This window comes from Elgaria multicarinata, chromosome 17 (genome assembly GCF_023053635.1).
Source record: "Elgaria multicarinata webbii isolate HBS135686 ecotype San Diego chromosome 17, rElgMul1.1.pri, whole genome shotgun sequence".
NCBI classification, from domain to species: Eukaryota; Metazoa; Chordata; class Lepidosauria; order Squamata; family Anguidae; genus Elgaria; species Elgaria multicarinata.
The window spans coordinates 21303189-21447367 of NC_086187.1; the positions used below are offsets into that span (position 1 = coordinate 21303189).

Consider the following 144179-nt stretch of genomic DNA (forward strand, 5'->3'; position numbering starts at 1 on the left):
AATTCATATACTGCTGCTCAATTGGCAGGTGCACTGGGGATAGTTTAGAATCATAAAAAAAATCAATAAAATAACAACCAAAATGATAAATATGACAATGAGAACCAGTGAAGTATAGTGGTTAGAGTGTCGGACTGGGAGATTCGGGTTCTAGTCCCCCCTCGGCCATGGAAGATCACCGGGTGGCTTTCAGCCAGTCACTGACTTTCAGCCCAACCTACCTCGCAGGATGGTTGTGAGGGTAAAATAGAGAGGAGGGTAATATAAGCCACCTTGTGTGCCTTGGAGGTAAAAAGGTGGGATATAAATCAAATAATAATAATAAATAAAAGAGAAATATCAACATATTTGAATATTAAAACATTAAAAGATTGAAAAGCCAGCAGTAATGTTAATCACCAGAGCAACAGCTTGAACATTAAATGCCTGCTGGAAGGGAAAGGCTGTTAACCTGCCTTTAATCATAAATTGGAAGATACTAGAGGAATCTCAATTCAGGGTCCCTCACAGTCGCTGGTGCCTTAACCTTTGTGCTACGAGCATTTTGGGTGCTTATGAGGCCAAGCCGGGCAGACTTTATGATAGGGTGACCATGTGGAAAGGAGGACAGGTCTCCTGTATCTTTAACAGTTGTATTGAAAAGGGGAATTTCATCAGGTGTCCTTTGTAGGCATGCAGCACCTGGTGAAATTCCCTCTTCATCATCACAGTTAAAGCTGCAGGAGCTGCCCTAGAGGGTTGCCTCTGGGTTTCAGTCAGAACCAGTCAGAACTTTTAAGGAGCTACCTGAGGTGTGGTCCCTTGCATGTAGTCTTTGGTGCCACTGCGTCTGGTGGCCGCACCCTCTGATGAGCCTCCTTGGGTGATACTAAGGCACAAGGAGGAACGCAAGGGAGAACTTCCAAAAGTTCTCCCACTTTTGTTGAGAGGGAGAAGAAGAACTTGCAGTTGCAACCCTGCCTTCCATCCTACTGAGGTCAAATGCTGCTCCTGTCCCAGTCATTGCCAAGAAAACCACCCATCTTGATTCCAAAAACCCAAAGAAGGAAAAGCAGCTCTTCCTCCACACTTCGGTCTTCCCAATGTCTGCAGTCGGGTTTTGGTTCTGGCACGTTTTGCCAGGGTGCATGGACCGAGTACAAAGCAAAGCCTTTGGCAGGCTCGGTTGCATCACCCGACTCAACGGCGGCCCCTTTCAATGAATCACTTTCATTGGGGAGGTTGTCCACCGGCGGAGAAGGAGTTGGATCGCAGCTCAAAGATTGCCACACCACCCTTGCAATTACTGCCATAATTACCTCTCGCAATTACCTGCGAAAGGAACGAGAGGCAGTTCTAATTCGTCCTCCCGAAAGTCTGCGACTCTCGGAATCAAAGGAGTTCGACGGCATTGCCGGAGAGTAGGGATCGTCATGCCGAAAGGGCTATAGCTCGAGGGGTTTGGGTCTAATTGTTCCCAGAAGTGAATAGAGGAGACTATTGCGCTTGGCTTCCAGGGAAATTTGCATGAAGAAAGAGCCCATCGCTGCTCGATGCCAACCCACGTCACCAGGCTGTCGGAGTACTTCAATACGCTGTGTTTTCCCTTTTATTTCTTCTAGCAGCCGTGCAGCTCCCAGGATGAAAGAGGAAAGACTCAGTTCCCTATAATTAGTGGCTTTAAAATTCCAAATGACTGTGTTTTACACACACACACACACACACACACACACACACAGAGAGAGAAAGAGAGAGAGAGAGAGAGAGAGAGAGAGACTGTTTTAAGGGCACCCAAATGATGCCATGGGTGTGTGAAAGAGTTGGAAAGCCTAAATAGAATCATAGAAGAGTCGAGTTGGAAGGGTCCTATAAGGCCATCAAGTCCAACCCCCGCTCACTTTAAAGCATCCCTAACAGATGGTTGTCCAGCTGCCTCTTGAATGCCTTTAGTGTGGGAGAGCCCACAACCTCCCTAGGTCATTGGTTCCATTGTCATACTGCTCTAACAGTCAGGAAGTTTTTCCTGATGTCCAGCCAGAATCTGTCTTCCTGTCACTTGAGCCCATTATTCCGGGTCCTACACTCTGGGAGGATCGAGAAGAGATCCTGGCCCTCTTCTGTGTGGAAACCTTTCAAGTCTTTGAAGAGTGTTATGTCTTCCCTCAATCTTCTCTTCTCCAGGCTAAACATGCCCAGTTCTTTCAGTCTCTCTTCCTAGGGCTTTGTTTCCAGACCCCTGATCATCCTGGTTGCCCTCCTCTGAACACCTCCAGCTTGTCTGCATCCTTCTTGAAATGTGGTGCCCAGAACCGGATGCAGTACTCTAGATGAGGCCTAGCCAGTGCCAAATAGAGGGGAACCAGTACCTTGCACAATTTGAAAGCTATACTTCTATTAATGCAACCCAAAATGTCAGCTGTCGATGGATTTTTCACTATTATTATTATTATTATTATTATTATTATTATTATTATTATTTTGTGACACTTAAGAACATCAGAAGAGCCCTTCTGGATCAGACCAAGGGGCCATTGTCCAGCACTCTATTCACACAATGACCAGGAACTCACAAGCAGGACACAGTGCAACAGGTCCCTCCCACCCATATTCCCCAACCACTGGTGTGTATATAGGCTTCAAAGACGATATGGAGAAGCCTGCACTGACTGGCAGCATCTCTTCAGGGGTCTTCAAGTTGGCGGTGCTGAATTAGGGGTTACCACCTTTCTTTTCTGGTGGACTCTTCATCTTTAACAGCTCAGTGGCCAGCAGGTACATCACGGTCCTCTCTATGCTGGGAACAGCTGTACCTCCTGAATTTAGCTGGGGCAGATGGGTGAGAATTTGGTTTCGGAGAAGAATTTTCCAAAATGTGCAAAGTTTTTTTTTTTCATATTTGGAAGAGAAAGAACTAGAGAGTTAAGCAATTCAAATATGGGACAGAACAAAACTGGAACATTCACCAATCCCTACTGGGAAGCAAAAACAGAAGAGACATGTTTTATTGCTTATTGGCTTCGTGGTTGGCCACTGAAGGAAAAAAGACTGCTGTGCTAGACGGGCCTTTGATTGGATCCATCAGGCCTTTTCTTATGTTCAAAGTCCAAACCTTCATGAAGCCTAAGAACCAGGTTCAAAGGAAGTGCCGTAGGAGGCAAAGACAAAACAATTTAGATTCACTTCAGATGTAAAACCTGCTCCCGATATCCTGATCTTGATCATCCCAGGCCAATAAAATTATAGAACGCGTTTAAGCAGCATAAAGCCATAGAGATGAATAGAGTTCCACTCCCTTAATCTTATCAAGAACAAGTTTTAGCAGTCTGGAACAGATTAAATATATGATAGAATTAATGAATTGAACCGGAGGGCTTTTTCCCCCATGCACACAGCAATAATTTGATTTTGCTGATTAATGGGATCAAACAATGTAAATATACCTTATGGGTAGTATCCATTATCAGTCCTATTTTATTTATTAAAACATTTGTATCCCGCCCTGTATCATTGGGATCTCAGAGTGGCATACAGATAAAATCAGTCCTACTTAGAGTAGACCCATAGAAATAAGTTAGGCTTGACTAACAGGTTCCATTCATTTTGATGGGCCCACCCTAAGTAGGATTAACATGGGATAATATCTGCATGTTGCTTCCAAACGTGAAACCCTCCAGCATGTTCATTGAACAGAAATGCTTTGATGATGTTAAATAAGCAATGCATCAACAATTCGAAGGTTGCTTGCCACAGGTCATGCCGAATGAATGCAACGCTTAGAATTGTGTCTCTAGTTTATCAATCGAAACGTCAGCTCACACATTGATGGCTCATTGCTTTGTCTTTGAAGACTTTGTTCCAAGGAGCCAGGGCCAGGGTGTCACATTTTAGCCTTGCTTTGGGGAGTCTTAATAGACAGCTCGTTCTTCAGGAATTCCTCCTTGAAATCAGAGAAGGCCCAAAGAGGTCCACCCAACATCCAACTGAGAAGTTCTGTTCAAACCAATCCTCTCTTGTAAAGCAATGCTCAGCATTCGGGCATTCAGACATCTCCGCTAAAAGTCTTAAAGGCTTTAAAAGGGGTGGGGGGGAGGCTTCAAAACCCGTCGAAGGTACTTTTCAGCAATCTGGGAACCCAGAACAAAAGGACTACACTCCAATTGGCCTCAGGAATCCAGCTTACACTTTAAGAAAATTTCATCATTGAAAAGAAGAGGATCACAAGGTCTCAAAGGGCAAGGTTTGCCCGGGAAGAGTGACTTTTAGAAAGAAAAAGAAAAAAAAGCTATAGCTTTGTTTGCTCTGAAGACAAACCAAGAGGATGAGTGATGGAAAAACATAAAGAATTAATAAATAAGAACTTGCAATACTACCCTGATAGTTGTGTGCTATTTCCAGGATTCGAGGCACTAAGCTCATGTTCACCAGTTGCTGAGGAACATGGGTGGGAGGGTGCTGTTGCACCATGTCCTGCTTGTTCATCCCTGGCCGATGGCTGGTTGGCCACTGTCCAAACAGAATGCTGAACTAGATGGACCCTTGATCTGATCCAGCTTCTTATGTTCTTATGCTTCTTTCCTTTTCGTGGGACAGAGCTTAGAATTCCCATGCGGTCTCCCTCCAGACAAACGCAGGTTCCATTGGGCCCGCACACAATTTTGCAATACTTTCAGGCAACCAAAGATGCCAACTTTTGGATGTTATCCCACCCAACCCCAGGAACACCATGCACACCTTGATGGTCATATGAAAAATCTCATGCACTCTTTATATACCAGGGAGTAATAAAGTAACTGTGCACTGTCCTCTTAAGTGCAATTTGATCTCTACCCATTCACTCTGCCTTTCTTGGGACTGGGGGAAAGCCTGTTGCAGGCCTATATTAAGAGCTCTGCCAGGGAGCAGTATATAGGCCAATTAAACAAACCTGTTTGTTATTGGCCGGTATGGAATAACGATGGGCTAACGAGTGCTGTTGGAGATCAGTAGGATTCTCCTAATATCTCACCATTCATCTTGTATCAACATTTGTGATCACTGCTCGCTCTGCATGAATGGGAAACTTGGGCAAATCAAGAAACAACCAAACACAAATCTCCCCCCCCCCCAATTTGAGCAAATGTCCTAATTTGCGCAAATTTCCGCCATAGAGTAAAGCAAATCATGAGCTGGGCAAAATTGTGGCTGTCAGTAGTGCAATTTGCACAAAATTGCAGCTATAAGTGGCCACGACTTTGCACAAATTGGGATTTCCATAATTACTCCCAGCTGCGAATTTGCACAAATCAGAGCTCATGGGCACAATAAATGACACTAACTTTTTCTGGGTGCTCACGGACCATCTGGCAGCTCACCCACATGCATGCCGGGGGTCAGGGGAGCAGTGTGCGAACAGGATGCAGGGGAATTCATCCAGCCCTAACATTCGCTTGACCTTAGGCATGCACTTTTATACCTGACCACCCCTCTTTTCAACATTGCAGAAACCACACTGAAAACAGCAGGGATGAGGTCTTGCCATGCTCCATTCTAGGGCAGCTGGCATGGTAGCAAACTCTCCTGGAAGAGAGCGGAGCTGGTACTTTGTTTCAGTTCAGAATTCACTTCACGCTTTTACCGCCCTGGTGTCGATCTTTTTATTTGGTGCCTTTGGCTCTTTGGATGTTCAAAGTAATGTATAAACATTAATTAATTTATCATTATGAAACAATGCCTTATTCAGGTCCTCCGTGACTCCGGGGAGGGCCAATGTTGAGTGTTCGAGATTATATATCACCATAATTATGAAACAATCTGATATGTTGTTTTTTTAATTAAGGGGTATGGTTCTCCTCTCCCCCCACCACCACCCCACCCAACACACACACACAGACGCTGCCTTTTGGTGCTTCCAAACGCAGTAGAGTGTAAGACGACAAGATTTTACATGTGCCTGTAAAGAAGGGAACTGTTTAGCATGGCTCCAGGGGGCAGCTCCTGGCAGCGAGTGGGAAGAAACCGTGTAAGAGCAAAACATTCAACAGAATATCAAACGTCGTTTCCTAACCGGGAGATTTATGAAGCTGATGGGAATGTAGGAACGGAGAACTTTTGCCAACCGAGAGAAGCAAAGACAGGTGGAAAACACACACGCACGCGCGCAATGAACTCAGCATGAAACCTGGCCAGGAATCTGGCTCAGCTCCGATAATCACTGTAAAGTAGAAAGAACGTTTAGTATTTATCTGGGGGCTTCATTGAAAGATGGTCCCCGTTCATCAAATCTTGGAATACTAATTTGGAAGGCGGGATGCAACCATATGGGGTTTTGATTTCTGTGTTGTAGTGTGCTGAATTCATTAATTGTCCGGGTTTTTATTATGCGTCTTAGCAGTATATCTTAACTTTCCTTTGTCATATTTGCTTATGGTAATATACGTATGTATATAGCGGGCAATACATTCCAGCCACCACTCAGGTCTATGAAGCAAAGGTGGTGTCCCAATTTCTATTTGGTGCCCCGATATGGCTTTCTCTTTATAAGAACTCACTGGAAGGTGTTCAATCTTCCTTTCTAAGGCCAATATTTGGAGTTCCAAGATGTGTTGCTAGTGCAGTCTTGAATCTGGAAGTTGGGTTGAGTACCCTAAAATGTATAGGGTGGATACATACACTCTATTTCTGGCTCCGTTGCAATTTAAGTCCTATCCCTAATTCACTCACCTCAATGGTCTGGACGGACTCTTATAAATCTCCATGGGTGAAAGCAGTTCAGCTAAAACTTACCACCATAGGGCTCTCCCATGACCATCTGTTATCCCTGGACCTGGGTAGCGTCAAAAGGATCATTAGGCAGAGACTCCTGGACATTGATACTCAGGAGCTACAGCAAGCTGCATGGGGCCCATGTTCCCCGTATGCCTTGGGGCAACAGGATCATGACCAAAACAGTGTACCTTTGTATTTAAGCTGGTTATCGATACCCAAATATAGGAGGGCATTTTCCCTAGCAAGGCTTAATGCTATGCCTTCTAGGGTAATGGAGGGCAGATTTGGGGAAGTTCCACTAGCAGATCGATACTGCCCCTGTAAAAACGATGAGGTGGAATCTATCTCCCACGTATTATTCAACTGCAGCTTCTATCAGGAGGCAAGAAAAGCCCTTATCCATCCTTTCACACAACGATTACCTGGATGATCGTCCATGACCCTTATGTCGGTCCTTTTACAGGCTCAAGATAAGCATACCACCAAACAAGTCACTAAATTTCTTAATCAGGCAATCCTTACCAGATCAGTTATGGTGGCAGGACTTCCTTTTGCTTCTAGTACAGAACTTTAAGGAGGCTTCATGCAATCATACTCTGTTTTAATTCCATGTATTTTAAATATTTATTATGTGTTTTCATATGTTTTATTGGTCTGTTGACTGTAATAAAAGGAATACTATGTATGTATGTATGTATGTATGTATGTATGTATGTATGTATTTGCTTGTTTAGTTTAAGAAAAGGATAAACCTTTCCAGCCATCCGTTTTTATGATAGAAAGCATCCCAAGTACCATGAAGGGAAACACTGCCTGGATATAACATGCCCTGCAGGTTTTTCCGTAGGGTCCTTCTCAACGAAGAAGCCTAAGTGTACGTCTCACGTTGGTGAACAGGATCTCCCAGTTCAAGCTTTCTGTTTGGAACAGTTACACTCTCTCACCCGTACAAACACTTCCACAAAACTGTAATTGCACGCGGTTGATTCTTTTTCAAATGTTAGTAAGTTTGAGGCGGGGCTGGCCTAAGACATCATGGTGCCTGAGGATGAAAATCTGAGCAGCGCCCCCCGCCCCCCGTCCCCCGCCTCATCCTGCCCTTCCTCGTGGGAAGGGGGGAATTAAATCAGAGCAATTTGCTGCCCTTTAAGGGTGTCCCAAATCTGTTGTCTAATGGGGATGCCTCGGTTTCCCTTGTGGTAGGTTGAAAGGATCAGTGATTGGACAGAACGTCTACACCAGCCTTAAAAAGAAAAGAAACAGCATGTAGGCATTATTAGGTACGTAGCACCTGCAGCCTTTAGGTGGCGCTACACTATTTCCTTATTCAAGGTCCTCTCAGATCCTACACCTACCTACACCACTTCTCCCCCAAGTGCCCTGCTCCTATACCACCTTCTTCAACCTCATGCCCCCCAAATATGTTGGACTACAACTCCCATCTTCCCCAACCATAAAAGGCAGAAGTTTCAGGTCAGCCAGCACATGAGCCTCTTTGAGCATCATTTTCTTGGTAGAAAGGGAGGATACAAATCAAAGACATAAATACTTGGAAGAAGGTGGAACCATGTGTAAAACTCTGCTGAGAGCTGGGAAGAGGTGGCACCTCTAGTTCCTATGTAAGCTCTCAGTCTGAACTGAAGCCCTCCTGAAGCAACAGCTCTCATGGAGAACAAGTGCAAAACCCTCTTGACCTTCCAAATGTGGTAAGACAGCTTGACTGTGTTCAGGGGCCCTTCTGCTTGTCAACTGGGTGTTAACCTCTGTCCCAAAGTCCTAACCCAATGGTGCCACTGCTTCTACACTCCATCAGCCTGGACTACTTGTTGAGATTAGGCTCTGGTGGGTTTCATGGAAGTCAGGTTCTGGCTGGACATCAGGAAAAACTTCCTGACTGTTGGAATAGTATGACAATGGAACCAATGACCTAGGGAGGTTGTGGGCTCTCCTGCACTAGAGGCCTTCAAGATTCAACTGGACAGCCATCTGTCAGGGATGCTTTTAGGTGGATTCCTGCATTGTGCAGGGGATTGGACTCAATGGCCTTAGAGGCCCCTTCCAATTCTACTATTCTATGATTCCTCTTTCGTCCTTCTCTGCACTAGAGAATCATTACCTCTCCAGCAATAGAAGCTAAAACTTCGCAGCTCCTAAAGCTGGAATGCAAAACCTCGTGCCCTAATCTGGCCTGCCTGGTCCCAATCTGGCCATGCCCTTCCCCTGGGCTCACCCCCTTTCTCCTGACTATGGTGACCATATGGAAAAGAGGACTGGGCTCCTGTATCCTTTACAGTTGTATTGAAAAGGGGGATTTCAGCCGGTGCCATTTGTATGCATGCAGCACCTGGTGAAATTTCCTCTTCATCACAACAGTGAAAGCTGCAGGTGTCCTGCCTAGCATGACCAAATACAAAAGAGGGCAGGGCTCCTGCAGCTTTTACTGTTGTGATGAACAGGGAATTTCACCCAGTGCTGCATGCATAACAATGACACCTGCTGAAAATCCCTTTTCTATGCAACTGTTAAAGATACAGAAGCCCTGTCATCCTTTCCATAGGGTCACCCTACTTCTGACCACCTTTCATTTGGGGGTTTCCAGCCTTTATATCATTCTTTCACCCTTTCTAAATGTTTGAAAAATGCCTCTTCTAAGTCTCAGCTCCTGGCAGTAAGAGCTTTAAGCCAACATGGGATGGCATTTGAGGGATTTTGGGCACACCTCTTTTGCCTGTGGCACCACCGACCACTGGATGTGAACCCTAAGACCATCTACAAAATAGAATTTTCCCCTTAGCTGAAAATGGTTCAACCCCCCCCACCCCCATACTAAACCAAAGCACCTACAAACAGACCCCCCAGTTTGAGAAAGTTGCACCGCTTCACTCTCGCTCCTCTTTCTCACACTCCGCTCATGTTCAGCAGCAGCCTGGATTTCCTACCGACTCCTTGAAATATTCCCTTGAGTCATTTTCCCTTCCTTCACCCATATCTAAGCCGCCAGCCGATAGGATGCCACGTCTGCGGATGTACTTACAATCCTCCCGGGGTTGATCGAATCTGCTAGTCGAGGCATGATTTGGCTCTCGTTCGATGGAAGAAGGCAAAGATTCTCTTGGCCAAGGTGACTCAAAGAGTGGCCTTGAATATTACTTAATTACAAGGGGTGGGGAAGAAGAGGAAGTTCAAATGACTCACACTTCCTCTTCTAATGCTCCTTTGGGCCATCTAAAGAAGAAGCCGTGACTCACATGTCCTCTCCCTACACTTCCAGTTCACGACTGAAGCTGATTATGCATATCTTCCAATATGGACGCTGACCGGTCATCTTCCTATGATGGATAGGTGCACTTGGCCCTCTTCCAACCTGTACCGGAAGAATGAGAACAGGTTCTCTCAATGTTCTTTTTTTGCCCTGTCTATGTAAGACAAGGAAGGGAAATGGTCAAACATTCTGAGATCAGTTCAAAGCATGTTTTTATCAGTGGCAGTGGTACCATCAGGGTTGGACTTGCGGGCTGGAAACCAGGGGCCATCTTGAGAGGGGGAATGAGCAGGAGTCCAAACCTGGGCTTTAAATAATGGGATGGCTGGTGCTGAAGGGGCAGCGACGAAGGGTGTCTGGTGAAGCTCTGTTGCCCAAGAGCCCACTGAAACCTGGAGTCACCCCTGCATGTTACAATGGGGGTGGGGGTGGGCCTAAAATTACCTAAGGGTGCCATGGATCAGCTGTTTGAAATATGTCAACCAAAAGGGGCAGGGGAGTGTCTAGAGGAGGTGAGCATCCCTAGGGTAGTGAGCAGCAAGGAAGAAAGGGCATAGTTGGGGTGTGGGGGGTGTAATTTGGGGTTTAAGGAGGACAAAAGCATCCAAGGGCAAGTAGGGTCATGGAGCGAGAGAAGAATCAATTAGCGGCAGTAAAGGAATGATGAGCTTTGAAAGGCAAGAGTATAATGAGATTATGAGAGGAGGGAGGAAGCCGCTGCAAGGAACGGAGCAGGTAACATGATCATAGTGATGACCAGAATAGATTAGCAAGACTTTGAGATAGAGGAAATAGACCACTACGATGATGAGGATCATCAGACGGGGTGGTGGGAGGAATCGCATTTCCCTACCATCACATTCCATTGCTCTACTCTCAGCTTCACTTCCGCATTGGGGACGAGCTCAAACGGTTCCAAATCACGTGAGGTCCTGGTTCCTCTCTATTCGGCCCTGGTTAGGCCTCATCTAGAGTATTGCGTCCAGTTCTGGGCTCCACAATTCAAGAAGGACGCAGACAAGCTGGAGCGTGTTCAGAGGAGGGCAACCAGGATGTTCAGGGGTCTGGAAACAAAGCCCTATGAGGAGAGAGGGAAAGAACTGGGCATGTTTAGCCTGGAGAAGAGAAGATTGAGACCTGATAGCACTCTTCGAATACTTGAAAGGTTGTCACGCAGAGGAGGGCCAGGATCTCTTCTCGATCCTCCCACAGTGCAGGAGACGGAATAACGGGCTCAAGTTAAAGGAAGCCAGATTCCAGCTGGACATCAGGAAAAACTTCCTGACTGTTAGAGCAGTGCGACAATGGAATCAGTTACCTAGGGAGGTTGTGGGCTCTCCCACACTAGAGGCCTTCAAGAGGCAGCTGGACAAGCATCTGTCAGGGATGCTTTAGGGTGGATTCCTGCATTGAGCAGGGGGTTGGACTCGATGGCCTTGTAGGCCCCTTCCAACTCTGCTATTCTATGATTCTATGATTCTATGGTTGGGTATTAAAACTGAACACCTGGACAGCAGATGGAGCAGCAATACAAGTCACTTCGTCAGGGTCTACACCAAGTGATTTGATGAGATATATTGTACTATATATCTCATATATAGCACAGTAAAACTATGGAAGAAGCTACCCCAAGATGTAGTGATGGCCTCCAATTTGGAGGGCTTTAAAAGGGGATTAGACATATTCATGGAGCATAAGGCTATCAATGGCTACTACTCCGGATGGCTATATGCTACCTCCAGTATCAGAGGCAGTAAGTCTATGTACACTAGTTGCTGGGGAACATGAGTGGGAGAGTGTTACTGAACTCATGTGCTTCTTGGGGCTTTCCCTTAGGCAGATATTGGCCACTATGTGAACAGAATGGTGGACAAGATGGCCCTTTAGTCTGATCCAACATGGCTCTTCTTCTGTTCTGACGTTCTTCGATCTGTCTTCATCTTGACAATCTTGCTTGGGAAAGAGATAAAATGCAGACAAGCTGGAGCGTGTTCAGAGGTGGGCAACCAGGATGATCAAGGGTCTGGAAACAAAGCCCTACGAGGAGAGACTGAAAGAACTGGGCATGTTTGGCCTGGAGAAGAGAAGATTGAGGGGAGACATGATACCACTCTTCAAATACTTAAAAGGTTGTCACACAGAGGGGGGCCAGGATCTCTTCTCAATCATCCCAGATTGCAGGACACGGAATAATGGGGTCAAGTTACAGGAAGCCAGGAACATCAGAAAAAACTTCCTGACTGTTAGAGCAGTACGACAATGGAACCAATGACCTAGGGAGGTTGTGGGTTCTCCCACACTAGAGGCATTCAAGAGGCAGCTGGGCAACCATCTGTCAGAGATGTTTTAGGGTGGATTCCTGCATTGAGCAGGGGGTTGGACTCAATGGCCTTGTGGGCCCCTTCCAACTCTACGATTCTATGATTCTATGAAAAAGAAATGCATTTTAATAACAGCAAACATACATGTGACTTACAAAGCCCTGGGTCAGACTCACTTGATTCTTCCAGTGCCCTCCATAACATAATGGCTGGTGTGTGATTTGCAGCAACTATCCCTGCTCTGTCCTGCCCTCCAAAAAAAATAAGACGTCCTATTTATTTTTTCCCCCTGCAAATCATCCCTAATCTTAATTTGTCTTTCGAGTGCAGAATTTTGGAAACTGAACATTAATCTCCAAAGATTAAGGAACGCTCTATTGGGCAAACTTGCAAGGACAAATATATATATTTTCCAGTTAGGCTTTGTAATTACACACTAGCGTGTTTTCCAAAGGCTTATTGGAAGAAAGAAAAAAGAGAGGGCTTAAAAGGAGATAGATCGAGACTTTAAAAATAAATACGCTAAAATGACTTAAGGAATATGTCAGTGTGATTTAAGTGACTTTTTTCATGTGGGCTTTCACAGGAGCTGAGCTCTTGCCATTTCCATTGAAGTCGCTGGGATCTGGAAGAAGAAGAAAAAGTAGGGGAATATCTGAGCAGCCAATCCTTTATTCCTTATCCTAAGGGCACCAAATGGCTTTCATGTGGCTACTGGCCCAGCATTGCATTTATCTGTTCATGTAAACGACCAGCTGCTTTGGGCTGGCATCTCTCTGAAAACCCAGAGCAAATAACACATCTTCATGTTTTCACAATTTATGTCCGAATGTAACATAGGAAAGGGTTGGATACATGAGTAAAGATCAGTGTGTGGAAGAGAAGAGGGAGAGATGGGGAGAGAGATGCTACATAGGCCATGGTGGCAAGCACAGGCAGATGTCCAGGTCGGTTAAGGCCGGGTTCCAGGTGGCTACGGCCAACCACTGGACCACATCTCACCATCTAATGAATGGGTAAAAAGCTCCTTACTAATTGGCAATGTGGTGCAGGCAACAAAGCTGCCCTGGATGGAAGAGTTCACTCCAGGAGAGTTGGGTCATCTCCTTATGGGCTTTTGGGAGTTCATTCATGTGTGACCTTCTGTGGTGGGGCAGGACTCAATTATATATTAGAACAGCCTTCCCCAAACTGCTGCCCTCCAGTTGTTCTGGACTACCACTTCCAGGATACCTGATCACTGGCCAGGAATAAGAACATAACAATGTCAAAAGAGCTGTACTGGATCAGACCAAGGTCAGTTCTGTCCACACAGTGGTCAACCAACTGCTGATGGGAAACTACCAAGCAAGGCATGAATGCAACAGCAGCCCCCGCCCATGTTCCTCAGCAACTGGTGTATATAGGCATTCACCTCTGATACTGGAGGTAGCATGCAGCCATTAGGACTAGTAACTCTTGGTAGCCTTCTCCTCCATGAATTTGTCTAATCCTCCTTTAAAGCCATCCAAACTGGTGGCCATCACTACACCTTGTGGTAGCAGATTCCATAGTTTGGCTATACACTATGTGAAGAAGAACTTCAGAACGTAAACTTCAGAATAAAAGAAGAGCTGTGTAGGATCAGCCCAAGGTCCATTCACACAGTGGCCAACCAGCTGCCCACAGGAAAACCACAAGCTCAGCATGAGTGGAACAGCATTCTCCTGCCCACATTCCCCAGCAACTGGTATACATAGACATACCTCCTGTGACACTGGAGGTAGCATATAGTCATCAAGACAAGTAGCCATTGATAGCTTCCTCCTCCATGGATTTGTCTCATCATCTCTGAAGGCCATCCAAATCGGGGGCCATCATCACATCTTGTGGTAGTGAATTCCATAGTTTAATGCTGTGCTGTGTGAAGAAGTCCTTCCTTTTATCTGTCCCGAATCTCTCACCAATCAGCTTGATGGGATGACCTCATTGGATTCTAGTATTATGAAAGAGAGAGAGAGAGAGAGAGAAATGTCTCCCTATCCACTTTCTCCCCACCATGCATAATTTTTACACCTCTATCAGGTCTCTCCTTTGCTGATGCTGTCAGCAAAGGCCTTCTGCCCCACCCAGTGAGATGAAATGACAAGCGTGCCCTATTTATATATACCCATGGCCATCTGCATCTCAAAATAGAAACACTAAGCCAGAGTGATCCTTTTACATTTAGAACAAATATTTCTTTAACTTGCATTGGGTGAAGAGCCATAAACATTTGTGAGGTCTTTTCTTCTAGAAAAAGCCACAACATAGGTCATAGAGTTGAAAGAGACCTCAAATGCCATCTAGTCTTACCCCTTGCTGATGCAGTGATCCATTAGTATAACAGCCCTGATAAGTGGATATACAGTCCCTGGTCAAAAAAACTTCAGCAAAGGAGAGTCCACCATCTCCCGAGGCAGTTGTGCCACTTTCAGACAGCCTGTTCCATCAATAAATTCTTCCTAAATTTAATTGAAATCCTCTTTCTTGGCATTAGAGCCCTTTGGTTTAGGACCTCACCTGTAGAGAAGCAGAAGACGTATCTGCTCCATCAACTATGTGACAGCCCTGCAAAAATTTGAAGATGACTATCATGGTGCCTCTTAAACATCTCTTCCCCAGGCTAAACATTCCCAACTCCTACATTCTTTACTCATAGGATTTCACCATCTTTCTTGCCCTCCTCTGGACAAGTTCCAGTTTCTCGATATCCTTCTTAAAACTGCCATACCCAACAGGTAGGAGAACAAGTAGGCTGCAATAGTGAAGAGGAGGAGCAAGACCAGAGAGGATGTCCAGCTGGGATGTGGGCCCTTGGTAGGTTCCCCACCATGCCTGACTTTAATGATGGCCCTGATGTCACTATAAGCTAGAGATGTGCTCCGCTTCTCCTCAGACCGGAGAACCAGGAGCGGATCGGGGGGCTTCGCCTCTGCTTAAGGCGGAGGCGAAGAGGATCGGGTGAGCCGCAGAGCGTTGCGGAGCGGATCGAGGTGAAGGCGGATCCTTCTCCTCGATCCGGACCTCCGCAAAAAAGATAAGGGGGGTTTACTTGGCCCTGCCACTGTCGCTGCCACCCGTGCGGCAATGGCGGCAGAGCCAGGTAAGGGGGCAAGGGGGAGGGGGGTCTTACCTGCATCCGTCTGCGGTCCCGCGTCTGCTTCAACGGAGCCCGAAGACTCAAACAGGAAGACTAGGCTGCAACTGCGGCCTGGTCTTCCTGGTTGAGGCCTCGGGCTCCGTTGAAGCAGCCGTGAGACCATGGACAGATGGAGGTAAGGGAGAGGAGGGAGGGGGGTTTACCTGGCCCTGCCACCACCACCGCCCGTGCGGCGATGGTGGCAGAGCCAGGTAAGGGGGAGGGGGGTCTTACCTGTATCTGTCGCAGCCCATCCCAGCTTCACTAGAGCCCGTGGCTCAACCAGGTAGTGTAGGCCACAGTTCCTGGTTGAGCCGCGGGCTCTAGTGAAGCTGGGATGGGCCGTGATGGACACAGGTAAGGGGGAGGAGGGCCTTACCTGGCACCACTCCCTGCCACTGCGGAGCTCCGATTTGGAGCCAAAGCTCCGCAGCGGAGCAGCCCCTAGGCAGATCGAGGCGGGGTGGAGTGGGCCCGATCCGCAATTTGCGGATCAGGCACGAAGAGGATCGAGGGGTCTGTGCACATGCCTACTATAAGCCATCAAAAGCTTGGCCCTTCCTATTCCCTAAGTCGAACTCCCCTCATTGTATTGCGTTGATCTCGATGCCCTCAACTCAAGAATTACAGCCTGCTTGAGCATCTCCCTTAGATTTACATGGCTTGGGACCACAATACCTGATGGAAGGCCTCTCGCGACATGAACCTACCTGTACACTGCGCTCGACATCTAAGGTCCATCTCCGAGTGCCTACTCTGAGTGAAGCTCGGAGGATGGCAACACGGGAGAGGGCCTTTTCAGTGGTGGCCCTTCCCAATTATGGAATGATCTCCCCAATGAGGCTCGCCTGGCACCAACATTGTTATCTTTTCAGCACCAGGTCAAGACTTTTCTCTTCTCCCAGGCATTTAACAGCATTTAACATATGCGAAGTTTGTTTGTTTTTTAATGGACCCCAGAACTGTTGTTGTTTAAATGGATACTGTTGTTTTACACTGTTGTTTTTATATTTTTGATGGTTTAAAATTTTGTATACTTTTTAATGTTCCCTGTGTTTAGCTTTTGTAAACCGCCCAGAGAGCTTTGGCTATGGGGCGGTATATAAGTGTAATAAATAAATAAATAAATTTAGGCACCCATATGTTTGCGCTGTAGCCACGCTAGAGCAAAAGCCAGCACCCATTTTCATTTTTCACAAATGCGTCTTTTCTCGTCACTTACACACGGTTCACAGGGCTTCTGAGGAATTCCTAAAGGCATGACTCATCTAGCAGACATATAAATTAAGCAGCAAAATCACAACAGATTAGAATTAATAGCACTGTGAAAGGATTTAGACACTCAGGCAGGCCGATACAGAACTTTCCCCCAAAAAGCCCATCAGCCCTTCGCAGGATCAGATGCTGCAGAACACGGGGAGTGGAATGCAGGCTACTGTAAATAGTTTAATTGGGAAATTAGAAAGAACACTCAGATGTCTCTTTCCTCCACCTCCTTTCCTTTATGTAACAAGGCAGCCAGCATTGGGGCTACTGACAACCAAGACATAAAGATGAACGATAAGTAACGTCTGTGGGATTTCTTTTATGGGGGAGATTTGCTTAGAAGACAGCATTCCCGACACAGTTGTTTTCCCAAGTCCCTATAAACATCAGAGGGGAAGAGAAAATTTTTGGAACTTGGCTAAACCGTGGCCGCGATCAAGGCCCGCATGTTGATGGGGTGTGAACCCGCTGCTGGCATTGGCGAGGGCGTGGGAGGAGGCAAACAAGGACAGGGTTGGCATCACTGGGTCAAAAAGGCAAGATCAGGAAAGCTAAAGCAAGCAGTGAGAATCAATCTGAGTAGAGCTGGCATCAGAGGTAGGTATGGTTGGGCAGCTGTCAAGGGCCCATGCCCAAAACAGGCCCACCAACAAGACTTAATCCTCTTCTTTACCATTCCAAGCTACACACACACATACATACACACACACACACACACACACACACACACACACACACTTTCCTGAAAAATTGCCAGGATAATAACCTCCCTAACTACTTTCATATATGACTGTTGTAAAGATTACTGAGCTAATCTAGAAAATAAATGGTCTAAAATATTGAGGGTACGGATATAGAACTTGTGAGCTACGGATGTTCGAGACTGGTAGGATTCTTTAAACATCGTCTCACCGTGTACCTCGTGCCTGATTCCTGTTTGCGATCACAGCTCGCTCTGCGCAAATGGAGAAATCGCGCAAATCGAGCCACGATCAAAATTGAGATTTGCACGAAGGTCCACAAATTTGCGCAACTCTCCAAATTCGCACAACTTTCCCCCACAGACTGATGCATGCAGGGCTGATTCAGGCTACAGCTAGACCTAAGGTTTATCCTGGGATCATCCAGGGTTTGCCCCTGCCTGAGCAATGGATCCCCTGTGTGTCACCTAGATGAACAGGTTTGACCCCTGGACAATCCAGGGATAAACCTTAGGTCTAGCTATGGCCTCAGTCTCCAGGGGAATTTGTGCAAATTAGAACCTTTGATCTACCATCGCAAAGTACGGCAGCCATAAGAGTGATCCCGTGGGGTTGTGCACAGCTCTCCTAATTGAAGGGCCTTTTCTAAGTCTTAGTAACTGGCAGTGGCCTGGCTCAGACAACACACTAAACCATGCTGCTTAACCACAAAATGGTTAATGGAATGCATTAAGGTCAATGGATTCTGTTAGCCATTTTGTGGTTAAGCAGCATGGTTTAGCGTGTTGTCTGAACGCGGCCTGTAAGATAAAATAGGCTGTTATTTTTGGTCTCACCCTCTTTAGCCTTTGGCTAGGCCCACCCTTGGAATGCAGCTCCCTGAGAGTTTTCCCAAAATGGAAGTCAGATTGCAGAGCTGAAAGAGGTTCAACAGCCCATATCTAATCCGATGTATTGTCACCTCTTGAATGATAGAAGTTCTCTCGGGTCTAAGACAGAGGTCTCTATCAAGGGATGTCCATGAATGTATATGAAGCAGTCTCCCATCTAAACAGATCCCAGAATCAGCAGTGCTAAAAATTGCTAGGCCGGCCAGATGGAAGAAATGATGGGAGTTTTAATAGTTTTGCAGAAGAGGGTATTTCGACAGCTGTATTTTGTCATGCACAACTGCACCTTGGCTCAAAACATCTTTTACACAACAATTAAAGGTGCACTCCTCTCCAATGCATCTGGCCACCCTGATAAACAGGGGTCCTTCTCCGTGAGCCCCTGCCGAAGGAAGTGAGGCAGGTGGCTACTAGGAGCAGGGCCTTCTCTGCTGTGGCACCCCGGCTGTGGAACGAGCTCCCCAGAGAGGTTCGCTTGGCACCTACATTGTTTTCTTTCCGTCGCCAGCTGAAAACCTTTTTATTTTCTCAGTATTTTAACATCTAATTTAACTGAAATTTAAACTTTGCCGTTTTAATCTCATATTTTAACCTATATTAATTTTTGCTGTGTGGTTTTATTCTGGTTGTGTTTTTTATATTGTATTTTGTGTTTGTGTTTTAAATTTGTTGGTTGTTTTTATGCTCTTCATGGTTTTAATTTTTGTGAACCGCCCAGAGAGCTTCGGCTATTGGGCGGTATAAAAATGTAATAAATAAATTCTCTAGCCTTATTAATTCATAGGGAATAAATAAATACATCTCAGATTTATTATTGGCTTGGTCACTGGCCCTTGACAAAACAATGAAGAGGGATTTTAAAAATCAGTCCGTCAAAATATGCCGCAAGGAATTCAGTTCCCCAAAACTAGCCTCCTCTATTTTGGGGTGGGGTGGGATTATGACCCTTCTCTATGTTTGTCACCTTGTATTTCTGTAAATGCTCAGATGTTGCATTCTTGGAGGGGAAACTCCCCAAGAAAAGGGAAGGGTTATTGAACTCTGTATCGCTTTGCTCACAATGAAAACGTCCAGCAGGCTCAACGAGAGCTCACTTCTATTTTGAATGGCCAAAGGTAAAGATAGGGTTGACCTATTAAGTCATCTTAGACGTCCCCTGCCGACGGCGTGCATTTTAAGCATTCCGAAGACCATAACATGAACAGATGGATGGGGCACTAAAAGAAATGGAAGGGTGAAACCGCGGCTTATGGCATGGAAAAGAGCCTGGTTCTGGTCCAAGAATCTCATTAAATATGCACTGGGAGGGGAGGAATAACTCAACCCAATTTGCAGAAATCATTGCATGACAGTTTTACGCAGAGAGAGACACTGGTAATGGTGGATGGGACAGTGAATAGATACACAGGGCTGTCTTTCAGGAATCTCTCCTCAGCCCCACTCTCCTTTGAGAGACAAACTTACCCAGGGCCAATTCCTCTCTTTCCCAGAATTCCCCATTAAAGGAAGCAGGGAGAAGGTGCCATCACCCTGCTCAGGAGCTCTGTCATGATAGAAATCTACAAATTGTGCAAAATCAATTCCGTCCGTGATCCACGGACTGTCAGGTGCCTTTCGTTCCATTGTCCGCCCTACCACGGCGTTAGATTTTTTTGGTTTCCAAATTTGCACGTGCACAAATCCTTCCCAAATGCGCAAATTCCTCCAAACTCCACACTTTCCATGCTTTAGCCTATGGGGAAATGTGCGTTTGGGGGGGGAGCTTTGTTTTGGCGTATTTTTCTATGACGGGGTTTGCGCAACTTATCTGTTGGGGGATGCTGCTGCCTTTGACTCCAAGCTAACTGGCCTTATCTCTGAATCCCTTCTAGTTTTATAAATGTAAGTTCTAAAACCCAGATGGACCAACTGAAACCTGACCTGCATTGTCGTGAGTCTTTGAGGTCATCCTATAGCCAGCTGAAGTGGTCCCAGAAGGAGACTCATGTCAAGAACACTATCTTAGCTAGATGGAAGCTCACATATTCTTCTGGACGAATTCCACACACACACACACACACACACACAAAAGTGAGGGAATAGATAAGAACAGATTTTGCCAACTGGGATCTAACTTGCACAAGTGGTAGGCGGAGACATATGACTGGCAAAGAAGTATATGTGTTGGCAAAGAGCCTTCATTTCATGTTTCAGACAACGGGGCAAGGAAGCAAATTTCCAACTGAGGTCAAGATTCAGTCGGGGGGTTGCGTGCACCAGTCTCTATAAACACGTTAGCAAATAGTTACGCCAGTGACTAAATTAGCCTCTTCATCAGTCAACAGGCCCAATGGCAGCATATTGCCTTACAGGTGGTGAAGCCGGAGAGAGGATTTATCTAAATTCTTCTGAGAAGACTTCCCCAGCAGAAAGGCCACAGTCTTATAGTGACACCTCTCTCCTTAGTTTGGGAATCTAGATATCATATTCTTGTGTATATCTAAACTTAACGTGCTGTAAATAAATAAATAAATAAATATTAGGTAAACTATCACATTTTCGCTCAAGGAATTATGAGAATTTTAATTTGGTAGGCGTTGATAAATACCTGTGGAAGATCCACAGGTCCCCTAACAACTCACTTTGAATCTGCAAGCTGAGCTGCAGGCTGTTCCCTGGACTTCTGGAACTTTTTTGTGCTTTGCAGGTGTGGGAGGTACTGTAATTTATGCAAATTACAACCAAATTTCTAGAAATTATGCCAGTTCGGCCAGAGTCTGCATAGATTTGGCTGTCGTGACTAGGCCTATTCCCCTTGGGCTGGGAGAAGGAGTTTCAGGCCATCACTCATTTGTTTTCAATAGCTTTCGGTATTTTAGCTTGATTTTCTATTCTTATTACTATGATTATTCTCTTATTTCTGCTTTGTGAACCCCTTCCCCCCCTTCATATGTTTTAATGTGATTTTAGATTGTAAGCCTCTAGGCAGGGTATCACAGTTTTATTTGTATATTTTGTACAGCACCAAGTATATTGTTGGTGCTATATAAATAATAATAATAATAATAATAATAATAATAATAATAATAATAATAATTCAGAATCAGATTCTGAAGCAGAAGAGCACTAGAAATTTACTAGTCTACATGGGAAGTAGGGGAGGTGACTCTTCACCAGCTGGGAATGAACCTTCACCAGACCTTATCACTGAAAAAGTTAACAACACACAGTCTGTGAGAAATTAGTATTCTTCAGAGCAGGAGCACACTTCAGGGCTAGCTGATCCTAGAGTCTGCCAGCAGACTAAAATGGGCAGAGCTAAAAGAAGGCAAGAGAAGGCCGGCCTGGCCAGCTTCTCACCAAAGGCTTTTTCATTTAAACTGCTCACACGAAGTAGGAGTCACATCAAATGAAAGGAAACAATTCTCCATCCTCTCAGCTTGATTGCTTCACTCGTTCTCTGACTTCCTCACTGCTCATTTGTGACAAAGAAGAGTAAAAACATGAAGGCATCATCATCAACTCATTCACTAGCCAGAGCAAGGAAAGATTATTAATTACCCTGGCGATTAAGCAGATGACATCACTGCTTTCACTCTGAAAATTGTCCTGGAATTGCAGTGCCCCTGAGTTCCCCATCTGTTGTACCACCAGCTCTCAGCCTCGGAGTCAGGTAGCCAAGAAAGCCATACTAGGGCATCAGCATAGCTCTGGGATATTGCTGTGCAACTATCTTCTTCCTGAGTGCTATCAAGCCCAAGAAAGTGCAGTTTAATGCACAGTTTTATGTGCACAAGCTAAGGCTCTCTTCTCACCGTCTCCTAAAGATAAACACTACAGTGGGGAAGTCAATCGGTTGCATTTAACTATTTTATAATTGGTAAACGTCTCATGCTTGCTAACGGCCGAAATGGATTTTTGAGATGAAAGAAGATTTCCTCTTATGGGGGGAGTGGGAGAAATAACTTCGGTGTGCTGTAACTCTGACATTTTATTTAATCGCTTTTTCCTTTCTTTCTTGAACTGGTCTTTCTTGCCTATGGGGGATAGTTTCCACAAAGCCATCTCGATCCACGCTGCATATTGGGGGAACTGAGCCTACGGAGGATGAATTTTTCATGTTAGTGATTTTCGAAATGGATTAGAATCATCCAGGTTGCTGAGCCATGAGGGATGTGTTATAAAATTTAATAGTATGAAAATGGATTGCGTCTATAGCTCATTTTCCGCTGCAGTAAATATGATATCTCCAGGTAGCAATTTAATGGCAATGGACATCTTATTTTGTGTTCGGGGCGGAGGAGGAAACATCAGAACCTAGATGGTACCTGCTACGGTTAAGATAGCAGAAGGAAAAAACATGTGCCTCCCAACGTTACTATAGAGCAGCAGCTCTGGCAATGCTATCTGACACATGCTTGTGCAGAAGCAAGTTCACTGTGTCTGGTTGGGCTTACTCCTAGGTAAATGAGCAAAGTATTGCGGCTGCAGTCAATTAATGGGTTAGAACCTGGGGATCTTGGAGAAATTTGCAGCGGAATCGAATGAGTTTGGGTTTCTATGAATGAGAAATTAAATAGGCCCACTGGAGAGCCAGCGTGGCGTAGTGGCTAGAGTGTTGGACTGGGGGTCGGGAGATCCGGGTTCTAGTCCCCACTCGGCCTTGGAAACCCACTGGGTGACTTTGGGCCAGGCACAGACTCTCAGCCCAACCTACCTCACAAGGTTGTTGTTGTTGTTGTGAGGATAGAAATGGAGAGGAGTAGGATTATGTACGCCGCTTTGGGGTCCTTAATGAGGAAAAAAGGCAAGATATAAATGCAATAAAAAAGAAACAATAAAAGAATTTTTTAAAAAGCACCAAGCAATTAAAAAAAAAACATTCAGCAACATGTTGGTTTATATGCCAAAGGCCTGCCTGAATAACAAAGTATTTGCTTGCTGGTGGAAGGACAATAGAAGTGTTGGTGACTCCAATTTCAGTGGGGCTATGAGTCTATTTTGGGTTTTTGTAAGAACCAGCCAGAGCTCTAAAAGAGCTATCCAAGGTGCTGTAACTGATCCCTAAAATAGATTCAGTGATTTGGATATCTCCTTTAGAGTTCTGGGTGGTTCTGACTGAAGCCCAGAATGGATTCATAGCCCCACCAAATTCAGTGCCACCAGCCTCCACTGAGGCCAACCTAGCTTCCCTCAGCAGGAATTCCAGAGCTTGGGAGCTGCCATTGATAAGGCCCTTCCCTGTCTTCTGCAGCTAGATCAAAATAGCATCCTCTATCATAGCTGAGCAACTGTGCAGATTACTTTTAAGACAGCCATCATCTTGAATTCTCAATGAACTCCAGTTCAATAGCAGAATATGGATTTCTCTTCACTATCATGGCAATGTGTCTCCCCAACCAGAGTCACCTTGGTGGGGAAGTTAGAGAGTTGCATCTAACACTGGTGTGAAAACAGTGATGGTATTATTCTAGTAAATTAACCCTGTAGGCCATTGTAGGAGTGAATGAAATGGCTGCTTCCCCCCCCCCCACCAGTCAATTATGCAAATTCTACTGCAAGGGTGCAGAATCTTTCAGCAAGGGCTAAATTCCTTTGGAAAAAAGGCCACCACCATCACCACCCAAAAGAAAATCCCTTATTACCGGTAACTAAGCCTTACAAAAGACATTTCAACCTTTTAGAAATGGGGGAAAATTGCACAATATTTGAAAATCTGCCAAATGATCAGTGGCTGGGGAGAAGGAGGCAGGGCCATAGGAAGGGGCGTGGCCTTATGGGGAACCTTAGAGGGCCACATGCGGCCCCCAGACCCGAGTTTCCGCACCCCTGCTCCAGCGCATTACATATTGCCCAGAGGCTGTTTAAAAACACGAAACTCTGAGCTACCCATCACACGCTTTGTTTTCCATCTTTGAAAAACAGACGGGAACAACTATTCCCATTTTTTTAAAAAAAAAATGCCAATGAATGGCAATGGACTTCCCTCCCAGTTCCGTACACATTCGACCTTGGGCAATTGTGTTTTGAGTCATAGTTTTAAAGAAGGAGGCTGAGTAAATTACCCAGGCATCCAGAAGGCAGGTCAGCTGCGAGAATAAATGATGCCTCCGTTCCGATGCAAAGAATGTTTTTCTTCTGCCAGGTGGAGAAACTCACTTGGCTAATGGGTCGTAGCTTGGAATACTCCCTCCAGCAGGAGTGGGCAGGCTTCACGCTTGCTGGATCTAAGTCTTCTTTTTTACCCCCATCTAGGTGGGGCTCTGGGGAGCAGGAGAGAAGGGGACTGGGGTGGCCAGAGGGTTCTTTGAACATTGGCTGTCCTGGTCTCCTCCCCTCAGCACCCACAGAACTGCCCCCGTTCCTTCCTCTCCATCCTCACCTTTACAAGCTCGGAGAGGACACTGTCATGATTCTCTCCATGCCAGTTGCGAGGGGAAGGGGACCTCAGACTCCTGGGTCCGAGGTCGGAGATCTGTCTCTGGTCTCGGAATCCAAAGTAACCTACGCCCGACCCTAGATGCTGTGTCTAAGGCCATATATTAAAATCCCTACACAGTTTATATTAAAATAGAATCATAGAATAGTAGAGTTGGAAGGGGCCTTAAAGGCCATCAAGCCCAATGGAGGAATCCACCTCAAAGCATCCCTGACAGATGGTTGTCCAGCTGCCTCTGGAAGACCTCTAGTGTGGGAGAGCCCACCACCTCCCTAGGCCATTGGTTCCATTGTCATACTGCTCTAATGGTCAGTAAGTTTTTCCTGATGACCAGCCAGAATCTGGCTTCCTGTAACTTGAGCTCGTTATTCCGTGTCCTGCACTCTGGGAGGATCGAGAAGAGATCCTGGCCCTCCTCTGTGTGACAACCTTTTAAGTATTCAAAAAGTGCTATCATGTCTCCCCTCAGTCTTCTCTTTTCCAGGCTAAATATGCCCAGTTCTTTCAGTCTCTCTTCATAGGGCTTTTTTTCCAGACCCCTGATCATCCTCGTTGCTCTCCTCTGAATGCGCTCCAGCTTGTCTGCGTCCTTCTTGAAGTGTGATGCCCAGAACTGGACACAATACTCTAGATGAGGCCTAACCAGGGCCGAATAGAGAGGAACCAGTACCTCACGCGATTTGGAAGCTATACTTCTGTTAATGCATCCCAAAATAGCATTTGCTTTTTTTGCAGCCACATCACACGGTTGGCTCATATTCAGCTTGTGATCTGCAGCAATTCCAAGATCCTTCTCATTTGTACTATTGCCGAGCCAAGTATCCCCCATCAATTCAACATAACCACATAGAAACAAGATATAAATAAGGAATAAAAACTGTAAAATGTTTTAAAAGATTACATCACCAGAACAATAACTTATAGTGGGGATGGAGTCCCTCACAGGTCAGGGAAGGCCTGTGTGGACAGGTGTGTAAGAGGCATTTGAAACCTGTCACCATTTCTGCTTCCTGAATCTCACATCAGAATGTACTACCATTAGATCTACCAGTAGATCCAGATCTAACATCTGCCTGCCTCTTCCCTGAAGGACCTCACCTTCCATTTTTGCCAGGGGGATTTTTCTTTTCTTTTCCAAAAATCAGAAGATGAAATGAGTTGAGAGCAATGGAGGCTGGTGGATCCAATTTTGGTGGGGCAGTGAATCCGGTCTCAGAATCCGGTCTCGGAATCCGTTTACTATTTTTATTGTTGTAAACCGCCCAGAGAGCTTCGGCTGTGGGGCGGTATATAAATGTAAATAAATAAATAAATAAATAAATAAATAAATAAATCCTGGGTTTCTCTTAAACCAGCCAGAACTCTAAAGGAGCAATCCAAGGCATTGGACCCTATCTCCAAAATAGATACCACTGACTAGGGTGACCATATTTGGGAAACCAAAAAAGAGGACACCTAGTGTGTGTGTGGGGGGGGAAGCAGCTTTCTGAGTCCTGCAGAAAGTACGTTATTCCCCCGCCACCTTAAAGAACCCGATTGGAGTGGAGGAGGGGAAAGGATTTCATTCTGCACCACCACCATCCACTCCAATTGGGGCCTTTTCTACAATGTCCACGAATGACCCACTTTCCCCTTTAAGACCTCAATTGGAGCTCAGGGTGGGGGAATGATGTGCCTCAAGAACGCATGTCACTCCCTCCTGCCATGCTAATGGCAGCCTTAAAGGGGAAGGTGTGTCATTCCAGGACATTATTGAAAATTATAGAAAATCCCCCTTGACACCATGGAAAGAACAAAAACCAGGACAAATCCGGGGAAATCCTGACAGTTGGTCACCCCACCACTGACTGAAACCCAGAATGGATTCATAGCCCACCAAAATTGGATCCACCAGCCTTCACTCATTGAGGCAAACAGCAGGGGTGAGCAGAATGTAAATTCAGATCCCCTGGTAGATCGCAGAATGATTTGCAGTAAATCAATGGCGGATTCTGATCCCTCATCATTTACCAATAGCAACAAGAAAGACCAACTGCTCCTCCCCCCTCTAAACTAGGCTGTTAGAATTCCTGATCTGCGGTAACTCGGAGAAGGGCTTGTACCTGTATATATATAGGTTAACCCAGTTTATGTCTCAGGGGTTACAGTTGATTAATGGCTCCGCCCCTCTGCGGTCATTATGCACTTCACTCCATACCTGAACCGCTTTTTTCCACCTGGCTTCTCTTGAGGCTCCACTAAAAGAGCAAAGCGGATTCAATAAGCCAGATGTACTTATTCTTTGGGGCAGGTTTCTTGCTCTTTGCCACACCTCCCAAGGCAGCCATTTTGTGCCGGTGCCCAGGGCAGTTTCTCCAATTGTCATATCTGCCCACAGGCCCCACCTTTGCTGTTTTGCATCATACTTTGGACTGTCCTGGAAGACAGTTTGGAAACTTCAACTGGTTCAAAACATGGCACCGAAACTTTGGGTCAAGGATCTGTTGTTCTTCTAACCATATAAAACGGATTTTAAAAAGTCTGCAGTGACCCTTAGCCTACCAATACACAGCTGTGTGTGTAAGATGCCCATCGTAATTCACTCCTAAATGGGAACAATATTCTGATCTTCAGATAACATTTGCCCTCAAGGGGAAACTGCACCCATGGTCATTGGCAGAGGACGTCCTTGCACTGAGAATACATATCAATAGGTAGAGCATGGCTCAACAATCATTTAATTTGAAGACTGAAAGCAAAAGAAGCTTTCCCCCCACCCCCTAAATCTCCTAATTCCTTATATGGCAAAATGTTCGAAAATGGAGAGTTATTTATATCACACTTTTTTTTGGATTTTAGAGGGGAAGATGGAATGTTTGCAGTTCAACTGAAGTATCAGGCATGGAAATCTTCAAACAGCAGACGCTTTACTCCAATAACCCTACAAGATGGTGCCCTGCCATCTCCGTGGTCGTTAAAATGTTTGTGGTCATGGCTTTGCAGTCATAGGAAAAGACTTTGGAAGTACAGATCATAGGATATACAGACAGGCCGGGTGTATGATTTGTTTGCTTTCTTTTCCGATTTTATTCTAAAGATCGTAAGAGACCCTGGCTAGGGATGTGTTTGTGTCCTATTTTGCAAATAACTCCAGTTCAGTGTAGGCAGAATACTGGCTCTGCATAAACCATGGTTTGCACGCCAGGGGTCCAACGTTTCTCCAGAGCAAGCATCTTTCCCTTGGCCTTAACCATGGCATAGCATCCCATCTGCACTGATGGAAACCATGGTTAAGGCTAGCCATGGTTGCCGTCTTAATCCGAGTTTGGAAAACCAGGGTTTGAACTAACTTGTGCGTGTTTCGGAGCTGGCACATTTCACTTTAGGTAACTCTAAAGCATGCAAAAGTTAGTTCAGACCCTGGTTTTCTAAATTCGGGTTAAGAAAGAAACCACGGTGTCTAAACTAAAGTGAAATTTGAGACAAGAGGATATGGGAAATCTGCTCCCAATGCTGCAGCATTTTTCTCCCCAACAATCCTCATCCCATTCATAATAGTACGTCGTATTTGGATAGCTCTTTCAAATGTTCAGATCGATTCATGTGCACTATCTAGTTGTGATCTTGCCAACAGCCCTGGAATGCAGGGCATGGTCAAGGGGACAGGGGGGACAGTTCCCCCTCTCCCAGAAGCCAGCAGAGGGTGCGGCCCACCCCACCACAGTAACAGTACTAAAAACCCATGCCAATTGAACAGGCAAATAAGGCTCAGCACCCAACGGTGTCATTCCAGAAGCTCAGGTAGGCCCTAGCAGAGCTACACTGAACCTTTCTGTTGCGCAACAGGGTGGGCCGTCACGCTTGCACAGCTGGTTAAGCAAGCCGTTGCACAAGCGTAATGCCCAGCTGCGCTTGCACACATGTAACTTTAGATGGATTCTCCTCCTGAGCACAGTTCAAAGCCGAGTTTCCACTAGCTGCTGTAGCTCCTCGTTCACGTCGTTGCTCGCTTGGCAGATGGACAGACAGCGAGCATGTCGGCCGTGGCATCCCCGGCTCCTCCTTCTCGCCACCGTGGTTGTCTGGGACAGGGTGAGAAGCAGGTAAACATGTCAGCTGCAATGGGGCGGAGCAGCATGTCCAAGAGACTCCTGGCAGCAGCAGTCCCCTGCTAGGGTTTGGGCCCCCAACAATGGCCCAACCATGCTTCCTCTTCACATCAGCCCTGGCTGCCATTTAAAGGAATTTTGCTAGCTTCCTATATGCTTCTGGTCAGAATTCAAGGTGTTGGGAATGACGTTTAATGCCCTAAACGGCTTGGGACCTAGATACTTGAGGGAGTGCCTCTCCCTACATCTGTCTGCCCAAGACATGAGATCTGTTGGAGGAGCCCTCCTCCGCGTCCCACCAATGCGAGACATATGCTATGGTGGGACATAGGACAGGGCCTTCTCTGCTGTGGCACCCCAACTGTGGAAAGCCCTCCCCTTGGAGGCTGGACTGGCGCCAGCGCTGATTTGATTCCAGTGAAAATATTATTATTATTATTATTATTATTATTATTATTATTATTATTATTATTATTATTTATATAGCACCATCAATGTACATGGTGCTGTACAGAGTAAAACAGTAAATAGCAAGACCCTGCCGCATAGGCTTACATTCTAATAAAATCATAATAAAACAATAAGGAGGGGAAGAGAATGCAAACAGGCACAGGGTAGGGTAAACAGGCACTGGGTAGGGTAAAACTAACAGTATAAAGTCAGAACAAAATCAAGTTTTAAAAGCTTTAGGAAAAAGAAAAGTTTTTAGCTGAGCTTTAAAAGCTGCGATTGAACTTGTAGTTCTCAAATGTTCTGGAAGAGCGTTCCAGGCGTAAGGGGCAGCAGAAGAAAATGGACGAAGCCGAGCAAGGGAAGGAGACCCTTGGGCAGGTGAGAAACATGGCATCTGAGGAGCGAAGAGCACGAGCGGGGCAATAGTGTGAGAAACATGGCTTTTTAACAAAGCCTTTAACGGTTAAATTCACCAAGTTTGCACATTGTTTTAACTGTTTTAATTGTTTTTACTGTTTTTAAATTATAAATTGGTTTTAACTTGATTCATGGCTTAATTTGTTTTTAGCTGTTTATATTTATTGTTTTATATTGTATGATTTAACTGTACGCCGCCCTGAGATCCTAGTGATATAGGGCAGGATACAAATGTTTTGAATGAATGAATGAATAAATAAATAAATAAATAAATAAATAAATAAATAAATTTAAATTCAGAACAACGTTGCATCAGGGTCCTTGTGGAGAAATTGAAGGGGTGGCTTCCAATCCTGACTGCCACTAGCAGCTACCTAAAGCTCTCGGTGATTCTTTTTAAAACCTGGCCGTATTTACTTGAATAGAAACTGCTGACCTTTTTTTTCCCTTCACGGTGAGAGATTTATCCAAGCTGACTTGAAGGGGCGCAGTCTCGGAAGGTTCCAGAAACCACTGCCTGCTTACCCTTTCCAAATGTCAGCTACTTTCTGCTTCATGAGAAATAACTCTTCAGGAGGGAGGGGAAGCGTCTTCTCCTCAGCGACATTTTTTTTTCATTGGCGCCAGGAGTAATGTGGAAATAAATCGACACAGTGTCAAACACGCTGTTTGCTGGTGGTTTTCTTCCAAGCTTCCCCTTGGCCTAGGTGCAACAGCTTACCTGCAAGAATGCTTTTTCTTTCCCCATATAAATCCCCTTGCCTGTAGAGATATTCGGTGGAGCTCTACTTCAAATACTAGCAGTCTGGACCCAGCCCAGTGCCAAACATCAGCATGGTCAGGCATTTGCAGAGGGCCCACTCCCAGGAAGGGGCCCAAGTGATAGAATCATAGAATAGCAGAGTTGGAAGGGGCCTACAAGGCCATCGAGTCCAACCCCCTGCTCAATGCAGGAATCCACCCTAAAGCATCCCTGACAGATGGTTGTCCAGCTGCCTCTTGAAGGCCTCCAGTGTTTGACAGAATAGTTTGACAGAAAGAAGCCTGGTCTCTTTGCTTTTAGATGATGCATGTGTCACGGAGGACATCACCTTGGAAGAGAACCTCCCTGTTATCTCACAGATAGGAGGGATGACTCTTCTAAGTGCTTGTATTAAAAACAGTAATTTTGTTTTTAGAATCCGGCACCCAATTAATTGGGGGCCTCAAATGGCTGTTGTCATTTTTTAAGAAAGAAAAATCCATTAATCTAGCTATCCAATGAACTAAATATTGCAGCCCTAATTTACATATCTCCTTTTAAGTACCGGTTTCGATTTCTCCCACATTCAAATTCAGCTGTTCCCAAATTCCTTCTGTTCAAAATGTGAAGAAATGGGTGGATACGCCGCCTTGAGTTCCTTGAAGGAAAAAAAAGGAGGGATATAAATGCAATAAATAAATAAATTAATAAAGCACAAATTCCGTCAGTCTAACTGCATTCTGGCCCTAGACATATATATTTTTCATGTAAAAATGCTTAACACCACAATTAACCTCTAGCTGTTGGTGTGGTTCAAGGGAGAGAGAGAAAAGCCACGCCAACCCATCAACTCCAAAGGAGTCCCATCAAAATATTCTGGAATCTGTGAGCTGTAGTTTGATTAATTTGTGCCAATGCAGAGGTGAATTTGGATTCTTCTTTCCAAGTGAGCCCGATTAAAATAATCAAAATCTCCAGACCCACACTAAAAATGGTTACCATGGTGAAATTACAGGCTCCCGGAGCTGCCAAGGCAAACATTGTGTATCTCAACATGGCAAAGGTTATGTCCATGGAAAAATGGAAACCTCCCTAAGGAGTTCTGCGAACATTCTTCAGTTATTATTATTGTTTGCAGGGAGCTCAAGATTGGGGGACGAGGGGTGAGGGGGCGCTTTAAATGTCCCCGTTTGATTACATCACAGATGAAAGCCTTACATGTTGTTTTAAGGGCTGCCGTAGGCCGGGGCGGTTTCAACATGGATAGTTAGAAGCTGGACGTGACCACAAAGGTCATTTAGTCCAACTCCCTCCTAATGCAGAAAATCCACAGCTGTTAGGACCCTTACAGCCTGTGCTTAAAAACCTCTAGGACAGGAGTGTCCACCACCTTCCCAGTCTGTTCCATCAGGACATTCTACCTAATGCTTGGCCAACATCCCCTCTCTTGTCTTATGAACCTGTGGTCCCCTGGAGCAACGGAAAACGAATTTGCTCCATTATTTCTATGACAGCCTCTCAAATATTTGGTTATCAAATGTCCCCTCTAGTTGTTGTTTATTCATTCAGTCGCTACCAACTCTTTGTGACTTCATGGACCAGCCCAGGCCAGAGCTTCCTGTCGGCCGTCGCCACCCCTAGCTCCCCCAAGGTCAAGTCTGTCACCTCCAGAATATCATCCATCCATCTTGCCCTTGGTCGGCCCCTCTTCCTTTTGCCTTCCGCTTTCCCTATTTATTTATTTATTTATTACATTTTTATACCGCCCAATAGCCAAAGCTCTCTGGGCGGTTCACAAAAATTAAAACCACAATAAAACAACCAACAGGTTAAAAGCACAATTACAAAATACAGTATAAAAAGCACAACCAGGATAAAACCACGCAGCAAAATTGATATAAGATTAAAATACAGAGTTAAAACAGTAAGATTTAAATTTAAGTTAAAATTAAGTGTTAAAGTATTGAGAGAATAAAAAGGTCTTCAGCTGGCGATGAAAGCAGTACACTGTAGGCGCCAGGCGGACCTCTCTGGGGAGCTCATTCCACAACAGGGGTGCCACAGCGGAGAAAGCCCTCCTTCTAGTAGCCACCTGCCTCACTTCCTTTGGCAGGAGCTCATGGAGAAGGGCCCCTGTAGATGATCTTAAGGTCCGGGCAGGTACATATGGGAGGAGGCGTTCCTACAGATAACCTGGCCCCAAACCGTTTAGGGCTTTAAATGTCAATACCAGCACTTTCCCTAGCATCAGCATCTTCTCCAGGGTATCCTGTCTTCTCATTATGTGGCCAAAGTACTTCAATTTTGCATTTAATATCATTCCCTCAAGTGAGCAGTCTGGCTTTATTTCCTGGAGTATGGACTGGTTTGATCTTCTTGCAGCCCAAGGCACTCTCAGAATTTTCCTCCAACACCCCCTCTAGACACGTGCACAAAGAGACACCTTCAATAAAGGACCTTCTTGACTAGGGCATCTAGAAGGAGGAACCCAACGGCTCACACAACTCCGAGAATTTGCACACAGCTCCTTTCTTTCTTTTTCTTTTTTCATTATTACATTTACACCCCATCTTTTTCCCTCTTGCCAGGCAACCAAGGAGATTTACATGGTCCTTCTTCTCTCTATTTCATCCTCACAACAACCCCGTGAGGTAGGGCAGGCTGAGAGTCAGCGACCAAGCCCAAGTTACTGAGTGAGCTTCATGGCCAAGTGGGGACATGAACCCAATCTCCTGAGTCCCAGTCCAATGTACTAACTGTCTCCCAATTAGCATCTCGTCTTTCAGTGCACTTATTTTTTTAAGGAGTTTTTCCTCTGCTGTTCATTGGCTTTATTGCCTGGGAAGGATGAGCACCAGGTTGAGGAAAGCTGATGGAGGCCATTTCAAAAGGTCCGCCTGAACTTGCTTTGCCCTGGGTCATTCTCCTTGGAGAGGCTATATGTTGGCTTGTTCCTTTTTATTTGCTTTATTCCCCCCCCGCTTCTTCCTGTCTGTTCATCCAGCTGGAAAGATGTGCTTTAAAAAATAAAACAGAGAGAGACCGAGAGAGCGCCTGCGACACGCTGACCAAAAAAATGCATCAATGAGTTATTTTTGGTTTGAAAAAATAATCTTTGGGCTCTCACCTTAACGCACAGCTGTGGTGGGCAAAGGAAAACAGGATGCCAGAGCTGTAATGTCAAGAGGAACTGAATGTAAATCAAAGATGCCAAAGGGTTATTGCTATATACAGTATTAGGGCTGTGCACCACCTCGGATCTGAACCCCGAATCCGAAGCAGATTGGGGTGATTTGGACCCTTCCGAATCAGATCCGAGGCGCTTCGGGCGAAGCGGCCCAAAGCTGAAGCCAATAGGCTCCAAAGCTTCAGGCCGCCTTGGCGCTTTGGAGCTGGTCATTTCCGATGGTGGCACTGGAAACCGCCAGAAGAAAGATGGCGGCGGTCATGGAGGCAGCAGGTAAGGAGACTGGTTGGGGGGCGGGGGTTGCCTTTTCTAGGTGCCGGCTGCGCAACCAGCACCCAGAAATCTCAGAGTCACCTCGGAGGGCCCGAATCTCGCCTCGGCTTAGGCACTGAGGTGGGTCAGGAACCCCCGAGGCAGCCCCAAGGCAGATCTGGGCTACTTCAGGGACTCTGGATCAGCCTCCAAGGTGGATCGGGGGTGGCTACACAGCCTTACTATATATTGCGCTGGGCATTTATTTATTTATTGCATTTTTATGCCGCCCAATAGCCGAAGCTCTCTGGGAGGTACACAAAAATAGGCCTCACCTTGGGAGAGAGGTGACCTGCAGCTCTGGTTCCTCGCTTGTTCATAGCCCTACGATTCACAGCTGTTTGGGGAGAATGTTGTTGTCAGGAAAGAAGATAAGAGGGCTGCCTAATTGCAGTGGGGGCTAATGGCTCCAAGATCAGTGGCGACAGTGAATCCACTCCGGGTTTCAGTCAGAACCAGTCAGAACTCTAAAGAAACCATTCAAGGTGCCAAGACCACTTGGGCCTAATCTCCACCAAGCAGGATATTGCACTATGAAAGCAGTATATAAAAGGCAGGAGCCACACGACTGCTTTAGAAGTGCAATGACAACTGTTGGGGCTCATTGACACATGCCATAGACCGCTTTCATAGTGCTATATCCTGCTTAGTGTGGCTCCTGCATTTTATATACCGCTTTCTTACTGCTTTCGTAGTGCAATATCCTGCTTGGTGGAGATTAGGCCTTGGTCTCCAGACCCAATAGCACAGGACCAAAGTGGCCCAATTCTGCTCAGGCTTTGGGCTTTGGCTGAACCCAATGCACATCCTTGTCAAATACTACTCAGATGTTGGACTCTTGGGCCACAGCTAGACCTAAGGTTTATCCTGGGATCATCCGGGGTTCGCCCCTGCCTGAGCACTGGATCCCCTGTGTGTCACCTAGATGAACAGGTTTGACCCCTGGATGATCCAGGGATAAAGCTTAGGTCTAGCTATGGCCTTGGTTTAGTAAAACGAATCTTTAACATTAGGAACTGGCCATGAACTCATAAAGTGCTTGAACACCATGGCACCAGGCATACTAGAATCACACCTAATAAGCAGGACCTGCAACAAAATGTTGCAGTGTGGAGCAGTGAAAGCTGGGGGCTCCTTTAGAATTCAGACGGGTTCTGACTGAAATCCAGAGCAGATTCACTGCCCCACTGACATTGAAGCCACCAGCCTCTGAAACCTAATAGCGAAGCGGACCATTGGTTGTTCTAGCTCAGTATCGTCTGTATGGAGGGGCAGTGAAAACTCCATTTGATTTACATTATAACTTAACTAATTTGGCACCTTTGAACCAACCTGCGAACCAAAACTCAGTTCTCCTCTGAAATTCGCAAGACTCTGAATTTTGCAATGGAGTTCACCTAGGGTGACCCTATGAAAAGCAGGACAGGTCTCCTGTATCTTTAAGAGTTGCATAGAAAAGGCAATTTCAGCAGGTATCATTTGTATATATGCGAAACATGGAGAAATTTCCCCTTCATCACTACAGTTAAAACTGCAGGTGCTCTTCTTATGTGTCACAGCAATACAGATGGCCTGACAGCAAAGTGGCTTCCAAACAACTGCTGTAATCATTGAAGGATCCCACGGTCCTAAGATGCAAAGTAGTACAAGGATCAACAATTGCCATTTGGTAACCAACGTTCCACTCCAAGGAAGCTTTGCTGCTAATTAAGTGCACGGCAAAAGCAATTTCCCAAAGCAGCCATGGGGACACAATAGAATCATAGAATCATAGAACAGCAGAGTTGGAAGGGGCCTATAAGGCCATCGAGTCCAACCCCCTGCTCAGTGCAGGAATCCACCCTAAAGCATCCCTGACAGATGGCTGTCCAGCTGCCTCTTGAAGGTCTCTAGTGTGGGAGAGCCCACAACCTCCCTAGGTAACTGATTCCATTGTCGTACTGCTCTAACAGTCAGGAAGTTTTTCCTGATGTCCAGCTGGAATCTGGCTTCTTTTAACTTGAGCCCGTTATTCCGTGTCCTGCACTGTGGGAGGATCGAGAAGAGATCCTAGCCCTCCAGATGGGGGAAACTGAGGCTGAGAAAGGCACTCTGGGATGATCGAAAAGAGATCCTGGCCCTCCTCTGTGTGACAACCTTTCAAGTATTTGAAGAGTGCTATCCTGTCTCCCCTCAATCTTCTCTTCTCCAGGCTAAACATGCCCAGTTCTTTCAGTCTCTCTTCACAGGGCTTTGTTTCCAGACCCCTGATCATCCTGGTTGCCCTCCTCTGAACACGCTCCAGCTTGTCTGCATCCTTCTTGAATTGTGTAGCCCATGACACTTGTCCATCTTTCCACTGAATGATGGATTGATTTAACTGCTTGTATTTTTAGAAGCACCAGCATGCTGGGTCGGAGTTCTGTTTTGTTTTTAAATCGCCCAGACTCTACTGTCATGTTTACATAATTTGTCCAGCCCTTCTCTCTCTCTCTCTCTCTCTCTCTCTCTCTCTCTCTCTCTGTTTTACTTGCAAATAGCAAAAAGAAGAAGAAGTGAATGCACCTAATAAACTGCAAATGTTCCACGCTGCCGTCTTTCGCCCTTTTATTTGGGAAATTGCAATCCCCAATCTGCAGGCTACAAAAACATGTTGCCATGGGAATGATCATTGCGCTGATGTAAATAAAAAGTGTTGCAGGATCACCGGGCCTGCAGAAATAAACAGGGGAAGAGAGATTCGGGTCTGGGGGTGGGTGGGTGCGGAGGGGAGGAAAGCAGGGTGTGGATGCCATACGCAGAAAGATAAGTCTAACGCATATGCCTCCACGTTTTGTAAGTTATCATCAAGAGCCACTGAGTATAAGTGGAGCCTTTATAAGCTGGGTGCAGATCATAAAAACTCCTTTTTTAAAAAAGAAAGAAAACACAAAGCAACATTCAAGCGCACCAAAATTCTTACCTCCTAGCAATGATAATGAGGCAGATTACAAGAAATAACAGCCTGTCTGTGCCAACAGGAATGCCTTTGTTTTCCCAGGCCAGAGAAGACAAGAGGCCGCAGCTCCGCCAGATAACGTTAGGCAGAGGATGTGAATTCAATCCCACCTGAACCTTGTCGCTGCCCAAAGCCAAGAGACCCCAGGTGTATTCGAGATGTCCAAAAGAACCTAGGGGGAAGTGTTAAAAGAGTGATTTGGTGCAAGTGGATTTGGAGGGGGGGAGTTGAAACCTCCCCTATCTGCATGCAGTGGTCCTGATGCCACATATTTCACCCTAAACCCACAATCATAGAATCATAGAATAGTAGAGTTGGAAGGGGCCTATAAAGCCATCGAGTCCAACCCCCTGCTCAATGCAGGAATCCACCCTAAAGCATCCCTGACAGGTGGTTGCCCAGCTGCCTCTTGAAGGCCTCTAGTGTGGGAGAGCCCACAACCTCCCTAGGTAACTGGTTCCATTGTCCTACTGCTCTAACAGTCAGGAAGTTTTTCCTGATGTCCAGCTGGAATCTGGCTTCCTGTAACTGAAGCCCATTATTCTGCATCCTGCATTCTGGGATGATTGAGAAGAGATCCTGGCCCTCCTCCGTGTAACAACCTTTCAAGTATTTGAAGAGTGCTATCATGTCTCCCCTCAATCTTCTCTTCTCCAGGCTAAACATGCCCAATTCTTTCAGTCTCTCTTCATAGGCTGAGCATTTATCAATGAAACCATCATATCGCCTTTCCCTGTTTGTACATCGATTTCCTTCCTCCTTCCTCTGTTGTTTCACCTGTGTGGAATCTTAGACCGCAGCCTCCTTCAGAAAGGTTCCATGTCCTCTTGAATTTTGCAAAGCAGAGATGGGCTGGAGGAATCTGCTTTGGGTTGCTGTTGTTGTTCATTTATTTTGGTTTTTATTAGAAACCCGAGATGCCCCATCCAGAGCCAGGTGCAAAAGACGTACACCAGGAATTTAAAAATTCTGAGCCCAGGGATTTGGATTGAGGAACAAAACTGAATGCAGCTGATAGACTTCTTTCATTTTGTTAAAAAAAAAAATCCACTCCTGGTTAATCCCAAACTTCCTTCATTTCAGCAGTATAATTTAGAGTGGCAGCAAGAGAGGGAAGCCGTGATTAAATGATTGGGAATCAAGAAATCTCAGAAATCTTTGTTGATTTGCTGAAAGTCACCCAGAAATCTATCAGCACGTCCAGATCTATCCTCTACCCATGGTTGCTGTAAAATACAGAGCACAGTGGTGGTGATATAGGGGTGTGGGTGTGATTCTGCAACGCAATGGCTTTTTCCAAGATGTGGGCTTCTGTGCACTTGCAGACAGTTTCAATCTTCATTTTTTGTTACTTTGGGGGAGGGATTTGTACAAATTTGCATTTCCTTGCCCTAATACACATTAACTCTAAATACACCTAGACCGCCTAGAGGGAGGGAGGGAGAAAGATTTCATTTTTTCTCCCACGAGCTGGTATAATTTCGGGGGCATTTTGGTGAGTGTGTTAGGTGAACGAGGGGGCTTTTGATCCTGCGGGTCCTCAGCGCCGCCTGGAACACTCTCCCCTGGCAGGAACATCTATGCTTTCTGCAGGTGTACCGGGGGGGGGGGGGATGTGTCTTCCAGCGTCATCATTCTGGTAGACTTCTGGAACTGGCTTCCGAGTGAAGACTGGATTGTTCCCTTAATAAATCAATACCCAAACCAATTCTACAACCCATCTGTTCAGCAGTGTTGTTGTTTTTCATTTGGTTTGTACTGATGGGTCAGCTTCGGCAGGGGAGTTCAGGCCAATGTACCATGCCTCGTAGTTCCTTAGCAACAGGTGAAAATCTTTGCGCAGGTTGTTTGAACACACACAGAAATCTGTTTGCCCTTCACGTCCCCGAGTGGCAGCGGTTTCAAGTGCTCTCCAACCGCTTGCGTAACATGCTCTTTCGTCTTTTCCTTCCTCTTGTCCTTTTCTGAGCGAGGCTTCCTTTGTAAACACGTCTCAGCCCCTGACTGCTCTCTGATGCATTGGCGCTTTCATGGTACCAAGCTGACACACACACACACACACACACACACACACACACACACACCCCTTTCTTGTCAATGGAAATCTAACAAACGCCACTCGTCAGCACTTTGACCTGCTGAAAGGCCCGGCCGGAGGTGAGCATCTCCCTCGTGTGAAACTTCCATTTCATGCCAACTCGGGATGGAAAGCAGAGAGCCACCAGGTCAGTCCCGGTAAAGCTGGGCTGAGAGGCGAAACATCCATCCATCAGGGCGTTGACTTCAGCATGCAACCAGCTAATGGGTTATAGGAGAGGCAGCTTTTTAAATAACATGCCTTCATTATCGATTGGGATGATTTATACAAGGTGTTTTTGGCAAGGGGCTGAAAGCTTGTGGCTTCCTTCTCTTCTCTGCCTAACTTTGATTGGCCCAGCAGAGCGGGCCGGAAATCTCCCTCACCAATCCATCATTCTCGCTGGGATCACCTCCGAGGCGTTGTTTTTCCACCACTTCATCCACAAACAAGACGACGAGGCGGCGACACCAACCAGCTCTCCAGACGGTGGGTTGGGAAGCACAGAAGCGCCTCCCTTGACCCCATAAGTGATGTGCTCAGACTCACGCAAATCAGCCTGAGGGATCCAGGGCTCGTGGCATGGCCCCATTGGGTTCTAGTATTATGAGAGAGGGAGAAAAAGGTCTCCCTGCCCATTTTCTCCATGCCATGCACAGTTTTGTACACTTCTGTCATGTCTCTTAGACACACAAGTGAATGTACCTCACAAAAACGGCAAATATTTAAACCTTTCAAAAAAGATTTAATATTGGAATGGAAACCTTAAGCTGAAAATGCCCGGCCCTCTTTTAAAACTGGTCACTCTAGCATAGCTCCTGCAGCTTTAACTGTGGTGATGAAGAGGGGATTTCATCAGGTTCTCCATATATACAAATGAGACCTGCTGAAATTCCCTTTTCTATGCAACTGTTAAAGATACAGGAGCCCTGTCCTCCTTTTCATAGGGTCACCCTAGCCTATGTCTCTACAAATGGTTACACTTACCTTTCCTAAGATTATCCAACATGAAGCATACCCTACCTGGGTCATTTCGAAACATTCTCCTTTTCTTTATTAATAACTGTTCTTCAGGTCTCTCTCCTATCCTGCCAACTTCACCGCCCTGAGATATCATAGAATCATAGAGTCATAGAATAGTAGAGTTGGAAGGGGCCTACAAGGCCATCGAGTCCAACCCCCTGCTCAATGCAGGAATCCACCCTAAAGCATCCCTGACAGAGGGTTGTCCAGCTGCCTCTTGAAGGCCTCTAGTGTGGGAGAGCCCACAACCTCCCTAGGTAACTGATTCCATTGTCGTACTGCTCTAACAGTCAGGACGTTTTTCCTGATGTCCAGCCGGAATCTGGCTTCCATTAACTTGAGCCCGTTATCCCGTGTCCTGCACTCTGGGAGGATCGAGAAGAGATCCTGGCCCTCCTCTGTGTGACAACCTTTTAAGTATTTGAAGAGTGCTATCCTGTCTCCCCTCAATCTTCTCTTCTCCAGGCTAAACATGCCCAGTTGTTTCAGTCTCTCTTCATAGGGCTTTGTTTCCAGACCCCTGATCATCCTGGTTGCCCTCCTCTGAACACGCTCCAGCTTGTCTGCATCCTTCTTGAATATAGATTATAGAAATAATATAATATAATATAATATAATATAGAGATATAGATATAGATATAGATATAGATATAGATATAGATATAGATATAGATTGTGCCTGACAATCTATAAATGAATCCCTTTGACTCAAAGAAAGCAATTCGTATCATTTGCTGGTTGAAAGGGATTAACACGAACGAACTGCAGCACTTAGGATAGGTTCATTATTCCGACAAAATGAGGCAGCAGCTTTCTAAAAGTAATCTTTGCTTCGCTTGTACTTCCCATCTTGCCAGCAAGCAAACACGGGAGTTAAATGGATTCCATGAATTCTAATCATATAACATTGGTTTGGAGGGTAAGTATTTCGCCCTTCAAAACACGAAACAAACGCTACGGAACGAATTGCGAATGCTGATTATTGGCTTCTATTTTGAAATGTCTGTTTTCCTTCGGATGAATGCCTTTGATATGTCCACAAATCCAGCAAGAGGGTTTGCATCAGCCGCAGTCCAGTGAATAAGCTGATCTCCGAAAGCTTCGTGAAATACGTTGCTTAAATTATTATCATCAACTGTGATCACGTAGAATGAGAACTAGGTTTCAAGTGTGATTTCTAGGACTTCTGCCAACTGCTAGCAAACTCCTCAATTTCCCATCCATCCATAACCATTTTTGCCATAAAAGGTTGTCAGGAAGATAATGGGATATATCTATAAAATAGGCCCTTAGCCTTCTCTTTTGCCATAGTGCTAATCTACGGTTTTATTAATCTGTTACTGAAGGTATATCTGCTCATCCAGGTGAGGTCCATCAGGATGCTATCATATTGGCAGAATTGTCTGGTCTAGGGGTGTGCACGGACCCCTGCTCAATGCTCAAATTTCGGATCAGCCTGCTCCGCTCCGCTCCTCTTCGCCGCGGAGCTCCGGCTCCGAATCGGAGCTCCGCAGTGGAGGGGAGTGGTGCCAGGTAAGGCCGGGAGAGGAGGGCGGGGGGGGGGTACTGGGCCCTGCCGCCGTCACCGCCCGTGCAGTGCGGCCCAGACTTCCTGGCTGAACCGCGGGCTCAATTGAAGAAGCCGACGGACCCATGCGGCGACGGTGGCAGAGCCCAGTAAGGAACCAAGGGAGAGGGGGGCTTACCTGCCTCCATCCACGGTCCGTCGGCTTCTTCAATTGAGCCTGCGGTTCAGCCAGGAAGTCTGGGCCGCAAGTGCCATTTAAACTTGCAGAAATGTTAAGGCCCAAACCTTCTCCAGGCCTGTGGGATTTCAGATGTTGTCTGAGTCCAAATCCCACCATCCCTGATGGATGTCAGTGTAACTAGTCAGGGAGGGGTGTAACACAGTGGTAGAGCACCTGCTTTGCAAACAGAAGGTCAAGGTTTAATCCCCGGTGTCTCCAGGTACTGCAAATACCCTGGGGAGTTTCTGCCAGTCAGTGTTGACAATACGGGGCTAGAAGGTCCAATGGTTTAAGGCCCCTTCCTATATTCCAAACACGTCACTTGACTCTTCTATTGTGCCGTTGTGCTGCTGTACAAAAACAGAGCAGTGGTTTTGGGACAGAGACAAGACGCCGTTCTATTTTCCAATTGAAATTTCTGTTTCCAGAGGCACCAGAGACAAAACCATAGAATATTAATGGAACATAGTCAACACCAAAGGCATGAAATTCTGATTACATAAAGAGCAGACAGCTGCATGTTCTGATAAAACAGGCCTTTAATATATATATATTTCATTCATTTTCACGCTGTATGTGTGTGCAGAAGAATATAATTTCTTTTGTTGGCAGCAAGTTCAACAATAACTTGGAAAGGCACGTTCAACAGAAGGAGGAGGAGGAGGAGGAGGAGGAGGAGGAGGAGGAGGAGGAGGAGGAGGAGGAGGAGATGTCAGCACGGTGGTTAAGAAGGCTCTCCAAACATCTACATTACCTTTTCTCCGGCGCCAGGTGAATATCTTTTTAATCTCCCAGGGAATTTTAAGAACTGTTTTTAGTGCTTTTTAGTAGTTTATTCCACAGCTTAATTCACTTTCATTTGGAAGGGTCTTATTCTTTGCGCTGGTTTTTCCTTGGTTTTATGCTGTGCTGGTTTTTGTTTCAATTTTTTCAGTGCTGGTTTCTAACGCATTGTACACCGCCCAGAGAACTTGGATTAGCAGACAGGTATAAAAGTACAGTAAATAAAGAAGCAGACAAAATAGCATAAGAGGAGCCATGCTGGATAAGGTCCAAGGTCTTTCTAGTCCAGCCCCTTGTTTGCCACAGCGGCTGGACAGATTTTATCTATTATTTAATTATAGCATTTTTCAATCCTGCCTTTTAACCTCTTGCAAGGAACACAAGGTAGCGTACATGAGCTTGCTCCTCTCCACTTAACTCACAACAACCCTGTGAGGTAGGTGAGGCTGAGAGTCAGTGACTGGCCCAATGTCACCCCTTTTTTGTATTTCCCATCCTACCTTTGCAACTTGATCTAAACAAAAGCATTCTTGGCTTGAGAAGTTAAGTCTTGAAAGCAGGGGTGCAGAACACACTTCAAGAAGGATGCAGACAAGCTGGAGCGTGTTCAGAGGAGGGCAACAAGGATGGTCAGGGGTATGGAAACGAAGCCCTATGAAGAGAGACTGAAAGAACTGGGCATGTTTAGCCTTGAGAAGAGGAGATTGAGAGGAGACATGATAGCACTCTTCAAATACTTAAAAGGTTGTCACACAGAGGAGGGCCAGGATCTCTTCTCGATCCTCCCAGAATGTAGGACACGGAATAACGGGCTCAAGTTAAAGGAAGCCAGATTCCGGCTGGACATCAGGAAAACCTTCCTGACTGTAAGAGCAGTATGACAATGGAATCAGTTACCTAGGGAGGTGGTGGGCTCTCCCACCCTAGAGGCCTTCAAGAGGCAGCTGGACAGTCTTCTGTCAGGGATGCTTTGAGGTGGATCCCTGAATTGAGCAGGGAGTTGGACTCAATGGCCTTAGAGGCCCCTTCCAATTCTACAATTCTATGATTATGATTCTGTGACTCCTGCATTAGGAGGTTTCTATTTTGGAGGGGGGAATTGTGCTACTAACACGACTTTCCCAGAGCAACTATGGGGTGGGGTTGGGCCACCCCTACTGCCATGACTCCCTCCCCCAAAGGAGTCCCTTTTCCAATTTCCAAACTGTCAGGTTGGTTTCTGTGCTCGTTACTCATGCCTTGATTTGTTCACAAGACAAATGGGAAACTCTTGACAAGATGACTCCTTGGTGGAGGAGGGGGAGAACACCAGTGAATTCGCCTCCCAAGACCTTTGATAACGGCTTTCGTTCTTTCATTGAATTCATCGTTTTGATCTTTGGGGTTATTGCTGGCTTTATTAAGGGTGAATGATTTCATTTACCCTTCTTTTAGGGAATAATCAGTCTTTATGTTCTATTTTCTCTCTCTTTCCTTCTTTTCCTTCTGATTATTTCCTCCACTCTATTTGCTTCCTCCCAACCACCTTCTATATCGATTTCTTTTCAAGCTTTCACCAAAATGACATTGCCTAGAACCCACCCTTGGTCACCAAATTTATCAAGTGATGGCAGACAGGACAAGCAGGGACTTCTTGATCTTAGCCCCCCCTCCACTCCGCCCCGCCCCCAGTTAAGAAGCTCCCTTCCAACAAGTGATTTCAGTGGCACTGTGAATCCGCTCTGGGTTTCTGTTGGAACCAGCCAGACCTTTGAAGGAGCTATCCATGGTGCTGAATCTATTTTGTTCCATCACCTTGGATAGCTCCTTTAGAGTTCTGGATGGTTCTGACTGAAAGCCAGCATCAGAGCCACCAGCCTCCACTGCTTCCAACTGATCTGTGCATGGTCCTTTCAATACAGGCCTTCAACTCCACTTCAACTCCATTGTTGCAGGTGGCCTTTGCCTGTATCCTTAGTATGGCTTAAGGTGATCACTTGGACATCACCAGAACAGGGGAAATGCAATGCCAATACAGAGGATGGAAGAGGACCCTGACTTGCATAAAATTTGCACAGGAGAATGTATATGTACAGATAAATACTTACAAATAATTACCATCTCATCATAGCAGGGAGGACTATGGCCAGGTGTGCTCTCTACCTGCTCATCCTGCTGCCCAGGTGCTAAGTGTTGATGAGGAACTTCAAGCCCCTCTTGCTCTCCCATTTTAGGATTTTTTTAAACTTTTCAACTAGATGTGGGCAGGATCTACACTACTGCTTTAAAACGGTTTGTAACAGTAGTGACAACTGTTGAGGCCCAGGACACACTCCATATACAGTTTTCAAACCGTTTTCAAAGTGTCATATCCTGCTTAGTGTAGATCTGGCCTTGGATTGGGCAGCCCTTCAAAGAGAGGACTGTCCTCTATAAAGTAGGGCACATGGCCACCTAACTTGCAGCTGATTTCTGGGTTGAAAGTGTTTTCGCGTGACAGAGAGAGAGAATCTTTGTATTTTAGTTCTTCCTATGTTATGTGAGGGCTTTCCCTAGAAGGTGACCAAAAACATTTGACAGAAGGAAGGAAGGAAGGAAGGGAGGGAGAGAGAGAGAGAGAGAGAGAGAGAGAGAGAGAGAGAGAGAGAGAGAGAGAGAGAATCATAGAATAGTAGAGTTGGAAGGGGACCTACAAGGCCATCGAGTCCAACCCCCTGCTCTATGCAGGAATCAACCTCAAAGCATCCCTGACAGATGGTTGTCCAGCTGCCTCTTGAAGGCCTCTAGTGTGGGAGAGCCCACAACCTCTCTAGGTCATTGGTTCCATTGTCATACTGCTCTAACAGTCAGGAAGTTTTTTCCTGATGGAGAGGGGGGGAAGCAAAGGAAGGAAAGAAAGAATGGGCCATACACCTCAGTGGGCCCCTCAGGGAGTCTATCTTCTCACCACCATGCTCACCAGCTGCTCTTTCTCCTCCTCCTCCTCTTCTGCATTATTTAGGGTGACCATATGAAAAGGAGGACAGGGCTCCTGTATCTTTAACAGTTGCATAGAAAAGGGAATTTCAGCAGGTGTCATTTGTATATATGGGGAACATGGTGAAAATCCCTCTTCATCACAACAGTTAAAGCTGCAGGAGCTATACTAGAGTGACCAGATTTAAAAGAGGGCAGGGCACCTGCAACTTTAACTGGTGTGATGAAGAGGGAATTTCACCAGGTTCCCCATATATACAAATGATTATACCTGCTGAAATTCCCTTTTCTATGCAACTGTTAAAGATACAAGAGCCCAGTCCTCCTTTTCATATGGTCACCCTAGCATCATTGCTACCACTTCCTTACTTGACAGGCAGAAAGCCAGTGAGGAAGGAGCCTGTGGCTTCTCCTGCTCCTCTTTCTCACCGTCACAGTTGCGGGTGCCACAGTGAGTGGCAGGTGAATAAGCCACTTGCAGTGGTGAAGAGAGGAAGCAAGTCCAGGCAGCCTCTTGTCCGTGGAACCCTGCTGGGACGTGGGCCCCCAACCGTAGGGATGGATGGCCTCACCTCCATCCAGTCCCTGGCAACCGAGGCTGACTGCAGAGACCCAACCCGATGTGGCACATCGTTGGTGGCTTGTATTCCGGATCTTCTTCTCAATGAATGAGAATCAAGGCAAGAGCTTCTTGGCTGTGCCAAGACTGCGGAAAGTTGGTGCTCAGTTGCGACCCGCCTCGCAAATGTCGCGGGATCTGCCGCGCTTCGCATCGGTGGGTGAATTTCCGCATCCATCCAGCAAATCCTTAACGCCACGTTGACATAAACCGCTCTGCGGAAAGGCAAACAAAATACTTGAGGAAATATAAATCAGAGGCCGCCTGCAAGCCCCTCGTTATTAAGCGGAGGTCAGGAAAGGTTCACAAACGTAAAATACGCCGATGGGATATGAAATTACACCAACGGGTTTTCTTTCAAGTCCCAGCACCCCCCCCCCCAAAAAAAAAAACAGGTGGCTGCAGCGTCTGCGATAGTGCAACAAGTTATGGCAAGTCTGTCCATTTCTCTCATTCACTCTCCTCACCCTGCCTGAGATGTTTTACTCTGCAATGAGTCGCTGATCCTCCCCATCCTTGGGGGGGCTGCTTCATGCCTTCCTCTGCTCATACACCAAAAGGAGTAGGAAGTAAGGGGCAACCAGTGTGCAGGTTGCCATATGCTATGATCTGAAATTAGGGATGTCCGTCGCTTGGAAATCCAACTCTATCTGAGGCTTGACCGAGTTTCATGCGGTGGCCAACATGGCTTGCATTTGCAAGTGACCCTAAGTCTACGGGTGATTCCAGGCGAGGATTTTTTTTCCTACCACCGCCCGGCCTCAAACATGAACCTTTATGATGGCCCAGTTGTATTTGACTTCCACTTGAAAACCTCTGCTTCCACCATCCTTTTTTTCCCCCATACCAGAAAAATAATCCACAATGGCAGAAAGGAAGCGCCATGCCTTATGTCTGGACGGGAGTACCCTATGTCTTTAGCACCAGACTCCAGTTGGTGGATCTCAGGGTTTTTGAGTAAATATACAAAGAAGATCCCACAAGCCTGAAGTCTGCCCCCACTTGTCGCCTGGGCGAGAGTCGGGGCAGACTCGGAGAGCGAGACTTGGTGTAGGAATTGGAGTCCTAAAAGCCTGACCCTGGATCTGTGAAATGTTGGATGATATGGGTTAGCCAGACTCCCCAGGGCTTAGGCAAAACTATAAAGAAGGGTTCCCCCAGCCAATCTGACTATTGAGAGGGACTTAGAGAAAGCGCAGTAACTTCAGCTTTACAGCCCTGTCCCTGCCTCTGTGGGAATAAATTCTTATTTCACACGGGAGACGGCGAATCTATTTGCTTTCATTCCACCCTTGGAAGCAAAACAAACCAATTTTCATGAGTTCTTCTACTCGCTAATTGGGAGAAAGGCCTGATAACAAATACTTAACATATTTCACAAAGCAAAAAGCCTCCTTGAGCACAAAGGGGTTGGGTGCTTTGTGTGGCTTTGTTTTGTAAAACACAACATAATTTTATTTTGTTTTTTTACATCTGGGAATGGAGAGGAATCTACCATGGTGCCAGTGCAGTTGAGCCAAGAGAAAAGCCTCTCTGGAAAGCTGCATACAAAAAAAAGAAAAGAAAAGACACATGGCTATTTGAATGAGTCCGGGAAACAAATCTATTTTTATAGAACTAATAATATCAGGATCATAAAAGCAGAGAATTGCCTTTAAGCAGATGCTGGGGGGAAAAGAATTGAAGTCTCTCGGTTTGATGGTGCAGACAGACTATGTGCAAAGGAGCATCCTTTGTATGCGATCTTTTCCCGATCCTCAAGGGCATTGAGGATGAAGGCTCTTCTAAAGAGCTTGGTGCTGCATGTGTGGGACACTGTCTCTTTGTCCTCACAACAACCTTTATGAGGCGGGTTAGGCTGAATGGCATCAACTTCCCCAAGGCCAGCCAGAAAAATATATATATATCTAGAACTGTGCTCACCTGACGTCTCAGAATTCTCCACCTGATTTGTGGGCAGAGAAATTTGAGGGGACAATTTCTCTGGAGAGAGGAGACATTGCCCAACAGTTTCTCCCAGGTAGGGCTCTCCAATGGCAGGAGACAGCTGACCATTCTGCTCCTGTTAGACTTCACCGGGCGGTCAGTTCATGCTATTGTGTCTTTCCTTCTTGCAGGTCAAGATAAGCTGGTGACAGCAAAGACTGAGAGATGTTTAACGGGGTGGTGGTGCTGTGTCCCTATGAGGGCTGGTACCCCTACGTCACTGGCTATGCTATACCAACATGTGGCCACTGTGTGAACAGAGTGGTGGACTAGATGGACCCTTGGTCTGATCCAGCAGGGCTCTTCTGATGTTCTTCAACATGAACTGACCCGTACGCTACACTCAACATCTAAGGCTCCTGTTGCACAACAGCCAGAGCCTTCTCCTGGACATGTTCCCAGCAACTGCCATCCAGCTCTGAAAACTCTCCGTTCTACCATCACAAAAATACAGCCAGAGCAGGGACAGTAGACACCTTAACTCACCAATATATAGAAAGCCTTCCTTAGGAACATATTGTCAAACACAACAGAAAATAAAAAAAGATCGTTATTTCTTAAATCAAAGGCTAAAGTTTGTACAACATGAAATGCCTCAAAAAAGCACAAAATATTATACCGCCTCATTCTGCTACACGGATAGCACCAGGCCTTATTAATCCCATTTCTCAGATTTTCCTCTCCCTTGAAAACTGCACTACCCATTTCAAAGTATTAGTATGGAATTGGGGAGGTCTGCCAAAAGATGGAGCTTCTTCTGTTCTTCTGGAGGTGGCCTCGAGAAGATAACTTGGACCATTCAGGGATATCATGATGGAATCCAGTTGTCCTCAATAACAGCACACTATGGCCTTAGCTAGACCTACCTGATAGTCCGTGATGGAGGATAGAAGATCTCGTGTTGCGCTTAACGCAAGATCCCTCCTCCATTTACACGTGAGGCGCAACAACCTCAGGAAGAGAGGTGTCGCGCCAGCCATTTTTTAAATATTTAAATGAAGAGGCGCACACGAATGCTCATGCGCTAAAGGTAGGTGCTTTTTTAAAAAATAATTTCTTTTCCCCGCTCCCTCCACCCTGCCCCCGATGGGTACAGCGCTCCTGAGGAGTCGTGCGGAGCTGGGTCAAACCACGGCAACAGGCCACAAGTTCCGCGGTCTCGGGCTCAGCCCGAGACCATGGAAAAAGCAGGCCCAAAGTGGAGGGCTCTATCCTGGGGCAAGGGAGGGATCATCCCTCCCTGATCCCAGGATCCCCTGTGCGGGAGGGGAGACAGGATAGCACTCTTCAAATACTTAAAAGGTTGTCACACAGAGGAGGGCCAGGATCTCTTCTCGATCCTCCCAGAGTGCAGGACACGGAATAACAGGCTCAAGTTAAAGGAAGCCAGATTCCAGCTGGACATCAGGAAAAACTTCCTGACTGTTAGAGCAGTACGACAATGGAATCAGTTACCTAGGGAGGTTGTGGGCTCTCCCACACTAGAGGCCTTCAAGAGGCAGCTGGACAACCATCTGTCAGGGATGCTGTAGGGTGGATTCCTGCATTGAGCAGGGGGTTGGACTCGATGGCCTTGTAGGCCCCTTCCAACTCTGCTATTCTATGATTCTATGATCTAAGTCCAAGTTTTTAAGGGCACATGGGCGAGACACCTCAATGGGGCCCCTACCTCAGTTAGGTGTACCTTCTCAAAGTCCTTTTCAGTTGCTCTTTCTCTTCATCCTCACTGACAGAGAGCCAATGAGCACATAGTCCATGGAATCTGTTGTTCCTCCTTCTCACCACCACCAATGTCTGGATCAGAGCAAGAGGCAAGTGAATGAGCAGGTTGCTTTGGTGGAGAGGAGCAATTCCAAGGAGCTCTTGTCACTGCTGGGGCGTGGGCCCTTTGCACGTGCCTGAGCATGCCTACCCTCGACACGGACCTTGGAACCATCATACAGTGTTGTATGGGAGAACACCGTGGATGACACTGCTACTTGACTTATCTGCAAGCCAACTGTTGCCTTGAAAAGAGCCCAGGACTACTCTAGGAGTTTTGCTATGGACTTCAAGAGAGCCAAAGGGCTTTAGACTTCTCTTGTAGATAAATTGGTTCTGGAATTGCCTTCGGGCTTTAAGTCTCAGACACATAATTACTGAAAAGCTCTTCATCCAGTCTTCAATTTCCCATTCCTTTGAAGGCAAAAATCTTGGACTGGCACTGATAACATGCATGCCTTTACTTGCTTTTGGGGGGTGGAAGTACACTTAGAAGGAAAGCAACAAAGAGTCTTGTGGCACCTTAAAGACTAACTTATTTATTTTGGCACAAGCTTCTGTCCTCTTCATCATAGTAGGCAGGGCCGGCCCTACTATGAGGCAAAGTGAGGCAGTTGCCTCAGGCAGCAAATTGTTATCTACCTTCCCCTTCTTCTTTTTTTTCATTTCTACTGCCATGGAGGAAGAGAGGTGCTTATGCCATTTTCTGCCACATAGGCCAAAATAATTCAGCTAACTTTGGGTACTATGCACCTTGAGTGAAGAAGATGGTGGGGCACCATTTGCTGCTCTGCCTCAGGCAGCAAAATGCCTTGGGGCAGCTCTAGATATAGGACAGCATCCATGAAAGCTTATGCCAGAATAAATTTCTTAAGACTCTATGTTGTTCTTGCTGCAACAGACTAACCTGGCTACACCTCTAGATTTTGTTAGAAGAAAAGGGAACCGCCTACCTGGAATCTATAAGTTGCAGTTGTTGTTTTTAGATGGGGGCAGGCAGGAACAGGAATCAGAATCGAAGCAACATCACAGCTATCCCACTCAGACATAAATATATCAATTAGATTTTATAATTTTTTTTCCCTTGTTCATGTCGATGCATAGATTCATGTGCATAAAATTGTAAGACTGTTACAGTCGGTGGGGCTCAAGCGCAGACACTTTTAATAAAACGTATTTCCCCACCTCCACTTCCATTCTGGATATATATATTTTTTGCATGAACCAGGTTGTGACTTTAAAGCAAGGATCCAGAACTTCATTCAGGCAGAGAGACAAATTCCATTAAAGAGAAGCTCTCGATTCAGCCGCATTCCAAGGGTGGGGAGGCCCAAAGGCAAAACAGGTAGAGCCAAAATACCAGCACCTTCTATCTTAACTCTATTACTGCCAGTAACTCAGCCCTGAGAGATGGATTCCAACCTTTTAGAATGAGGGGGAAATGCAGCAAAAGCCTGGCACCCACTAGGAGGACAGGGCTCCTGTATCTTTCACAGTTGCATAGAAAAGGGAATTTCAGCAGGTGTCATTTGTATATATGGAGAACCTGGTGAAATTCCCTCTTCATCAGCATAGTTAAAGCTGCAGGAGCTATACTACAGTGACCAGATTTAAAAGAGGGCAGGGCACTTGCAGCTTTAACTGTTGTGATGAAGAGGGAATTTCACCAGGTTCTCCATATATACAAATGACACCTGCTGAAATTCCCTTTTCTATGCAACTGTTAAAGATACAGGAGCCCTGTCCTCCTTTTCAAATGGTCAGCCTAGCACCCACCCAATGATCAGTGGTTGAGAGGAAGGGCCTGTGGAAGGGGGCATGGACTTCGGGGGAAACCCAGAAGGCTGGGCCTGTCCTATCACCATGATGTTAGAATCATAGAATCTTAGAATGGTAGAGTTGGAAGGGGCCTACAAGGCCATCAAGTCCAACACCCTGCTCAATGCAGGAATCCAGCTTAAAGCATCCCTGACAGATGGCTGTCCAGCTGCCTCTTGAAGGCCTCTCGTGTGGGAGAGCCCACAACCTCCCTAGGGCATTGGTTCTGTTACTGTACCACTCAAACATTAAGGAAGTTTTTCCTGATGTACAGCTGGAACCTGGCTTCCTGTAACTTGAGCCCATGATTCCACGTCCTGCACTCTGGGAGGACCGAGAAGAGATCCTGACCCTCCTCTGTATGACAAACTTGAAGAATGCTACCATGTCTCCCCTCAACCTTCTCTTCTCAAAGTTAAACATGCCCAGTTCTTTCAGTCTCTCCTCAAAGGGCTTTGTTTCCAGACCCCTGATCATCCTCGTTGCCCCCCTCCAGCTTGTCTGCATCCTTCTTGAAGTGTGTTCTGCACCTCAGCTTTCAAGACTTAACTTCTCAAGCCAAGAATCCTTTTGTTTAGATCAAGTTGCGTAAGTAGGATGGGTGAGAAGGGAAATTCAAAGAACATTAATAAATAAATGAAGTGAAATTTTGGCCAAGTGGAAATCAGGAGAAGGTCAGCCATATTGACATCAATGGGAGTTTGTGGGGTATTTTTCTTTCCTTTCTTTGATGTCATTTTTACTTCTGAAAATGAAGACAGATGGTTCAACATGAAACACAGAACAGGACGTCCACCTTGGAACTTACAGAGACATTATCTTCAGTACAAGGTCTTCGGTTTTACATACAAGGTGAGCGGGGAAAGAGGCTTTTCCTTTGGAGACCATTTTGTAAATAATGCAGTTGTTTTATTTCACATGACCAATATAACCAAAATGAAGCAGGGGGGGGCAAAGAAAAGAAAGTTATATGCAGGAGAATTGCATCAGTTCCAAACTCCTTGTTATCTGAATTCACTGTGGTCCGCTTACCACATCATGAATTCATGAGTGCTCCTATTTCTGGGTGCAAAGATTACTGCAGACGCTGACTGCAGCCAGGAAATCAGAAGACATTTACTTCTTGAGAGGAGAGCAATGACAAATCTTGATAAAATAGTTAAGAGCAGAGACACCACACTGACAACAAAGGTCCGCATAGTTAAAGCAATGGTATTCCCCGTAGTAACCTATGGCTGCGAGAGCTGGACCATAAGGAAAGCTGAGCGAAGGAAGATAGATGCTTTTGAACTGTGGTGTTGGAGGAAAATGCTGAGAGTGCCTTGGACTGCAAGAAGATCAAACCAGTCCATACTCCAGGAAATAAAGCCAGACTGCTCACTTGAGGGAATGGTATTAAAGGCAAAACTGAAGTACTTTGGCCACATAATGAGAAGACAGGATACCCTGGAGAAGAAGCTGATGCTAGGGAAAGTGGAAGGCAAAAGGAAGAGGGGCCGACCAAGGGCAAGATGGAGGGATGATATTCTGGAGGTGACAGACTTGACCTTGGGGGAGCTAGGGGTGGCAACGGCCGACAGAAAGCTCTGGCGTGGGCTGGTCCATGAAGTCACAAAGAGTCGGAAGCGACTGAACGAATAAACAACAAACCTACATGGGCTATGACTATCCTGCAAGTCTGGATGTCGCAGAATTTGGCACACATTGCTACATTTTTTTTAAAAAAAAAACCCTCTCATTTCTTAAAGCAAGTTTCTAGTTCTTATGGAATAGAAAATGGAGATAACCTAGGGAAAAAATGGGTTAATATGGGCCTGGGATTTCAATGCACGGCATAGCAAAAGTTCCTCCTTATTTAGCAGGAACAGATTAAAGGATGTGAAACAAGCATCTGTACATTTTTAGTTTTTGCTCTGGTTTAGGAATGCGATCTGTCCTGATGCAAGATGTGGGCTGTTCTGATCTTGAAATTAAATTCTGGGTTGAGTTTGCACATGTGAAAACACGAGGAGGACCCTGCTCAATCACACCCAAAGACTGTCTAATTCAGCATTCTCTTCGCGCTGTTGCCAACCCGATGCCCATGGAAAATCTGCAAGCAGGGCTTTCGTGCAACGACACCATCCTCCCCAGCAACTGGCACTGAGAGGCTTCTCTGATACAGGAAGTCGCACACATAGGGCGACCATATGGAAAGGAGGACCGGGCTCCTGCATCTTTTAACAGTTGTATAGAAAAGGGAATTTCAGCAGGTGTCATCTGTATGCATGCAGCACCTGGTGCATATTCCCTCTTCGTCGCAACAGTTAAAGCTGCAGGAGTATACTTGTGACCAGATGCAAAAGACGGCAGGGCTCCTGCAGCTTTAACTGTTGCAATGAAGAGGGAAGTTCGCCAGGTGCTGCATGTATACAAACGACACCTGCTGAAATTTCCCCTTTCAATGCAACTGTTAAAGTTCCAGGAGCCCGGTCCTCCTTTTCATATGGCCACCCTATGCATACAGCCATCATAAATAGGAGCAATGGAAACTCTTACTCTCCACGCATCTGTCTAATTCCTTTTAAGGGTGTCAAATGTGGTGGCCATCGCTACCACTACCACGGCTCCTCTTATTTCTGGAAACATAACAGAGGAAGTATGCATAAAATGTAATTAGGTTGGAAATAGAATGTGGAGGTCTTTGTCATCCCACAGCAAACATCTCCTGATCCAGTCGGAAGGCTCATAACCTCTTTCAACCTGAGGACCCCACTTCATTTCAGAGAAGCCCTCGGGGGGCGCATCCCAGTGATGAGTGGAGCCCAGGGAAAAATGGGCAAGGCCAAAATACGAGCGTATTTTAATGTAAAGCTCTTACTGCCAGTAACAAAGCCTAAAGAGAGGCATTTCAACCTCTTAGAATGGGAGGAAATGACACAAAATCTGGGAAAGCCCCAGTCAGGATAAAGGGGTGGGGCTAGGGAAAGGGGGCGTTGTCTTCTGGGAGATCCCAGAGGTCCAGATTGGGACTCTAGGTGGGCCGAATGTGGCCCCCGGGCCAGAGGTTGTACACATCTGGCATATTCAGGCGTGTCATGTATGAGCACTTCCTCATTATGAATTCATAACGCAGGAAGCATTTCTGTTTAGTCTGACCTGACTACGACGACATTTTAACGGGAACAATCTGGGAAGGAACCGAAAAAGGTGTCATACTGGAAGCTAGGTCATGGAAGGAGAGTGAAGAGTGAGAAAAAGACAAATTGGTGTGGGCTGGTCTACCACACAATGCCTTGCATAGTCCTATATTTTCAAAGAGGATGAGGAGTGTTACATCAGGTGAACTGAGCCAAAGTTGAGGGGGAACCTGCCCAACTCTGGTTCTCCAGGTTTCGTTGCCTGCACAGGATTCCATATGAACTGGAGCCGGTCCCTGTTCTCCTCTGGGGTGAAAGGAACCACACACAAAGGTCACGGCAACGCATGCATGGAGATGGTCTTCAATGCATGGAGATGGCCTTCAAAGTGCCAGAATGGGGCAATCAGGTTGAACAGTGAATTGAAAATCCCTTCCTTTGAAAATGTAGAAGACCACACTTGAGTCATTTTGGCTGTCCGGCTATAACAAATATATATATATATATATATATATATATATATATATATATATATTATATGGGCTATCACTGCTGGAAAAATATGTCCATCAAATGCATTCCTCATTTTTTGTTCTTTTTTTGGTTCAAGAAAACATAGCAGGCTTTCTCGGGTATATAAAACCATTAATTTTAGATTAAAAAATACAAACTTCACCATTACAAAAAAAAAAAACCACTTATTTTGTTGAATACACATAAAGCATAATTATTTTTTTAATACCAAAAATAAAGAATTTTAGGCTTTCCGGCAGGGTTGCCCCCATGCCACAGTGACATCATACAATACGGATAACAAGAAGAGTTTTTACATCTCACATAGTTTAAACGTGTGAAATAGCAAAAAGGGATTCATTTATGGAGGAGAATAGCAATTGCTACCACATTACCACTCGTGGGCAGCTGGTATTAGTCTAAAAGAAAAGAAAAGATCATTTCTGTTTGCATATAGCCTACGGTCGCTTATACACATCAGTTGTCTTTTGTAATGTTTTTTTTAAAACAGTGACTTTCAAACTTACTGTCCTCGGGAAACCACTCTCCCTGTGTATGAGCCATAGAACTTTTGCAAAGGATTCTGGGTACATTCTAGGGCACACTCGAACTCACACAAAAACCCAGCCTTCACGGTTGGGTCCTACTTGCAGACCCATTACATTAAATAGAAAGTGTCCTAGAATGTGTCCAACGTCCCCTTCTGATCTCCTCCCTCCAGGGATGGACAGAAGGTAGGTCTCCAGATCTTTGGACTTCAACTCCCAGAAGCCACTGCCAGTACAGCCACTGGTCAGGAACACTGAGAACTGAAGTCCAAAACACGTGGAGGTCTACTTTCTGTTCATCCCTGCTGTAGGGATTGATCAGTAATGGTGGACATGTTTTCTTTCAGTGAAGCACATCTACCATTACTGTTCTTACTGAGAAAACCTCTGGTAATACTTTGAAAACCACTGTTTTAAATAATGGGTATCGAAATGGAGGTGGACATAAACCAAGAAACATTTAGAAAATTATGCATAGGTATACCATTTTTATTTTAATACATCTCTTTAGTTTGCATCCCGCTAGGAGAAATTCCATATTTGTCTCTGTGTCCCGTTTCATCCTCACTACAGCAGTCTTCTATATGGGTTATTGGTAAATGTAGTCCAAAGAGATAATAAAAAGCTAGGCAAAGAGTAAAAAGAAAGCTTAATAATAACTTTATGGTGTAAAAAAAAAAAAAACCAAAAACAAAACAAAACAAAAAAACATCCACTTAAGGCTCCCCAGAAGGATTTTTTTTATAGACTTTAAAACACCGCCAAGCAAAAATCACACTGTTTCTAAGTGTCTGCTGTGGCATTTGATACATTCCTGCTCTTTTTTGTGTGTGTGCCTAAACTCCATCAGTGTCTGTCCATCAGTGTCCGTCCATCAGCGTCCATCCATCAGCGTCCATCCATCTTCATCAAGAATGCAGGCACATTTCTTGACAAAAACAAACGGAAAAAAAGCACCATTGACTGCTGTTCTAAGACGAAATCTGTTCTTAACTTAGTGTTTTCTCGCCATGTTGCTGGAGTACTTTTGGTATCCTCCATTCATGTCATCTTTTCTTTTAGTCTCTTTTTTGGGGGGGACAGGGAAACTTCGTATTGTTTCGTAGAGTGCTACAATACTTGCTTTGATGCCGTATTAAACAAATGTACATTGTCTCTTTTGTTCTTGTGAAGTCTCTTTCTCTCTCTCTCTCTCTCTCTCTCTTTTTAAGCCAGTTTTCCCCCCACGTAGGAGAATGAACGAAGTATATAGTCAATAAAGCACCATACACAGTAGGTTCAGGAATGTAACAAACAATGTACATCCATGTCCCAGAGAGAAATGTTTTCTAGCTTATTTTCACCTTACATCTGCAAGAAAAGAACAAACAACATACTGTAATTCCGTAGTTAGAAAAGGACCAGGCACTATGGATGAACTCCTGTCAGAGGCGATCACTATAGGAGTCACTATGGCCCCATTCAGAAGACATCTTAAACCATGGCTTTAACCATGGTGGTTAAGCCAGAAAGCCAGGGAGTAATCAGAAGACACCTTAAACCATGGCTTTAACCATGGTGAATAAAGCAAAAAGCCTTATTACCATGGTTAAAGCCATGGTTTAAGGTGTCTTTTGAACAAGGCCTGGCTTTCTGGCTTAACCACCATGGTTAAAGCCATGGTTTAAGGTGTCTTCTGAATGGGCCCTCTGAAGGAACCACATCAGTGGGGTGGTGAATCCACTCCAGATTTCACTCAGAACCAGTCAGAAATCCAAAGGAGCTATCTATGGTGTTTTGTGCTTTAGATAGCTCCTTTAGAGTTCTGACTCGAAATCCGGCACGGATTCACCGCCCTACTGACATTGGAGACACCAACATCCATTGCTCCAACTCTCAACTACACCTGATTGAAGAGCCGCTAAGGCAGTCTTTATTCGGTATTACTAGGACACAGGGGCAGATTTGCCATACTTTTATTCTCACAACCCCACTCTAATATATCAAGCCGAGGGTCTACAACCTTCTTTGGGTTGAAAGGCACATTTGGAATTTTGAGTGGGTTGTGAGTGCTCTCACAAAATGGCTACCATGGGGGGAAGTGGCTGCCCAGTCATAAAATGGCTGCCATGGTGAGCACGGCAAATTCCATAGTTCAGGAATGCCCTGTTTGAAGAACTACTTTCTTGGGTCTGTCCTGAATTTGAGATTGCCAGTTTGGTTGAATGAGAGTGGAAACACTGCACACGTTGAAAGACTTTCATATATCACGGTTTTACAGCCAACTACTCGCAAGGCACACCGCTATTTGAATCTGTATCCATTCCGCTATTACTGCAGAATGCCTTGAAATCAGCGATTACTAGATTAGCAGCAAGAACGGCAGAATACAGGCGTTTAAATATTAGTTCCCCCCCCCAAAAAAAAAACATTGGAAAAAGCAGGGAAAGCAAAGCCAGTCCAGAAAGTGGGATGCTCATTTAATCCCATTGGGGTTGTAGCTTTAAAGGGAAAAAATATCCCTGAAAAGAATTATGCAAGCCAATCATGTCTGATTTCTTGACTGCCCTGAGACAGCCAGGCATGAAGATTTCGAACACTGATTCAGCAGGAGAATGGTAATAGATGATTGATGATTTTCATTGCTTGCGGTATTAACAGCCGTTTCATTCGTACCTGGCCATCAGCAGTATTTTTATGAGGGTTTTAACTTTTTTCGTTTCCTTTTTTTACTTTTCCCCCAGGTTCCTGTTGACATAAGGGTAGGGTTGGTGTGAAAAAACCAAACAAATACACGCCCCCCATGGCAATGCATTTATTGATTTGTGTGTGGGGGGGTGTTTTTTTTAAAAAACACCTATTTTCTTTCTTGAAGCCTCAACAGGGTGGAAAACACACACAATCATTTGTGGCACTCGCTAAGGCGGTTCATTTTTAGCTCTTCAAGACAGAGGGATGGAGATAATAGCGTCGTTGTGCCAGCAGAATGGATCCTACTGGTGGCATGGGACTTTCTAGTCCTCCTCCCTCTCCCCACCCCCAACACTCCCTCTAATTCTGCTGTGGAAGGTCCCCCAACCCTCGGGAGAAGATTTGGAGGGTGAGCAGAGAGGATGCTGCAGAGGAGAAGAGAGGAAAGGAATGTCGCATTCTGCTCCTCCGTGGCTGGAAGGACAACGTTGAGGGACCAGCTTCTCCCTTACCAACCTGCATTGGTCACTGGGGTCATCGGAGGGCATGCTCCTAGCGCTTCTGTCCCCCACTGATTCTCTTCTGTTTCTCCAATTCTGTTGTGCAATTGCTCCCCACCCACCCTTCCGCAACTGCAATCTAGTGCTTCCGGAGTGACCCAAAACAAGGAGAACCACTCATTTCCAGAAGAAGGCAGGTGGACGGAGCTCTCGTAAGGGAGCTCCACCAGCCTGCCTCCTTCTGGAAATGAGTGCTTCTTCTTGTTTGGGGGCTTCCCCTAGGAAGCACTATATCTCCCTTGCCTAAGCGGTGGGTCCTGCTTGCGCAACATAATTTGGGGGCCCCACTGCTTGTGGAAGGGAATCCAGATGGCAGAACAGAATTGATGGAGGCGGAAGTGCCCTGTTGGACTCTGCCCATTTTACGGTATTTGATCTGCCATTTCTGTCTTCTTTTTTATTGTTTATTGCCACTGACGTTGTATTTTATTGTATCCTGATACCATGGCTGTGAGCTTCCTTCAACATTTCATCAGAAAGGCGGGATATATTTTTAAATGAATAAATAAATAAATAAATAAAATACTCACACACACGTACCCCCCACAACCCCCAAATTCTAATAATACTCTGATGGGAGCGTTTCTCCTTTATCATCATCACCGCCACCACATAGCCAACTTTCCTGGTTTTTAGCGCTTGATATGCCCCACCGGGAACATCAAGACCCACATCACTTCCAGACCCTTCAGCATCACCCAAGGAAACATACCCCGCAACATACCGGTTTCTTCTTCTCGAAAATCTGAATTAGAATTTGACGACGTACAGGTGCATTCCATGTGCTCTTCTAGCTTCACCAGGACTTCTTTTAATTTTGGCTTTTTTCTAACATATTCCACTTTTGCCACCTGTGGTTAAAAAAATAGAAAAAAAGAAGGACAGATAGATTGATTTTGGACACCCAATCACATAAGATCATCTTGATCCAGCTAGAGTACGGACCCTGCTCACATGGAAACAAGCCTTTGTGAGGGTATCTGTGGCATTACCCACATATATATTCCCTTAACTATGTCTGGCTGAGTATGTCTAGAGAGTGCGGAATGATGGACCGAGTGGGTGTGGCTGGTGATGCTGTGGAAAGGGGAGGAGTCTACATATAGGGGGAACTGAGCGGTTTGAGTGGTTCAGTTGGTGGTGGGGTTTGGAGAGTAGATGGGTTTAGCTGTGTGGTTTCTGTCAGGAGTTGTGTGAGAAGCGAGTGAAAATAAGATCACAGGGACTAAGGATTGTTATTATTAGATTTATTACTACCAGTATTCTTAAGAACAGGCAGGATTTGAATAGAATTTGAAGGAACTAAGAACTGTAAACAACAATAAACATCTTCTTTATTTTGCTACCATAAAACCACGTGTCAGTTTGGCTGTGTCTCCTGCTCTATTGCTTCATAAATAAACACATTACATTAAAGCTTCAGCCTGCTATATTCACAGAAAAGCCTTTTCCAAAACTCCTTACCTTTTCCCTCTGCTATAAGGGAAAGGTTATACTTTTCTTTTTACCCCTTCCTCAGGTATTTAAGTGGTGGTGCTTAGCCTGAGGGAGGTGGGTGCGTATCAAAGCCTTGCATGTGAGGGCGTGGCGTCACAGTATCCTTTAGCTCAGGGATCCTTTAGCTCAAATACTTAAAAGGTTGTCACACAGATGGAGGCCCGGATCTCTTCTCGATCCTCCCAGATTGCAGGACATGGAATAACGGGCTCAAGTTACTGAAAGCCAGATTCTGGCTGGACAGCAGGAAAAACTTCCTCTGTTAGAGTAGTATGACAATGGAACCAGTTACCTAGGGAGGTGGTGGGCTCTCCCACACTAGAGGCCTTCAAGAGGCAGCTGGACAACCATCTGTCAGGGATGCTTTAGGGTGGGTTCCTGCATTGAGCAGGGGGTTGGACTCAATGGCCTTATAGGCCCCTTCCAACTCTACTATTCTATGATTCTATGATTCACAACCATAGGCCCAGGTGCCAAATCCGACCCTCAAGTGCTCCCCATTAGGGCCAAGTCCCTTTCTGCTGACCACCAGTTTGGGGGTTTCCATGCCAATTTTCTGATAGGCACATGTGTACAGCACACAAACAGGTGGATTGAGGCCCGTGGCTGTAGTTTTGAATGAAGTCAGAGTCATTTTGCACATCCAGGTCTGCATTAGGATAGTAGGGTTACTTGCCCTTCATTCCATTGAGCAACGAGAAGTCTTAAGGGTGGCACTAATGCGTTCGGTTTTCTTTCAATGAAAGAGAGAGAGAGAGTACTGAATACTTATGGCATCTTTGTTATCATCATCATCTATTTATAAAGTGCCATAACTGTACATGGCACTGTACAATCAAACAACGCCCTGCTGAAATGGCTTACAATCTAGAAATGTCAACATGAAATTTTAATAGAATTTTAAAAGGTGAAAATTCACATTGGGGAAAAAAGAGGAGAAAGGAAAGGACAAATGTAGAACCCAGTTTTCAAGGAGAAATGCCCAATGCTTTAGAAACAAAAAGAAAAGTTTTCAATTGAGTCTTAAAACCTGAGATTGGAGGAGCAGTCCACAGATGCTCCAGAAGGCAGTCCCAGGAAGTAATACCTGCTTTACTTAAAAATATACATTGCAAACGCGTATATCTGAAAAAGGCACCATGATTGCAGGCAGACCAGTCCTTTTAGAAAGCAATCGGGCAGAATGCTTCATCCCCATCAGCAATTCCAGTTTCAGGGAGTGAGAGAAGAAGCAGTGATACTGAATCATAAAATCATAAAATAGTAGAGCTGGAAGGGGCCTCTAAGGCCATCGAGTCCAACCCCCTGCTCAATGCAGGAATCCACCTCAAAGCTCCACTAAATTCTCTAAACTTCGCTTCAAAGTTTGTTTTGGCTTTCCCATTTGAGTTTTCAACCTGCTCTTCAGCTTGTTCAAGCAGGAAAAAATGCACATTTCGACGTCTGCGTTTTCAGGGTCTTTCATCGTAAGGCCTGGTGCCTTCTTTGTTTCTTTTGAAAAAAATATATATTTCACGAGTACGTTCAAACTGAAACGCCTGCCAAAATACCCCAGATGCAAAAAGCAGGACATTTCAAAACAAGCAAGCCTAGAAGGGAAGTCATGCTATGCTGGGAACCTAGATCTCAACAGTGTTTGGCCGAGTGCCGTTCATGTTATAAATGCTTGTTGAGCTATCTTGGATAACTTCCGATGAAAGATGCTCCCTTTTCTCTTCAAGAACTATTTTAATCGACCAACGTAGTCTCTTGGCAGGAGGATGCCATAGTAGAGAGTTCCCCAACTTACTGCCTTCCAGATGTGCTGGACTGCAACTCCCATAATTCCTGGCCATACAAAGAACCATGCTGGATCAGACCAAAGGCCTATCTAGTCCAGCATTCTGTCCACACAGTGGCCAACCATGGGACATGCACAATGGGATATGAGCACTTTCCCAATTACGTTCCCCAGCAACTGGTTTACAGAGGCATACCGCCTCTGATACTGGAGATAACATAGAGCCATCCAGACTAGGAGCCATTGATAGCCTTTTCCTCCAGGAATTAGTCCAACCCCCTTTTAAAGCCATGCAAATTAGTGGCCATCACTACGTCTTGTGGTAGCGAATTCCGTAGTTAATGTACTGTGTGAAGAAGTCCTTCCTTTTATCTGTACTGAAGCTCTCATCAACCAGCTTAATGGGATAACCCCATTGGATCCTAGTATTCTGAGAGAAAGGCCTCAGGATATGCACTATGAAAGCAGTATATAAGAGGCAGGAGCCACATGACTGCTTTATAGCTGTATTGAAGTGCACTGACAACCGTTGGGGCCTGTTGACACAGACCAATTACCGCTTTCATGCCGCTTTCATAGTGCAATATCCTGCTTGGTGTAGATTAGGCCAAGGAGAGAAATGAATGTCTCCCTATCCACTTTCTCCACACTTTGCATCATTTTGTACAACTCCATAGTCTATTGCTCCCATGCAAACAGAGACTCCCATTCTACCTTTCTGACGCCGAGGGCCACAAAACCATGTGGCATGTTTCCTTCCTATGCCGACAAGAAGGCTAAGCAACAGGGTATATAAACACAGGGGGGAGCGGCTGAGAAGGAGCAGCTGGGAGTAGGAGGAGCCCAGAAAGGAGGCCGGGCAGCTCGTGGGCATGTGCAGAGGCCTCAGGTAAGTCCCACAGGTCATGGGCATGTGAAGAGGCCTCAGGTAAGTCCCACAGGTCATGGGCATGTGAAGAGGCCTCAGGTAAGTCCCACAGGTCATGGGCATGTGAAGAGGCCTCAGGTAAGTCCCACAGGTCATGGGCATGTGCAGAGGCCTCAGGTAAGTCCCGCAGGTCGTGGGCATGTTTAGAGGCCTCAGGTAAGTCCAGCAGGTCATGGGCATGTGAAGAGGCCTCAGGTAAGTCCCGCAGGTCGTGGGCATGTGCAGAGGCGTCAGGTAAGTCCCGCAGGTCATGGGCATGTGCAGAGGCCTCAGGTAAGTCCCATGAGTCAGCAGGCAGGCAAGCGTGGGGCCAACGACTGGGAGTGAGTGAGGGGGGAGCAGCTGGGGGGAGCAGCAGGCTCCGACACCTCCAGGCCTTTCTTTTATATAACGATAAACCAGTATGACACGATCTTTGAGCAGTTCCAAGCAACAGGAAGCCGTGCAGATATGCCATCTCCACCTCACCCTGCCCGCCCGCACCCCTCAACACACACCCTTTAAATATTACAAGACCAGGGCACCAGAGAACAGCCAAACAATTTCGCTCTGAACTTATTCTTGGAGCCAAAAGGGACTTGAAGGTCATGTATTTAGGGATATCTTTCTTTCTGGCAGGCTGAGCCTCCCTCAGTCAAAACATAACCTCTTCAAAATTCCCTGCATAATACTGAAAAGAACCGTCACAACAAAAATCCTGACCAACATACCACCCTGCTCCTTCTGACTCTGGAAAACAGGGCTGCGGTGTGGGAAAGGGACGGGCAAAGTACTAAGGGGGCAGCAAAGAGCCGGTCTTGCTGCTGGACGGAGTGAGTCCAGCTTGGGCAGCTGGTTTTGGGTGCCATGAAAGGATAGCAAATTATCATTGATTACTGTATGTTTATTGATAGGGAGGGAAAGAGGGTCTCATGGGATTTTCTGCCTCAAGAGCCAAAATCGTTTGACTGGCCTGTGGCTCTATGCATCTTGATATATTTTTTAGGGGGGTTGCATTTGCAAAATGTCTTGGGCTGGCCCAGGGGTGGGTAGGAACTGAGAACTGGTGCAGTGCTCGCCTAGGAGAAATGGCCATTCATCCAAAATGAGCAACAGAACGGCACGACTCCTTGGAGAGTGCTGTCAATTCTCACGGCTAGCAACTTTCCATGGATCTCAGGCGGAAACTTCTCCAGACCCTCTCCCTGAGATTCCTTTGACTTAAGCTGCTTTGGATGGAGCCTGGAACATCCTACATGCAACCCATGTGCCCTACTATTGAGCTACCTCTCCCTGAAAGCAAAAGACTCTTTCCTGAGCAAAAGCAAGATCTTCTCTATAACCCAAATCTTCACATGATTAACCTATACAGAAAATATTTTGCGGAAGCAAATAAGGGTTAGGCACCTAGGAAGCTGCCTTATACTGAGTCAGACTATGAGTCCATCTAGCCTAGTAGTGTTGACACGGACTGGCAGCAGCTCTCCGGGGTTTCAAGTGAGATTCTTTCCTAGCTCTACCTGGAGATTTTGGGATTGAACCTGGGACTTTCTGCATTCAAATCAGGTGCCCTACCGCTGAACTACAGCCTCCTTGTAAGATGCTGTTAGTCTTGGGCTTTATATATTTACTTACATTTATATCCTGTCTTTTTCCCCCAGGCGCTCCAGCTGGTCTACATGGTCTCTCCTTCATTTTATCCTGAGAGTTGGTGACTGGCCCAAGTCAGTCAGTGAGTTTCATGGCCGAGAGAGGGTTTGAACCTTGGTTTTCCCAAAACTAATCTGGCACTCTAACCACTGTATGATACACTTTCAATAGCGGAGTTCATCTGCTTATGTGACCTTGCATGCAAAGCATAGAATCATAGAACAGTAGAGTTGGAAGGGGCCTACAACGCCATCGAGTCCAACCCCCTGCTCAATGCAGGGATCCACCCTAAAGCATCCCTGACAGAGGGTTGTCCAGCTGCCTCTTGAAGGCCTCTAGTGTGGGAGAGGCCACAACCACCCTAGGTCACTGGTTCCATTGTCGTACTGCTCTAACAGTCAGAAAGTTTTTTCTGATGTTCCTGGCTTCCTGTAACTTGAGCCCATTATTCCGTGTCCTGCAATCTGGGATGATTGAGAAGAGATCCTGGCCCTCCTCTGTGGGACAGCCTTTCAAGTATTTGAAGAGTGCTATGATATCTTATTTCAGTCCTTTCTTCTCCAGGCTAAATATGCCCAGTTCTTTCTGACTCTCTTCATAGGGCTTTGTTTCCAGACCCTTGATCATCCTGGTTGAGACCCCTGCTCTCCTGATGCGCCACGGCCTCACCCTAACGTGGGCAACCACGTCACGGCACCTGAAGTACAAGTGGAAGCTCCCTAAAACACATCCTGGCTCTCCAAAGAAGCGACTGCAACCGGGGGCAAAATTGGCCACCCCTCATTGACAACAGGCACAACGCCTGAAACGTTCACATTTGCAACATAATCCCAGGCTACTGGAGTTCCACAAAGAAAAAATGTACAGCAGGCTGCAACGCGTAAGAATGCTTTGCTCAGAAGGTCAACCGCGGGTTGAAGCCATAGGCTTCCAGCCTCCTTCTGGCATGGTCGAGCAACGCTTTACCAAGTGCAAAGTTGGAAGGAAAGTGTCTGGCGAATCTGAGTCACCCAACATCAAAAGATGACTAATCCCTCTCATTTACAGCAACAAAACACAGATTAAGACCTTTGTAATCAAAGATACAGACAGAAATCCAGCAATAACGGAACCACTTTCGTATCGGCCGTACTCATTTCAGTCGAGGGAATGAATCAGAGTCGTAGAAAATTACATGTGATGGAAATAAACTGTAATCAAATCTGGTTGAATTCCTGTATTTTTCAATGCAGATTAACCACACGCATGCACACACACCCACACACACACCGTATTCTAAACATGCTCGACACATACGAAAAACTAAGTGTTTGGAGGCTCTGTAATGATAGCATTGAGTCAATTAGCAGGTACAGCCAACCTTAAAAGAAACCAATTCACGAAGCCAATTCACAAGGGGCATAAACCATGCACACTTGGGTGAGTTGTCATCTCTTCAACTCAAAATAGGAGTCTAAGATGTCCCTTAGGGTAGTCCAATGGTAGACCTATTTAGTGTAGACTCATCAAAATGAATGGGGCTGAAATTAGGCATGCCTAACTACAGCCCCATACATTTAAATGGGTCTACTCTATGTAGGATTAACATTGGATACTGTCCTTCGTTATAAACCATGGCTTGACCAGTCCACATTGATCAGAATTGTTGACCCCTGATTATTCAACTGCAATTTCCTGCAGAGCATCACCCCAGGTGGGCCGTTCTAAGTAAATGCTTGCACTGATTTTAAAGCCATTGAAATGAATACTGCACTCTTGAAATGCATTCCCAGAAGCATTTGGTTGGCCACTGTAGGAACAGAATGTTAAGAACATAAGAAGAGCCCTGCTGGTTCAGACCAAGGGTCCATCTAGTCCAGCACTCTGTTCACACAGTGGCCAACCAGCTGTTGGCCAGGGACCCACAAGCAGGACACGGTGCAACAGCACCCTCCCACTAGGGTGACTATATGAAAAGGAGGACCGGGCTCCTGTATCTTTAACAGTTGTACAGCAAAGGGAATTTCAGCAGGTGCCATTTGTATGCACACAGCACCTCTTCATCACAACAGTTAAAGCTGTAGGAGCCCTGCCCCCTTTTCTATCTGGTCACGCGGGTGGGGCTCCTGCAGATTTAACTGCTTTGAGGAAGAGGAAATTGCACCAAGGGCTGCATGCATACCAAAGATACCCTCTGAAATTCCCTTTTCTACACAACTATTAAAGATGCAGGAGCCCTGCCCTCCTTTTCATGCAGTCACCCAATTTCCCCAGCAACTGGCTTACTGCCCCTGCTACTGGATGTAGCACATAGCCATCAGGACTTGCAGCCATTGATCGCCTTCTCCGCTAGGAATTTATCCAACCCCCCCTAGATAGGCTTTTGTGCGGGTCTAGCATGGGTTGCCCTCTTAATCCAAAGCCTAAACTTGAAAAACCTAAGAGCATGTATGTAAAACCAACTGGGGGGGGGGTGGAGATGACACTTCCTACATCAACTCTTCACAAACCACAAAAAGGAAAGAAACAACTCAGCAGCTCCCACAAGATGGAATGTCTTTTTTTGAACCGGAGTCACTTTTCTCCAAAGACATTGATTTGCCGCAGCTCTCAAGCGGATTAACAACAGAGCTCCGGAATGACGGCCAATGGAAGCGGGCCATTCCAAAGAGGGTTGCCAGGGTCAGGATAGAGCTCCGGGATACAGGTCTGGTATTCTGTTGGGGTTTAAATAGACAACACAAAGTCAGCGGGACACAAAAGCAACAGCTGAGAAGCCGGGGATGTTTGCACAAAGTGGCTCAAGGAGCGATAGCAGGATTAGGGAGAAAGGAATTAATTGATGGAGCTTTTGGGAAGGCAGCGTAGATTTACAACATTCATGCATCCCACTGAAAATGCGGCACAGAAGACAGCGTCTTCACTATATGACAAGGGAGGAAGACCTGGGTGGATACGTAAGCCATCACGTTACCCAAGGGCAATTTGGTAAATGGAAGCCATTCATTTATTTAGTCACTAGCAGCTTATTGTCAAGACCTGTTAATGCCGCCGTACTTCACGTGGGGTTCACCAGTATCAACATCACACGCGCTGTAACATTGCACTTAATTTAAAGGATGCTGAAATTTAGAATTGACTAGACTCCATACAACTCTAGGGAGAAAGGTTTAGTCTTCAGGGACGGTTGCTGGAGATGTAAGAGTAAAGGGACAAATTCACAGCATGTGATTTGGATCTGCTAAATTATTCTGAACTACTGGGAAACATCAGAGCCAATAGGAGGAATCGAAGGTTAGCTTTTTAGGGTTAGGTTATGCTATTTTATTCAAAGTATTTTATTCAAAGTATTTTGTATCAGTTTTCTGATAGATGATGCTATCATAGATAGAAGATAGAAAGATAGATAGATAATCTAAAATTGGAGAAGGAGAGCAATGGCTACTCCTGATAGCTATGTGCTACCTCTAGTATCAGAGGCAGTAAGCTTCTGTACACCAGTTGTTGGGGAACATGGCTGGGAGAGTGTTTTTGCACCTGCCTGTGGGTCCCTGGTTGACAGCTAGTTGGCCCCTGTGTGACCAGAAACCCACAAGCAGGACATGAGTGCAGCAGCACCCTCCCACCCATGTCCCTCAGCAACTGCAGCATGTAGGTCCTACTGGGAGTATCACAGAGTAGCCATTGATAGCCCTCTCCTCCAGGGATTTATACAACCCCCTTTTAATGCCATCCAAATTGGTGGCCATCACCACATCTTGTGTAGCGAACTGCATAGTTTAACTCTGCGCTATGTGAAGAAGTCCTTCCTTTTATCTGTCCTGAAACTTCCCACTAATCAGCTTCCTGAGATGACTCCATTGGGTTCTAGCATTTCAAGTGTTTTGAGAGAGGGAGAAAAGTGTCTCCCTATTCTCATTCTTCAAATTCGTGCAAATTCAAACACCTCCGAAATGGAATTCGCCCTTTGAGCTGAAGAAGTTCCCTGCCATGGTGCCATGCAGATCTTATTCAGTGCAGGACACGGAATAATGGGCTCAAGTTACAGGAAGCCCTGCCTGACTGTTAGAGCAGTACAACAATGGAACCAGTTACCTAGGGAGGTTGTAGGGTCTCCCACACTAGAGTCCTTCAAGAGGCAGCTGTACAAACATCTGTCAAGTATGCTTTAGGGTGGATTCCTGCACTGAGCAGGGGGTTGGAGTCGATGGCCTTATAGGCCCCTTCCAACTCTACTATTCTATGATTCTATGATTCTATTTGCCATGCATGCGGTGCCATCCTGGAGGAACACCATGTAACTCAACCTATAAGAACAAAAAGAGCCTTGCTGGATCAGACCAAGGGTCCATCTAGTCCAGCACTATGTTCACACAGTGGCCGACCAACTGACAACCAAGAACCCACAAGCAGGATACAGTGCAACAGCACCCTCCCACCCATGTTCTCCAACAACTGGTGTGCAGAGGCTTACTGCCTCTGATACTGGAGGTAGCACACAGCCATTGGGATTAACAGTCATTGATAGCCTGCTCTGCCAGGAATTTATCCACCCCCCTCTGAAAGCCATCCAAACCTATAAAATCCAGCTTCCAGGATATCTGACCCCACGTTATGGAGTAGTGTTATAGGTTGCGTTGCCACCACCCAATTGCAGGGGCTGTAGGTCTAGTAGGGCATCTGACTCTGAACACTTCTTTTGGCCTCTCAGCATTGCATCCTACGCAGTGACCTCTCTGCTAACTGGATATGTTTCCAGCCAGAGTCGGCTTATTGAGGGACGGAGCAATGATCTCACCATCTTGTCAATAAAACAAGGGTGAGAAACGGAGGTCTTTTCAATGCCAGCCCAAAAGGGGGCTTTTTGCATACGCTTGACATCACAGCTGCAGAACAAGGGGAGCACTCAACTTGCTTCTGGGAAGAAGCAAAGCAGATCCGTTCTTCCACCCCTCGCCACCTAATGGGTGACCCCAAAAGAGGATCTTCTGGATTATGGTACACACAGGCCATTCATCTCCAAACATGGGAATTCCAAAGAGCTTGTGAAACAATTAATTATATCAAAGCCTGAAAGACAGAGAGAGAGAGAGAGAGAGAGGGAGACAGAGAGAGAACACGAACATCTCAGGGCGAGAGGAAATAAATATAGATTTGCTGTTTGGAGACTACTGGTGTGACAGTAGGGTCAGATACTTCGTCTCTACTCATTTTAATTAACGTTTAGAACAGGGAGGATTTTCTCAAGACCTCTGGAGCACAATATTTTGAAGGGGGGAAGTGGGCCTAGATCACAAGAATCTGATGTCACTTGTTAACCCAGCCACGGCCAACCTGATACCCTCCATTTCATGTCACGCCTTACATTTCTCTACCTCCCAATAGCTGAAGCTCTCCAGGTGGTTTACAAAGGTTAAAAACCATTAAAAATACATTATAGGTGGTATTTAAAAAAAAAAACACCACTGGACATACAAACATCTAAACAGACACATACCGTATTTCTTCAATTGTAAGACGCCATCGATTGTAAGACGCACACTAATTTCAGTACCACCAATAGGGGGGGGGAAACCTAAGACACACCCGTGATTCTAAGATGCACCCCATTTTTAGAAATGGGGGGGGGAGTGTGTCTTAGAATCGAAGAAATAGGGTATATCTAAACAGTTTGAAACAATTAAAAATAAGAAAAAATCCAGGAGCCGTTTAAAACCTCATGCCTGAGAGATGAAGATGATCTTTACCCGGCACTGAAAAAGATAACAATGTTGGCGCCAGGCAAGCCTTGTTGGGGAAGATGGTTCCATAACGGGGGCCCACCACAGAGTAGACCATCTCCCTTGTCGCCACCTTCCGAGCTTCCTCCAGAGGAAGAGGCACCAGGAGGAAGGCCTCCAGATGTACTAGTCTATAAATCCCACCATCCCCAACCAGATTCCCCAGACTGGGGGAGGCAGGGCTAACATGACCAGACAGAATTCCCCCTTTACAAAGTATGCTGTTGATAGGACAGAGCAAATAGCTTTGGGGACCTTAGGACTATATTCAGGAATAAAGGCCAGTACCAGGAGAGACTATTACGCTGTTGAGTTCAGTATTGTCCACACTGACCAGCAGCAGCTCTTCAGGGTTTGGGGCAGAAGGATACTCTGGTAGTCTCCCTCAATGACCTGATGCTTGGACTAAAAGAGTTCAGCCTGCTTGGGAGCTTTATGCAAGGCAATGGTACATAAGGACATAAGAACATCAGAAGAGCCCTGCTGGATCAGACCAAGGGTCCATCTAGTCCAGCACTCTGTTCACACAGTGGCCAACCAGCCATCGGCCAGGGATGAACAAGCAGGACATGATTGGCTCTTTGGAATCACCTGACTTTTCAATTGTGTGCTGTGGGACTCTAGCATCCCAATTCCATCTGCCTGCATTGTAGTCATATCACCTGCAGCCCTTGGTGGCACAAGGAATAGCCAATCAGCGCCTGCCCTGCAGGACTTTGGGTTTGAGGGCCATGTATCCTGACAGAGGCAGAATTACATACCCTGCCACGGTGATGTAGCCCTACTTCCCCTTCAACTGCTGCTGATCAATGCATTGGCAACAAAGAGGAACGTGAGGACTAGGATGCCAACACTATCAAGATCCACCAGGGATTTCAAAAGCGCCTAAACAATTGTCCACAATGTCCCATGCAGGAAGGAGCTAAATAAGGCTCAGAAACAGCCGGTCACCTATGGCGAGTCAGGAGTGCCTAGAGGAGACCTGGTTTGACTCGAACACTGTTACATTCGAGGACCCCATAATCTCTCCTAGTCAACAAAAACAGAGGGACAGCAAGAACGAAGGCTGCCACAATCTCCCGCCCAATGAACACTGCAGCAGCACGCCGCTCGTGCTTGCTGACCCTTTCCGGTTGTTCTTGGGCCTGCAAGTTAATTAGATCATCCCTAATCCTCCTTTGCTTTTAAAATTAACGTTTGCCAAGCCTGTTGAAGCTCTGCAAATGGGGCGGGGGAAGGGACTGCTTTGAAAATATTATCAGGAAGCAAAGAAGATTCTGAGCAGGAATAACATCTGAATGACAAAATTGCAACTTTTCCGTTTTCATTTTTTTAACTGCTTCGTTTTCAGCTCAGGAAACACAACCGAATCAGGGTTCCATACTTTGGACTGATGTATTGCTGCATTGCTCTTTGCTTTAGCTGTACAGAGCAGCCTGGGAATATTCTGGATCTCCTGGACTGGGAAACCCAAAAACCTAAGGTGGGTCCAGAGATAAACAGTTGGGTTTAGTCATGCTCTCACCCACTGAGCTACTTCTTCACCTTTTCTTTTTCTTTTTCGGCTGTGGCAGGGCTCAGGATGAATGCCTATGGCGGATGGCTCATTTTGACCAATGGCAGGGCCCGTCCTCATCAAAGGAGCCAATCCGGGAGTGGATGGTCCCGTGGTTTGACTCGGTCTAAGGCATGTCACAATTCCACAGAGAAGACAGGCTGTACCAGCCTTCTTCCTGACATGCTGGCTTTCTATGTGGAGGGAATGAATGAAATCAGTTGCTGGGGAACATGGGTGGGAGGGTGCTGTTGCACCATGTCCTGCTTGTTCATCCCTGGCCGATGGCTGGTTGGCCACTGTGTGAACAGAGTGCTGGACTAGATGGACCCTTGGTCTGATCCAGCAGGGCACTTCTGATGTTCTTATATTCTTAATGCTCCTTCATACAATCATATCACCCCCTCCCTCCATCCCACCTGTCTCCTGAAGTACAATAGACCAAGTGTATTCCATTGCCTCATTGTGAACTGTTTATTTATTGCATTTATATTCTGCCATTTTTCCTCCAAGGAACCCAAAGCCGCTTACATAATCCTCCTCCTCTCCATTTTGTCCACACAACAACAACCCTGTGAGATAGGTTGGGCTGAGAGTCTGTGACCGGCCCAAAGTCACCCAGTGAGCTTCCATGGCCAAGTGGGGACTAGAACCTGGGTCTCCCGACTCCCAGTCCAACACTCTAGCCACTACACCACACTGGCTCTTGGCTTTAGGACCCTGTTTGAAACTTGACTGCCATTTTGGGAAATGAGTAAGAGTTTATCCACTGTAGATGGGGAGAAATTTCCTCAGTTTGCATTTTAATGCCAAAGTTCCGAACTTTGCAGTTTCACATCAATACACAAACCGAAGCTCAGTTAACCATCAAAATACGCATGTCTCCAAATTTTTGTACTGGAGTTCGCCAGTCAAAAAAATGCATACAAAAACATGCATGTTAGGGAAACGTACACACAAAAACTGTGAAGGTTCATGAAAATCATGTCAAAAAATGAGTTAGATTTGAATGAGTTAGTTTTGCCTAGTACATATGCAACAAATGGTATATACTAGGCAAAACACCATACAAAAACACATGTATTAGGAGAAATGCACACAAAAACGTGAAGGAAGGTCTATGCAAACTTCTAAAAATAAGTTCTTGATGTTCAGGACGGACTGAATTTAGGAATGGAGACCCAAGGGCTAGGGAGAAAGTGAAATTGAGAGATTCGCCCATCACTACTTTCAGTAACCAATTTAGTGAACTGTCCCATTATGGAAGACATTACTTCCTCCAAGCTTCTTTGGCCTCTAAAACTGGAATTGAGGAAGGCCAAGCAACGCCTCTCAAGAAACGAAATCTGGCCCAGCTGCCTCTGGTTGCCGAACCCTGCTTTCGGATCGCCGTCCTGAGAGAACAACCCAAGAATTCTGCTTGTGTAAACAAACCCAACAAACTTGATTTAAAAGCCGATGAGAACAAAATCCCTCACCGATGAATGCGCCGGTGAATTTTACCTCTAAAGAGGTGCTGTCGATTTGTATAAAACCGACAGTGGGACTCAGCCCAACCTGATGAATACATACCATCCATTTGGGGAAATATTTGTTTGATAGATTGTGGCAGGCAGAAAAATTGGATTTTGCCTAATGAGTAAATGTGGCATGAAGCCATAAGGAGTTGCAAATCCCAGGAGAAGAGTGTATATGAAATACATCCCCCACTCACCGCCCCAGATCAAAAGGGCTGTGTTTCCACAAATAAAAGCTCAATTTAGCCTACATAATATTTAATTTAAGAAACATGGCTGTGGAGGGATTTTTACATTCAAAATGTCCCCTGAGTCATTCTATCGTTCTAAAATCAAGAGTGAGGTTGTGGGAAAAGCAAAATTGAGTCTGCTGGGTGGTTCACGCTGTTTAGCCTTCCTAAGCATTGGGGGATTATAACTGACCCCAGAGCAGTATAAAACAATACGTTAAAAAAAACACCACCAACTTTAATCTGCATCATTCTTTAAATATTCTCCTACAATGAGGGGGTTGATTGTGGGGCGCGTTGCAGCCTCCACCAGCATCATGTGTGTCTATGTTTTAGTTTTAAAGATTTCTCGAGAAGGGTAAGGCAGACAATTAGACCCCACTTACATGGAATTCGGGAAGAATTAAAACAATGCACCTCTGAGGAATTGGAGCAGATTCTAAATGATCTCAACGTTGATCACAACTTTCATGGAGCAAAACAATAGCTACCCCAACCTTGCGATTCTGTTGCATGTTTAAGCTTGCTTACCAATCTGCGTTGTGTTTTCATTCCTACCTCTGCAAGTTTTGGAGTTGGAGGCAGGGGAGCGCAGGATTAAACAGACCAGAAGTCCATGAGAATGGATAGGAATTCATATTGGGGGGTCATTATGACCCCTGGATGCCATCTGTATATAGTTGTACCCCTGTCCAATAAACAATTATGACTCAGGATACTTCTAGTGTAAATCTTGCCTCTAGCACAAACTCTGTAGGTGGTCTTCGGTCAATCTCTCTCTCTCTCTCTCTCTCTCTCTCTCTCTCACACACACACACACACACACACACACACACAAAGACTTAACCTATCCCTGTCTGAAATATAGGAGTAACAGTACTGACCTCCCTTGCAAGGTCGCTGTCAGAATCACAAGATGCTCATCCATTCTGAATACTTTTAGTGCTATGTCACTGTTGAGGTTTCAGAGAGCTGCCACCACACAGAAGACCTGGAAGGGCACTCTAGACATAAGGAGTGGTGAGGGAAAGTGGGCGGAGCCTCCTAAGGGAACCGGAGGCATTTGGGTTGCTGACAGGGGTGGAGTCCGAGGGGCAGAAGTCACGGATCGGGGTGTATCAGGAGGTAAAGTCAGAAAGATCAGATGAAGCACGGCTTGTGAAAGAAGAGATGGAGGGAGGGCTATGGGCGGAGCTTGGGGAGTAGTTCCAGGCCTGAGGGTCAAAAGGGGGGAAATGGGCAGAGTTGTTGAAGGGTGCAGGGGGATTTCGGGATGGGGCATAGTCGGAGCAGAGGCCTCGGCCAAGAGTATGTTGGGCTATAAGGGGAAAAGCCTTGAATTGTACAAAAATAATTCCGGTCAGGGTGAAAAAGAGAGATAATCTGCTTGGCCCATGCGGTCAATGAAGCGGTCAACGTAAGCCCACGCGCACCAACCCTTAATGGAAGAGAGACGGGTATCTGCTTGGCCACTGATGGTGAAAATGTAGGCGGCAGCACTGAACGGAAGACGTGTAGAGATGCCGTGCCCCACGCCCCGTGCCCCACCGGACTACCCCGACGCTCTGGTCCTCCTCACCTTGACGTTTCTGTGGTGTATCCGTGACGGCTGACACTTCACGCTGCTGGTGTTGCAACAGCCCGTGCAGCGCTTCACCTCCACGCACGGGGGCCATATCAGGAAGTTTGCTGACGTCGGGTCGATCTGACTCCGAGGGATCTCGTATATAACGGTCCGTGTTTTGCAGACAGCCGGAATGGCCTCCTCTGTCAAGGGAACAAAGTGCAGGCAAGTAAGCCACATTCTCTGCCCTGCCCCCACCCACAAAGTGTGGGCTAGATTGTCATGGAAGTGGAAGGTTACAACAGCTGGGGTTGTTTAGCTTGGAAACAAGGAGGCTAAGGGGAGACCTGATAGAGGCGTACAAAATTATGCCTGGTGTGGAGAATGTGGAAAGGGAGGCATTTTTCTCCCTCTCCCATAATACTAGAACCCGGGGTCATCAGGACAGGGAGATTCAGGACAGATAAAAGGAAGCACTTCTTCACACAGTGCAGAGTTAAACTATGGAACTTGCTACCACAAGATGGGGTGATGGCCACCAATTTGGATGGCTTTAAAAGGGGGGGTTGTACACATTCCTGGAGGAGAAGGCTATCAATGGCTACTAGTCTTGATGGCTGTGTGCTATCTCCAGTATCCAAGGCAGTAAGCCTATGTGCACCAGTGGGTGGGGAGGGTGGGTGGGAGGGTGCCGTTGCACCATGTCCTGCTTTGTGAGTCCCTTGTCAGCAGCTGGTTGGCCCAGATGAACCCTCGGTCTGATCCAGCAGGGCTCTTATGTTCTTTTGATCGCCTGATGGTCAACTCCACCCCACTCTACGTGGGGCTGCCCTGAAGGCTGGTCTGGAAGCTGGAGCTAGTGCACAACACAGCACCACTTTTCCTAACTTACGTTTCACTGTGAACATGCTTCGACATGAAAAATGAATGTAAAGAATTTTTCGGATGTGTTACTCCACCGGAAGACAACTGACTTGTGCAAGAGGAAAAAAAGCAGAAAATAAGAAATCTTGTGTGTGTGTGTGTGTTCCCTCCACCGCCCCTTGCCTTCAGGTTTAAAAGATCTTTTTCTCCCCCTTTCCCCCCTTGTATTTTTAAACAATGACTTCTTTTTTTCAAGGTCAGCTGCAAAGCCCTTCAATCAATCACCCAAAACTCACAGCGTTTCAAAACAATATATTTCGTTTTCCCGTTCCTTACCGACGCTTCTTTTCCTACGAATGGGTCTCGGGCGATTGTCTTGCACGTGTTTGGCAACGTGAATACTGTGTGATATCAAATTGGTCTCTGAGACATCATCATATCCTAAAAAAAAAAAGGCGGGAAAAGAAAAAAATTCAGGGTTTCATATTCGTTATTATTCTTATTGGGTTCTGGAAACTAGTTCATTAGCCTTTTTTTGTCTGTTTAATTACAAAAAAGCATTGCGTTAACCAACATTTCATTGACCAACTGTTTCAAACACAACCTTAGTTTCACCTACATATCTTCTTCTCAGAGTCTCAAGAAATCAAAATCATTGAAAATATAATACACGATGTAGCAGGAGTGCAGAAAAACAGGCCCTTGGCCCTCCAGGGTTCCCCAGAAGGCCATGCCCCCTTCCTCTTTGCTCCGCCCCCTTCCTCATGGCTCCACCCGTTCTTCCTGGCTCCGCCCCTTCTTCCTGGCTCCGCCCCCTTCCTCCTGGCTTCGCCCCTTTCCTCCTGGCTCCCCTCCCTTCCTCCTGGCTCCGCCTCCTTCCTCCTGGCTCCGCTCCCTTCCTCCTGGCTTCGCCCCCTTCCTCCTGAATCTGCCCCCTTCCTCCTGGCTTCGCCCCCTTCCTCCTGGCTTCGCCCCTTTCCTCCTGGCTCCGCTCCCTTCCTCCTGGCTCCGCCCCCTTCCTCCTGGCTCCACACCCAGTTCTCCTGGCTCCACCCCCTTCTTCCAACCACCAATCATTTGTGGTTTCCTGGGATTTGCCCATTCTAAAATGCCTGTCTTGGCAATAAGAGCCTTAAATGCTGGTATTTTATTTTTATTTTTTAATATCTATATGTTTTGCTTTAGGCCAGGCCCCTTTCCTCTTCAGCCCTGCCCAGCACTAGAATGCAGCCCTCAAAAAGCTACTCTGAAATGAAATTTGGCCCTTGGGCTAAAAGACGTTCTGCATCCCTGCAATATAGGATGGAGTTTGCCAGGTCTTTTGCATGTACCCTTTTTAGAATCAACATATACTAGAACTGAGAAATGTTTCTTCAAGTAACCTTCCAGTCTGTTTCCAGGAACAATTCAAAGTGCTGGTTATGACCTATAAAGCCCTATATGGCTTGGGTCCAGGTTATCCAAAAGACCATATTCTCCCTTATGAGTCTGCCCGTGCCCTGAGATCTTCAGGGGAAGCCCTTCTCTCAGTCTCACCACCATCACAGGCTTGCCTGGTGGGAACACAGGAGAGGGCCTTCTCAGTGGCTGCTCCACTGCTCTGGAACTCTCCTCGCAGGGAAGCTAGACTGGCTCGCTCCATGATGTGCTTTCAAGGCAAAACTCTTTTTGTTCCAGCAGGCCTTTGGGGAATAGTCTGGACCTCTGTTAATGCACTGGATTTTTCTTTGTCATTTGCCTTTTAAACTTTTAAATCATTTCATACTAGAGATGGTTTAATTATATTTTTTAACTTTTGTATATTTCTATGTATATGTTTTTACTGTATATGTTTTAATTTTGTAAAGCCGCCTTGAGTCCCAGTATTGGGGAAAAGGTGGGATACAAATAAATAAATTATTAATAATAATAATAATCCTTGAAATTCTTTGTTCGATAGAACACCTTTATATGCCCCCGTCTCCATCTTTATGATTGACTAGGTGGGTTACATCAATAAAAGCAATGCATTCCTTTATGTAAAACTATCTCACACGCACGTCACCAAGAAATAACAGGAACCTCTTTTATATCTACCAACTACAGCTACGGACGGCTGAACTAAAACTATCATTTGCAAAATACTGGAAGTCAAATTTCAAACCAAGGAAAGCAACGTGGTTTAAGAAAATTTCAGAGGAAGTGGTTTGGAGTCCAATTAACAGCTCTTCAAACTTCAACAACTTATCATCAGGATGTAATTCAGGCCTGGAGGCCAGTGGGTATTTTTACATCATGAATAAGCGTTCCATTTCAAGCTCCAATCAAGATTTTATTAAGTTGTTACGAACGATGCTCATTACTAGATGTTACTTTTCCTTTCTTCCCATGCATTTGGATATTTCATGTGATATTTATGCTTGTTAGAAGAATTATTAGTATTCAGGTGTAATGTGCGGAGTTGTGTTAAAATAACATTTTAAAAAAAAACACAAGACAAAAGCAGAAACGAAACCATAGGGGCACTATTTCTTTAAAGCCTCAAATGCCCCATGAGATCCGCCAACTGAGGGAGTAAGCACTGAAAAGGCCCTGCTTTGCATAACCACGCCCCACACTTTCAACCAAGGGTAACATCGCTCCTTCCTTTGCCAGTCAATTATCCCAATGGCTTTGTATTCATTGGCCAAGACACAGGAAATTGGGAGCAGCTTTATTTCTTCTCAATGGTTAACTGGGTAGAAAAATCACCCACATAGATTCTCCCTATAACTCTACTGATAAAATGGCTAGAGACTTGGTGCTAATCTACACCAAGCAGGATGTTGCACTATGAAAGCAATATATAAAAGGCAGGAGTCACACTACCGCTTTATAGCAGCATTGAAATGCAGTGACAACTGTTGGGGCTCATTGACACATATCATATACCGTTTTCATACCACTATATCCTGCTTGGCTCCTTCCTTTTATATACCACTTCCATAGTGCAATATCCTGCTTGGTGTAGATTAGGCCTTGATTTATTACCCTGAAGTTAAACCTGTCTGCCTTCTAGGGTGACCACTTACACATCACACACAAAAGAGGAAACATCTCTCCAAAATAAGAGGACGCCATTGCATAAAATGATTCAATGTGATAGTCGACGCCTTCAAATCAAGGACTGTCCTCTTTAAAGCAGGACACATAACCACTGAACTGCCTCCCCTTCTCCTTTCTCAACGCAGACAGGGAGGAAGACCATGCTGTCCTGCCCATTCCTTCGCACAGAGGCCAAAAGGAAATGTGACAAACTGTGGCCATTGTGGGCCGTTTTCCATGAGACTGCCATCTCAACCATCAGAGTTCCAATTCACAGGGAGAACTTATGCGTATACAGTAGGGTCTCCTTTACAAATATGTACACACACCATGCATGGACAGCAAAGATGAGAGTGCAGTAAACACAGCCCAGCCCTATCTGCTCCATGCAGTTTCAATCCCATGGAGTGGAACATACGAAAAGGCCTCATACAGTTTGCAATTCATGGCATTTTTGAGCCTGCTGTTACTTTTGCTCTGTACTTACATACACATGTATCCAAACCAGCCCACTGAGAATACTTTATGCGCTTGAGGAAAGACCACGGATCGTTACGCCACAACAAATGTTGACCTAAGGAGCCCCAAGACTGTTGTTTTTGAGCCAATCTAGGCTCACCTTAGCTGCCGTTCCAAATCTGTCCAATTCTCACCTACTACCCCATTCAAGTCATTCACATATGGGGCACTGACCTGGTTTGTATGCAACAACAACCAGGCATACAGTATGGGTTGAGTATGGTTTGTCATTGAATCATGGTTTGTCATTGAATCATGGTTTGTCATTGAATCGTTATGTGCCAACCTTGCACATGGTTTAATGATGAACAACCCAGGAAGAGAACCCATGGTTTGTTGCTAGGTTGTGGTCTCTGGGTTGTTGGTGGCTAACAACCCATCATTAAACCATAGTGTAGAGTTTGCACATAATGACAACCCATGATTAAACAACAATGCATGATTCAACGACAACCCATATGCAATACATACTCTAGTTTGTCGATATGTGTGAACCAGTATCTCCATTCTTATAAAGAGAACTTCACACTATTGCCTCTGACAGATAAGAACAGCTTCTAGATAAGGAACCAGTGTCGTGTAGTGGTTAGAGTGCTGGACTGGGACTCGGGAGTACCGGGTTCTAGTCCCACTCAGATATGAAGCTCACTGGGTGACTTTGGGCCAGCCACTGATTCTCAGCCTAACCTCCCTCACAGGGTTGTGAGGATTAAATGGAGTGTTTGAGGGGATCATATAAGTTGCCCTGGGTTCCTTGGAAAAGGGGGAAAAGGTAGGATATAAAGGAAGAAAGGAAAGGAACCTCTCGTGCAAGCACTGAGTCATTACTGACTCTTGGAGGGACACCAGCTTTCGCTGACGTTTTCTTGGTAGGCCTTATAGCGGGGTGGTTTGCTGTTGCCTTCCCTGGCCATGATTACCTTTCCCCCAGCTAACTGGGTACTCATTTTACCGACCTCAGAAAGATGGAAGGCTGAGTCGACCCAAGCCAGCTGCCTGAAACCAGCTTCCGCTGGGATTGAACTTAGGCCGTGGGGAGAGTTTCAGCTGCAGAAACTGCTGCTTTACCACTCTGCGCCACACGAGGCTACAGGATATAAATGCAATAAATAAATAATAAAATAAATAAGGAACTGTCTGCAAATTAAAAAGGAAGCTGATATTTGTTTGTTTCAGGGCACTGCCATTTCACAAATATGTTTAGGCTAGTAAAGGTTTTCATTGGCGACTAACGTTCACAGCCTCGCAAATAATCCCACAATATCGCCTGCTGTAACATAAGGAACACCCTGTGTCCATCTGTAACATGAGGAAAAAATTCCAAAGTAGATTTTAGGATGGAAAAAGAGTATATATGGTGCTTTCCTCCCAAGGGAGGCCAGTCTTCAAATGCTTAGGAGTCAAATAAAAACATACTTGTTTAGACAGGCATTTTCAGGCCAAGTGTTTGCGTACAAGCTCCCTATATAGTTGAGTTTTATGACACTCTGCAGCATTTTATGCTATTTTATATGAGACCCATACTTTTATTGTTCTGTGAGCAGCATCAACCAGCCTGGATTTCTTTCTGAAAAGGCAGGCTGGATTTGCCATTTTAAACTCAAAATAATAAATGCGTCTCTTTCTGCCTTGTCATTTAACGTGGATTAGATGGGTAAGGCGAAATGGGTAGTATCCAATGTTAGTTCTACTAAGAGTAGGACCACTGAAATGAATGAGATGCGTTAATCACAACTAACTCAAGTCCCACTAATTTTGATGGGTCTACTTTAGACTACTAGCCTTCGTCTTATACTTAAGTTGTCTAGCCCAAGACAATAACACTTCCACAATTCTGTACAACTGGTGCCTGACTGTCCTTTAATTGGGTTTCTGGCTTCCTAATACCTCAAGATGATTGGTGGAGAGTTTCATCAAAAGGAGTTAATGACATGAGATGGACTCGTGATAGCTAGAAATGGATCCGGCGTGAAGGGTAGGTGTGGTTGGACAGACAGAGAAATAGGAAAGTTTCTAGTTGGAGTGATTGGAACTGGAATATAGTCACGGGGCAGGGAGAACATAGGAAGATCCCTGCTGGATCAGGCAAGGATCCATCTAGTCCAGCACACTCTGTTCACACAGTGGCCAACCAGCTCTCAACCAGGGACCCACAAGCAGGACAAGATGCCATAGCACCCTCCCACCCATGTTCCCCAGCAACTAGTGCACACAGGCTTACTGCCTCTGATTCTGGAGGTAGCACAGAGCCATCAGGACTAGTAGCCATTGATGGCCTTTTCCTCCAGGAATTTATCCAACCCCCTTTTAAAGCCGTCCAAATTGGTGGCCATCATCGCATCTTGTGGTTGCGAATTGCATAGTTTAACTATGTTCTGTGTGAAGAAGAGGAGGAGGCTGTCCGGGTTGCTCTCTACATATCCGTTATTTGTTGAAGGTGTGTATGTGTGTGTTTGTTTCTAATATGTCCTGCTTTATTTTTAAATGAAGGACCAAGCTATAATAGTGTGTGTGTGTGTGTGTGTGTGTGTGTGTGTGTGTGTGTGTGTGTCCATCCATCCATCCACGCCATAGTGCCAAGACCATAAGATGTTTTGGTTTCATGGTCACAGAATCATAGAATAGTAGAATTGGAAGGGGACCATTGAGTCCAACTTCCTGCTCAATGCAGGAATCCATGCTTTAGGGAGGATTCCTGCATTGAGCAGGGGGTTGGACTCGACGGCCTTAGGCCCCTTCCAACTCTACTATTTTATGATTCTATGACCATGAGACCAAAACATCTGAAACTCAGACTGCATACTCAGGGCGCCCCAATGGGTATCCAACCTGGGCTTATTTTGCTTTTTTATATGTTTTAATTCATTTAAATGTGTCTGTGTGGTTGAAGTCTGCAGTAACACCTTCAACCACTAGGGTTAGACTTCCCTCACTAGCACAGAGCTCTGCAGTCCGTATAATTTGAACCCACAGGAGATTAGTAGGCTGAAAGAAGCCTTCCCCTTGCTATGGGGCAGCCCTTCTTCACGGGAATGGACTGGACAGACCCCTCCAATCGTTTGAGTCACTGGGGGCAGATGTCCCTAACTAGTAAACATGTCAATATTGGCAGCTGTGTATGTTTAGTTGAAGGCACTGCTGTATCAAACCTAATAAAGGCTTAATAAAAAGCAAGAGGCCGAAATGTTTCGGGCTTTTCACCAATAAATTCGTTTATAGCATCCTGAGACTATTCTCTCTTTTGGTGTTCTTTCTGGATGCTCCCCTGCTTTGCACCCTAGCGGCTATTCCAAACTGACCGAAGCCGGCTCCATTGGCTAGCTACAAATATAGCACAAACAATGCTACAAATAGAGCACATATTACACCTCTTTTGCCTCTGGTCACTCCAGTAGAGCTCTTGCAGCTTTAACTGTTGTGATGAAGAGGGAATTTCACCAGGTGCTGCATGCCTACAAATGACACCTGCTGAAATGCCCTTTCCTGTACAATTGCTAAAGATGCAGGAGCTCGGTCCTCCTTTCTATAGGGTCACCCTACTTTATGCCCCCTCCATTCAGTAGCCGCCCTCAAAGGTCTGAAGCAGAAGTCCGCTCGAGCCCTGTGGTCTTTTTCACTGGAGGTGCCGAGGGCTGAACTTCGGACCTTCTACATGCAGAGCATGTGTTCCACCTCAGCGTTACGGGACCTCTCCAAAGCAAACAGCCACAGCAGGGCAACTGCGCCTTCATCCCACATGCAGCTATCGGGGAGAGTGTTGAACAAACAAACTCTTATCTACATATATCCGGGGCCACGTCAGGATGCTTTTATAAGAAGGAACCCAATTTTAGGAAGGGGGGGCAGTCCCCTCCCCACTGCTTCGCTCAAGAACATACACACACACACACACACACACACACACACACCTTAAAAAGACAGAGGGATCAAGTAAGTTTATTATACAGTCACAGACCCACTGAGGAAGAAAAAGAAAAGGAGGAAACAAACTCATGTTAATGCCTCAAGAGTAATTATTAAAAGCTACTGAAAAGCGAACGATCTCCAAGCATGGTAGAGGTTGTTTTTAATGCGATGGGGGGTTGTTTATTTGCTTGCTTCTGTTGTTGTTGTAGCTGGTGGTTGTTGCTTAAACTTGCATCTTTGGTTCTTGCAGTCCTCGACTTCAGTCAGCAAAGACTAGGCTGACAACCATTACCCAGAGGGGCTTTTCTTCTGCTGCTCCCAGACTGTGGGGCCTTAGCTAGACCGAAGGTTTATCCCAGGATCATCCCGGGGTCATCCCTGTTCGTGTAAATGACACACAGGGGATCCCGGGAGCAGACAGGGACGACCCCGGGACGGTCCTGGGATAAACCTTCGGTCTAGCTAAGGCCTGGAATAGCCTGCCGGAGGAGACTCATCAGCTTGACGGTCTTTTAGCGTTCAAGAAAGCTATAAAGACTGATCTCTTCCGGCAGGCCCATCCAGTGGAATTTTAGAATACTTTTAGGATACTTTTAATATGCTTTTAGGATGTTTTTAACAGTGTATGCTATGTTTCTAATCAGTATTTTGTGTATTTTATGCTTCCTGTTGTTCCCCGCCTCCATCCAATCGGAGAGGCGGGTAAGAATTTTTTTTTATTATCATCATCATCATCATCATCATTATTATTATTATTATTATTATTATTGCAGAACGTTGCCTTTTGCTATTCCCAGGGCAGAATCCAAAGGGGCACTTACACCCCTGTTTGTGGTTGTTGTTGTTTTGTTGTTGTTGTTATTATTATTATTATTATTATTTAAACACATTCCACAATACAAAGCCGTAGATCATGAACAACATCTGTGCAACTCAAGAGTTGCCCCGTAAGCTGTTCGTACACAAACTTGCCAAATATGGGCCAGATCTACACCATGCAGGATATGACCCTTTCAAAACGTTTTGAAAACTGTATCTGGAGCGTGTCCTGGGCCCCAACGGTTGTCACTACTGTTATTAACCATTTTAAGGCAATAGTGTAGATCCCGCCCAGGTAACTGGCAAATGTAATTATGAGTTAGAATGAGACCCCGACGATTCTTTACCTCCATGCCAATGGGTCCTGCCAACTGTGTTACGTAAGGGAGATGTAGCACTTCCTAAGGGAAGTCCTCAAGTGAGTGGAAATGCTCATTTCTGGAAGAGGGAAGGAAGGCGGAGCGCCGTCGTGCAAGCTCTATTGACCTGCGTCTTTCCAGAAACCAGCATTCCCAATCGTTTCAGGTTGCCCCAGAAGTACTAAAAGACCATGAGGGGAGCTACACTAGTACATGGAACGTTGTTTTTACAGTCATTGAACGTTTTTGAACTATTTAAAACGTAGCAGTTTTTAAAACGTTTACTTACTTTTCTCTTTCCGTGGGAATGCATTCCTTTTGGCCACACTAAGAAAACAAATCCGTTTGTTCTTTTTTTGCCCCCATCTGCCAATTTCCCCTCCCACTTCCTCTTCTCTCCACCGGCAAACAAACCAGGAAGCAGCCTCTCAAAACTGAAACTAAAAAATGTCTGCAAAAAAGAGACTTGCGGGGGGGGAAACGGCTCCAACTTTGGGCACGGAAATTACATAAACATGCCCCCCAGGAATGCGATTGGCTAATTAAGAACTACAGGAAACCCATTTAATACGATGAAATCAGCCACATCATACCAAATAGAACGACTTATTTCAGAGAAGTTCAAAATAAAAGGACAGACAACAATAAATCGTCTCAAACTGAATGTCATGTGGCGAAATACTACCAAACGCACACTTAAAAATGGTAAGACTTGACTAGTGTAACTTGACTAACTTGACTAGTGTAGATCCCTTCCTGGTGAAGGAAGGCAGGGGTCAACCCAGCGTCCCTGCAAGGTAGGCTCCTGGATCCAACATCTAGATTCCCAGGTAGCCCTTCCCTAGCCCTGACCTTAGTCAGGAAGAGCCAGCCCTTCAAGGAATAAAACCACACACACGCTTTAAGGACCAAAGCCGGTTTATTTACACAGACTAAAATCTAACTCGTAAGGCTCTGGTCAGGCAGCGAAAGCTGTAGGAAAGGGAAGAAGGGGCAGAGGAGGAAGGGGGAGGAATGAGGTGGGGTGCAAGTTCTCCATTGGATTCTGACCCCAGACTACTACATTTATTCCCGCTAGAACCCAACACATCAACATGATGGGCTTTTATTGACCCATGATTTCATTCATGAAATGCCTATCCCACACTTCCAGCACATAAAGCTCCCAGGACAGCTATGATCATGTGCCTCCTCCATGCTCATTCAAAGTTAAACTTTATTTTTAAGAAGTTTATTTGGCATCACTTCTCCCACATTGTAGCAGGGCCTCTTTGGTGGCAGCCCCCAAGGTCTACACAAGTGAATTTTCTATAGGGGGGAATCAAGATCCATACTTGGAGAAAACGTTGTGGTGAGGGCAAATCCTGCCCTCCGCCCTGATGCTGGGTGGTCCATTCCTCACTCTGAGACACTCTCAAGGGAGCTGCACACACCTACCCAAGGTTAAGGCTGTTGGAGAATTTCGTCACTGCACACAAAAGATGGGTCAAAGCTCCGAAAATGATCACATCTGTGCCAAAAATATTCATAAATTGCTGAACACATGCTCACGTCTGTCTCATTCCCAATTCCCGGTTTGATTTGGGCAAATTTCCTAATTTGCACAAATTTTAAGGGTGGACTGAATCAGCTCCCCTTTAGCCTATTTGAGGAAATATGCATGAATCTCCCATTCAGTCATGACATAATTTGTGCACATTTCCCGTTCACGTAGAGCAAGCAGCAAGCACAAACTGGAATCAGACACAATACGAGAGGCGAGATCATGTTCAGAGAATCTCAGAGATCTCAAACATCACTCATTCACACCCATCCTCTACTCCAGGGTCCTTGCAATATAGAGACAAACATTCCAGCTACCACAAGGCCTAGCATTTTGCTAGAAAATCCATTAAATTGCATATCATCTAAACCTCCCCTGCCAACAGACATTTAGAGTTTTTATTTCTAAATGTTTATTTATACACATAGATTAACATATGCAAATTGGCACCCTCTTTTCCCCTCTCTTTGGGTGAAGGGGGTTCTCTTTTTTGTGTGTGGCAACGCATAAGCAGCCACGCTCCCAACGACAAGGGAGACCCAGGTTCAAATCCACACTCAGCCATCCGACTCAAAAACTCTCCACTGACCTACCTCGCAGGGTTGCTGTGAGAGGAAAGACAGGAGGAGGGAGAAGCATGGCTGTGCTTTTGAGCTGCTTGGAAGAACGGGGGGGATATAAATGGAAGAAATAAAAAAGGCAAACGGTAAGGGAAGCAACATTGAGCGCTGCAGACTTTGAGATAAGAAGCCCAAGGGCACGGCCTTGTAGTGTTTAATTATCGCTGCACAGCAGCTAGTATCTTTCTTAGATGCTTTAAAAATAAAATATGATGATTGCAGCTCTCTGTGTGCACAGGAACAATGCTACCTCTATAAACTCTTCCCTGGCTTTTTTTTTCTTTTTCAAAAAGCTCAAATCATTTGAGAACAAGCAGCAACCCGTCGTGTTTTCCTTTTCAGCCTCTCAGTTGCAGAACAAATCCTTTATGGAGAACCTTAACCTTTCAGAGTGGCATCTGAAACAACTGCAGACTCTGGGACCGTATCCAGACATGTCCCGTTCCTGAAATAATCCAACCACATGGGTTAAAGGGCCATGAGAACAGGCAAAGATAGAAAACTTGGCATTCCGCTTATCGGAAGACGACGACAAACCAGTTGAGGATTTCGGGCTTTGTTAAAGGGAGGAAGCAGAGAAGCATACTGAAAAACAAAACTTGGGGTCAGGGGAGACACAGAGAGGGAGAAACCAGCTAGATTCCTGTCCGCGAACAGCTCTTCTTTTCTGCGCTTGGGTTTGCAAAATGCCCTTTGCAACACAATGGGAGGTTTCACAGCGAGGACAGAACAACGGTGCAACTGGTTGAGCCCAAACACATAAATACCCCTTGTTTAATGAGAAAAGTTGAGACACTTTAGCAGCCTAGCATGGCCGTGTGTCCCCTTTTCAAAGAGGACCATCCTCTGTTTGTACGCCATCCTGTCCAATTCCAGTTTAAAGCTAGAACTGTTACTCATCAAAATGAGGACACAAGAAGAGCCCTGCTGGATCAGACCAAGGGTCCATCTATAGTCCAGCATTCTGTTCACACAGTGGCCAACCAGCTGTCAATGGGAAGCCCACAAGCAGGATACCCTCCTGCCCATGTTCCCCAGCAACTGGTGTACAGAGGCTTACTGCCTCTGCTATTGCAGGTAGCATAGAGAGATGGACTGAATGTCTAGTTCTATTATAATAATTATTTCTAAAGATGCAGCTATACATATAAATGAACACAAGTCACTAAATATGCCCTTTCCCCCTCCCAAAGGCTAAAGTGTGAAAATGCAGATCCGGTATTACATACGGTCGGGTATGTAATGAAATTAAAACAAACCAACAAAAAACGCTGGTCCAATTTCTTGGAAGGATTGGGTAATGTGAGAAAAGGAAGCTGGGGCCAGTTCACCACTTCCTCTCCATTCACACTCTCTAAAAACTTTCTCGATTTGGGCAAAACAGAGCATTCTTCCAGGTTTAGTCAAGCCAGAGGATATTGCATTGCTGTGAGGATAAAACTGAGCAGAAGACGACCGTCTAAGCCACCTTGGGTTCCTTGCGAGGGGTAAAAAGCCGGGATATAAATGTACAAATAAATAAAAAATACACAAGAAACACCCACAAAACCAATGGATTAGACTTTCGGTTTGGACGTTTGCTGCATCAAAAAATAGCCAGCCTTTAAAGCAGCCTTCTCCAACCCAGTGTCCTCCAGATGTCTTGAATTACAACTCCCATCATCCTCCAGTTCCCGTCATCCTGACGATCTACGAAGCATCCTAGAAACAGCCCCTTTGAGACACCTACCGAAAACCAGCAGAAAGCTGCACAGTTGTCTTCTTGACTGGAGTTTTAATACAAGGTAGCATTTATTATTTAAAAAATTAATAATGATGGGAGTTGGTATAGTCCACCTCAGAATTCTACCAACTCGTTTCATAGAATTTGTAAACCAGAGCAATGGGGGTGCTGAAGGGGAAATTCCATCACCTCCTAATGCAGCTTCTTCCATTATAATCAGAAAGCTCTTCCAACGTTTCCCTCTCCCTGTAGATAAAAACCCACAACTTCCTGTCCGATCCCCTAACAGGTGGATGGCTTGTTTGCCTTCTTTTCTTCCCGATGAAAAATTGTGAGAGTCAGCTGCAGCCCTGCCCAACTCATGCTGTGTTTCCACACCCCACCCTTGCTTTAGAGTTCTGCAACTACACTGTAGAAGAATGGATAACATGCATTAAAAAATCACAAGTGGGTGGCAGGCAAGAAATAGAAGGAGGAGGAGGAGGAGGAGGAAAAGCAATTACACTCTTCTAGTTAAGGAAGCATTCCCATTTCTGCAGCTTTTCCTAAACTTTTCCCCTCCCTTCTAACCCATGGATGTGCCTATTTCACAGGCCACTCACACTAGGCCTGGCTCACAACCTGTTTGACATCTAGCTTATGTTAACAGTCAAGCTCACACCTGACTACTCTGTAAATAAACCAAGCCCTCTTGGTTTACTCTCCTGAGGGATCACACCCAAGCAGCGCCCGCGAGTCATGAAATCGCTGAATGGCCTCAGGTGTACAGCGAGATGAATAGACACCAGCCAGGTGCCGGCAGCACCTTCAGAATCAACCACAAGCCCTCGAGGGTGGAATCCATCATCTTTTTATAAAAAAAAAAAACACCACCAGAAATAATAATTGTAGTTTTGCTGTCAACATACAGACAACCACACATTTTTTACCGGGCTGTTACCTGCCTCTATTCTTTGGGCAAGTCCTACCACTTTGAGACTGTCCACCGACTCAAAGAGTTTTTAGCTGATTAATCACCTGCCTTTTAACTGATAATTTAAAATATATATATACTAGCATCATTCACTGTTTTTAATCTTTGTAAACCGCCCAGAGAGCTTCGGCTGTGGGGCAGTATATTATTATTAATAATAATAATAATAATAATAATAATAATAATAATAATAATAATTGTAATGCCATTGAAGTGACACTTACAAGGGGGCAGGCCCTTGGCTGAGGCATCTTACAAACCAGAATCAGTAGAACATTGGTAGAACATTGCATGAGGAACAAGAAGAATTGGGTAATCTATGCTCATCAGATAACCTAGGGCAGGACTATACAACCTGGCGTCCTCCATATGTTTTAGACTACAGCTGTCATCAGGCCCAGCCAACATAGTCAATGGACAGGATCCTGGGACTAGTAGTCTAAAAGATCTGGAGGTTGTCTACGGCCACAGCTAGACCTAAGGTTTATCCTGGGATCATCCAGGGTTTGCCCCTGCCTGAGCACTGGATCCCCTGTGTGTCACCTAGATGAACAGGTTTGACCCCTGGACAATCCAGGGATAAACCTTAGGTCTAGCTATGGCCTACCTCTACCTTAGAGGTTGGCAGCCATGCTGTATCAGCATGACCTGTGAGTTCGACCCGGACCTGCGTCCCCTTTGTCCTGCAGGAACTATGAGGTGAAAATCTGCTCAGCGTGTCCAGGTGGGTTTTCGTCCCATCATTAATCCATAGTTTCACCATCCCTACATAAGGCAAAAGAGCCTTGAAAAGCAATAAATGTCCTCAACTTCAACCCCATTGATTACAAACAACCCTTGTCATTGAACTGACTAAGTTTCAGTCCATTGACCTAGCAATTAAGCTTACAGCCCTACTTAATCAATGTTCCCAATTAATCCATTGCAACATGCTAAACCAACAGTTGCAACATCTGCATGCATGCCACATACTGGATTCAATTTCCGAGAATGAAAAATAACGTATGACGCAGCACACTGCATGAAACCAGGTTAAAACATTTTGTACTGAGGATGAAGCTAGACTTAACATTCAAAATATGGAGGATGTGGTTTCGCCACACATCTGCTGTGTTCTAATCTGGACTGGACTGGACTGGTCAATTGGCTGGTCAAATATGGTCAGACCATGGTCAATATTTTTAAGGTGTCAGCAACAAAAATACACTTTAATCTGTCACAGGAGCTTTTGCACAACAGTTTGGATGGGCACACTCTGGCAAATGGGAGTCCTAGGCAGTGGCTCATGGCCACTGACACCTGCTTGCATTCTATTTGAAGATGCCTACAATTGTAGCAGGTGGGACCAGCAGGAGAACCTGTCCTAGGCCTTGCTACCGGGAGGGGTCATCACTCAATGGTGGAACACATGCTTTGCATGGTGGACCATCCCTACCGTTAGACAGAATGAAACAGACACCTGAGGTGGCAGATACTGGGAGGCAGTACCCCTTCCAGTGCCCTCCAGATGATTTTTTGAACTACAACTCCCAGCATTCCTGGACATTGGTCAATCTGGCTGAGGTTGGTGGAAGTTGATGTCCAAAATATCTAGAGGTCAGAGATGGCTGACATGATCAATTGAAAAGGAAATCTGCCCCCTACCTACACAGTGGTGTTCTTGGCTTCAAAATTTGACTGCCATCAAAATTTGACTGCCATCAAAGAACAGGGGATCAGTTGGCAATAATTGATGGACATCATTTAGCTCAACTGAGTTCGATGGCATGTATGATTTGCTTTGTGTCTGCAAGCCAAGCTACAAGCTGTTTCCTGAACTCCAGCAACTAGTTTGCGTGTTCTTTTCTCTCTTTTTGGAAGGTTCCACAATTTGCACAAATCTCTTGAGCAATTTACACAAATTACAGTGCAAATTTTCAGGGCAAAGAATATGTATTCTTTCAAAACACTTCTTCCAGGCTTAAAATGTTTGTATAGTTTCTCACTCACTCTCCTTCTCCCAATCCTGGAACTCTGACCTGGATGTACTTTTGGCCCAATCCAGGAACGCCACTAATGTCCAGATGGGAATCTCTACCCCAGTGGTTATTAAACTGCCAGTTTTGAGTTTGCTCTGAAGTAAATGGGGATAGAAAATCACTATAGCACTTAAGCAAACTTTAATGATCCACTACAATATCAGTTGCTGGGAGGGGGGGTGTCCTTCACAACCTGCACTTGTGGCTATTTCCTTTGCCTCAGCATAATCTATCTCTAAAGAAAACCGCATTGATTTTTCTCACATGAGACTCTGGCTAAACATTTGGCCTTTCTTGCTCAGAGTTTTAAAAATAAACCTTTGGACGATCTGTTTAAAACAAAAACAGAAAACACTGGTAGTTCTTGAAATACAACTGCTTCAAGCTACCAACTCTCTTAAAATGGAACAGGGTACATCATCCATGAGATCTAAGCTTATCCTACATACAGTGGTAGCCAAAACTGTGGACACTTTTTGAAATTTTCATGTTTTGCAACTTTGCATGCTTATAGAAAATGTTCTGTTTCACGAAATTCAAATGTTTATATATCAATTGAAGGAGAATTTCATGCTGAACTCAATACAAAAAACAGAATGCAAAAATCTGCAGTACAGAAAACGTTATGCTTACTTTAGTCTAAAAACAAACTCAGGTGATTGAGTGAAGTGGATTAGAATTGCAAACCCTACTGGCCAATCACAGTCCTTGTTCTGTGGACCGGTCACATGGCAGTAGCTGCGATACATCATGTTTCAAGTTGGGGAAAGTCAGTTTTGCTGTTTGTTCTGTAGCTGAAGCGCAATTGGAGATTGTGTGAATATTTGAAGTATTTCTCAAATTAAAAATGTACGTATGTGCATCATAAATAGAGCGATGGCACGAAAGAAAAGAGTTGATTGGACACCCAGGAAAAGAAATAGGATTGTTGTATTACGTGAATCAGGTCTTTCGATTGATATACAAATGTTTGAATTTCGTGGAACGGAATATTTTCTATAAGCATGCAAAGTTGCAAAACATGAACATTTCAGAAAGTGTCCACAATTTTGGCCACCACTGTAGCAATCACAGTTTTCTGAGTGTGAACCTCTATGTAGCCAAAATGGCATCATGCATTCACAAAGGGAGGTATCTACAGGCATGGTGGAATCCAAATTTTGCATAAATACAAAAGACATGGGGAGGAGGATGGGATCCTAAGGGCTGGACAACCCAAAAGCCAGACAGTGAGAACAAAGCATGCTCAATGGCCATAGAATGTTCACTCCCAGGATTCCTGACCATTGGCCATGCCAATGGTCAACTTTCGAGTCAACTTTATGGTCAACTTTAGAGTTGAAGTCCAAAACATCTGGAGACCTTTCCCTTGCAGAGCAGGTGTAGGCAGAAGGTAGATCTGGATCTACTGGTGGATCTCTGGGTGATCTGCAGTAGGTCTGCAAGGATTTTTGATTCCCTTTCCCAGGAACAAAATGACTCCCTTCTCTACCCTATGCTATACTGCTGAAATGAAGGAAGCTAGAGTAGGAGTTTGTGTGGAAAGACTGTTGAACTCCCTTCAGTTCTGGTCATCAAAACCAATTCCTGGGCTCAGAATTCTTTGATTTTGAATGTATATGTGTTTTGCTCCAGGTTCCAGTTGGTAGATCTCAGGATTCTAGTAAAAAAAATAAAAAATAAAAAAGTACATCCTACAACCCCGGTTTTGACCTATAAAGCCTTCCATGACTCAGGACCACAATACCTGATGGAGCACCTCTCCCAGAATAAACCTACCCATACACTACTCTCATTGTATGATGCCCTACTCCAGGTGCCTCCTCCATGGGAGGCTCAAAAGATGACAGCAAGAGAGAGGGCTTTATCAGTGGTGGCCCCCAATTATGGAAAGAATTCCCCAGCGAAGCCCACCTAGTTATCTTTCTGGTGCCAGGTTAAGAATTTCCTGTACTCCCAGGCATCTGGCAGCATATGACAGGTTTTTAATCAGGTCATGGGCTATTGTTTGGGTGGGTGGGTGGGTGGGGGTGGCTGTGTTCAGAAGACACTTTAAACCACGGCTTTAACCACAGTGAATAAAGCAAAAAGCCTTATTCACCATGGTTAAAGCTATGGTTTAAAGTGTCTTTTGAACACGGTCTGGCTTTCTGGCTTAACCACCAAGGTTAAAGCCATGGTTTACAGTGTCTACTGAATGGGCCCTGTATGTGTACTGTTTTTATGTTTAAAGTTAAACTGTTTCTATATTATGCATTTTGCATATTTTAAGGTTTTTAATCTTTGCAAACTGCCCAGAGAGCTTCAGCTCTTGGTGGTAGAGAAATGCAATAAATGAAATAAAACTCTGAAGTCTCCCCTGCCTTTCTACAACAGAGTAAAGAAGAGGATGCTGTCTGTTACACTCGAGAAAGCTCCCAAATCTTTTTGCCTAAGACGTAAAGAACATTTGCGATGACGAACTTTGCAAAGCCCTGGCCTGTATTGCAAAATTCAAACAGAATTCCACCGTAACTCTGATATGCTATAAATCACAACTACAAAAAGAGATTTGATTTGATTTTTTGCTCATAAGAACAGTTAAACTAGTAACATTGTTTTTATGAGCAGGAATACATATAAAGGGACGCAAATGAAAAGCCTGTTTGGTTTTATTCCTTTAAAGCAGCTGAAGCCTGAGTGAGCCCTGCTGAAATCAGTAAAAAAAAAATAGTTTCCCAAAGGTTTTATGTGCTTGTGGGTTTACAACCATGAAATCGCATATAATCCTTTTGGAGTCAGGTCTGCAAAACTGAAAGCTAAGTCATGCCACCCAATTGGGACCGTTTTTTACATTCTGGGCCTCACCTCTAAAAGAAAGATTGTCTTTCTCACCCATTCGCTGTTGGAATAAGAAAGATTCCCAGCATCAAGAACATAAGAATTGTTTTGGAAACTAAGCAAAGATCACCCTCTCCAGTACAGTGATGGACAAATACGTCAGTTTTCTACACACTTTCTCATTTTTCCCCACATTACGTTTGGTTTGTTCTGAACGACTGAAAATGTTTTCTTTCGTGTGTGTGTGTTTTTAAAATTCTCATCAAAATGTGTGCAAGCGTTTTGTACACAATTTTGCCTAACAGATACATTTTTGACATGAATTTTCCTAACGTGATGCATTTTAACATTATTCTCAATAAAAACCCATGCTTTTGCGTGCACTTTTGCCTAATATACACTTTTGTTTTATTGAAGAACTCAGATACGAAGATTGGAAAAGCATAAATTCCAAAGGACAACCGAGATTCGGTTCACCTATCAATTTGGCTTAGCCAGACTTTGAGTAAAATCATTAAAACCAATGAGACTTCAATTAGTCATGTATGTGGATTACAATGGGTCTACTCAAAGGATGACTAAGGCCGTAGCTAGACCTAAGGTTTATCCTGGGATCATCCAGGGTTCGCCCCTGCCTGAGCACTGGATCCCCTGTGTGTCACCTAGATGAACAGGTTTGACCCCTGGACGATCCAGGGATAAACCTTAGGTCTAGCTATGGCCCAGATCTGGATCCAACCAGGTCGGTTTGCATTAAAACGTACACGAAATGAGTTTCCTCCACATCCTTACTCCAACATTTTATTCTGCAAAGCAGCTACCAACATGCCTCTGGAATACAGATGCATGAGTATTTTATTTTATTTTTAGTTTGTGTATTTCAGGATTTCCCCAGATCATAAGAACATAAGAAGAGCCCTGCTGGATCAGACCAAGGGTCCATCTAGTCCAGCACTCTGTTCACACAGTGACCAACCAGCTGTCGGCCAGGGACCAACAAAGCAGGACATTGTGCAACAGCACCCTCCTACCCATGTTCCCCAGCAACTGGTGCACACAGGCTTACTGCCTCGGATACTGAAGATAGCACACAACCATCAGGGCTAGTAGCCATTGATAGCCTACTCCTCCATGGATTTGTCCAACCCTCTTTTAAAGCCATCCAAATTGGTGGCCATCACAACATCCATAATTTAACTATGTGCTGTGTGAAGAAGTCCTTCCTTTTATTTGACTTGAATCTCCCATCAATCAGCTTCATGGGATGACCCTAGGTTCCAGTACTTTGAGAGTAGGAGAAAAATGTCTCCCTATCCATAGACTGCTACAATTGGAAGTTCCTTACACCCGGTCAGACTGTTTTTGTCCATGGAGCCATCTTGTATTGTCTTTTCTGACTGGCAGCAGCTCTTTGGGGACCAAGATAGAGGGTCTTTTTCCCATCACTTGTTACCTATGACCCTTTTTAACAGGAGATGCCAAGGACGGAAACTGGGGCCTTTCTGCATGCAAACCACATCCTCTATCATTGTCATGTTCTGTGGTTCCTTGAGGGTCACGAAGGAAGATGGTAGCAAGATCAGGGAAGGAAGGAAGGCAGATCAAGGCAGGAAGAAAGTAGGACCATGGACAGCTCCAAGTGAGTCCTGCTGGCTGGAACTCTCTCCTAGGAGGACAAGAGGAGGCTGTTGTCTCAGCAGGGAGCTAAAGCTAACAGAAGCTTTATGTCGGCTAACAAGTCTTGTACTGTGATCACATTGCCTCTCCAGGAGGAACTGATTGCACCCTCACCTGGTTATTTAGGCTAGATTTCTGCAATGCTGGGGTAGATAGAGGTTCTGCCAGGGTTCTAACTGTCATACCCAAACACCCCTGAGGAAGTAGCCTATGCTTTATCCTAATCAGAATCTTCTGCTGCACACTGGAAGGCCCACAGGGATGGGGGTCTTGACACAAAGCTGCAGTTGCTCTTCTTAAATAAAATGAGGCTAAGATACTGAGCAATTCCACATGCACATTATACACCCATCAAATCACCAGTAATTATACATTCATCATCCCACCATCATTTACCAGTAATGATTGACCCTATTAGTAGTCCTTCTTTGCATAATTTACCATGAGATCAAAATTGGGATTATTTTTAAATAACTATTGTACCACATTCCTGATCATGGGGTACTGAACCACCAACCACCACTGCCCAATTGTAATTAAAAATGCAGTCAGATGCAAGCTTTAATCAGCAGGAATAGTAGATTAATCAACTAGTCTAGAGTTGATTAATTCATAAGGATCATTTTCATCAGTGGGCCTGCGATTTAAAGGCATACTTGTTGAATTTGTTTCCGCTATATTGAAATTAAAAGACAAAATCACAGGTGGCCTTCTCTTCTAATGATTTGAGGGGGGGCTTGCTTAATTGGTTTTAAGCTATCATACTTCCATTTCTGTTTCTAAAACATTTTAAAAATATGCATATAACACTGAGGTTTTGCCTTTATATACATATTTATTTAAATATAATCAATTAATCAGCTAAAAGGCAGGTGATTACTCAATTTAAAAATCCTTCATTAGTTGGCAGCCCAAGAAAACGACTACTGCAGCAAACAGTCCATCCACCAAGACAGTAATATAATTACTCTTTTTTTAAAAGGGTTTTCACAGTAGCTAGCTAATGAAATAGTTTGCTCTGGATTTTTCATGCACTGTTGCACTGACATTTATTTATTTTTTAACAGCAGTCTGAGACTCTTGAGCAATTTGTCCTCCTTTGTCCATTAATGTAGCTAAAATTGTTTGGGGGAGTTTCTTTCTTCCATCGTGTCATTGAGTAGCTAATACTTAAGAGGCTTCTGAGGAAACCGTGCCAACGAGAAATTGCTCTTCCGTCTAATGGAAAAGAGCCGGAGAGCTTTTTGCTGGCTACACAGGCCGTTTTACACAGGATGCCATTGCTTTCCAATTCTCTTGCAACATTTCACAAAGGGAGAAGGAGGCATGCAGGTTGTATGTGAAATGAACAAGAAGGATTTCAAGTATGGCAACGAACAATGGAACAGCTCAGTGGTAGAATAGATACTCCACACTTGGCAAGTGTTCAGAGGAGGGCAACCAGGATGATCAGGGGTCTGGAAACAAAGCCCTATGAAGAGAGACTGAAACAACTGGGCAGGTTTAGCCTGGAGAAGAGAAGATTGAGGGGAGACATGATAGCACTCTTCAAATACTTGAAAAGTTGTCACACGGAGGAGGGCCAGGATCGCTTCTCGATCCTCCCAGAGTGCAGGACATGGAATCATGGGCTCAAGTTACAGGGAGCCAGATTCCGGCTGGACATCAGGAAAAGCTTCCTGACTGTAAGAGCAGTACGACAATGGAACCAGTTACCTAGGGAGGTTGTGGGCTCTCCCACACTAGAGGCCTTCAAGAGGCAGCTGGACAGCCGTCTGTCAGGTATGCTTTAGGGTGGATTCCTGCATTGAACAGTGGGTTGGACTCGATGGCCTTATAGGCCCCTTCGTATTCTATGATTCTATGAAGTCTCAGGTTTCATCCTTAGCATCTCCACTTAAACCTGTAGTCTCCAACCTTTCCAGGGAAAAGACCCACTATTAACATCAACCAGCAAGATGAGACCCACATAGAATAACTATGTCCACATCTTTGTATCAGCTTGGGAGGTGTGGATCTGGTCAGTTTGCATGTGAATTCACAAAGGTCTGATTCCTAAAGCATTCCTGCTTTGTCTTAGAACTCATTACATGATCTCATCTAACAAAGATAGGGGGGGAACCCTCTGCCTATCAACTTGGAGAGCACCTCCAATACTGGAGCATAGTATATAGCCATCATGAAGAGAAGCCATTAATAAAACCTTCCTCCATGAATTTGTTCAATCCCCATCCAAGTCAGTGGCCATCACTACATCATGCGGTAGCAAATCCCATAGTTTAACACTGCACTATATGAAGAAGTCCTTCCTTTTATCTGTCCTGAACCTCCAACCAATCAACTTCATGGGATGACCCCACTGGGTTCTAGAATTCCTATGAACTTCCTCCGCACCATACCTAGTTCTTTACATCTCCAGTGTGTCTCCCCTTACTCATTTATTTTCCAAACAAAACTGTCCTAGATGTTAAGAACATAAGAAGGGCCCTTGATTTGGATCATGGATAGCCGTCACCTCCAGGAATTTATCCAACCCCCTTTTAAAGCCATCCAAATTGGTGTCCATCACTACATCTTGTGGTAGTGAATTCCATAATTTAACTATGTGCTGTGTGAAGAAGTTGTTCTCTTTTTTTGGCCTGGATTTCCCACCAATCAGCTTCACGGGATGACCCCTTTGGGTTCTAGTTGTAACTAGGGCTATGCATGGACCCCTGATCCACTCCGCCCCAGCTCGATCCGCCTAGGGTCCACTCCGCTCCGCCTTTTTATGGTATTGTTTTTAAATAGATATTGTTTTTATGCTTGTGATGTTTTTAAACTTTTGTATATCTGTTTTTAATGTTCATTGTTTTTAACTTTTGCTAACTGCCCAGAGAGCTTCAGCTATGGGGCGGTATATAAACGTAATAAAATAAATAAATAAAATAAATAAATAAATGATGTCATGAGGAAAACGCTCTTCTCCTATGTGTTTCCCTTCTATTTCCATTTTTCTCCCCAGAGCTCCAAATAGCTATCATTTTTTTAAACACAGCTGCACACACACCGCAGGTGTACATGATCCGCCATGCAGATGTTCGCTAGCTTTTCAGGGGTCTGTTACGGCCAGGATACATTGCTCTATCCATTGCCTTCTCTATGACCCGTCCCTCCTCTCTAGAAATCAGCTCTATCACTTTAATCCTTCCTTTTCCAAATAGCATCTCCTTGACATCCATTGCTTTCCCCTCCTGCTGAATTACAGCCGAGCGTTGTGGGAGGCAATCACAATTCAGACTGCAGCAAGGAGGGGGGCATTTAACACTTTCCCCTCCCCGTGCCACAGTCCCCGTTGCAGTTGTCCAATTCCAAGCCTTTTTTCCCCCATTTTCCATTCTATGCTATGTGGCAGACCTAAGCCAGGTTTGCATGTGAAGTCCAATGAAGAGAGACTGAAAGAACTGGACATGTTTAGCCTGGAGAAGAGAAGATTGAGGGGAGACATGATAGCACTCTTCAAATACTTAAAAGGTTGTCACACAGAGGAGGGCCAGGATCTCTTCTCGATCCTCCCAGAGTGCAGGACACGGAATCATGGGCTCAAGTTAAAGGAAGCCAGATTCTAGCTGGACATCAGGAAAAACTTCCTGAATGTTAGAGCAGTACGAAAATGGAATCAGTTACCTAGGGAGGTTGTGGGCTCTCCCATACTAGAGGCATTCAAGAGGCAGCTGGACAGCCCTCTATCAGGGATGCTTTAGGGTGGATTCCTGCATTGAGCAGGGAGTTGGACTCGATGGCCTTGTAGGCCCCTTCCAACTCTGCTAGTCTATGATTCTATGATTCTTTTTTCCACACTGCCAGCAAGTCCTATTTTGGAGTCTGCAGTGCCATTACCCCATGTGTCACCTCACCACAGTGACTGGTTATGTTCTTAGGCTATATTTCTTAGAATATAACGTCCCTTACGGGTGGGGTTTTCACCTCTGCCCATTGCTTGACACTCTGTGATTCACAGCTGGTGGTTTCTATGATCATAGCCACCTTGAGAGCTATTTTCGTGGCAGGAACAAACTGGCACTCAAATCAATAAAAATAAAAAGCTACTTCCACGGCTTTCTAAAAGGTGAGAGTAGCTCTCATCTTGAAATGCATCCATCTCTGAGACCATGGAGCAGTCAGTCCCTCACAGGCTTTTATAGTGTGTCCCCAAACTTGCAATGGACTGACAGCTCATGGAGTGCCACAATTGTTTCCCCAACCTACTGCTCAGGCTTGTGAAATTGAAATCTCTCTGGAATCTCCAGGGCTTACAATGAAAAATGTCTCTGTAACAGAGTCTCAATTTCAACAAAGAATTTGGAGCACAGCTTTCCTGGGTGCGAAGCAAGTGGTATATCCTACCCCTACCATTCCCCCATTCGAAGCCAACTTATACTGAGTCAAACGCTTGCTCCATCCCAGCCCGGGGTTGTTGACGTTGACTGGCAGTGACTCTCCAGGCCAATAACATTCCGTTGCCTGAGGTGAAGATGGCGCCTCTCCCATTCCATGTTCAAAAGCGGACTGGACTGCCAGCATCCTCCCCTGTACTTGAAGGGAGCAGGCTAATTTAGGGGGCATGAGGCCTCCAACACCTTGCTGCTACCTTCCAGCATGTCCCACTTGAATTTCTGCCTAATGGTAGGGCCGGTCCTACTCTAGAGTTTCAGACAGGAATCATTCCCAGTTGGAGATGGTGGAGGTTGAACCTGGGACCTGCTACATGCAAAGCACATGACCCACCACTGAAATATAATGCTTTGCCCTCTCCAAACACAGTTTTCAGCAAGGCAGCCACTTCCTTTTCATCTGCAGTTAAAATGAAACAGTGCTAGTCCACCCAGTTCTCCTCACCACAAAGAGGTGTGTATGTCCCATGGACACAGCATTGCTGTAACTGCTTCTTTATTAGGCAAATGTGTGACCGGCTTGCCTAATATACACAAAGCACCAGAGATCCCTAGAGGGATAGATGAGAATTTCGGTTCAGCCTGCAAATCACTCAAAATGCCCTGTTCACATTTCCAAACGCAATCACAAGCTGGACCGCATTTTCTCCAAAAATGTTCGCAAATTCCTGAACTTGCTTTCATTTCAACAAAGTGCGCACTTGCGCAATGCTCTCAAAACGTCCAACTTTCTCAAAACGCAAGAGGCACAACTTTCTCAAAACCCACACACTTTAAAACTCCCGCTCTTTCGTCAATGTGGGGAATTCTTGCAAAATTTGGAAAATTGCTTGTGCAACTTTTGATAGCCGCTCATTTTTTGCACAATTTTTCCATCCACGGCGAACGAACGGTGAGCGCAGATGCGAGTGCAAATGGAAGAGAGTTGAGAAGTGAGCTGATGTTCAGAGAACATCAATGAGTTTGAACATCCCTCATTCGCCGGTGCCTGGAGGGCTGAACACAAAAACTATTATTATTATTATTATTATTATTATTATTATTATTATTATTATCCCACCTTTTGCCCAATACTGGGCCTCAAGGCGGCCTTACAAAATTTAGAACATATACATTTTAAACCTAGGTAAAGAAATGTACAAAAAAAAAACCCAATATTAAAACAAACTTTACAAGTCCTTAACATAGATGGAGGACCAGATTATTCACCAAAAGCCTGCTGGAACAAACAAGTTTTTGCCTCCTTCCAAAAGCCCATCAAGGAGGGAACCAGTCTACCTTCCCCGGGAAGAGAGTTCCAAAGGACTGGAGCAGCCACTGAGAAGGCCCTCTCCCATGTTCCCACCAAGCACGCCTACAGAAATGCCTCCCTGCCTCTCAAAAACACATTAGTTTGTACGACTGTCCACTGGCTACAGAACATCTCTTGGATTCCAGACATCTGGGAGCAGAGTTGCCCATCTGCTTGAACCAGAACAACAACTGGAACAGCTACTGTCTGGAAGCACCCCAAGCGCCAAGGCAGATTCAGTATTTAGGAAGAAAATCAGCAGACCACACTTCCCCAACCTGGTGCCTTTCAGATGTTTCCCGTGCCGGCATGGCCAATGGTCAGGAATGTTTGTGTCATTGTCCAAAACAGCTGGAGGGCACCAAGGCTGCAGTAGACCCTCTAAAAGAGCTCAAAATAATACGGTAGCGGCTGTACCTTCTCAATGCAAATAACTGGAAGGCATGCAAAGTGCAAATCTCGAGCACAGAGATGACTTAGCATATCTGCAAAATCAAGGCCTCCAGAAGTATGAAGCCTCAAGGTTATGAGATTCCCACGGCATCCTTCCATCTTCCAGGAATTCAATCTAACGTGCAAGACAGCCCACTGGCTTTCCCACAAATACGACAGCAAGCCTCAGATAACAACCATCTATTTCATCTGCTCATCTTACTGCGTTGACATTAAAGATCACACACAAACGTACACTTATGTTAGCTCACGGCTCCATTGAAAAATCGATCTATTAAAAAGGATTGATAATCACAATAGGAAATGTAAGGTGGGTTTACCTGGTGTAATTGAGCTGAAACAGAAAGGACAATGTGGTATAAGCATTCCTGACAATATCACCCCACAGCATTTTCAGCTGACTTATGAAAAGCGTCATGCGTCACCCTTTTGAGAATCTACCTGACCTGCTCCCTCTTGGTCTTGACCCTGTTTAAATAAGCAAGGGACTGCATCAGGTTGTATTTCATGCAGTGGACTCAAACCGGTAGGCCAGAAAAGAACTGAATGGCTGAGCGCAGCCCGTATGGTTTTTGTAGGTGAGTAGGATGCCAACAGTGGCAAGAAAGAATGAAAGGCGTCGGATTGCTTAGGATACAGAACAGAACTAATACGGAAACATTCAAAAATCTCTTACAAAGGAGCTCCCTCTATGAAAAAACAAAACCACATTCTGTTGTAAGAACCAAAGTCTCCAAAACATTAATGTGCCAGAGCTCAGTTCAAATTAGATAGAAGTTCCAACATTTTGATTCAATAATAATAACCATAATGATAATAGAATGCCTCTGAACATGTACAGAGTGCTCCCTATGAGGACAACAAAATTGCTGTGTGTATCTTTTTAAAAAGGTCCATTGACAAAATATATCTATGCGCAGAGTTCCTTTCCTTTTAGACAGGAAGCAACTTCTTCAAGAAATTAAAAAGGATGCAGCCAAGCATATGAAAGTAGGGATGCATGAGAAATTCATTTCACTTTGCTTTTTTAATACAAGATTTACCCAGTTCGCAACTTCTGGACTAAACACAGACTCGGAAACAATCTGCGTTTGAAGGTTGTACATTTCCTATTTTGCAATGTGATTCGGGGACCAATAAACATGTCTTCGACCGCATGCGTACATTTGGAAAACGTGCATGAAAAATGTGCATTTTAAAAATAAAAAAGGCACGCAAATATTCTTTAATCAATGGGAGACGAATATTTTCATTTTGAAGATGAGCACAACTGATGCATAAATTTGGGGAAATGTACATGGATTTTCACATGCTAAGAAAAAAACTCACAATGTGATGCAGATTTGGGTTAGAACCAACTTCAAGATGAAGTTCAGAGAATTTAAGAAAATTTGAGTTTTCCTGATTCATCATACATCCTTAGCAACCCAAATTCACAGGTACACTCTGTGACTGTTGGTTTTCAAAGAAAATAAAGGGAGAAAGCCCTAGTTTTACAGAAAGTATGAAACTACCGAAAACAGCAAGCTGATCCATTAATTGAGCTTTTTCCCCCCACATCTTCTATTCTGGCAAAAAGCCAGGAGGATGGAATTCTGGATCACTGACAACAACCCAGCTTCAAGTAGAGACTCAGCAATCAGGCACGCCCCACAGTCCCTACTTTGCCACAGTGTCCCCATCTGTTAAAAGATGGGAATTGGAATTCCAGGTTCTGTGAGGCGCAGCGAAAGTAAAGAGCTGTTAAGATGCTTCCATCAGCAGCGGATCATGAGGTGTGTCCACACGCACCAAGAACAAGAACTCCTTGACCTCTTCACTCTCCATCGCTCCTGCCTCTCCGGATGATGTCATTCGCTGGTTAGCTCTCATGTCACAATGGACATTGTCAGGTAGATGTGTTACTTTACTTATCAGCCTCTCAGGAGGCCATTGGCTTAGCTGCTCTGATGTCATAGAAGGGAGGGTTGGAGGGCAACCTAGAGCTAGCCAGCAACGGACATTGCAACTTGGGAGCAACATCTCTCAAATGAGACCCTTAAGTAATTGACTACATGGCAGGCCAATCCAAGACATTTTGCTGCCTGAGGCAAAATATCAAGTGACACCCCTCTCCCCAAGTCACGGTGTTTCGTACTCAAATCTGGCCATGTTATTTTGGAACCTGATGCAGAAAACTTCCCGAGTGCCTCTCCCTGGGAGTAAAAATGCAATAATAATAAATTAAATCATTAACAATTTGTTGCCTTTTCAAAATCTGCTGCCTGAGGCAGCTGCCTCACCTTGCCTAATGATAGGGCCAGCCCTGCCTACACGCTATGGAGTTTCCAATGGTTAAAACCAATGGTTGGAAGTTACAGAGAAGCAAATTTTGGCTAAACATTAAGATAAACGTCCTAACAATTGGGGCTATTCAGTAGTGCAACAGATTGCCTTGGGAGGTGGTGGGTTCTCCTTCACTGGAGTTATTTAAACAAGGGTTGGCTGGCCATCTGTCAGGGATGCCGTAGTTGCAGAGCCTGCATTGCACTAGATGATCTTCAGGGTCCCTTCCAAATCTACAAACATAAGACCACCTCTGCAGGATCGGAATAAAGGTACATCTAGGCCAACATCCCATTTTCTGAAGCAGCCAACCAGTTGCCACCAGTATGAGTAGGCTTATCATTTTCAGAACCTTTCAATGGGAAAGCCATTGATGGTGACGGATGCGACATGCCACATATGGTCCGTGACGGCCCTTTCAAGCTAACGTGACACCATCCACATACTGCAGGCAAAGCATATGGCAATATGGCAACCAGCCTAGCAGGGTTGTGGGGAGACGCCAGGCATGAGCCAACCCCGGAGAAGGAGCAACAATGCAAAGACGGCACATCCAAGGGGCCCACGACATCAGCCACACAGCCGTAGGCTAGGAAGTTCTGGATACAGAGGAGAGCCATGCACAATCCCCCAAAACAAGCAGAGAAAAGCAAAAACAGGCAACATAATGAACAGCTGCCGGAGCTCCATCCAGAGTTGCGATTTGGAGGTCATTCCCTTCCTTCTCTACAGGTGTCCCAAGCAAAACCTTCCCTCCCTCGCTCCCTCTCCCCTATTTCCCATCTGCAAAACAGGAACGCCAAGCAATCTGTCTCACGGGGGTTGCGGCGAGGCTGAGGGTGATAAGGGCTCTGGGACAAAATATTTTGTTCAGGGAAAGGAGGAGGAGGATGAAGCCAGAGTATGGAATCCGCTGGGCTCAGCAAGGCCTATCTTGACTGGCAGAGGCCTCTCCAGCTCGTGCCAGCTCCAGGTATTTGAGGACTTTTGGGGTAGGAGACCTACAATGGGCCCTTCCCTCGGTGAATTCTACCTATGCGCCACCATTGCCCCCAGCTGTTCTTGCTCCTCCTCCTCTTCCTCATTGTTGGTACAAGTTGCTGGCTTGAGAGACCGAAAGCCAAGCAGCGAGGAGGCCATGACATCTGCTGCCCCTCCTTCTCACGGCCACCGTTTTCCGAACCAGAACAGGAGGCAGGTAAACAAGGAGTTGGGAGCGGTGAAAAGAAGCGGCCTCTCCAGGCAACTCTTCTCAGTGGGCCCCTGCCAGGGTGTGGACCCTCAGCAGATGCCCAGTCGTGCCTATGGTTGGCGCCAGCTCTGCTTCTGATTGCTGCATTTCTAGGCCAACCCCCCTAATCTCAGGGACTCCGCATCAGGGAACATACATGCACACACAGAGAGAGAGAGAGACACACACACCAAATCTGGATTCATGCATTTGGGAATGCCTAATACACATGGGTGTATTTCAAACATGGCAGAATTCCTATAGTGAAAGAATTCCTGAGAGAATGAAGTCCTCCTCGGTATAAGGTATTTCCCATTTTAAATCTCTAAGAGATTATGAAGGCATAAGTGCTCAGAGGCCCCCGTTTCAGCTGTGTCTGCTGTTGTTGCTACTTTCTGTTCAAAGGGAGGCGAAGGAAAACTCTTGGTTCGCAGGCAAACAACTCTCCCGCCCCAACTGTTGTTTCAGGGGGGCTAACCCAAGCAGCCGATTTGTGCAAGTTATGCGCGCGCGAGAGCATTAATTACTCTCTGGATGTAGCTTGATCATAGCCGCAGGACATCACATTTTGAGCATGTAAGAAATTATCTCAGCCTTATTACTCTCTTAGTTGTTAGTAATAATGCAGGCAAATATTCTGTGCGACAGTTGTTTATAGAGTAGGATCACATTAGCTTTACATTCCAAAGACAGGTGAGGGACCAGTTCATACATGCACGCTCATCACTCATTGAATTGTGTGTGTGAGAGAGGGGGGGGGTTATGACATCTCAGATTAATCACCGCAAATAAAATATATTTTTCTTATCAGCCACCATCAGCTCAGCCACAAACACTTTTCGGTGGCAACAGGTGACTCACTGGCCAAAGGTCATCAACTGTGTTAGATGACCAACAGCTTGTGTAGACCAGCCTGCATCTTCAACTCAGCCAAATTAAAATGCTTTCATGCCAGAATTGCATGAGGTTCAGTGCCGTTCACAAAACCAACAAATGTATATTTTAATGCAGGAACCCCGTTCCTAAATAGATAGGAGCCCTGTAAGGTTTAGGACTAGCATATTTGAGAGGTCGCATCCCCCCGCCCTTATATTCCAACACAATCCTTAAGGTAAGAGAAGAGTGCCCTTGTATTGGTCACATTTAAACTGCAAGATCACATAGACCCCATTCAGTAGACACCTTAAACCACAGCTTTAACTGTGGTGAATAAAGCAAAAAGCCTTATTCACTGTGGTTAAAGACATGGTTTAAGGTGTCTTCTGAACACGGCCTAGCTTTCTGGCTTAACCACCATGGTTAAAGCCATGGTTTAAGATGTCTTCTGAACACAGCCTGGCTTTCTGGCTTAACCACCATGGTTAAAGCCATGGTTCAAGGTGTCTTCTGAATACAGCCTAGCTTTCTGGCTTAACCACCATGGTTAAAGACATGGTTTAAGGTGTCTTCTGAACACAGCCTGGCTTTCTGGCTTAACCACCATGGTTAAAGCCATGGTTTAAGGTGTCTTCTGAACACAGCCTACCTTTCTGGCTTAACCACCATGGTTAAAGCCATGGTTTAAGGTGTCTTCTGAACACAGCCTGGATTTCTGGCTTAATCACCATGGTTAAAGCCATGGTTTAAGGTGTCTTCTGAACACAGCCTGGCTTTCTGGCTTAACCTCCGTGGTTAAAGCCATGGTTTAAGGTGTCTTCTAAACACAGCCTGGCTTTCTGGCTTAACCACCGTGGTTAAAGCCATGGTTTAAGGTGTCTTCTGAACACAGCCTGGCTTTCTGGCTTAACCACCATGGTTAAAGTCATGGTTTAAGATGTCTTCTGAATGGGCGCATAGACAGATGAGCTCAGTTATGGAAAATGTAGCCTACAGTGGTTAGAGTGCCAGATTAGTTTTGGGAAAACTAAGGTTCAAATCCTCACTCGGCCATGAAACTCACTGACTGACTTGGGCCAGTCACCAACTCTCAGCCTACCCTACCTCGCAGGGATGTTGTGAGGATAAAATGAAGGAGACACCATAGAGACCAGCTGGACTTCCTGGGGGAAAAGACAGGATATCAATGTAAATAAATATATAAAGCCCAAGGCTAACAACGTCTTACAAGGAAGCTGTAGCTCAGCTGTAGAGCACCGGCTTTGCATGCAGAAGGTCCCAGGTTTGATCCCTGGCATCTCCAGGTAGGTCAGGAAAGAATCCTGCCCGAAACCATGGAGAGCTGCTGCTGCCAGTCAGTGTTGACCCTACTGGGCTAGATGGACCCAGGGTCTGACTCAGTATAAGGCAACTTCCTATGTTCCTAACATGTTTGGATATTCCATTTTGCCCAGAGTGAGGAAGAGATATGCTTCCTGTTGTCCACACTGGTAACGAACCAGTGTGTCCTCTGATCTAGAACCTGCACGTCACCCCCTGCAGAAAGATGAGGACTCCTGGTAGAAAAGCACCTTGTACTTCTGACCATGGCTTTGGGGTGGGGGGCAGGAGAAAGATAGGTAGATAGAAGGATTCTGCTCTGAACATCACAATTTGTTTTGAACTGAGTGAGAACTATCGAAAAGCCAAAGCCAAAGGTTGTGTTCACATTTGCATGTTCATCTCTTGATGACTGCAATGAGGGTGATCAGGGGTCTGGAAACAAAGCCCTATGAGGAGAGACTGAAAGAACTGGGCATGTTTAGCCTGGAGAAGAGGAGACTGAGGAGAGACCTGATAGCACTCTTCAAATACTTGAAAGGTTGTCCCACAGAGGAGGGCCAGGATCTCTTCTCGATCCTCCCAGAAAGCAGGACACAGAATGATGGGCTCAAGTTACAGGAAGCCAGATTCCAGCTGGACATCAGGAAAAACTTCCAGTCTGTTAGAGTGGTACAACAATGGAACCCATGACCTAGGGAGGTTGTGGGCTCTCCCACACTAGAGGCATTCAAGAGGCAGCTGGACAGCTACCTGTCAGGTATGCTTTAATGTGGATTCCTGCATTGAGCAGGGGATCGGACTTGATGACCTTATAGGCCCCTTCCCACTCTACTCTTCTATGATTCTCTAAGTAATGGATGGAATATGGGGAAATATCAGGCCATCACAGACAGAGTTGTCATCACCCTAATCATAATACTTTCTGTGGAAGCAGTTCACATCTTAAGCTGAGGATCATGAAGGGAAGGGAGCAGAAGAATGATGAATGTATGCATGTGAATCAGTCCTGAGAGTTTAGTCCGGAAGCATTTAAACCCTTCTTATTTCGACTCCCTTTCAGGAATTGGAGGGTTTAAACAGTGTGATCAGACAGGACGTTTAGGGCCGTCCTGTTTTAGATGTTTTGATTTGATTTCAACTAGGGACCTGATAGATATAGAAAAGCAGGAGCTGCAACAAAATGTTACAGTGCATACCAACCAGCCGGCCGCTCAGTCAGCTAGCCATGCCCTGTTCAACGATACTCCATTCCATCCCCACATCGCGTTTTGCATGCTTCTTTTGGAACTGACATGCAACTGACTAGGCTACCGACCATCTTCTGCCCTCATAGTGCTGTTTTAGGGGTAGAGATGACCCTTTTTGTGTTTTATATATACACACTTCTGATTTCTGCTACCTCCCACTTGTTTCTCACTGGTTCTGTTTTGGTTTCCATTTCTGCTGGCAATCACCGCCAGAGATTATTAAAGAGAACGCTCTAGATATACATCTTCAGTCACCTACTCCTAACCTCCAACATGGAGCAATCAACCAACTTGAAGACATACATCTCACTGAAAGCTATACCACATACTTCCTTGTCATGCCTTCTGGAGTATAATGTTCAAAACCCTGGAAGTCAGCATGACTGAGCTTGACTTAAGGGAATTGCTGTTTACCCAGAAAAGGTCTTATTCTGCGGTATACACCCAGCACCAAAACCTTGTTAAACACAGACAGGAGTTTCTATTGCTTTACAAGCCCAGATCGTAAAAGAACCATTCAGCCAGTTATTTTTAAGAGGGAGGCCGGGAATATCGATACCTGCCACATTGTTGTTTATTTGCTTTCACGTGAGGTCAGATGATCTGGGGGCGTGGTTTCTAATTTTATGAGCATTCCATAAACATGTGGCATGTAATTCTGTTGACACGGGGGGCCCGCAGGGTTGGCCAAGCCTGATAAGCGAGATCGCGACATCACAGCCTTGATAGACCAGGAAGGCCTCATCAAGTCTTCATGAAGCCTGGCCATTGGTACTCATGCTGTGATGATGTCATGCTCCCTATATGGGTGGGGCTCGGTGTCAGACGTGGGTGGGGCTTGCCACTAAAAACAATTCTCACTTTCCACATGTGGATAAGCGCCCATTAAGTGACTCCATCTGTAGGTTTTCTAAGTATTGTCCACCCTGATAACAACAAAACCAACGCTGGAGATGCCGCCATGCTCCTGTAGCACTACAACTTCCCACCATTAACCAGACATTAAGGGAAGGTGTGTGGGTCCCGGCAGAAAGAAATTCAACTGAGTGAACAAGCAGCAAAAACAAGAGTTGCTGTCTGCCAACTCCCAGCCAGCTGGGGTGGGAGATAACCCAATAGTCTATCAGGGTCCAATGGTGTCACAGCACCAGACTAGAACGACATTGGCATGATATCAACAGTGCTTGCTTGTGCAACAAGTTTCCCAGGGCAGCAGTTGTGCTAGAAAGCTCTATTGACATTGTGCAAGAGCTGGTTTGCCACAGCGCTATGACAATAGTGCTATCAACGTGACACTATAGGATCCTTGAAGGAAGAAGTTTAAAAGCTAGCAAGGGAAGAAACAAGAGCAGAGAGAGGTTAGACAGGAGCAAATGGCAAAAGAGATGTAGAAAACTAATTGGAAAAATCACCTATGAAAATATTTTAATCCATGTCAGCTCTACAGACTTGCAAAAGGGCTATCTGCTTGGTCACCTGTGGTGAGTGAAAATTTCCTCTGGGCAACCATGAAAGAAATATATTACAAATCAGGAGAAAAAGTGGGGAGTCACAAAGACTGCCAGTGGTCAGGAGTTATGGGAGTTGTAGTCCAAAACATCTGGAGGACAGCAAGTTGGAGAAGACTGGATTGGAGTATCAAATGAGGCCAGGGGAGACCAAAGTTAAATCCCCATTCAGCCTTGAAGTTCACAGGTTGACCCATGGCCAGTCACTATTTCTCATCCTAACCCATCTCACAGGGTTGCTGTGTAAGGATAAAACAAGGAAGTGAACCATGTATCTTACCATGAGCTACTTGGACAAAGGGCAGGATATAACTGCAAATAATAATAATAATAATAATAATAATAATAATAAGAAGAAGAAGAAGAAGAAGAAGAAGAAGAAGAAGAAGAAGTGACATTATGAAAGGGAGGACAGGGCTCCTGTATCTTTAACAGTTGCATAGAAAAGGGAATTTCAGCAGGTGTCATTTGTATATATGGAGAACCTGGTGAAATGTCCTCTTCATCACAACAGTTAAAGCTGCAGGTGCCCTGCCCTCTTTTAAATCTGGTCACTGTAGTATAGCTCTTGCAGCTTTAACTGTTGTGTTGAAGAGGGAATTTCAGCAGGTTCTCCATACATACAAATGACACCTGCTGAAATTCCCCTTTCTATGCAACTGTTAAAGATACAGGAGCCCTGTCCTCCTTTTCATATGGTCACCCTAAATAATAATAATCATCATCATCATCATCATCATCATCATCATCAGATACATCTCTCTATTACCTCTCATCACGCCATGCATAATTTTACAAACCTCTGCCTTAGCAGCCTTTTCTCACTCTTAAGTTTTGGGGGCTATTTTATCTGCCTTTTTCTTCACCTCTTGCAGCTCTATAGAAATAAGGCTTGCACAAGAGAAGTTTCCTGGTGGATTGTGCCTTTAGCATGCAAACATGAATCCACTTACTCTAGAGCAGACCCAGTGAAATGAGAAGTACTCATTTAAAGAAAATCAGGTGAGTGCTGCAGCTCTCAAGTTCAACTTTCAAAGGGGCCCTGCAATTCTTTTCTTTCATATTTTTTTTCTTAAAAGCATAACAGCTATGCAGCCTTTGTTTAAATGAAGCAGCTCTACTGTTAACACAAGCAACAACTTGCCAGATTCTTGGCTCAAGGATGTAAGATGGGTAGAACCTTCCCTTGTTTTGTTTTAATGTATTTTTTTTTCCGTTTGTATTTTTGCAAAATAAACAAAGCAATCGCTCCCGGCGTAGCGCACCATCATGGATGTGTTTGGATTCAATGCTGACAACTGTCTGAGATCAAATTTAATAACAGGATTGCTCTGTTGCAGTATAGAAATATTGGTAAATTACACATTTGCCCTTCGAAGCATTTGTAGGCCTTAATGATGCAGAAAATAACCTTGGGCTATTTTTAAATGAAATATGTGAATGCTGATTGTTTTGAAACTCACTGGGAAAGGCTTTCAGGTTTAAGTCGAAAGGAAGGGAAGATTTTCCCTTTCACTTCAATTTTTTTAAAAAAACACACCATCTTGTAAAGACATGACTTCATTCATAAACATGAATTGGAATAAATGACCCCCAAGGCAATGGATCTTAACGATAACAGCACAGTGGCATAAATTACAGGCAATAGATGGGAATTCTTCCTGGCTGCAGAAATAATCCTGGAAAAAATGTGGAGATCACCAAAAATAGAAAGTCACATCCAGCGATAAAGATGCTTGTCTCAATTGGGTTGGGAGGCTTAAAATATGAAGATATGTCAATGCTTGCAGTGTGTATTTTATGAAGCTGTTGTGTTATGAAAAACAGATAATCTCTTAAGAGGAGAAACCAGCTACAAACACAGACACACACACACACACACAGAGATATCTCAGTTCTATATTTAAAGAATGCACACACACCCAATCAGGTTTTGGTTAACAGCATCTAAAATTCAGCTGGTCAAAGATATGTGTTCCAGCCTTTGATAACCTCAAGGGACAAGATTGCACATGTGAATGGGATCACCCCCGAACTAAAACCATAGGCAGAACTTCCCTGTCAACGGGGCTCAAACACTATACTTTTCAATCAGACCACTTCGCATAATACAATCATCAGGTTGACAGTGCAATCTTAGCTAAGACTGCTCCGAAATAACTCTCCTTGAGTTCACTGGGACTTACTCACAAGCAAATGGGTATAAGTCTGCAGTCTGACTTTCACTTGGAAAAATTATGTGGCGATACAGGCATGTGAATAGAACTAACACCGTCCAATCAAGACAAGGGAAACAATTTGTGTGAATTGATGGGTAAAAGGCTTGAAGAGACCTTGAGTTCAAATTCCAACTTAACCAGAAACTCTCAGAGAAGCTTTGGGTATCGCCCTTAGTTTCCTCTCTGTGAAATGGAAATATTATATTTGTTTGTTCAATGTCTAGCCCACCTTCCCACTAAAAACTCTATGAGAGGCAATAGTTACCAGACTCAGTTCCCTGTCTGTAAAATGGGCATATCATGTATTTATTTCATTCACTCATCCATTTAATTTATATCCCACCTTTCCACTAAAAATAGTGCTCAAGGCACCTAGCAATAATAAAATACAGATCAAATGCAACACAATTAAAACATAACCACATTAATTACAACATGGGTTATTAAAAAAAAAAACAGGTGAAAAAGAAGTAAGAAATAAACACAGCACCCACTTGTCAAAACCTGGTTCAGGAAACAAAATTGCTTAACAGACCCAGAACTGCCTGAATAAAAAGGTCTTTGCCTGCTAGCAGAACAACAAAGACGGAGCTAGCCCTTGCCTCCATTGGCAGGGAGGTCCAGAGCCTGGGAGCCACCACAGAGAAGGCCCTGCCTCATGTTCCTGCCAAGCGTGCCTCCGAAGAAGGTGGGAAAAGCCTCTCTAAGAATCTTAAAATGTATGCAGGCTCATAAGGCAGAATATCTTCCTTCAAAGCACAACCTCACTGAGTTACCCCATCCAGCAGGCCACACGTCCCACATACCCAATATAAATGAAAAACCATAGCAATACAATCCAAATAACGTTTTTTAGCAATCTTATTGAAGGGCAAGTTGTATGCATTGAATATAATTAATAAAGTTGGCCTGCTTAAAACAAGAATCCATCCAGCCATTCAACAGCAAACGCAACCAAGGCTGCCCAACCAATATTTCAGAAACAGAAGAACACCTGATCCAGCCAGACATGTAGCACCACATGGTTCAAAGGTACACCTAGGTTCATTCTAGTTGTGAGGTTGGGGGGACAGCAGTGGGAAAGCCCTGCCTGGGAACTTCCTAGGAACATCCAGCTTTCTGCTGGGGAGGGGGAAAGCCAACAATCCAGTCCAAGTGAACCCTTGTTCCGATCCAGGTTCTTACGTTGCGTGCAGGAGCCGCGTTGTCTTTCAAGGCGCATCCGAACTCCAAATGACAACCTCAGCCGGGCCGGAGGCTGTGAGTCTCTGTTCAGAGGCCAACACATTCTCGTGGCTTAGAAAAAATGCCTGAATCAGCCTCTCGCTGACCTTTGGGTTACGGAGTACCTCACTGCCCAAAAGCAGGAGTGAATGAAGAGGAGATTGAGGAGACCTGGATTGAGGAGACCGGGTCAGTCCCATGAAACTGACATGAGAACATCCCACACACAAACAAACTGCTTTTACCACAAGAACTCAGTGCTCTCCGAAGCATCGTCTGTTTCATTATATATATGAGGCATGCATTTATTTTTATTTGATCGGATCGAAAGTAGAAAAAGCATGGGAATAATTTACCTACGGAGTCTATCTCCAGGAGGCGCTGCAAGTCACGGATGCTGTGGATTTCGCTGTGAGCCAGTCTTTCGATAACCTCTTGAGGAATTTCAGCTTCCTTTTTTTATTTTTTTCAAAAAAAAGAAGAGAGACAGACAGAATCGGCGAGTCACTCTCTTGTCTCGCTCCAAAATCACCTTTTGAACAGAGCCTGTAGGGCTGGGGAAATCACAGAACCAACCTCCCTCTCTTCCACCTCAAACTGCTAAGTAAAAACAGGAGAAGCCAGTTTATTTTTTAAATAATAATAATAATAATAATCTTGAACCTGCATCCAACCTAACAACACAAATCCTAATTTTGCTGCCTCCTGTACCTTGCAGGTGTCCACTTTTGCCTGGAGGCTTTTGAGGATCCAGAAGGATTTGGAATCTGCATTTCCCACCCAGAAAATCTTCCTTCCTCTGTTTTCAAGACCTCTTAGAAGCCCAATAAGGCGAAAAGAGGAGTGGGCCGGGGAGTGCACAGGGCGGGGAGGGGGGGTAGACACTGCTTTTAAAGCTGCAGTCCTTGGGAGTAAATCCAATTGAATCCAGTGGGATTTGCTTCTTGAGTAAACATGGTAAACATAGGCCACCACACAGCTGCAATTGCAGGCAGCCAGACTTGGGAGTAAGCACCATGCAAAATTCATGGCTCTGTCTTCTGAGCCAGGATTGGACTGTGTTGGGTGGGTGTTCTTAGGGCCCATCTCAGGGGTGGGGGGAACCCAATAGCAGGAGGAAAGAGATGTACCATGCCAGCTCCCTGGGAATCCTTCAAAGGCAGCGGCTAGCTTACACATGCTTACTTGGGAGTAAGTGCCCCTATACTCAGTGGAGCTGTGCAAACATGCATTGGATCAGGCGATCCAGGACTTTCCGCCCTGTGCCTGAGGACAGCCTTTTTCTCCTTTTTTAAAAAATTATGCGCAGTATAACAGGGCTTCATCTGTTTCACCTTTGCAAATCCTTTCAGCCGCAGGAAACTTACATACAAAGGTAATAAAGTTGGAGGCTGACAATCCTTGATGGTGTCAGCTTAGTACTTAACTTGCCTATCTCTCCTTTCCGCCCCCCTCTCCAAAATCCATGGGGGGGGGGGAGAGAGAGAGAGAGAAGGGAGGGGAGAAGTGAAGATTATATCCAGAGCCAATACAATCCTACAGGTTTCCCACGCCGGAAACCAGCAAGAGAGGTCCGCGTTGACAATTCACTCACCCCAGCACTTACAGGCAAGGGCAATCATCTATAATAATAATAATAATAATAATAATAATAATAATAATAATAATAATAATAGCAGCAGCAATCCTTCCTATAGGCCCTTTATATCCCACAAATCCTTTCCCCCAGAAATGGCCACCTGTAATGAACCTCAAATATGGAAAGGGGGAAAAAGGAGAGAAGAATTTTGTCTCCATTTGATTCGATCAAGCTTTTTAACAAACGCCAGATCTCTCTCGCTGGATCAGGGTGTCCCCCCTCCGCCAAAAATAAGGCTGCGATCCTACCTAACACACTTCATTGGAAAGGGGGGGTAGAAATCCCACTGGACTCCATGGGACATACTTCCGAGTCAAGACACGTCGGAAAAACTATTCTCTCTCTCTCTCTCTCTCTCTCCTTAACCTTATAAAGTGAGTTGCTCAGGAAGATGGCAAAAGCAGATCAATTAGAAAGCGACGCTCCTAATTGCTTCCTTCTACTACTTCAGCAGTTTCAAGCTAGTTTGTCATTAACAGGGACCCAGGGCGATTCCATCGTTCTCTCGCTCGCTCTCATATCGCCTTTGCAGCGCGTTCCAATGGTCGCCCGTCTGCACGCGTGTAACGCCGTATTGCACGCCACATCGGGGGGTGGGGGCGGGCATGGAGAAAGAAGGGGGGGAATCATAGGCTGCAATAGCAGCAACCTAAATGACAGCCCAGTGTGTGTGTGTGTGTGTGTGTGTAAGCAACGTGCTACACCCGGTCTTAATTCGGAGCAGGCGGTTGTGCATTTCGACATGACAAGTGGATTTCTCTCCTCGCCCCCCCCCCCCCCGCCTCACCTGACTAACACTTTGGTCTTTGGAAGGTGACATTTTGGGGAAAGGGTCTCTCTCCCTCCCCCCCCCTCCGTTTCCCTCTGCCACGCCACCAGCACCGCCTCTCCTGTTCCAAGGTGAAGCCGGATCCATTGCATAGGATTGCAAACACCCGATCGTCTGACTACATATTTGGGCGGGGAGGGGGAGAGAGACCAGCTCTCCTCCCTCTCTCTCTCTCTCTCTCTCTCTCTGCAAAACAGTGCAAAAAGGGATTGCACATGTCATGTCAAGATGCAAAAAATAATAGAAAAATGAAACTATGGAAATAGTTCGAGCCTAAAAAAAAAAAAAAGAGGGGGTGTTAAGCTGCTCTCTCCCCACACACAAACACACACACGCACACACGTCCCCGCTTGCACGCGCGCCCAGACGAAGCTTACCTCCGAGATCGCCAGCGCAAAGTAGCCAAAGCCCATGAGCCAAAATCCTGCCCAGGTCCTCATCGCGGGCTCAGGCACGGTCGCCAGGAAGCCGAGTCAAGCGGGCTGCGAAAGCGGAGGAGCTCGAGAAGCAGCCCGCCTCCTAGGGCTGGGAACATAACAACCATCCCTCAGAGAGGGGCGAAGAAAAACCACCGGCGTGGGGGTCCCTCCGGCTCGGCCACTTGGCGATTGGGGGTGGGGGGTGGGGGGTGAGGGCTGGGGGGGGCGTCTGGGGGAGAAAGAGGATGGGGGGTTGCGGGGGGAGGGGGGAGAGACGTCTCCACTCAGTTGACTCTTTGCTGGAGCCGGGATCGGTTCCTTCTTCTTGGCACGTCGGAAGGCTCGCCTTGGAGAGGCGCAAACGGCCAAGCAGAGGCGTGGAGGTTTGCCTGTGCGCCCCCTCTTTCTCGCTCTCCCCCACCCGCCCCCCCAAAAAAGAGGAGGAAAGGGGGGCAGTGTGGGGTGGGGCGGGGTGGGAGTGAGGGCTTTGCAGCTGGCCGCGTTTGCTGCTGCTGCTTGCTGCTGCCGCTGCTTGCTGCTGCGCTCTGCTCCGGCTTTCGCGCGACTAGACCAGCCGGTACTTCTGCATATTTGCTTAGATCACGACGAAGTGAAACCCTGGCAGCGGCAGCCAGCAGGCCGTCGAAACGCCCATCACCTGTCTGGAGGCTGCCCGCCGCCTTCCAGACAGGCAGAGAGTTACCAGCCCCTCCCCTCTCCCCTCTCCCTCTCTCCTCCTTCCCCCCCCCCACTTAAAATACCCACCCACCCCGGAGCGAGAGGCAAAGCCTAGCAGCAAAAAAGAAAAGAAAATGTTTTTTAAAAAGTGGAAAGGAGGAGAGAGAAAGAGAGAGAGAGAGAATATATAAGAAAGATTGCTAGCTCATATTTTGCAAACGCGCCCTCCAAAAGGCACACGCAGGCATCACACACACACACACACACACACACACACCCCTTTCGCTAATAGAGATCTAGAGGATACGTTTCATTTGCAAGCCGGCGTCGGTGGGGGGGGGGGCTTCTTCGCCTTAGTGCAACCTTCTTCCCGGGGTGGGGGGTATGGAGATGGGGTTGCAGTTCGTTTCTTTGGCAGATATATATAGATATATACATCTAGATATCTATTTGTAGGGAAAGTCCATATATATATATATACAAGGAAAGTCCTGGTGGTGTTTTTTTTTTAAGCCTACAATGATGCTGGATGATTTGCAATTATTCCTATTAATAATTTTTAAAGGCCTGTGTTTCATCATCATCATCCTCCTCCTCCTCCTCCTCCTCCTCCTCCTCCTCCAGGATCTTTTATTTTTAAAGCGCGATCCGCTTTCACGCAGGGATTTGGGGTGCGTGCGGGGACCCTGCCAGGCGGACTCCCGGCTCCGAGAAGGGTCGCCCGCCACGCGTCCCCGGGAGCCGGTGGCCAACCTGGAAACAGGCGCCGGGTGGGGTGGGGGGTATCGGGGGTCCCTTCCCTTCCCTGCGTCCCCGCCCAGCCCCGCGCGGGTCGAGCGCCAGCAGGCGACCCTAAAGGCAGGCGAGCGCGTCGGGGGTGGAGGGGGGGCGCTCCGGCTTCTGCAACGGGAGAGCCGAGCCCAGGGGCGCCGGGCGGAGCGCGCAGCGGAAGGCGAGCTGAACCGGCGCACGCAGAAACACACCCAAAAGAGAGGGAGGGAGAGGGGAGGGAGAGGGAGGCAGACAACCAGCTGCCCTTGCTTTAGAAATGACCCTCTGATCCTGGGTCCCTTTCATTTTTCTTCCCCTCCTGCTATTGCTGCTGCTGCTGCTGCTGCTGCTGCTTTTCGCTCTTCCTCCCCCTCCTCCAGCGCTGCCTTGTCACCTCGCCCCGGGCTTCTCTGCGGCACTAGCGAGGGAGGAGGGATCGACAGCCGAGGAGGCTTCTGCGCAGATCCCCCCTCACTCTCTCTCTCTCTCTCTCTCTCCCCCCCCCCCCCCGACTACTCCCGGTTGTAACCTCAAGGAATCCACCTTGTACTTATTTATAAGACGAAGGGGAATCGCCATGATGAAGCAAGGGCGGCAGCGTGCCCGCCGCCAACCCCCACCACACACTCCCCCTAGCAGGAGGCTAGATGTACAGACTAGGGTGGAAAGGGTACACACGCACACACACCAGCACACACGTAACGGGCTTACTTCCGAGGAGGCACCTCCAGGGCTGGGCTCTTAGGGTATCTTCAGAACTAATTCTCTACCAGAAGATGTGCTGATGGCCACCACCTTGGAGGGCTATAAAGGAGAGGGGGGGATAAATCCCCGGAGGAGGAAAAGGTGAGCCATGGCTACTAGCCCTGATGGCTATGTGCTTCCTCCATTATCCAAGGCAGTAAGCCTGTGTGCACCAGTTGCTGGGGAACATGGGCAGGAGGGTACTGTTGCACTGGTGTCCTACTGATGCATCCCTGGTCCACAGCCGGTTGGCCACTGTGTGAACAGAGTGCTGGACTAGATGGACCCTTGGTCTGATCCAGCATCAGGGCTCTTCTGATGTTCTTAATCTAACACCCTTTCTTATTTATATATTATAGATCATTATAAATAGATTAATAAACAGATAAATAGTTTACGCACGCACGCACACACATACAGTACTACTTCATAGGGTTGTTGTGAGAATAAAAATGGCGAAGAAGAGTAGGATCTTGTATGCCTTCTTGGTGGGATATAAATGTAAGGACGAAAACAAAGCATGCATGTTGCAAATGCAGACCCCCAGATTTCTAGCTGCTTTGTAAGTAGGAGGCCTCCTGAGTTGATCAAATCAGTACACCACATGAAACATGTCTATGTCACCTTTGCCCCCAAAGAGTTCTGGTCAGTATACATGGCTCCCCCCTCCTCCATTTCATCCTCACAACACCCCTGCAGTGTGGTAGGCAGAGAGTTGGTTTGGTGGCCTGCAGTCACCTGGTGAGCTTCGTAGTTGGCTGGGGCTCTGGAGTTGGGTTCAGCCCTAGCCCTACACTACCCATGGGCTGATCTACACCAAGCAGGATATAACACTTAAAAAATTGTATGAAAACGGTATATGTAATGTGTCCTGGGCCTGAACAGTTGTCATAACCATTATAAACCATTATAAGCTGTAGTGTAGATCCTGCCCATAACTCATGTACCAGCACACTGTCTTCAACAAGCATAGGTTACGTTCCTGGTTGCCACTAAAAGTCCCTTAAATCCAAGCCGGAAGAGACAACAGAACTCCCACAACCCAACAGCCTCTCACATGATGGCTTTAGGTTGGGAGAAGCTGCCCAAGAGGAATGCATCTTCTAAGATGGTGCCTCCTAAGAGAGATGCCTCCTAAGAGAGATGTGTCCACCTCCTAAAAAACAAAGAATAGGTGCTTGTTTCCTTCCAGATGCATATTTATACAAATTTAATGAATCAAGCTAAACTTCTATGATTAGTCGATTAAAATTTCTTGCATTGGGTTGACTTGAATTCTTAAGGAGAGGGTGTGTTCGTTCGTTCGTTCTCTCTCTCTCTCTCTTTCTCACTCACACACACACACACACACACACACCTTTTTGCTTGATGTTGCTAGAGCTACTTAAATTTGTGTCTGACTGGTGTTTGGAGCATGGCTAGAAGGAGTTCAAAGTCAACACCACAACCTTTTGGTTACATATTAAACCCATCTTCTATTGATTCAGCCTTTCCTTGGCCTTCTGGAAGCAGAAAAACCAGCCGGAGTTTACACAACAGTGCCGGTGTGACTGTCCAATTGACTTCTACAACAACCTGTAAAAGATTAATATTTGGGCACTTTCTCCAGAGACGGAGGTGTTTCTCATTCTTCACCTTCTTCCAAGAATGAGATCTATTACCCATCCCTCTGCGTTACACACAGGCGCCAACTCAAACATGACTGATGAACAACCATGGAAATATACCTTCCAACATCTTCCTGAATGAAAAGAGATACATATTTTCTGTTACCTTAAGTAAGGCTGTTCCCCTTTTTAAGGAAAACCTGGCTGATGGATCAAATGAGTTTTGATTTATTTTAATCTGCACAAATTTGTGTTACACCTCCATACGCTTGCACATGGCTGAGCAATTTCGTCATTGGACACCGTGACATTTACTTCCATGCATAGGATTGGTCTGTATATGGGCATAAATTTAGAGAGAAGGTATACTTTTTGTCATTTAGATGATCTAACAAATCTAAGAGATTCATTGAGTAAAGTTTGCAACCCTGATCTGGGCTGTTTTCATAGGGCCCAAGTCTTCAACTTTTGCTTTTCTCCTGATTTTGCTTTTCTTCTCCGCTGAGGAAACACTTTTGACGTTTAGATCCACTGAATGTCCATGTGTTTTTCAGGGCACAGGATCATCTGTCTGTATTCCTAATGTAATGATCAGAAACCGCCCAAGCACCGTATATGCACAAGCAAAATGCTTATCTCTGCGACAAGAGTACAGAGAGGGTATAAATAGTTTACTGGTAATGTATACATTTGGCATGTAGCCATCTCAGGTGTCAAGGCGGGGCACGATCACTCCTTGTGATTCTGCACAGCAGCTTAGAAAAGCTGGATTCTGCCGCTGGTATAAATCCTGAAGCATGAGCAGCTGTCTCATACTGGCTCATTTTGAATACTTTTATCCTGCTTCTGCTAGTCCAGGGAGAATTATTGATTTATTTATTGCATTTTTATACCGCCCAACAGCTGAAGCTCCCTGGGCAGTTCACAACCCCCTGCTCAGCACTTTCTATTCCCTTCCTGGGGCAAATCTACACAAAGGGTTTGCCCCGGGGTGGCTTTGGGGTAGTGGCAAGCCATCCGGGGGCAAACCCTGGAAACTCCACTCCAAAAAAGACAGGCGCTTACCCGGACTTTTGGGACACCGAAGCCCATGGTGCCCCCTGGTTGGTCGCCATGGGCAGCCCCGTGCCTCTGGAAAAGTAAAATTTTATTATCTAGATCTGCGGAGTTCCAGATTTCTATTCCAGAATTTTCATTCTTACATTAGGGAGCTGTGCCCCAGAACAGGTGAAGCTGTCCTAAAGAGAGAGCCCCCTGAGTACGTGCAATGTACCTTGCCCACAACACAAACTAAGTGACTACAGCTTGCCCCTGCTGTGTTCAATGGGGCTTCCTCACAGGTAATTGTGCATAGGATTGCATCGTAAGTCTCACGTCAGCCCTGAACGGACTGTGGCGCCTTTAGGTAAGCTTCTCTTCTCTCAGCCCTCAACTCCCCATCTGTAAAAGTGGGATCCCACCTTAAAGGGCTCTTACAAGGAATACAGTGATAACGTATGTGAAAGCGCCTTTGAGCACTGAATAAATACAAAGCGGTAATAGTATAAGGCCAGAGAGCAGATGAGGCCAGGCAGACGTAAGCCCCGGCACCTCTTAATTTAGAAATTAAGCGCTGCAGCTATGTACCCTCCCCACCCACGCCGTCTTGCCAAGCTCCCAGTGGCTTTAAAAAAAAATAGCAAGAACGACAACGGGCCTTTTCTCTTCTAAACAAAGCATGTTAATAGAAGGAGCAGGAATTCAGTGGCGAGTCAAACAATCCCAAGAGCATTTAAGTGGATTAACTGCAATAACACAACAGAGGAGTGATAACTAAGCTCTGGGCAAGACGACCGACTGTAAAATGTACAGCCTTGAGCTTTCATGTGCAGCATTAAAAAAAAAAAAAGCACACTTGGGGAAAGCATTTTCTAGAATTGGGGGGAAGGGGTGACCCATTGGGTAGCTACAGACTTGGCCATGTTGTTCCTTGTAATACCCCCCCCCCAAAAAAAACCCTGTGTGCTTTGCCACTTTGCAAGTTCCCATCCAAACACAAGTGGACTTTCAAGCACCCTGTGATGTCATTCAGCCTTACAGGGTGGTCTTCGGAGCAGAACGAAGGAGGATGTGGAAGCCTCCGCTCTAAAGAGAAAGGTCGCCAGTGTCCATGCCTTTTCAAGTGGTTTTACTGGGAGGTGGGAGTAATCCCTTTGGGGAGGGGTGTCGGGTGGTACTCCACAAGCTTTCAGCGGTTCGGCCCTCCGGAGTTTGCGGCAAGTCAAGCCAGCTCACGGCTTGTCCGTTTTTGATTTGGACAAACGACGTCTGAATCTGTGCAAAGTACGCAAATTTGTGGAAATCTCTATTTGCGCAGATTGGGGCCCGACACACAAAAAAACCATGCAAAAAGTCCCCAGAGTTCGGAGCAAACCGGTAGTGCTTAGGGATTCCTTCCCAGCCTTCCCGGGAGACACCAGGAATTGAACTGGAGACCTTTTCCATGTGGGGCAGGTGCTCTAGCAGTGAGCTTCTGCCCTTCCCAGGTAGGTGCTGGGGCATGGTCCGAAGGCATACACGATCCAGCTAGCTAAGCATCTCTGGACCCATCAGCACCCAGATGAGAAGCTCCCTGGGAACTCCATACATGCCGCCTTGATCTCCCAGGAAGGAAAATGGAAAAGAAATGTAATAAATAAGTTTAAGGCAAACAAAGAGGTGAATTTTGCAGCCTTCAAATCCTCAGTAGACAAGCTGATGCCCTCCAGTTGTTCTGGACTACAGCTCCCCTATCATAGAATCATAGAATAGCAGAGTTTGAAGGGTCCTACAAGGCCATCTAGTCCAACCCCCTGCTCAATGCAGGAATCCACCCTAAAGCATCCCTGACAGATGGCTGTCCAGCTGCCTCTTGAATGCCTCTAGCGTGGGAGAGCCCACAACCTCCCTAGGTAACTGATTCCACCGTCGCACTGCTCTAACAGTCAGGAAGTTTTCCCCTGACTATTCCCTGACTATTGGCTATGTTGGCTGGTGCTGATGGGAACTGTAGTCCAAAACATCTGGAGAGCAGAAGGTTGCCTAACCCTGGTTTAAGAAGAGCGTATTTGCTTTTCATCGTGTTATGAGAGAAAGCCTTTGATTCATGGTTTCTGTGTAGCAGAGATAATCTGCAATGCAATCAAATAAGTTCAGATTTCTATGAATCCAACCCACAAATTCTACAGTGGGGTGGCTTTTCCATAGACACATGGATTCCATAGACTTGGGATCCGGTTTTTGTTTTCCTTTCCAGAATTTTACGTGAATTGTCATAGAAAAATACGTTAACATTTTTAAAAAAAAAAAACACTGGCCAAAGATGTGCATTTCTCTATAGACTAAGCATGAAAATATGCATTTGAGGGAAATTTGCACCTTTTGGAGGGTTGCACCTCTGCACAAAGGTGAATTTGCACAAATTTGGGCGATTGTGGGGAAATAATCCAATTCCATTAATGAGCGGATAATGGAGCGAAAGGCACATAATAAATGAATTTTAGAAAATCCCTGCATCCCTAGTGTGTAGGGATCCATATTTAGTCAGAATAGTCCCATTGAAATCAATGGGTTCAAAGTCCGCCATGACTAACTCAAGTCTGATTGATTTCAAAGAGTCTACCCAAAGCATGACTAAATTTAGATCCAACTCCCTGAAGTGCCTTCTTTTTGGAGAAGCAAGGAGCAGGCTGGGTGGATAAAGTTTTGCATTCAGGTTAAAATAAGTTTGACCACCACTTCTTCCAGACAGAACAGCAACAGATAGATGGAATCCCGCCAAGCAGACGGACGGTTATCACCTTTCTGTCCGGCCACCCCCACCCCAAGGAAGGAGATGACATCATTCAAGCAGCCAAAGAAAGGAATAAAGAATATGATTAATGTTAAAGATGTCTGACCAACTGTAATCGTTCTCCGGGGTTAAAATGTCCCCCCCAAAAAATATGATTAGGGTTGTCATAGTAATAACAACAACAGCCACTCCTTCAAATGAGGCCTTGACGATTTTCATAATAGGAATCTCATGGAACAATGAGCTTTCTCCACATTAGTTCATTGGCAAAGGCTTATCTAGAAATGAAGTTGGCTGGAAGCAAAACCGGGGTGGGTGGGTGGTGGGGGAGCGTGGAATAATCAGTGGTGGTTTCGATTTAAGAGAGAGAGAGAGAGAGAGAGAGAGAGAGAGAGAGAGAGAGAGAGAGAGAGAGAGAGCAAATGCAGCTGAGCCCAGTGGAGGCTGGTGGCTCCGAGGTCAGTGAGGCAGTGAATCCACTCCGGGTTTCATTCAAAACCAGTCAGAACTCAAAAGGAGCTATCCAAGTGGCTTTGAAGAATTCTGACAGGTTCTGACTGAAACCCGGAGCAGATTCACTGACTGCTGAATCCTGGAGTGGATTCATTGCACCAATATTCCCCAGCCAGCCATGCTGCCTTGGAAATGTTAGAAGTTGTCAGACCCTTTTCTCTGTAAATATGCCTAGGATTGAACCCTTAACCAACTGGAGATAGATAGATAGATAGATAGATAGATAGATAGATAGATAGATGATGATGATGATGATGATGATGATGATGATTAAACATTTCTATACTGCTCCATAGCTGAAGCTCTCTGGGCAGTTCACAAAAGATTTGCAAATCTTGGAACAAGTACTCATGAGGCTGTGCAAATTTTGACTTTGCAGTCACATTCTTGACTGCCATGAACAGGGTATTGCCAAGGAGAGGGGACAGAAAGGCCCATTCATTCCTATGGATAGAACCCCATTAGGCCGCAACGGAGGCAGGTAAGTCCCCCTCCCCCCTGCCCCATTACCTGGCTCCGCCGCCATTGCAGCAGGGACAGCAGTGCTAGATAAGCCAAAAAAAACCCACCCCCTTACCTGCCCCCATCGCGGTCCATCGGGGGCTTCAATTGAGGCCCCGGCTGAAGCCAGAAGAGAAGGCCGCGGCCTCTTCCAGCTTCAAGCCAAGGACTCAATTGAAGCCCGCAACAGAGGCAGGTAAGCCACCTCCCCCTGCCCCCTTACTTGGCTCCACTGCCACATGGACTGCAGCGGCAGCAGAGCCAGGTAAGCGAAACTCCCCCCCCCTTATCTGCCTCCATTGCGGGCTTCAATTGAGGCCCCAGCTTCAAGCCAGAAGAGCCTCTTCCAGCTTGAAGCCGGGGCCTCAATTGAAGCCTGCGACAAACACAGGTAAGCCCCCTCCCCCCTGCCCCCGTACCTAGCTCCATCACCATCGCCACACGGACTGCAGCGGTGGCGGTGCCAGGTGAGTCCCCCTCCCCCCACTTACCTGCGTCCGGAGCTCTGGATCGAGGCAAACAGCTTCACCTTGATCCGCAGCCCCCCCAACCCGATTCGTCTTTGCCTTTGTCGGAGGCGAATCAGGCCGCTCTGCTATCGCTTCTCCGAACCGAACCGAAGCAGAGCACAGCCCTAGTTTAAATCATCTCACACGTCTGACGAAATTTCAGAAGCCGGTCCAGCACCCAAAGGGCAGAGCTCTTTGACCCTCGCCATGCCTCGTGGAATAAGCGGCGCAAAAGAGGCCCGGGTTCAAATTTGCATAAATCCGAGTGTCGATCTTGAGTTTCCATGGCACAGAATGGATTGGGGGCGGAAGGCTCACAGCACACACCGTTCTGCTGAAGCGACACCCAGAGAACATTTCACTCGGCGTCATGTTTTGTAATGCTTTTATCTTACGCTTGTATAATGCAAAAAGAAAAGAAAAGAAGTTATAAATCGGTATCTGGAGATGTTAATGCAATTTTTTAATTATTATTTTTTGGGGTTCTTGTTTTTTGTTATTGAACTGATTGAAATACTGAAGCAGAAAGCCAGGAGTTGATTCTGCTACGTTGATTATTTCATTTCAGGAGGCTTGCCTTGCATGACTTCAGTCCTTTCTGGAGTGCAGGCTTAGTCGCGTTGGGGTGTTGGGGGAGGGTGGGACAAAAACCCAGTGTCATAAAATCACACCTGCTTTGGCAGCAAAACCAAGGGTCAGAGGAAGAACTGGGAGGGTGTCAAATGTCTCCTTTCCGCAGCAGGTGGTCTTCCCGGATTGGTGTTACGGAGCAGACGTTCCAAGCGACTGTAGCTGATCATTGATATGGCCTGCAGTTGAGAACATTTGCTCGGCTGCGTGGCCACCACGGCTAGCTCCCATGAGGACTATTTCACGGGCGCCTTATTTGCTGCCTCACTGGGGATGATGGCCATCGCTGTTCAACGCAACTGGAGAGCCACAAGCTTCCCCGACACTGATCTACAAGAAGACTCCATGTGAACATAGAGCACAGCTGGAATGACTGGAGGCCTTCTGCTGCTATCCTTAAGTGCTACCTCCTGTTACAACCCTGCTGGAAGGTTCCGGAAGAGCCAAGTATCCCTGGAAGGACAGTCCGAAGAAGCAATAGTAAGTGCTTATAGCAGAGTTGCAGTGTGCAAACTCTTTCCTGTACAGCTAGTGGAATTCACTGCCACAAGATGTAGTGATGGCAACCCACTTGGACGTCTTTAAAAGGGGATGGACAAGATCCTGGAAGAGAAGGCTATCAATGGCTGCTAGCCCTGATAGCTATGTGCCCCCTCCAGCAGCAGCAGAGACAGTAAGCCTATTTACACCAGTTGCTGGGGAACATGGGTGGGAGGGTGCTGTTGCACTTGTGGCATGCTTGCGGGTTCATGGTCACCAGCTGGTTGGCCACTGTGTGAACAGAATGCTGGACTAGATGGACCCTTGGTCTGATCCAGCAGGGCTCTTCTTACGTTCTTACGTCTGGACATTCTCCTGCTTAAGACTCTCCTCCTAGTCAGCTCAGAAGTCCTGTTTAAATCCAGCCTTCTACTTGTAAGGGGGCACGCAATTTGCTGCACCACTGGGGATGATGGAAGCTGTCATTCAATATTACTGGAGGATGCATCCATGGGGAACATTTAGGGGGTGCGCCATTTGCCATTTTCACCAAGAACATAAGGAGGCATCTCGTATCAAGTCATGCCAATGGCCAGGGCTATCATTAGGCAGGCAGATGTGGTCGCTTCAGGTCCACAAGCACACCGCAGTGCTTGACTGGGTCCAGTAGAGGGGACAGTGGGGAGTCCGTCAGATTCCAGACTCAATCAGGCACGCGTGATGTCCCTAACCCTGATGGAAATGGACACAAAAAAGCAGTTTCATCTAAACAGGCTTGGATCTGTTCAGAGACCACCCGCTCAAGGACCTCACCCAGGAAAGGCATCTGCACACCCGAGCTAAAATTGTTCAGCATTTCCAGATCCAGTGTGGGCTGATTATTTGTTCCTGCCAGAACTTTAGATGAGTTCTCACAATTGTTCTTAAAGTGAGCGCTTTCCCCCTGTTGCATCATGGGACTGCATCCCATGATGCAGCAGTCTGTATCCTCTCTTTTCTCTCGTTTTGTTATTGATTTCCTTGGGTTATCGACACATTGCAAAGTGCTGCTGCAGCAAGCAGCTTCAAGGCGGATTGGGGCCATCCCTCTAGATCCCATTTCTTTCGGGAACTCTCTGGCCAGCTGCCACAACACTGCAAAGTACTGGATGTGCCTCATTTTTTATTATTACTTCTTTTCCTTTTCTGAAACAAAGAAGTAAAGATTTCTTTTTTCCTTTCTTTCTTTTCTTCCAAGTGTTGTGAGAACAGGACTCCCCCCCCCCCTTTTTTTTTTTAGCCAATTCCACATACTTTTTGTCATAAGAGAAAATGCAGACTGAAGGCTTTAGCAGAGGCTAAAACAGGGGAACCACAGGGTATATTTTGGTAGCACATCAAGCAAACAGAAAGTAATTGAAAAGGCCAGGGAGAAAGGAGAAAAATGACCTTCCCACCAGCTCCAAACATCATCAGAGTAAAGGCCATGAAGGGCTCTATTATGAACGACAGAGGGCAAGTTGGTAGAGCCGCCGATCCCAATTTGTGCCATGAAGAAATTAATTAAAGGTTCTGGGGAGACAGAAACACACACACCCCATCTCTGTGGATTAGCTTCTGGATCTGACCTCTCCCCCCCCCCCATCAACCTCTGTGGTGGGGCAATCCCTCTACATCAGGTGTGCTTGGACTATTCAGTCTCCCCTGATATAGAATAAGAACGCACTGGTAACTTCGAGGCTCGACTTCTGCAATGCGCTCTACATAGGGCTGCCTTTGCAACTAGTCCAGAAACTTCAACTAGTTCAAAATATGGCAGCCAGGCTGGTCACTGGTATACCTAGGGGTGGCCACATTACATAGAGTGACCATATGTAAAGGAGGACAGGGCTCCTGTATCTTTAACAGTTGTATTGAAAAGGAAATTTCAGCAGGTGTCATTTGTATATATGGGGAACCTGGTGAAATTTCCTCTTCCTCACAAGTTAAAGTTGCAGGTGCCCTGCCCTCTTTTGCATCTGGCCACTCTAGTATAGCTCCTGCAGCTTTAACTGTTGTGATGAAGAGGGAATTCCACCAGGTCCTTCATATATACAAATGACACCTGCTAAAATTCCCTTTTCTATGCAACTGTTAAAGATACAGGAGCCCTGACCTCCTTTTCATATGGTCACCCTACATTACACCAACTTTAAAATCACTCCACTGGCTGCCAATTAGTTTCCGGGCAAAGTATAAAGTGTTCCTTATTATCTTTAAAGCCCTAAATGGTCTGGGTTTACGTTACCTGTGGGATGATGATGATGATGATGATGATGATGATGATAAATAATTTATTTGTTACCCGCCTCTCCCTCTGGATCAAGCTGGGGTACAACCTAAATGCAAATGCCATAAAATACATATAATTAAAACATTTAAAACTAATACATTAAAAGCAGCACATTGCATCTTAAAATTCAACTGGGTAGGCCTGCCGGAAGAGATCAGTCTTTATAGCTTTCTTAAAATCTGGAAGACTGTTAAGTTGCCGAATCTCTCCCAGCAGGTCATTCCATAATCTGGGAGCCGCAGAAGAAAAGGTCCTTTGGGTAATGGTTGCCATCCTTGTTTTTGTTGGCTGGAGTAAATTCTTCCCAGAGTGTGTGGGGCGGATAGTACGGGAGAAGGCGATTCCGCAGGTAGCCTGGACCCAAACCATGTAGGGCTTTAAAAGTGATAACCAACACTTTATACTTTGCCCGGAAACTAATTGGCAGCCAGATCGCCTTCTCCCATACAATCCGCTCCACACACTCAGGTCCTCTAGGAAGGGTTTGCTCCAGTCAGCCACAACTAGGCTGTCAACTGTTACCCAGAGGACCTTCTCTTCTGCTGCCCCCAGACTGTGGAACGGCCTGCTGGAGGAGATTCGTCAGCTCAATCCTCTCTTTGAGTTTAAGACAGCTGTGAAGACTAGTCTCTTCCGGCAGGCCTACCTAGATGAATTTTAAACCTAAGAACTTTAAGATGTTGTGACTGTTATTTTAATGTATAGGTTTGATATGCTTTTTTAACTAGTTCCATGTATTATATTGTGTTTAATGTTGTTCCCCCCCTCAATCCCGAGGGAGAGGAGGGTAAGAAATAAATATATTGATGATGATGATGATGGTGATGATGATGATGATGATGATGATCAGATTCACCCACTCTCGTTCAGTGATGTGCCATGGGCAGGGGGCTGAGCTGAATCTGGAGTTGCGTACCAGACGTAGGGATGGCACAAAGGATAGACATGGTAGGGCACTTGACAGTGGCCTACACTCCAGCAGGTTCCCACTGACAAGAGCACCCTTCTTTTCACCATTGCAACCTGCTTGTTCACCTGTTTCTCACTCTAGTCTAGACAACAGTAAGTCTGTGTGCACCAGTTGCTGGGGAACATGGGTGTGAGGGTGCTGTTGCACCATGTCTTGCTTTGTTGGTCCCTGGTCCACAGCTGGTTGGCCACTGTGTCAACAGAGTGCTGGACTAGTTGGACCCTTGGTCTGATCCAGCATCAGGGCACTTTTTATGTTCTTGACAGTGGTGGTGAAAAGGAGGAGCAGAAGACGCCAGGACATTGCATCTCCTGCATCCCAAGTAATTTTATTGCTAACTAGCTGTACCCGGCGTAACATACGCTGTTGTAGCATATCTTAAAGTTTATTAATTAAATATCATCGCGGGGGCGCGTGCTGCTTGGAGGCTGCCGATATAGCGCCATCTGGCAGAACTGGGGGGCAGGGAGGTTGGGGGAGGGGGAGCAGGTGTCACCCTCTCCCCAGGGTTCCTGTCAGCCTTGGGCCACCTGCCCAGCTCACATGAGATTAGGCCAGGGCCTCGGCTCACAGCAGGCGAGCAGCCTCCCACCCGGCCACCAAGGGCCCGAGCCTTGCCTCGCTCATGATCCGGACCCTCTCCCTGGGGTTTCTGTCAGCCTTCGGCCGCCCACCCACCTCGCATGAGATTAGGCCGGGGCCTCGGCTCGCAGCAGGCGAACGGCCTCCCTCCCGGCCACCAAGGGCCCCGGCCGTGCCTCGCTCATGCTCCGGACTGTGGCACTGCCCCCTTCATTGGGGGGGGGGAGTGAAGAGGCAGAAAGGGGGATAGGATTTAGCTTGAAAAGCCCGGAGGAGTTGGGCAAGGGGCTTAGCAACCTGTATCAGCTGAAGCCTTTACGGAAACATACCTAAGCATTTTATATAGAGAGAATAGATTGTTTTTAACTTGTTTCAAACTACATTTAAACGTTTGACCATTAAAGGTTTTTTATTACGTTTTTATCCGTGTCATGAGCTGCGCAAGGCGCTTTGTCTATTGGGCAGCACAGAAATGTAATAAACAAAACAAAACAAAAGCTATCGACCTTATCTCGCGGCAGCGAGTTCCATAAATTCATTACACGCTGTGCAATTAATTAAATATTGACCGAAACCTCATAGATCTCCCATGTTTTCTCTGGTCGCAAGGAAACAACCTAGGAAAAAAATCTCCAGGTGCTCTCTGCCAAGGAATTCACAAAATAGTATCAAACAAGACAGAGAGAGATAAAGATAAGTTAGTTCAGAACTGTAGGCTGGGCGAAGTAGAGGAATTAATTCAAGTCGCGTCAGCAGAAGATGGAGCCAAATGCCCTTCTAATTAGTAAATAAATATTTTCAGAAGCTGAGAAATTGATGGATGAAGCCATTATCTTGATTTTTTTACCCTACCGGAGCAAAGGTGACGAGATGAGAGAGAGAGACTGAAATGCAACCTTTGAAATCGTCGAGAGGCACTCGGCTTTCATTCCTCCAGGCATCTGGCTTGCATTGTCGCAGCAGAGCGACGAGGCCCTTCCAATTTCTACTGGCACGGACGCGCGGCAACCACCTTCCTGCCCGTTCGGAGAAATTGCCAGACGTAAAGAGATAATTGAAATATTCAGGTTGGCTATAAAAGGGTGCAAGGGTGATAAATCTTTAAGTCGTGTGGTGTTAAATGCCTCACGTTGCCTCCAGTGACTTGTTTTACGGCAACCGTTTCTCCAGATAGGCCGGGCGTCCGTTGTCCAATTCTCCCACCCCACCATTATCTCTGGATTCCCTTGAGAAAGGAGGAGGAATGGGCTGCCCATGGCAAGCAGCCCCTCGTCTTCCCTAGCCCAGTGCTGGCCCAAGCTTTTTGAGAGCTCTTTGGCAAGACAACATCCTACATTGGCAGTAACAGTCTAAGTTATAAGGCTGACCAGGCCAATGTTCCGGCAGATAGGTTTCTATTCAAGGGAGTTCAGGCAAAGCAGGAATGGTCCAACAGGCAAAGGATGAAAGCACCATTATTTATTTACTTAAAATATTTGTATCCTGCCCTGTATCCTTAAGATCTCAGGGCGGCATACAGAGAAAAGCATACAGTATAAAACAATAAATATGCACAGTTAAAAACAAATTAAACCATGAACCAAGTTAAAACAATATATAATTTAAAAGCAGTTAGGCAGTCCAATACATACACCAACCAGTAGCAGAGTCAAGCCGGAGTCTGAGGTCGTAGTGCAGGGGTTCAAGGTCAGGAAGCCAAGCAGGAGAAACTGGTAAGACATTGTTTCTAACAACCAGCAAGCTCTGACTGCATGCTTTTAATCACAGAGGCTGTTGAGCCCCACCCAGGCTCAGCTGCTGTCCATTAGAGCTCTCTGGCCAGAGCTCTACTCAAGAAGGGTTGTTTTCTCTTGAGGAGGCCATCTTTTCAAGCAAGAACTCCTTCTTACAGGAGGCCTTCTGGCTTGTTGCTTGAGGCAACAATGCTCCTGGAGGTCAGGGGGTGCTCAGTATCTGCTCCAGAGTCCCCTCCCCCCTGACAGGGAAGGACCTGGAGCTATCTCCCCCGATGCCCCAGGCTCCTCCTGGTCTGGTCCCAGTGACTGATGTGGTATCCCCCTGGTTTCTAGAGGCTCTACTTCTTCCTCTGAGGAGGATTCTTCTAGCGAAGGCATGAGAGACAACCTCACTGGGCCTCCTGCCTCAGTGCATCTACATGGTCTCCCCTTCCTCTGAACTCACCACCTTTCTCTCAACCACCAATGGTTTCTCCTGGTTCCCCAGCTTTGGTGCCCCCCCCCTTCTAAGCAGTCAGAAAGCCTCTCCTAAGGCTTAATTACTGGCAAGAGGAGCTTTACATTGAAGAAGTATGCTGGTGTTTATTGTAGTCCCTCTCAAGTCCGTGAAATACAGCCCCGACAGCCTTTTCAAAATGGAATCTAGCCCTTGGGCTGAGAGCTTGCCAACATCCCTGCAGTAAAGTGGACTGGAACTGGAATGACTCCACCCTCTGCCCCCTGCAGCTGTAGACCTTTGCACCTTGAGTGGGACAGGGGGAAGGGGGAAGGCTTTCTGAGTTCATCTCAAAACACAAAAAATAGCCTTTTCCAACCTGGTGCAGCCCTCCAGGTGTTTGGGACTTCAACCCCCATCAGCCTTGGCCAGCTTGGTCAATGAGTCAGGAATGCTGGGAAGTGTAGTGAAAAGTGCCATTCCTTCAATTAATGACAGGAGTCCAGCAATACAGTGGGGGGTGAGCACCTTGTTTGGGAGTTGTTGTTGTTGTTGTTGATAATAATAATAATAATAATAATAATAATAATAATAATAATAATACCCCACCTAGGGTATTTGTAGATAGGAAGGGTATAAATTGAAATTATCATCATCATCATCATCCAAACAATCTGGAAGCCACCAGGTTGGGGAAAGCTGATTTTGAATCCTCGCCCAATCATAGAATAGTAGAGCTGGAAGGGGCCTCTAAGGCCATTGAGTCCAACCCCCTGCTCAATGCAGGAATCCACCCTAAAGCATCCCTGACAGATGGCTGTCCAGCTGCCTCTTAAAGGCCTCTAGTGTGGGAGAGCCCACCACCTCCCTAGGTCACTGGTTCCACTGTTGTACTGCTCTAACAGTCAGGACGTTTTTCCTGAGCATAGAATAGTAGAGGTGGAAGGGGCTTCTAAGGCTATCGAGTCCAACCCCCTGCTCAATGCAGGAATCCACCTTAAAGCATCCCTGACAGAGGGTTGTCCAGCTGCCTCTTGAAGGCCTCTAGTGTGGGAGAGCCCACAACCTCCCTAGGCCATGGGTTCCATTGTCAATCAGGAGCCCTCTGGACCTTTCTACTGAATGTGAATGTCCTCGGATGCCTGAGCAGGGCTCATCAAACACTGAAATCAGATTCCAATTAGTGTAAGCACCAGCGATGGGAAACGTGCAAGTTCCCAGGGTCTTCCCCAACCTGGTGCTCTCCAGTTGTTTGGGACTTCAATTCCCATCAGTCCTGGCCAGTGTGGCCTCTGTCAGGCATGCTGGGAACTGTACTTCAAAACATTCTGGGTGACACTTTGTCTTTGGAATGGCCTTCGCTATGCAGAAATCCAGAAGTTTGGAATGGAGGGCAGCGTAGAAAGTTTTTTAATCAATGGGGTAGCGGAGAGATAAACATTTTTCTGGGGGGTGGGCTTGTGCTTTTAGGAGCAGACATGTCCCTCCCTCCACCACGACGGGTGGATCTGTTTAGACATCCATTAACCGGCATTTTTCCCCAAACGCCTCCTAACAATTGCTTCTTTTAGTGCCGCCCTAGAAACCGTGCAGATGGCGTTCCGTAAGAGATGCAACCCATCTGCCAGTCGCGGCCCGGCATCTCGCGTTTTCACACATTATGTAAATAATGTGAAAATAAAATATGCAAACGAGCCATAACTCTCCAGCCCTGCGACATGGTCCTACCGGGCCGCCCTCCGTGCTGGGCCAGGGAGCCGCCAGACGCAAAAGGGGACGGCGGGTCCTTTTGCCGGGGTGCAGAAGGAAGGCTCTCAGCCGGCACTGAAATTCTCCCCTTCTGCAGAACTGTTAATACAAAGGTCAGATCCAAAGGTTGGGCACAAGGTCAGACGGAATTGTGAAGCACTTTGCAGATGCAAAGTTCAATATAAATGATTAGAAATAGTAAGACGTCAAAGTCAGCAGCCCCGTCGCTCGATAAACTTTCAAGACAGTTTAAGGGACAAAAGAAAAGAGGTATGTCTGATGGTTACCAGCAGGTTACCGTCAGCACTAGCTCTAGACATGAGTTTAATTTTCTGGATTATGCGCTTTGTATTTTATGCCTGCTTAACAACGCAATCCTAGGCATGTTGACTCCCACTCATTCCCATTAAATCACGTGGTTTCGCTATCAGCCTCGACATATTTATTTAAGTATTCATTTATTAATTAAAGTTTTTTTAAAAAATATAGCCGCTCACAGTGCAATACACAAAAACCACAGCAAAGTTAACAGACATACAGAGCACATTGAGACACAGCGGGCTCCAGGTTTTACAGGGCACCCTCCAGGGCCCTCTCTCTGCATGAGTCTACGTTCTAATCACCATGGCCAACAGCAGCTCTTGTTCCTCGTCCTCTTCTTCATCACTGCTACCACTGTCTTGCTTCAGAGGCAGAGAAGCAGGGAGCAAGGAGGGCGTGGCATCTCCAGCTCCTCCTTCTCACTACCACCGTGGTCTGAGCCAAAGCGAGAGGCAGGTGGACAAGCGGTTTGCAAGGGTGAAGAAGTGGAGCAAGTCCAGGGGGCTGTCACCAATGGGGCCCTGCTGGGGTGTGGACCCTCGGCAGGGGCCCAGCCATGTCCACCTCTGATGCCGGCCGTGCCTCAAGAGCTGTTCTGAAATCCAAAGCTTATAAAGCCTCAGTCAAATGTAGCAAGGGCAGAGACAGTGTAGCATAAGTCAATAGGAAGAGAGTTCCAGATATTTGGGGTCACCACTGAGAAGGCCTTGTCTCTTGCACCCACAAATCTAACCAATCTTAACAGCGGAGATTCGAGAAGGCCCCCAGGGCAGATTTTAACATATGGGCAAGATTGTACAGGTGAAGATGGGCCTTCAAACCACATGGTTCTAAGCTGTTAAGAGTGCAACCTTACGCATGTTTAGACAGAAAAGGACCCACAACTCCCAGTATTCATAGCTGGCTGGGGAATGCCAGGAGTTGTAGGTCTTCTTCTTCTTCTTTATAACATACATAGGATTGCACCTTTAGGTTTTAAACAATTAAGACCAGAAAGTTGAATTAGGGTGTAATCCTATGCATGTTTGCTGTCTGAACATGCATAAAATCACACCCTTAATGTTCCTATCATCTATGACACATATGAATATAGAAGAGAAGAGCGGCAGGGTTTGTTGACATTCGAAACACAATGTCAAAAGGGTTTCCGGTGCAGATTATCTATTTCATCTGTTTGGCAAACAGCGGAGATATAAATGCAGTTTTGCTGAATCATGTCTTTCTTTACCTAAGCAAGGTGTTGAATGAACTTGAATTCAAATAGAAAAGGGAGAGAGTGCGTGTGTGTCGTGTGTTGTGTGTTCGACCTGTTAGAATAAAACAAGGTTGCTAGAGCTGGAGGAGAGCCACAAAACTCCTTTTTTAAAAAGATAAGCTTTTTTAATTATTATTTCTGTCTTGGAATTTGGGCTTGGTTCTTCTAAGCCTGAAGTCTGCACACCGTGGTTTCTTCCAAGCACCCGATAAACACACTGGGATGGTGGTGGTGATAGCCACTAGCTAAGGCAGGAATGGGGAAATGGTGGCCTTCCAGCTGTTGTTAGACTCCCATCTGCGCTGGTCAGCATGGTGGGAATTGTAGTCCAACAACCTGAGGGACTCAGGTTGAGCTAGGGACTTCTACTTCTTCTTCTTCTTCTTCTTCTTCTTTTCTCTCTCTGTATGTAAATGGGCTATCACAGATGGAACATCAGTTTACCCCTTCTGCAATATGAACATGGTAGCCTGGGCTCTTGTAAGTATGACTGAAAACCTGAAGCCCTTAAGGTGCTACATTAATGCCAAGTAGTCTTATTGCTACAAATGTAGGTGTCCAGAGATCACGGGTTAAGCCCGTAAGTAGTCATACTTAGAGTAGACCCACTAAAATCGGTAGGGCTTACTCAGTCATATCATTAGCTGAGCAATTTCAATGGGTCTACTCTAATTATGACTACGTCTGGATCCAACCCAATATAAGTGAGATCAGTGTTGGGCCAAGTTTTGGAGGGCGTCCTTGAGCAAGACACCCTCAATGGGGGCCCTCCCCCAGTGAGTCTACTTTCTCAACACCATTTCTCCATCTCCTCTTTCTCCTCATTGGTACCACTTGCTTGCTTGACAGGCAGAGAGCCAGGGAGCAAGGAGGCAGTGGCATCTCCTGCTCCTCCTTCTCACAACCATCATTGTCTGGGCAAGAGCAAGGGGCAGGTGAACAAACAGATTTCACCTCCAGGGGGCTTTTATCAGTGGCCCCATGTTGGGATGTGGGTCCACACCAAGTGTGAACCCACACCATGCCTAACCTTGACGCCATCCGTGACCGAGATATTCCTCTCCAGGAATCAAAGACTACAAGCAAACAGGCACCTCAGAGCCAAGCCACATGTTCCAGTAGCTCTCTCCACCATGGCCGTTAGTCCACATCCTAAAAGCCTGGCAGGTGTATCCCCTGTGCCTGATGAATAATGCATCCAGCCCACTCAGATTCCTGCATCAAAGGAGCTTCTCCTAGCCAAACGCAGTGGCCTTCTTCCAGGAGCTACAGCTGTCATTCCTGGTGCAGTTCTTTAAGCCTTGCTCAAAAAAGAAATCACAGTTGAATGTGCTCCTGGCACAAGCTTCTCTCTTCCCCACCCGCAAAGCAAGAGGAGCATTTTGTTCATGGCTCTTTGGACTGGGCAACTTTGATCCGCGGCCAGGTTCCGCTACAATTCGCTTTGCCGCCCCCCTTCCCCCACCCCCACCCCGACAAATTGGCCAGACAGTTCCCACAACTCCTTGAGAACCGATGAAAACATAGACGTCACTTTCAAACAACAGCAACAGCTATCTTTGCAGACCAGCTGTGTGACCCAGCAGGTAAGAGCTGGTTCACACCTGAGAACAGGTGCCGGTTGATTCTTCCAAGCCAACCATCCACCGGTACTGAGATTGGATGGAGAAATATCGGGTATGAATTCCAATCGGTGTATATGTGTGGAGCAGGGCTGATGATTTCTTCTACTACTACCACCACCATCACAACCACCACCTCTTCTCTCAGAGCTTAGCTACAATCCTCAAAGTAGCTGGAGGGAAGTGGAATTTCCCCCACAATGATACATATTGTTGTGAATGCGAAGCATTCTTGCAATGCAAATTATGTCAGGATGGCTTGGTTTTGAATGGGCATTCATTTTACAAAAGACCCGCTCTCCATGGAGATAAAAACTGCTAGAACTGGTTTGTTGACATGGATCAACAGCATCTACCTTGGAAAAAAGGAAGCTAAGGGGAGACATGATAGAGGTGTACAAAATTATGCATGGTGGACAATATGGATAGGGAGACATTTGTCTCCTTCTCTCAAAATACTAGAATCCAACGGGGTCATCCCATGAAGCTGATTGGTGGGAGATCCAGGACAAATAAAAGGAAGCACTTCTTCACACAGCACATAGTTAAATTATGGAACTCACTACCACAAGATGTAGCGATGGCCACCAATTTGGATGGCTTTATATATTTATTTAAAACACTTGTATCCCGCCCTATATCATTAGGATCTCAGGGCAGCGTACAGATAAAAGCATACAGTATGTAACAATAAATATACACAGCTAAAAAGAAATTAAACTATGAACCAAGTTCATGGGGCGGGGTTGGATAAATTTATCAAAGGGGGTTGGATACATTTCTGGAGGCAAAGGCTATCCATGGCTACTAGCCCTGATGGTTGTGTGCTATCTTCGTATTTGAGGCAATAAGCCTGTGTGCGCCAGTTGCTGGGGAACATGGGGGGGAGGGTGCTGTTGCACCATGTCCTGCTTGTTCATCCCTGGCCGATGGCTGGTTGGCCACTGTGTGAACAGAGTGCTGGACTAGATGGACCCTGGGTCTGATCCAGCAGGGCTCTTCTGATGTTCTTATCTGAATGTTTAGGCTTCCCCTGTCAGCTTCTTTTGTCAAGCTGATGGGTCTTCATTGCCCTTGTCACTGCCAAAATGCTTTGCAATATGACAGGGAACAATATATTGCCATTGGAAAAAATTCATCCAGCCCAGGGAGCTGTGACACTTACAGCTAAACTCAGAGGGAACCAGGAATTCTGTGGAAGGTGGAGAAAATGCCATCATCCCTGCCAAGAAACAAGTTTTGCAGTTCCATCCCTACGGGCCCTGATTCCACCACCCCACTGAAGATGCCTTCTCTCACCTCTCAGTCATCACCCAAGCACTGGACATGTAAATAGGGGGGAAATCCTTGCTCCAGGAACAGCAGAGACCCACATTCCAGATCCGAGGGTGGAATTAGAAAGCAGACATGCCTATTATTGGAACGACTTAATGAAATGATCCATGTTGTTCAGGCTGGGCTAGAACTGAGCCTGATGCACAGCTGGGCCATGAAGGCAGACCTCCAAACTCCATGTATTTTCTTCCCAACAGCGCTCTCTCGCTCTCTCTCTCTCTCTCTCTCTCTCTCTCTCTCTCTCTCTCTCGATTGGAAAAAATGCTTAGCCCACTGGGGACTGTGCCGAGGCTGATTTGCCAGCGGCCACGGTTTTGTATGATTTTCAGGTATGCGCTTTTCTGTTGCCTTTGCACCGCAACTGTGACTTCAAGGAGGAGGGTGTAAGAGAAAGAAAACCTGTTGGAAATGCAGCTAATCAACAGATTATCTTAAACACATGGTAACGTAATAAAGCCATTCTACAGCCCATATAAATTCCACGCTTGTGAAGGAATTCGAAGCAGCTATTGTGAGAGAACCTCCATCAGATTCCTTTCCCGTCATTTTGCAATCACTGCAAGAAATATAAGTACGTGTGTGTGTGCGTGCGTGCGTGCCTGGGCCTGGGCCTGGGCCTGGGCCTGGTATTTTGTGCTCTGTTGTAGGGTTTGTACGCTCTCCGCTCAGAGCTCCATTTTGGGCTAATGGATCTCTCAGGGAGTGCTCTATCCCATATGAGCCTCTCCAAAGTTTGAGGACCCCTGCTGAGACTTTGCTTGAAGAATTTATTAATCTTTTTATTATTTATTATGATGATTTATACCCCCAACCCACCCAATATAGGATGAACAAGGTGGCTAAGAGCATTAAAACAACAAATACAATAAAAAGTAAAAGGAGGAGAAGGAGGATCTTTTCTGGATACCACATGAAGCGGGCATTTTTGGTGATAGCCCTCCTGTGGAATGCCCTTCTCCATATGGCTCCACCAGTGATGTTGTTCAGCAGCCCGTTCTGCCTCACTGGTCCCATTCATCGTGTTTATGGCAAGGTTTGGAACAAGGTGCGGAATTTGTGGGCCACCCAATGTTGTTGGACTAAAAATCCCATCATCCCTGAACACCGGCTATGTTGGCTGGGGCAGATGGGAATTGGGATCCAGCAACATCCAGAATAACCACGGGTTCCCCACACCTTGTTTAAGATATCCATGGGTATTCTGTGTTGTGTGTCTGGGGGGATATATATATATATATATATATATATATATATATATATATATTAGTGTTTGAATGAACCATTTCTATGGTTTATTTGATTTGATGGCTGTTTTTGTTTGTGCACTGGTTTGGGAGCATCAGTTGAAAAGTGATTATAAAAAATTCATGAATAAGTAACAGGGGAAGCAAGCACATCATGCATTCTACAAGAATTCTAAATAATAATAATAATAATAATAATAATAATAATAATAATAAATGTTTACCATTTTTAATTGTTGTAAACCGCCCAGAGAGCTTTGTCTGTGGGGCGGTATATAAATGTAATAAATAAATAAATGATATTTCTTGCCTGCCTCTCCATTTTGATCGAGGCAGAGAACAACAATAAATGATAAAATACATAATACTCAATTAAAACATAATATACATTGTTAAAAACATCCTAAAAAACATCATCATCTTCTTCATCATCATCATCATCATCATCATCATCATCATGCATTCCTAGCTGCCACTGAACATTCCTGGATGCCCCTGGAAGGACCCAGTCTGTTGCATCTAAGCCTAAAGAAAGCCAGAGTGAAATCATGAGAGTCAGTGTGGAGTAGTGGTTAGAGCATTGGACTAGAACTCAGGAGACCAGGATTCAAGTCCCCGCTCTCGGACATGAAACTCCACCAGACTAAGGTCTTTTGTAAAGCTAATGGATCTTATTTGCCTATTCAAGACCACACCATGCCAAAATACTTTGCATTACAACTAGGGGATATCTGCCACTGGGAAATCCAGTTCCTTTTTGGCTGGACAGAGTTCCAAGGCATGCACAACTCACTTTGCATCTGCAAGCCTAGCCGCAGGCTGATCCCCAAACTCCAAGGACTTTTTTGTGCATTTTTTTTCCTTTTAGGAGGTTCTGCAATTTGCACACATTATGAGCAGTTTTCACACATCATAAGCAAATTTGCGCCCATTTATTTATTTATTTATTACATTCTTATACCGCCCAATAGCCGAAGCTCTCTGGGCGGTTCACAAAAATTAAAACCATACTAAAACAACCAACAGGTTAAAAACACAAATACAAAATTCAGTATAAAAAGAACAGCCGGGATAAAACCACGCAGCAGAAATGGATGTAAGATTAAAATACAGAGTTAGAACAGTAAAATTTAAATTTAAGTTAAAATTAAGTGTTAAAATACTGAGAAAATAAAAAGGTCTTCAGCTGGCAACGAAAGGAGTACAGTGTAGGCGCCAGGCGGACCTCTCTGGGGAGCTCTTTCCACAGCCGGGGTGCCACAGCAGAGAAGGCCCTCCTCCTAGTAGCCACCTGCCTCACTTCCTTTGGCAGGGGCTCATGGAGAAGGCATAATTTGTGCAAATTTGGCCGTCATTGAAATCCATGGAAAATTCGCGAACTGGCCTGACTCACTGCAGATCAAGTCAGGCACTGCAACAGAAACAACATTCGGGGGGGTGGGCCTAGGAAAACTCTGCAAACTGCACTCCCCCCACCCAAATGGATTTCTCCAACATCCTTTATTACAACACAAAGCTGAGGATTGCAGCTGAGCTCAGAGGGAAGAGGGAATTGTGAGGGACGGCAGATGACATCAGTGCCTGCAAATAAAAAAAGTGCTGGTACTGCATCCCTGAAGACCCTCGTTCCACTGCATCACTGGGATGTGGAGCCCCACACGTCGGCCCTCAGGTCCCACCCTAGCTGCACTGCTGCATTACAGAAGGTGGTGATGCATTCTGTTCCTGTGATTCCCTTGACAGTACTGTTGAGCCTGACTTTTGCTTCAGGAGAACGTTAGTAGCCATTGATAGCAAAGGCTATCAATGGCTACTAGCCCTGATGGTTGTGTGCTATCTCCATTATTCGAGGCAGTAATCCTGTGTGCACCAGTTGCTGGGGAACATGGGCGGGAGGGTGCTATTGCACCATGTCCTGCTTGTTCGTCCCTGGCCGATGGCTGGTTGGCCATTGTGTGAACAGAGTGCTGGACTAGATGGACCCTTGGTCTGATCCAGCAGGGCACTTTTTATGTTCTTATGTTCTTTACATCCCCCAAAAAAGATGGCAAACCTATCCCCACTGTTGAGCACTGCAGGGGAAATTTGCAAAGCAGCAACTGGACCATTTTCCAAGAAAGCTTGTGCCCTATTACCAATCTACTCATGAAGAAGCCCTTGATAAACATGGAGGGAGCCGCCGCCTCCACACACACACACACCCAATGCACACCGGAACACCGTTGGAAAAGAACAGCCGTGAGCCTTTCGGAGACGATCATAAATTGCGAGCCAAATGGAAAGAGGAATGAATGTGGCAGGCGCGTAATGGCGTTGCCGCCCGAGATTGTGTTAGCAGCACAAGTCTGCCTGCCAAGTCGTTCAGCGTTGCTGGCGAACACGCCACAATGGCATGCTTGGATATGTTCAGCCCTGGCAGGGCTGCCTTCCTTTTTGCTAAGCTGACTCTTTACGGCTTCTCCCCACTCCCCTCCCCACAACCCATCGCCAGCTTTTAAAGAGAGAGCTGCAGGTTCCTTTTGCAACTTGACGACATTCAAAAGCCCAGCATCTGGAGGGATTTTCGGCTCATGTAGGGTTTAAGAGATGGTCACACACTCTTCCTTTGAAAACAATGAAGTGGGTGAACAGAAGGTAGCGCACTGGGCCCAAGCTATTTACCTGTTCAGCTGGAAGTTGTGTCTGAACAAAAACTTCTCTCCTATTGCCATTCCATTCTCACGTCGCAAGCAGGCAGGACCAGTCCTACCATTAGGTACAGTGATGTGACGGCAACCGAAGATGCAAAACCACAGTTCCGAGGTGGGGATGCAAACCCAGCATGGCATTCCCCAGGGTTAAGCACTACATCTGCACCCAGCAAACCACGGTTAAGGTGTTTTCCCTGCCTCTCTGGT

The 144179-nt window shown here is 45.8% G+C and overlaps 1 protein-coding gene across 1 annotated transcript; it reads right to left on the reverse strand.

The window, feature by feature from the left end:
- Positions 1 to 55416: 55416 nt before the first annotated feature.
- On the reverse strand, positions 55417 to 117680 carry PDGFA (platelet derived growth factor subunit A). Its single transcript, XM_063143655.1, has 6 exons — positions 117436 to 117680; positions 114947 to 115043; positions 76757 to 76861; positions 75572 to 75759; positions 59822 to 59948; positions 55417 to 57217 (listed from the first exon to the last, which is right to left on the reverse strand). The coding sequence occupies exons 1-6, from the start codon at positions 117496 to 117498 to the stop codon at positions 57207 to 57209; spliced, it is 591 nt and encodes a 196-aa protein (XP_062999725.1). The 5' UTR covers positions 117499 to 117680; the 3' UTR covers positions 55417 to 57206.
- Between the last annotated feature and the right edge of the window lie 26499 nt (positions 117681 to 144179).

Bases quoted from the DNA above. Each gene is read 5' to 3' on its own strand.
- PDGFA (XM_063143655.1), bottom strand. From the start codon at position 117,498: ATGAGGACCTGGGCAGGATTTTGGCTCATGGGCTTTGGCTACTTTGCG. The intron at 75,760-76,756 runs GTAAGGAACGGG...TTCCCTTGACAG, and splicing joins TCGTAGGAAAAGAAGCGTCG to AGGAGGCCATTCCGGCTGTC. The intron at 59,949-75,571 runs GTGAGGAGGACC...TTTTAACCACAG, and splicing joins TACACCACAGAAACGTCAAG to GTGGCAAAAGTGGAATATGT.